Below are 143,579 nucleotides of genomic sequence, written 5' to 3'. Positions count from 1 at the left end.
TGGGCCGAGGAATATTTTGGCAACGTTAGATCAAGGTAGGAGTTTCATGGTGATTGGTAGGATCTTAAGGAGTGTAGTTGAGCAGAGGGACCATGGAGTTTAGGTCCACCGTTCTATGAAAGTGGGGTCATAGTTAGACATGGTAGTGAAGAAGGCTTTTGCCACACTAGCAAGCATCGGTCAGGACATGGGAGGAGAGCAGTTGGGAAGGTATGTTGCAGTTATACAGGAAGTTGGTGAGGCTGCACTTGTAGTGGTGTGTTCAGTTTTAGTCACATTGCGATCGGAAGGATACTTTTAATTTGGAATGTATGCAGATGGAATTTACAAAATTGTTGGCAGAACTCAACAGTATTTTCCAAATATATCTTGAAAAATATATTTGGAGAGATTGGACAAGCGAGGACTTTTTTCTTTCGAGAATAGGAGACTGAGAGGGATCTTATAGAAGTTTACATGGATAGGGTGAATGGATCTAGCCTTTTGTTCCTAGAGTTGGGGATTGGAGGAGGAGAGGGCATCGGTTTAAGGTGAGCGGGGAATGAATAAAAGGGAAACTGATGGAAACTGTTTTACACAGGGAATAGCACACAAAGGAAATGAGCTGCCAACGGAATTGTTTGAAGCATTTATATTAACGATATTTAAACGGCATTTGGGCAAGTACATGGACAGGAAAGGACGAGAATGCTATGGGCCAAGTGCAGGGAAATGAGGTCAGTGTGGATGAATAATTGGGTCAGCATGGTCGGGTTTGGGCCAAGGGGCCTCTCTGCTTCTCTCCATGCTCTAAAACTTGATGACTCTACAAAGAGAACAGCATTTGGGTCAAACTCTCATTTTTCCTTTGGTCATGAGTTCGAATTATATTTGGACAATGTTCTTTCAAGTTAACTTTGCAGATATTTTTCTTTTCAGTTTGTTATCGACGATACGTGTGTGTTTGTGTGTGTATGTGTCTTTCTCAATATTTTTCAAAGAGAAATATCAATGTACATTATTGCAATATCTTCTCGTCATTCCTCTTTCTAACATAGTTTGAGCAACTTTGTTTTGGTCATAGGCATGTTTTTTTTTAGCAGAATAAAGAAATCTGCCAGACGTGTTGCAAACACTGAACCTGACACACTCTGAGAACTATATCATTGGCCATTTCACCAACCGAGTTATAATTATTTTTTGTGGCCAGTGGAGGAGTGGGGCTAGAAAAGGGAGCTGTAAGCCAAAAAAAAACACATAGAATTATCGACTCAATCAGCCAACGTCAGTGTCGAGGAGTTTGTTGGAGGGGATTCTGAGGGATAGGATTTACATCTATTTAGAAAGACAATGACTGATTAGGGATAGTCAATATGGATTTGTGTGATGGAAATCATGTCTAATTAATGTGATTGAGTATTATGAAGAGATGAAAAAGAAGATTGAAGAAGACACATTGGTGTACATTGTTTACACAGACTTCAGCATGTATGTTATCGTAGATAGACTACTAAAATTTGGTTATATGTAATCGAGGAAAAGCTAGCCAACTGGATACAAAATGGGATTGAAGGTAAGGGATTGTTTTCCAGACTGAAGACCTGTGGCCAGCGGTGTGCTGAAAGAATCAGTACTGAGCTCACTACTCTTTATCACAGATATCAACAACTTTGATGTGATTATCGTAAGTTCACAGATAACATCACCAAATTGGTGCAGTGGACAGTGAAGAAGATTATCTCAGAATATAACAGGATCCTTGACCATCAATGAGCTAATGACTGGAAGATGGAGTTTAATTATATATTTGTGAGGATTTGCATTTTTGTAAGTTAAAGCGGGGTAGTGCCTTGGGAAATGTTGCTGAACAAAGAGACCTACGGGCGAAGGTTCATAGTTCCAAGAAAGTGGAGTTAGGTCGGGAGAGTGGTGAGGAACATGGTTGGCATGCTTGCCTTAATCGGTCATAACATTGAGTACAAGAGTTGGGATAGCGTTTTGCGCTTGCACAGGACGTAGGTGAGGCCACTTTAAGAATACTGCGAACATGTCAGTTGACTCTGCTAAAGGATGGATGTTGTTAAGCTTGAAAGACTTCAGAAAAGATTTACAAGATTTTCTGGAACCTGAGAGTTTGAGCTACAGGGAGATGATGAACAGGTTGAGGCTTTTTCCCCTGGACTGTCAGAGGCTATATGGTGACATGATAGAGGTTTTAAAAAGTCCTGAGGGGCATGGATAGTCTGAATGGGCAAGATCTTTTTCCCAGTGTAGTGGCGTTCAGAGCTAGATGGCATTGGGGGAAGGTCACAGGGCAAAGACTTAGAAGGGACCTGAGGGGAAACGTTTTCATACAGAGGCGGGTGGCTGTACTGTCAGAGGAAGTGGTGAAAGCGGGTACAATTACACGTTTAAAATGGAACTGGATAGGTATATAAATAGGAATGGATCAGAGGGATGTGGGCCGGTGGGACGAGATCAGATTAAGATGTCTGATTGGCATGGATAAATTGGACAAAAAGGATCTGTTTCCACTCTGCATGACTCTCTTATTCTCACAGCGGGCTGTGGAAGAATTCTAAAAGGGCCATTCGAATGGGAATTCTATTCCCCGGAAGTTAGTTAAAGATTTCACCGAGAACTGAGTTACAGATAATGGGACACAGACAGGAAAGTGAGGCTGAGACCATAATCTGATCAGCCACAATCTGAATGCCTGGTGGAGAAGGCTCAAATTCTCTAATGACCCACGCATTCTCCTCAGTATCATGTTTCTGTGTTCCATTCAACCCCTCCAGCCTGCTAGACCGGCGCAGTCGGAGTCCACTTACTGTTATAGCATGGTGCACAGAAACAGTCCCTCAAGACTGTCCCACATGGATGGGAGATTTGGAAAATATAAATGGAAGACCCAGGCTGGATATGAAAGAGGTCGCTCGTCTCTCTTTACAGAGCTCCCCCTCTCTGTATCTTGTGCTTCATTTGTTGATCATGTTGTAGACCCAGATTCACTGTGAATACAGCCCCCTAATCTCACCCAGCGAAGGCTCACACAATCCGCGGGTCTTCCTAATTGTAACATTCCATAAAAAGACCTTCCAGGAAAATAACACACACTAACTTTCCAATAACAGAATGGGAGAACATCAGAAACAGGGACAGGTCATTCCCATCCCAAGCCTGTCTTGCCCTTCACTAAGATCAAGGCTGACCTGCTCCAAGTCTCAAATCTTCCTCAATGTCCAAGTCTTCTTGAGCACTTCCATAGAACACAGAACAAAGAACAGGACTGATTTGGAGATGTCAGTGTTGGACTGGGGTGTACTAAGTTAAAAATCACACAATACCAGGTTATAGTCCAACAGGTTTAATTGGAAACACACTAGCTAGTGGAGCTTCAATCCTTCATCAGGTGATAGTGGAGGGATCGATCCTAACACAGAATTTATAGCATAAATTTACAGTGTAATGTAACTGAAATTAAACATTGAAGAATTGATTGTCTGTTAAGCCTTTCATCTGTTAGACTACCATAATAGTTTCACTTCTTTCACATGTAAATCACAAAACTTTTTTTTTAAGTTGTATTCTCAGGTTAGCTGTTAATATTGGTGATAGCGAGACAATATGTTGAAGGTGTTGGTTCCCTGTGTTCTCTGTCTATACAATGATGTTTAGATTGATTGTAATCTAAAAAGTGACATAACGGAGTTTTACATGAATTCATGCAGTTTTTGAGCTCGCAGTTCTACATGAATTCATGCAGTTTTTGAGCGCAGAGTTCTACATGAATGCATGCAGTTAGGACCTTCAGCCCTTGACGTTGTGCCTTTTATCCTACTTTAAGATCAGACTAACCTACATGCTTCCGTTCACTTTGTCCCATGTGCCTATCCAAGAGTCTCTTAAGTTTCCCTCACGTATTTGACTCTACTACCACCGCTGGCAGTGCATTCGACACACCCACCACTCTCTGTGTAAAGAACCTACCTCTGATATCTCCCCTAAACCTTCCTCCAATTACCTTAAAATTATGCCACCTCGTGATAGACATTTCTGCCATGGGAAAATGTTTCTGGCTATTCACTCTCTCTATGCCTCTCATCATCTTCTACACCTCTATCAAGTCAACTCACATCTATTTTTTCCTCCAGTGAGAAAAAAACCTCCCCCCCTGACGGTTTCTTGAAAGCACCTGCCCTCCAATCCGGCAGCATCCTGGTTAATCTCCTCTTTACCCTCTCTAAATCTTCCTTATCCTTCCTATCATGAGGAGACCAGAACTGAACACAATATTCCCTGTGCGGTCTGAGTAGGGCTCTATCGAGCTGCAGCATAACCCCGTGGCTCTTAAACTCAATGCTTCCCCACTGACCTATTGTACTCTATGCCACTCTCTCCCCACCCCCACCCTCCTCTAGCTTATCTCTCCACGCTTCAGGCTCTCTGCCTTTATTCCTGATGAAGGGCTTTTGCCCGAAACGTCGATTTTGCCTGTCCTCGGATGCTGCCTGAATTGCTGTGCTCTTCCAGCACCACTGATTCAGAATCTGGTTTCCAGCATCTGCAGTCATTGTTTTTACCTCAATCCCCCTGCAACTGATAGTCAACATACCATTCGCCTTCCTAACAACCCGATCAACTTGGGTAGCAACTTTGTGTGATCTTTGGACATGGATCCCAATATCCCTCTGTTCGTCCACACTGACAAGAATCCTGCCTTTAACCATGTATTCTACATTCACATTCGAGCTTGCAAGGTGAATCACTTCCGTTTGAACTCCATTTGCCAATTCTCAAACCAGCTCTGCATCCTGTCAATGTCCCGTTGCAACCTACAATAGCCCTCCATGTTCTGTACCACTGCAACCACCTTTGTGTCATCGGCAGACTTACTAGCCCACTCTTCAACACCCGTATCCAAGTCATTTATAGAAGTGACAAAGAGCAGAGGTCCCAGGACTGATCACTGCGGGACACCACTGGTCCCTCTCAGTGATCTAGCTTTCCTAACTCTCTGTGTAAGAGAATTCCTGATATTCACTACCCTCGGTTTGAAGAAATCCTTCTCTGCTTCTGCACCATGACCTATTGATAAGAACAAAAGAGGTAACGCTGGGGCTCAGGTAAGAGAGACTGGCCCTGAACTCAAGGCAGTATTTGACTGAGGATGACATCAAGGAGCCTGAACAAAATCACATTAATTAGAATTAATTATGACCTCTACACTTTTTGGAGTCATTCACAACACAGGGGAAGATGATTATCATTTGGTCGGCAACAATCATCTCAGCCATGGGACACATCTGCAGGAGATCCTCAGCGTGGCTTCCTCAGCCCAAGCATCTCCAGTTTGTCATCATAGAGTCCCTACAGTGTGGAAGGAGGCTATTCAGCCCATTGAGTCCACACTGAGCAGATTAGATTCCCTACAGTGTGGAAACAGGCCCTTCGGCCCAACCAGCCCACACCGATCCTCCGAAGAGTAACGCACCCAGACACATTTCCCTCTGACTAATGTACCTAACAGAATGGACAATTTAGCATGGCCAATTCACCTGGCTTGCACATCTTCAGACTATGGGAGGAAACCGGAGCACTCGGAGGAAACGCATGCAGACAAGTGGGGAATGTGCAAACTCCACATAGACTGTTGCCCAAGGCTGGAATCGAACCTGTGAGGCAGCAATGTTGGTTACTGAGTCACTGTGCCAGCAGAAGAGGAGACATTCACTGACGTTCACCACACTTTCAGAACAAGTTGTCCTTCTTCAGCTCTTGAAACAGTCTGTGACCATGTGCAGCAAGACTTGGACAACATTCAAGATCGTGCTGTTAATGTCTGGGTAACATTTATGTAACAGCACAGTACATTTCCACAGTAAAACGAGGAGCACATTCAGCACCTCAATCTGGTTTCACAAGAATGTGGGGAAGCCATTCATCCCATCAAAACTACTGGGCAAGAAGAAGGATAGATCATTCAATCCCTCCTGCCTGTCGCACAGGAACTTGGGAGTCTGCTCTCTCCCACATGTCACGTGCATGGGATCAGAAATAACCATTTCACACCCGGAGTCACTTACAAAGGAACAGCAAGTGGTTATTCAGCTTGTCAAGCCACTAACGCAGGAACAGGAAAATGTCAGAGATGCTCCAGCATCACAAACAAATGGAGCAGGGGCTGCACAGACAGACTGCTCCAGATTGATCCACATGGCTTAATTAATCATGGTACATATGTGTTACTTTAACATGGGTTTCTGGCAGTCGGAATGAAGCCAACATTTTTTAGCCATTCTCCAAGTTATCTTCCATCTCCAAGAACGCAGTCCCATGGTCTCCGTGGAGGTCAGAAGCCGTTGGGAAATAACTGTTTCAGAATGAAGGTATTTTGGCTGCTGACAGGATTGTGTACAAAGTGACATTCAATGCAGTGTCACTCAGTAACTGTGCATTCAAGTGTACAGAGTTCATTCAGAGCCTGCATCTCGCTGTCAATCAACATGGGGGCTCTGCAGATACATGTAAAATGTCGTGAATCAAACATCCAATGAAACGTATGACATTTTCACCCCATTCAGCTGTTAGGGACATAATGTGTTTTCTGTCCATACCCATCAAGCTTCAACTTCTTATTCTCTCACAGCGCTACAGATTAAGCACATAGTTACTGCACTCTCTCCTCATGGTAACATCATGCCAATGCTTAGTCTGGTCAATCTACTTTGCATTCTCTCAGAGACAAAGAGATGATTGATTATAAAGCAGACCAAACCTTTACATAATGCATCAAATACTCTCTCAACAAAACACGGTCAATGGGAAAGATATTCTAACTTTTCTACTTCAATCATTTCGTATGACGAGCCACATATCATTTACTTCCTGCCCCCTGTAGGAATTCTGTCAGTGACTTATGACCAAGGACATCCAAGTCCTTTTCAACAGCAGCACTCGCCAACCTCTCTACAATTTAATAAATATAAATGTACATGATGATATTTGTTGTTCACATCTGAATCATTTTTATACCTTGTGAACAGCTATTGCCCAAACAGTGATCCTGCTGCCACCATCAATCCTTCAGTCCACAGAAAAAAACTAGTCTTCTCGTATCTCCATTAAATAAATTTTAACCCATGTGGTATATATTCCACCCCTACCTACCCATGGACTCTAACATTCCACATTCACCTGTATTCAAACATGTTAAGCGTCTTCGAAAAATACAAATATTCCACTCCCATTGGTTCTCAACTGTCGATGTTACAACGGACCATCTTCACAAACAGGTTTATCAAAGATCATTTCCCTTTCCTGAATCTCGGCCGAATATACCAAATCATACCATTATTCTCTAAGTATCTAGTTGTCACGTTCCTTATAAAAGGTCCCAATATTTTTTCTCACAGCTGACATCAAGCTATTTAGTTTTCTGTTTTCCCCCTCCATCCTGTTTTAAATATTTAGGTTTACAATAGCTGCAGCATCCTTTCCAGAATCTAACTAGCTTTGAAGAATAATCAGTAATTCTTTCACTAGCTCTGTTCTCATCTCAATCACTCTGGGATGTAGCCCATCAGATGCAGTACCTTATGAAAGTTCAATTCAATTAGATTTTCAATAGATTACTCTTCATTAATTCTGATTTCCTGCAGTTTCCCATTTTTACGAATCACTCTGTTCCCTAATATTTCTGGAAATTAGTTTCTGTACCTTCCTCTGTGGAGATGGAACCGATGCATTCTTCTCAGCAAGCAGATGGTTTCATTCAGCTCGTGAATACATTGAAGGACTGCACTTCAGAGATAGTGGATATATTATCCACTGCTGACTGCAAAGTTCCGGAATCAATCCAGTTTAATTCATCATGAGTGTCAGCACAGTTTTGTCCCTGGTGTGAGACTACAGGTTATACTGAAGGAGGGGATACAGCTCAGTGAACCTCAATTTTGAGACAAGCTTGTTTTACACTTTACACCTGAATTGGTGCAGCTGAGTCAAATGTTCCTGGAAATCCTAGAGAGGAAAGTACAGTGCCTCCCTCCTCCCTGTTTACACAGCTCCATTTGTTTACCATGGACCCAGACACACTGTAAATGCAGTATTCAGAGTGTGGTTCCCAGACCCTCGGTGCTCCCTGCATGAACCCAGTAGATGACATCACAATTCTGAGAACACCATCCACAGAACCTCCACTGACTTTCTAGATGACAGCAGCAAGTCAATTCCCCACACCCATAGTGCATCCATTCAGTTTTGAAAATACCTCGGTCTCCTCAGTTTCTCTTCCTGGCTGGGAAAGCTCTTACATCTCTACACAGTCGCACAGTAACAGTTCCTCTCTCCAAAGAAGCAGTTGACAATGGGACATTACGTTTCTCTATATCTCAGCGACTATAAGTATTGCTGATGGAGTTGATCACCACACTCAGGGACGAGAGAGAGAGGGAACATAACTCACGGTAAGCAGGGACATCCCGTAATAAATATGATATTCAGGAATATGTGAAAAGGGGAATTGTTAGAATAACTTCCCATTCTTTTTTCCTTTCAGTCCATCATTAGCAAGCCTTTTGATTGCTTTTCCTTTCTCTGTCTCTCTCTCTCTGTCTCTCTCTCTCTCTCTCTCTCTCTCTCTCTCAATTTCTCTCTCTCTTGCTAGACATCATCCACTCAACACAAACCTCCCGCTCACCCTTCCATCCATCCCTGATATAATAATATAATTTCTCAGTTGCATTCAGTTTTGATGGGTTCACTGAACTCGAAACGTTATTTGTGTTTCTTCCGACAGACTGCCATACCTGCTAAGATTCTCCAACATTCGTTCAGACGGTGGAGAATTTTATTTCAGATCACCAGCATACACATTTGCTTGGTTATTTCACCTTTAATGTTGTTGTTTCGCGGGATGCCAGCATTACTGGCAAGAGCAGCATTTGTTGTCCATCCAAACTGCCCTTGACCACGTGGCCATTTGTCAAGGCAATATGGAGCAACCATATTGTTGTGGGTCTGAGGTGACACTTGGCTCAGACAGGGCAAAAATATTAGGTTTCTTTACCAAAGTTTATTAATACAGTAAGAAAGAAATCCTGATGGTTTGTGGTTGCCATGAGTGAAATTAGGTTTCATTCCAATTTTTGATATTGGAATTTAAATTTAGTCATAGACTATTGTAGGATTTCAGACAATGCATTTAGAGTCATAATCTGTGCCTCTGAATTACACAGTCAGTGACATTATTATTCTGTTTCAGGGTCCCTGTAGTGAAGTAACTGTCGAGACAAGAACAAGTTTGTGGTCAAACTATTTGTAACTGGAAGAGAGGTCAGAAGAGAACTGGAGCCATAAAATCTGTCGTTAATGAAGGGGTAGATGATGGAGAAGTCAGCAACAGAACTCAGGCAAATCTGGAGATTGGGGATATTATGAAGGTGTGTGTCAGCAGGTTTGATGACAGAGAGAATATGGAGGCATAACACAGTTCACAGTAAAAAGGGACTCAAGGGTCCGAACAGTCTTATTCCTTCTCAGATGTTTATGAGTAAGTAGTTTTGAAATGCATGAGAAGGAAGTGGCATTTGTGACTGAAAGTTTATGTATTTGTTAAATATAATCAACCAGAATAGCAATAACATGCTGCCTCATTTATAGAATTGACAGAAATAGACTTACCAGAAACACCAATAATAGCGAGGATGGGATAGTACCCAGCTTGAATAATCATCAGTACGGCTCGTATCCGCAACTGTAACCATGCCCAATTCTGACAAAGCCAGTAAAAACCCGCAGATAAACTGCTGTCCATTGTTGGAATATTCTAGTCTAACGTTCTCAGATTCTGATCCATTATTGGAAGTTTCCAGTCTAATGTTCTCAGATTCTGATCCATTGTTGGAACAATCGAATGTTCTCAGATTCTGATTTCTCTCTCTTTCTCTGGAGCTGCTGATCCCAATCTTGTTGAGGTTGACTCTGCGCCGAATACTATGGCGTAACAAATTGAAAGATATCCCTAATTATGGAAGAAGGAAATCCTCCAGTGACCCAGTTAGGTCCAGGAAGACTGATATTAATCACAGTCACTGACCAAATAGCTCCAGTTAACCCATTTCACGGCAACTCTAATATATCGCAATAATACTTGGTGTGGGTGGGATTTTGATTCGCTGATCATTGGGCTAATGACACATCTTCAATTGTAAACATAGAGGTGAGGGAGAGACATAATTATTTCTCTTCACAAGCTCGATTATTCTGCTGTGTTTTGGCAGTATAGGAATTGCTGGGCTCCCGAGGCCGTCTGTGTCTGATCACCAGGTTTGCTGCATCTTTTCGTTTTACTTATTTATGTTTAACTTTGACTTTTGTCTGTCCAGTATTAAACGGCTTAGGTGGGTTTAGGCATTTTTGAGAGACACCTACAGACAGAGCCATAGACTATGCAGATACAGACCATTCCTTGTGTTCTTGCAGCCGCAGACTGGTCCTGTGGAGTGATGGTCAACCTCTCACAGAACCAGGATTCCTAGTTTTACCTTTCGGTAGTTATTGCTGGAGTCTCTGCAGGATTGGAAGGCAGGAAATCTCTCCCTGGTTCTACATACACTCTCTGTGATTTCTCTCGGAACTGTCTTATGATGTTCTTTCCTCCTGGATTAGAGAACTGCATGTGAAACAATCTGTTTCCTGCATTTTTTGACATGTGTGTGCTTATTGGATGATACCATATTGGAGCAGTTACTGTGCAGTAGTTAAATAAACTATTATTCTGCTAAGGTTTCCTACAGAATTAAGTTATTGCAAGTTCCTCTTCCTTTTGTTGTATTTTATCAACAGTGTTCCAATAAATTGTGTTTTGCTTAATGTCGAATATTTTGACCAAGTAAATTCTATCTCAAACACAGTACTTCACATTTACCAGCAGAATGGGCCGAGCTGGAGGAGTGATAATCATGTCAGGAATTATATCGGATACTCAATCCACCTCTCAGATCCAGCCCGGATACATATAAGCCCAGATGAGATACCTGCTCAGCATGAATCACTGCGTAGACCAGGCTAGTGTACTGCTCAGCAATCCGTCCAGGATCAAACACTGTTTAGAGCTCAACAGTTCACTACTTTTGTGTCCAACAGTGCACTGATCGAAAAACTTGTACTAGATGATCTGTTCAGCACAGGGCGCTGTGCAGAACACACAAAGGCATTGTTCTATACACACGGACTGGATATCTGTGCAGCATTGGGAGCTGTGAATAGCAGTGAATTTATTAGATTAGATTACTTACAGTGTGGAAACAGGCCCTTCGGCCCAACAAGCCCACACCGACCCGCCGAAGCGTATACCATCCAGACCCATACGCCTACGTTTACCCCTTCACCGAACACTACGGCCAATTCACCTAACCTGCACATTTTTGGATTGTGGGAGGAAACCGGAGCACCCGGAGGAAACCCACGCAGCCACGGGGAGAATATGCAAACTCCACACAGAGAGTCGCCTGAGGCGGGAGTGGAACCCGGGTCTCTGGCGCTGTGAGGCAGCAGTGCTAACCACTGTGTCACCGTGCCGCCCGTTATCTATTCATCTGAAGCAGTTACCTTCCCAGCATACACAGCTGTGTACATCAATCATTGCATTGCTGTGTACCACTGTGTTAGACCACTGCCAAGCATGGGGAAACTTGCAGCTCATGCTGGAAGTGACAGGATGTGCAGCTCCCCTCCATTAATAGCTCCATATTTCCATTGTAGCATGGCACAGAAGTGCTTTGGGTGTGAAACTCACTGCCAGAGAGAGATGGCGACGAAATCAGATTAAATACCAACAAATGGGAGGAGTTTGTTTAAACGCGAGGGGGAGATTGAGAGAGAATTTCAAAGAAGGATCTGATGGTAGGTTTAAAAATTGTGAAATGAAAACATTTTGATAGCATCTTGCAATATAGGCCATTGTTTCCAGGAATGATGGGTGAGCAGGATATTGGTGTAAGTTAAGATGATGGAGAGTTTTGGATAAGCATTTGTCCTGCAGCTTTGTAACTGGGAGTAGGATCAGCAGAGTCTTCGATTCATTGGGCTGAATCTGACAATAATTTGTCTGAGTGCCATTTTCATTGAATGTGACAGAAGGAATGTCTGCACGAGGCAGAGCTAGTTTTCTGGTGTTATCTTATCGAACTCACCTCATTAACTATCGACCCCATGGTGCCCCTCTCATTCAATACCATCCCGATTCTCCCACCCATCATGGCTGGAGGTACAGACCACCTCCCGGATGACCCTGGATATTCAGTGATCCCTGGAACTGCTGCCGTCATTAAATGGCCAACGGGTACACGGTTGAGCCTTTCTCAGTTTGGAGCTGTCCTGCATAGTTTACCCGAGCATGGCAGATAAGGGGAAATTACACCACAGCTCGTCGACAGGGGCACGGAGGTCCTGGTGAATAGTCTAGTACAGAGGGGGACCATTCTCTTCCCAGAGGGAGCCGCACCACCAGACCCACTGAGCATGGTCTGAGCACACACCCCAGCTCAGTGCAGTATCTGGGGTCCGAAGAAAAGTCTGGCAATGCAGGAAAAGCATCAATAACCTTCCCCGCTCTGTCAGGATAAGGGTCACTGCATTCTCTCTACTCTCTCACACTCACTGTATATCTGTTAGCGCCTTCCCCAGAATAAGACTCCATCACTCTCACCACTGCAATGCAGCACTTTCTCTCTCTCTCTCACCTCCGCAATATCGCCACATGGTTATAAAATGTTCTTATGAATGCAGTTTCTAAAATTCTCTGGATGATGTCGTTTATAAAATGTTCCAGATAATTTTCAATATACTTCAACTTTAGCAAAATGTTCATCCCCCAGTATGTAACGCATCAGAGGAAGGAGCAGAGTTTTACTTTTTTGAAAATAACTCAGGATGAAAGCGCATCATGAGGCCGTTCAGCCTCTCAAATATGCTCCACTATTCAGACAAAGGGAGCACCTAAACACTTGAAGACTCACTCTCTTCTTGAAGACAGGCGCCACATTGGCGTTTCACCAGTTTCACTGGAACAATCCTGTAATCCTGGGCGTTATAGAATACTTAACACAGTGCCACCAGTCACTCAGCAACCACTTCTATTAAAACAAGCTATGAATTGCTGATGAGCTGTTTACCCTTAGACTTTCCTGTTTGAGAAAAGCCTTTTTCGTTTTGTTAGAGACAGTGCAAAACTTTCATCTGACTACAATTTTGTTTATAATATTGAAACTCTTTGTGTCTTCCCCTCTGAGGAACAATGTAAAATACTGTTTTAAATTCTCAGCCTGTTCCCTGAAACCAGTTCCCCAGTCACATCCTCCAGGTGTCCCACATATTCTTTCCTGCCTTTCTTCCAAGGGTCACACACACATTATGAAATTTTTTTATTCGATATGGAAAAACTCTTGCCGTTAGTTTCTTTTCATATTTCTTGCCAGTTTTGCAATAGTTTTCTTTGTATTTTGTTTTGTACAATCTGCTTCTGGTTCCAAAAGTAAACTTCCCAAATGTGGCCGACGCTAGAGCTCACCAATCTGAATTCTTTAGTTTGTGATTGATTAGTATCCTTCACAGCCTTTGTGCATCATGGGTGGCTCATCTTCTCATCTTCATATCATCTTCTTTTTGACCAGACTCAATCATTACTGAGCTTTACTAAGCAGACCTGCTTACATATAGCCCCACTCCCCGACAACACATCTGCTGACCTTTACCTGTGTCTATTTTCACATTCCGTGTTTGCCCAGATATATGACATTAATCTGCATTTGAAATGCCTGGCTCTTTTCAATCATTTAGGAAGAGCCTACGTATGTGGCTGAACACTTGATCAGCTGAGGGTGACTCCATTCTCCCATTTTCCATGGCTCTGTCATTTCTGTAAGATGATTCCGCATTCCTTTGGGAAGCTTCCTTCATTCATCCTTTTCTATCAAAGGAAAAATCCCCTAAATCTGATGGACTGAGCTTTCAGCTGTGTCTGTCCTATCTCCCTCACCTCTGCCCTCACTCCGTCCCCTCCTTCCCAGAACAATGATAGATTTCCCCTTGTCCTCACTTCCTCCTGCACTAGAATCTGCATTCACAGAATCATCCTCCGCCACTTCCACCACCTCCAACAGGACAGCGCCATCAAACAAATCTTCCCCTCCCATCCACTGTCAGCATTTCACAGCGACCACTCCTTCTGCGGCACCCTATGTTACCCCGAACACTTCCCACCACCCCCATGGCACCTTCCCATGTAAATGCAGATGCTTCAACATTTGTCCATTCATCTCTTCCCTCCTCACTGTCCAAGGCCCTAAACACACCTTCCAGGTGAAGTAGCATTTCACTTGTACTCTTTTAATCCAGTCTCCTGTCATTGCTGCTCACAATGCAGTCTCCTTTACATTAGTGAGCCAAACAGAAACTGCTTTGCGGAACATTTCCACTTTGTCTGTGTCAATGGCCCTTTCTTTCCGATTGCTCCCGATTTCAATAACTTACCTTGCTCCAAGGATAATGAGAATTCTTTGAGGAGGTAACGACGGGTTGGACCAGAGAAAGTTATCTATCTGACCTTCCGGGAGGCCTCTGATATGGAACCGCACAGGAGGCTGCAGAGAAAGATAAGGAGCTGAAAATGTGTTGCTGGAAAAGCACAGCAGGTCAGGCAGCATCTAAGGAGCAGGAGAAACGACGTTTCGGGAATGAGCCCTTCTTCATGGCCTTTGTCCGAGAAAGATAAGGACCCATGGTGTCTGAGGCCTGGTACAATCATGGATAAAAGGTTGGCTCTCTGACAAGATGCAGAGTGAGGATAAAATTGTCCCTCTCAGGATGGCAGCCGGTGATTAGCAGTGTTCCACAAGAGTCAGCGTTGGGACAACAGCATTTCACTTTATAGGTTAATGATCTGAGTGGCGGGGCAGAAGGCATTCTGGCTCCGTTTGCAGATGAAGCAAAGATAGGTGGAGGGGCATGTAATATTGAGGAGGCAGGGAGCCTGCAGAAAGATTTCGACAGTTTAGGAGAGTGGGAAAAGGAGTAGCAGATGGAATACGATGTGGGAGAGTGTGAGGTCATGCACTTTGGTATGAAGAATACACACATGAACTATTTACTAAATGGGAAAAAAGTTCAGAAATCTGAATAACAAAGTGACCTGGGATTCCAAGCGCAGGATTCGCCTTAGATAAACTTGCAGGTTGAGTCAGTAGTTAAGATGGCAGATAAAATGTTGTCATTCATCTTGAGAGGAGTAGGATATAATGGTGGGGAGTCTGAGGCTTTCTAAGGTTCTGGTCAGACCACATTTCCAGTATTTTATGCCTCATACCTCAGGAAGGATATGTTAGCCTTGGTGTGTTTCAAGAGAAGTATCAGCAGAAATGAAAAGCTTAACAAATGAGGAACGTTGGAGAACTCTGGGTTTATAATCGATGGAGATGAGAAGGGTGAGGGGGGATCCAATTGAAACTTACAGAATACTGAATGACCTGGATACAGACAAAATTGGGAGGACGTTTGCACTAGCAGGAGGATACAGGCTTAGAGAAAAGGGAAACCCCATTAGAACGGAGATAAGATGAAACGTCTTTAGCCAGAGAGTGATGAAATTGTGGAATTCCTTACCACAGATGGCTGTGAAAACCAAATCATTTGGCACCAACGATATAGCCAGGACAAGGACGGAGGATCTGAAAAGTGACTACAGAGAGTTAGTTTGGAAGCTGAAGAGCAGGATGAGTAGAGTAGTGATCTCAGGTTTGCTACCAGTGCCACGAGCTAGTGAGATGAGGAACAGTCAGCGAATGAAGCTTTACACGTGGCTGCGAGGCTGGTGCAGGAGTGAGGGCTTCAGATTCCCAGAGCATCGGGATAACTTCTGGGTAAGTTGGGACCTGTACATGAAGGACGGGTTGCACCTGAACTGGAGGGGCACAAATGAATGTTTGAGAGGTTTGCTCGTGTTATTCTGGCGGGTTTAAACTAGTTTGGCGGGCGGGGGGTAGGAAAAAGACCACATGTTTGAGAAGGGGTTAGTTGCAGACGGGACAGTGACAGGATATATTGAATCTATCAGGAAGGTTTCTCACGCGATGAAACAAAGGATCAGTGAAAGTGCGTCTGCTTTAATGCAAGGCAGTGTCCGAAATAAGAGTGATGAACTGAGAGCATGGATCAGTACTTAGGGCTACGATGTCGTGGCCATAACGGAGACGTAGGTTTCACAGGGGCAGGGATGGTTGATTGATGTTCCAGGGTTTAGAACGTTTTAACGCGTTTCGGAAGGCACGGTGGCACAATAGTTAGTACTGTTACCTCACAGCGGCAGAGACCCAGGTTCAATTCCCACGTCAGTGAACTGTCTCTGTGCAGTTTGCAAATGTTTCCCCGTGGGTTTCCTCTGGGTGCTCTAGTTTCCTCCCTTAATCCAAAGATGTGCAGATTAGGTGAATTGGCCATGCTAAATTGCCTGTAGTGTTTGATGAAAGTGTAAATGTAGGGGCACAAATTTGGTCTTATTCCGATCCCCCGCCCGCCAAACTAGTTTAAACCCGCCAGAATAACACGAGCAAACCGCCAAAACATTCATTTGTGCCCCTCCTCTATGAAGGGTTAGTGTGGACCTGTGGGCCCGAAGGACCTGTTTCCACACTGTAAGTAATCTAATCTAATCTAATCTAAAAAAGAACAGGGTGGGTGGAAAATGAGGAGGGAGTGTAGCATTGCTAATCAGAGAGTGCATCACAGCTACAGAAATGAAGGTTGTTGAGGAAGGTTTGTCTACTGAGTCAGTATGGGTGAAAGTTAGGAACAGCAAGGGAACAGTCACCGCATTTGGGGGTTTTCTACAGACCACCTAATAGCAGTAGAGAGATTGAAGATCTCATGGGCGGGCAGATTCTGGAAAAATGCAAAAGTAGCAGGGTTATTGTTATGGGTGATTTCCACGTTATATCCTACTCTTCTCGAGATGAATGACAACATTGTATCTGCCTTCTGAACTACTGACTCAACCTGCAAGTTTATCTAAGGCGAATCCACCACGGTTTATCGACAGGGGCACGGAGGTCCTAGTGAATGGGCTCGTACAGAGGGGTACCATTGTCTTCCCTGGAGGGGTCACATCACCAAACATGGTCTGAGCTCACCACCGTATCTGCGGTCTGAAAAAATGTCCAGCAATACAGGAAACACATCAATAATCTTCCCCGCTCTGTTAGAATAAGGGTCACCATATCAGATTACTTACAGTGTGGAAACAGGCCCTTCGGCCAACAAGTCCACACCACCCTCCAAAGACCAACCCACCCAGAACCATTCCACTACACCTAGTAGCTTTGGGCAATTTAGCATAGCCAATTCACCTGACAAGCACATCTTCAGAGAACCCGGCAGGAACAGACACAGACACGGGGAGAATGCGCAAACTCCACACAGTCAGTCGCCTGAGTCGGGAATTGAACGCGGGACTCTCAGGCTGCGAGGCAGTAGTCGTAACCACTGTGCCACCATGTCGCCCATTGCGCACTCTACTTTCTCACATTCACTGTATATCTGTTAGCGCCTTACCTGTAATAAGGCTCCATCACTCTCACCATTGGAATGCAGCACCTTCTCTCTCTCTCTCTCTCTCTCTCACCTACGCAATATCCCCACATGATTATAAAATGTTCATATGAGTGCTGTTTCTAGAATTCTCTGGATAATGTCGTTTGTACCATGTTGCAGATAATTTTCAAAATAATTCTACTTTGGCAAAATGATCATTCCCACAGTATGTAACGCATCAGATGAAGGAGTAGAGTTTTACTTTTTCAAATCACTCAGGATGAAAGTGCATCATGAGTCCATGAAGTCTCTCAAATATGCTCCATATTCAGAGAAAGTGAGCACCTAAACACTTGAAGACTCACTCTCTTCTTGAAGTCAGGCGCCACATTGGAGTGTCGCCAGTTTCACTGGAACACTCCTGCAATCCCGAGAGTTATGTATATTTCATACAGTGCCACCAGTCACTCTGTAACGACTTCGATGGAAACAAGCTAATAATTGCTGATGAGCTGTTTATCCTTGGTCTTTTCTATTTGAGAAAAACGTTTCTCGTTTTGTTAGAGACAGTGCAAAACTTTCATCTGACTACAATTTTGGTGGGCATCTTTCATCTGACTATAATATTGAAACTCTTCATGCCTTCCCCTGTGAGTAACGATGTAAAATACTGTTTTAAATTATCTGCTGTTGCAAGAAACCAAATCTCCACTGTCCCACATATACTTTCCTGCCTTTCTTCCAAGGGTCACACACACATCATGAAAGTTTTTTGTTTGATATGGGAAAACTCTTGCGGTCAGATTTTATTTTTCCATATTTCTTGCCAATTTTGGGATATCAGTTTTGGAACACACGCAGATGACAAGCAACATGCGTTCGACTGGGACAATACTATTATTATAGGACAAGCCAAACAGAGAACAGCCAGCGAATTCCTAGAGGCATGGTACTCATCCATAGATTCAATCAATAAGCACATCGACCTGGACAATTATACCGACCACTGCAACGGATAACTGGAACTGACAAACGGAAGCGGCAGATTCAAACCACTACAAATGCCGAAAGAACACAGAAGCGCTTCATAGGAGGCTCCCAAGCAGTGAGAATGTCACCCAGACAGGGGACAAAACGTCTGCAACACAAATTCCCAGCTCGGCGAACAGAACCACAACAATGAGCACCCGAGCTACAAATCTTCTCACAATTTTTTCTTTGTATTTTGTTTTATACAATCTGCTTCTGGGTCCAAAAGTAAACTTCCCAAATGCGGCCGACGCTAGTGCTCGCCAATATGAATTCTTTAGTTTGTGTTTGATTAGTTTCCTTCGCAGCCTTTGTGCATCATGGGGGTTTCATCTTCACATCTTCATATCATCTTCTTTTTGATCAGAGTCAATCATTGCTGAGCATTACTAAGCAGGACCTGCTTCAACGTCTCCCCCACACATCTGCTGACCTTCACCTATGACTCCGTATTTGAGCAGATGTATGCAATAAATCTGCATTTGAAATTCTAGGCTCTATTCAGTCATTCAGGTGGAACCTACGTTTGTGGTTGAACACGTGATCAATTGAGAGTGACTCCATTCTTCCAGTTTTTCTGGCTCTGTGATTTCTGTTTGAATATGTCACATTCCAGAAGGAAGCTTCCTACATGTCATCCTTTTCTCTAAAACGAGAAATCCCCTCACTCTGATGGACTGAGCCTTCAGCTGCGACTGTCCCGTCTCCTTCATTTCTGCCCTCACTCCGTCCCCTCCTTCCCAGAACAATGATAGATCTCCCCTTGCCCTCACTTCCAACTTCACTAGAATCCACATTCACAGAATCTACCTCCGCCACTTCCACCACCTCCACCAGGACAGTACCATCAAACACATCTTCCCCTCCCGTCCACTGTCAGTATTTCATAGGGAACATTCCTTCTGTGGCACCCTCCATCACCCCGAACACTTCCCTACACCCCCATGGCACCTTCCCACATTAATGCAGAAGCTGCAACATTTGCCCATTTACCTCTTCCCTCCTCTCTGCCCGAGGCTCTAAACACACTTTCCAGGTGAAGTGGCATTTCACTTGTACTCTTTCAATCCAGTCTCCTCTTATTGCTGCTCAGGAATGACACTGGCTTTCTGATTGCTCCCAATTTCAATAACCTACATTGTTCTCAAGATAATAAGAATTCTTTGAGGAGGTAATGATGGGTTGGACCAGAGAGAGCGACCTATCTGAACTTCCATAAGGCCTCCAATATGGTACCGCACAGGAGGCTGCAGAGTAAGAAAAGCAAACATGGTGTCAGAGGTCAGGTACTAGCATGGATAAAAGGTTGGCTCTCTGGCAGGATGCAGAGTGAGGATAAAATTGTCCCTCTCAGGACGGCAGAGGGTGACTAGCAGTGTTCCACAAGAGTCAGTGTTGGGAACACAACATTTCACTTTATAGGTTAATGATCTGAATGGCGGGACAGAAGGCATTCTGGCTCCGTTTGCAGATGATGCAAAGATGGTGGGTAACAGCAGGAAATCAGAATTAATGAAGGGTATCTTATTGAAAATCTAATTGAATTGAAGTTTCATAAGTTGCTGCATCTGATGAGCTACATCCCAGAGTGATTCAGATGAGAACAGAGCTAATGAAAGAATTACTGATTATTCTTCAAAGCTAGTTATATTCTGGAATGGATGCTGCAGACTGGAAAACAAGTATTGTAAACTTACATATTTAAACAGGATGGAGAGGGAAATCAGAAAACTAGATCACTTGATGTCAGCTGTGAGAAGAAATTTTAGAACGTTTTATAAGAAACGTGACAACTGGAAACTTGGAGAATAATGATATAATTTGGTACATTCGGCCTAGATTCAGGAAAGGGAAATGATCTTTGATAAACCTGTTTGTGGACATTGTCCGTTGTGACATCGACAGTTGAGAACCAATGGGAGTGGAGTATTTGTATTTTTGGAAGACACTTGACATGTTTGAATACAGGTGAATGGGGAATATTCAAATCCATAGGTAGGTAGGGGTGGAATATATACCACATGGATTAAAAATTGGATAATGGAGATAGGAGAAGAATACTGTTTTTCACCGGACTGAAGGATTGATGGGCGGCAGCAGGATCAGTGTTTGGGCAATAGCTGTTCAAAAGGTATAAAAATGATTCAGGTGTGAACAACAAATATGATCATGTACATTTATGTTTATTAAATGGTCGAGAGGTTGGCGAGTGCTTTTGTTGAAAATAACCTGGGTGTCCTTGGTCATAAGTCACTGACAGAATTCATACAGGGGCAGGAAGTAAAAGATATGTGGCTCTTCATGCAAAATGATTGAAGTACAAAAGTTAGAATATCTTTCCCACTGATCGTGTTTTGTTGAGAGAGTATTTGGTACATGGTGTAAAAATTTTGTCTGCTTTATAAATAATGATCTCTTTGTCACCGAGACAGTGCAAAGGAGTTTGCCCAAACTAAACACTGGCATGATGTTACCACGAGGAGAGAGTGCAGTAACTATCTGTCTAATCTGAAGCGCTGTGAGAGAATAAGTTGAAGCTTGATGGGTATGGACAGAAACACATTATGTCCCAAACAGCTGAATAGGGTGAAAACGTCATACTTTTCATTGGATGTTTGATTCACGACAGTTTACATGCATCTGCAAAGCCCCATGTCGATTGACAGAGAGGTGCAGACTCTAAATGAACTCTGAACACTTTAATGCACAGTTACTGAGTGACACTGCATTGAATGTCACTTTGTACACAACCCTGTCAGCAGCGAAAATACCATCATTCTGAAACAGTTAGTTCTTCCCCAACGGCTTCTGACCTACACGGAGACCATGTGTCTGCCTTCTTGGAGATGGAAGATAACTTGGAGAATGGCTAATAATTGTTGGCTTCATTCCGACTGCCAGAAAACCATGTTAAAGTGACACGTATGTACCATGAGTAATTAAGCCATGTGGATCAATTTGGAGCAGTCTGTCTGTGCAGCCCCTGCTCCATTTGTTTGTGATGTTGGACCATCTCTGACACCTTCCTGTTCCTGTGTTAGTGGCTTGACAAGCTGAATAACCTCTTCCTGTTCCTTTATAAGTGACTCCGGGTGTGAAATGGTTCCCATGTATGTTACATGTGGGAGAGAGCAGACTCCCAGAGTTCCTGTGCTTCCGGCAGGAGGGACTGAGTGGGCTATCCCTCTTCTTGCCTAGTAGTTTTGATGGCATGAATGGCTGCCCCACATTCTTGTGAAACAAGATTGAGGTGCTGAATGAACTCCTCCTTTTACTGTGGAAATGTGCTGTGCTGTTACATAAATGTTACCAGACTTTAACAGCAAGATCTTGAATATTGTCCAAGTCTTGTTGCACATGGTCACAGACTGTTTCAAGAGTGACCTGAAGAAGGACAACTTGTCCTGAAAATTTTGTAAACTTCAGTGAATGCCCCCCCCCCCCCCCCCCCTTCTACTGGCACCTTGGCTCAGTAGCGTACACTGCTGCTTCACAGCACCAGGGTCCCAGGTTCGATTCCAGCCTTAGGCTGTGTGGACTTTGCACATTCCCCACTGGTCTGCATGAGTTTCTTCCGGATGCTCCGGTTTGCAGGCGAGGTGAGTTGGCCATACTAAATTGTCCAATATGTTAGGTGCATTAGTCAGAGGGAAATGTGACTGGGCGGGTTACTCTTCGGAGGGTTGGTGTGTACTGGTTGGGCCAAAGGGCCTGTTTCCACACTTTAGGGAATCTAATATGTTCAGTTTGAACTCAATGGGCTGAATAGCCTCCTTCCCCACACTGTAGGGATTCTATGATGACCAACTGGAGATGCCTGGACTGAGGAAGCTACGCTGAGGATCTACTGCAGATGTGTCCCACAACTGAGAAGATTGATGCCCATCAATGTTAATCAGCTTCCCTTGTGCCGTGAATGACACCAACACGTGTAGAGGTCATAATTAATTCTCATTAAGTGCGATTTTGTTCAGGCTCCTTGGTGTCATCCTCAGTCAAATACTGCCCTGGGTTCAGGGCCAGTCTCTATTACCTGAGCCCATGCGTTATCTCTTTTCTTCATATGAATAGGTCATGGCGCAGAAGCAGAGAACGTTTTCGTCAAACAGAGGTTAGTGAATGTCAGGAAATCTCTTACACAGAGAGTTAGGAGAGCTAGATCACTGAGAGGGGCCAGTGGTGTCCCGCAGGCATCAGGTCTGGGACCTCTGCTCTTCGTTACCTTTATAAATGATTTGGATATGGGTGTTGAAGAGTGGGCTAATAAGTCTGCCGATGATACAAAGGGAGTTGGAGTGGTACAGAATGTCGAGGGCTATTGTAGGTTGCAACGGGACATTGACAGGATGCAGTTCTGGGCTGAGAAGTGGCAGATGGAGTTCAAACTGAAATGATTCACCTTGCAAACTCGAATGTGAATGTAGAATACATGAATAAAGGCAGGATTCTTGGCAGCGTGGAGTAACAGAGGGATCTTGGTGTCCGTGTCAACAGATCCCACAAAGTTGCTACCCAGGTTGATCGGGTTGTGAAGAAGGCGTATGATTTTTTTTTAGATTACATTATATTGTGGAAACAGGCCCTTCGGCCCAACAAGTCCACACGGACCCGCCGAAGCGCAACCCACCCATACTCCTACATTGACCCCTTACCTAACATTATTTAGCATGGCCAATTCACCTGACCTGCACATCTTTGGACTGTGGGAGGAAACCGGAGCACCCGGAGGAAACCCACGCAGAGAACGTGGAGAACGTGCAAACTCCACACAGTCAGTCGTCTGAGGCGGGAATTGACCTTGGGTCTCTGGCGCTGTGAGGCAGCAATGCTAACCACTGTGCCACCGTGCCGCCCGTGCTGCCCGATGTGTTGGCTATCGGTTGCAGGGGGATTACGTTTAAGAGCCATGAGGTTATGCTGCAGCTCGATAGAGCACTGCTCAGACCGCATAGGGAATATTGTGTTCAGTTCTGGTCTCCTCATTATAAGAAGGATTAGGAAGATTTAGAAAGGGTAAAGAGGATATTTTCCAGGATGCTGCCTGGACTGGAGGGCAGGTCTTATGAAGAAACCATGAGGGAGCGATGGCTTTTCTCACTGGAGGTGTACAAGATTATGAGAGGGACAAAGAGAGTGAATAGCCATAAACATTTTCCCAGGGCAGAAATATCTTTCAAAAGGTGGCATAATTTTAAGGTAATTGGATGAAGGTTTAGGGGAGATATCAGAGGTAGATTCTTTACACAGAGAGTGGTGGGTGTGTAGAAAGTACTGCCAGCAGTGGTAGTGGAGTCAAATACGTGAGGGAAACTTAAGAGACTCATGGATAGGCACATGGAACAAAGTGAACGAAAGCATCTAGATTAGTCTGATCTTAGAGTCGAGGAGAAAGTGAGGTCTGCAGATGCTGGAGATCAAAGTTGAAACTTTATTGCTGGAACAGCACAGCAGGTCAGGCAGCATCCAGGGAACAGGAGATTCGACGTTTCGGGCACAGGCCCTTCTTCAGGAATGAGCAGAGAGTGTTCAGCAGGAGAAGATAAAAGGTAGGGAGGAGGGACTTGGAGGAGGGGAGTTGGAAATGTGATAGGTGGAAAGAGGTCAAGGTGAGGGTGATAGGTCGGAGTAGGATGGAGGCGGAGAGGTCAAGAAGAAGACTGCAGGTCAGGAAGGCGGTGCCGGGCTGGAAGGATCCGGCTGAGACAAGGTGGGGGGAGGGGGGATGAAGAAACTGGTGAAGTCCAAGTTCATCCCCTGCGGTTGGAGGGTTCCCAGTCGGAAGATAAGACGCTCCTCCTCCGACCGTCGGGTTGTTGTGGTTTGGCGGTGGATGAGTCCAATGACCTGCATATCCTCGGTGGAGTGGGAGGGGGAGTTGAAATGCTGTGCCACAGGTTGGTTGGGTTGGTTCGTCCGGGTGGCCCAGAGGTGCTCTCTGAATCGCTCCGCAAGTAGGCGGCCTGTCTCCCCAATATAGAGGAGGCCACACCGGCTGCAGCGGATGCAGTAGATGATGTGGGTGGAGGTGCAGGTGAATCTGTGTCAGATATGGAAGTTTCCCTTGGGGCCTTGGAGAGAAGTGAGGGGGGAGGTGTGGGCGCAAGTGTTGCACCTCCTGCGGTTGCAAGGGAAGGTGCCGGGAGTGGTGGTTGGGTCGGTGGGGGGTGTGGATCTGACAAGGGAGTCGCGGAGGGAGTGGTCTCTACGGAAAGCTGATAGGGGAGGGGAGGGAAATATATCCTTGGTGCTGGGGTCTGTTTGGAGGTGGCGGAAGTGACGGCGGATGATGCGCTGTACATGGAGATTGGTGGGGTGGTAGGTGAGGACCAGTGGGGTTCTGTCCTGGTGGCGGTTGGAGGGGCGGGGCTCAAGGGCGGAGGAGCGGGAAGTGGAGGAGATGCGGTGGAGGGCACCGTCGACCACGTCGGGGGGGAAATTGCGGTCCTTGAAGAAGGAGGCCATCTGTGTTGTCCGTATTTTGAACTGGTCCTCCTGGGAGCAGATGCGGCGGAGACGAAGGAATTGGGAGAATGGGATGGCGTTTTTACAGGGGGCAGGATGGGAGGAGGTGTAGTCCAGGTAGCTGTGGGAGTCGGTAGGTTTGTAGTAGATGTCCGTGTTGATTCGGTCGCCTGAGATAGAAACAGAAAGGTCTAGGAAGGGGAGAGAGGAGTCCGAGACTGTCCAGGTGAATTTGAGGTCGGGGTGGAAGGTGTTAGTGTAGTGGATGAACTGTTCAACCTCCTCGTGGGAGCACGAGGTAGCGCCGATACAGTCATCAATGTAGCGAAGAAAAAGATGGGGGGTGGGGCCAGTGTAGTTGCGGAAGATGGATTGTTCCACATACCCTACGAAGAGGCAGGCATAGCTGGGGCCCATGCGGGTGCCCATGGCTACTCCTTTTGTTTGGAGAAAGTGGGAGGATTGGAAAGAAAAGTTGTTCAGGGTGAGGACCAGTTCGGTCAGTCGAAGGAGGGTGTCGGTGGAAGGGTACTGGGTGGTACGGCTGGAAAGGAAGAAGCGGAGTGCTTTGAGTCCTTCGTGATGGGGGATGGAGGTGTACAGGGACTGGATGTCCATGGTGAAGATGAGGCGTTGGGGACCGGGGAAGCGGAAATCCTGGAGGAGGTGGAGGGCGTGGGTGGTGTCACGAACGTAGGTGGGGAGTTCTTGGACTAATGGGGACAGGACCGTGTCGAGGTATGCCGAGATGAGTTCGGTGGGGCAGGAGCAGGCTGAGACGATGGGTCGTAAGGGGAAGTCAGGTTTGTGGATTTTGGGCAGGAGGTGGAAACGGGCGGTGCGGGGTTGTGGGACTATGAGGTTGGAGGCGGTGGATGGGAGGTCCCCTGAGGTGATGAGGTTATGGACGGTCTGGGAGATGATGGTTTGGTGGTGGGGGGTGGGGTCATGGTCAAGGGGACGGTAGGAGTAGGTATCTGCGAGTTGGCGTTTGGCCTCAGCGGTGTAAAGGTCAGTGCGCCAAACTACTACTGCGCCTCCCTTGTCAGCTGGTTTGATGGTGAGGTTGCGGTTGGAACGGAGGGAGTGGAGGGCTGCGCGTTCTGAGGGTGAGAGGTTGGAGTGGGTGGGGGGAGTGTGGGAGTTCAGGTAGCGGTTAATATCGCGGCGGCAATTTGCTATGAAGAGGTCGAGGGCAGGTAGGAGGCCAGCACGGGGTGTCCAGGTGGACGGGGTGTGTTGGAGGTGGGAGAAGGGGTCGTCAGAGGGTGGGCGAGAGTCAAGATTGAAGAAGAAGGCACGGAGGCGAAGGCGGCGGAAGAATTGTTCGGTGTCACTCCGTGTATTGAATTCATTGACCCGAGAACGTGTGGGAACGAAGGTGAGGCCTCTGCTGAGGACTGATCTTTCATCCTCAGAGAGGGGCAAGTCTGGAGGGATAGTGAACACACGGCATGGCTGGGAGCTAGGACCTGGTGTGGGGCTGGAGCTGGATGTGGGGGCGGGGTTAGGCCTGGGGGCGGGGACAGAGGTCGGCTTGGGGGCGGAGTTGGACATGGTGATGGAGACCGGCGGTGGGGCGGGGTTAGGCGCGGTGTCGGAACTCGGCCGGGGGGCGGAGTTAGGCGTGGTGGCGGAACGCGGCTTGGGGGCGGGGTTAGGCGCGGTGACGGAACTCGGCCGGGGGGCGGAGTTAGGCGTGGTGGCGGAACGCGGCTTGGGGGCGGGGTTAGGCGCGGTGACGGAACTCGGCCGGGGGGCGGGGTTAGGCGTGGTGTCGGAACGCGGCGGGGGGGGCGGGGTTAGTCGTGGTGACGGAACGCGGCGGGGGTGCGGGGTTAGGCGTGGTGACGGAACGCGGCGGGGGGGCGGAGACACATGCGGCGATGTCCAAACGTAGATTGCTGACGTCACTGGGGGCGGAAGTAGCTGCGGCGACCACGGAGACAGAGTTCTTCCCCGTAGCCGCGGAGGTCGCCAATCTGTTGGTGATTGTCTTCATGACGATCGCAGAGCAGGTTGTCTGTGCGGCGATCCCGGAGGCGGTTGTTTGGGCCGCGATCATGAAGGTTGCGAGGTCGGTGGGGGCGGAAGTGACGTCATCGTCGGCGGCGTCTGCGGCTATTGCCGCGGGCGCTGTAGCGGCCGCGTGTGTAATGGCGCCGGACTGGTTTCGGAGGCCACCAACCTGTGGCACAGCATTTCAACTCCCCCTCCCACTCCACCGAGGATATGCAGGTCATTGGACTCATCCACCGCCAAACCACAACAACCCGACGGTCGGAGGAGGAGCGTCTTATCTTCCGACTGGGAACCCTCCAACCGCAGGGGATGAACTTGGACTTCACCAGTTTCTTCATCCCCCCTCCCCCCACCTGATCTTAGAGTCGGACAAACGGCACAACGCCGAGGGCTGAAGGTCCTAACTGCAAGCATTAATGTCGGGCTCTGAGCTCAAAACCTGCATGAATTCATGTAAAACTCCGTTATCTCACTTTTTAGATTAGAATCAAACTAAACATCATGGCATAGACAGAGAACACAGGGGGTCAACACCGTCAACATATTGTCTAGCTATCACCATTGTTAACAGCTAACCTGAGAATGCAATTTTTTTAAAAAAAAAGGTTTCGTGATTTACATATGAAAGAAGTGAAACTATCATGGTATTCTAACAGATGAAAGGCTTAACAATCAATTTTTCAATGTATAATTTCAGTTATATCACACTGTAATTTTCTGCTATAAATTCTGTCATAGGATTGAGCTCTCCACTATCACCTGATGAAGGATTGATGCTCCGAATGCTAGTGTGCTTCCAATTAAACCTGTTGGACTATAACCTGGTGTTGTGTAATTTTTAACTTTGTACACCCCAGTCCAACACCGGCATCTCCAAATCAGTACTATTATTTGTTCTGTGTTCTATGGAAGTGCTCAACAAGACTTGCACATTAAGGAAGATTTGAGACTTGGGGCAGGTCAGCCTTGATCTTAGTGAAGGGCAAGACAGGCTTGGGATGTGAATGACCTGCCTCTGTTTCTGATTTTCTCCCATTCTGCTATTGGAAAGTTAGTAGGTGTTATTTTCCTGGAAGGTGTTTTATGGAATGTTGCAATCAGGGCGACCAGCGGATTTTTTGAGCTATCACTGGATGAGATTTGGGGCCTTTATTCACAGTGAATCTGGGTCTACAACATGTTCAACAAATGAAGCACAAGTTACAGAGAGGGGAAGCTCTATGAAGAGAGATGAACGACCTCTTTTATATCTAGCCTGGGTCTTCCAATTACATTTTCCAAATCTCCCAAACCGAATGGGACAGTCTTGATGGACTAAATGGTCTCCTTTGATTCTGTGCACCATGCTATAACAGTAAGTGGCCTCCAACTGCTCCTGTCTAGCAGGTTTGAGGGGTTGAATGGAGCACATAAACATGGGACTGAGGAGCAGGAGTGGGTCTTTAATGAATTTGAGCATTCTCCACCAGGCACTAAGATTGTGGCTGATCAGATTGTGGTCTCAGCCTCATTTTCCTGTCTGTGTCCCATTATCCGTGACACACTTCTCTGTCAAATCTTTAACTAACTCAGCTGTGAATACTTGCAATCAGAGAAGCACCACAAACTTCTGGGGAAGATAATTCCCATTCGAATGGCCCTTTTAGAATATTTCCTCATCCCGCTGTGAGAATAAGAGAGTCATACAGAGTGGAACAGATCCTTTTATCCAAATTGTCTATGCCAATCTGGCATGTTAATCAGATCTCGTCCCACTTCGCAGCATTTGGCCCTCATCACTCTGAACCATTCCAATTTATGTACCTATCCAGATATATTTTAAACGTGTAATTGTACCCGCTTTCACCACTTCCTCTGACAGTGCACCCACCAGCCTCTGTATGAAAAACTTTCCCCTCAGGTCCCTTCTAAGTCTTTGCCCTGTCACCTTCTCCCTATGCCGTCTAGTTCTGGACGCCCCTACACTGGGAAAAGGATCTTGCCCATTCAGACTATCCATTCCCCTCAGGACTTTTTTAAACCTCTGTCATGTCACATTCAGCCTCTGACAGTCCAGGGGGAAAAGCCACAACCTGTTCATAATCTCCCTGTAGTTCAAACCCTAAGGTTCCAGGAAATCCTTGTAAATCTTTTCTGCACCCTTTCAAGCTTAACAACACCCATTCTTTAGCAGAGTCAACTGACATGTACGCAGTATTCTTAAATTGGCCTCACCTACATCCTGTATAACTGGAACACGCTACCCCTACTTCAATACTCAATGTTCTCACTGATTAAGGTAAGCATGCCAACCATGTTCCTCTCCACTCTACCGACCTAAACTCCACTTTCAAGGAACTATAAATCTTCACCCGTAGGTCTCTTTGTTCAGCAACATTCCCCGGGGCACTACCCTGCTTTAACTTACCAAAAGGCAAAACCTCACAAATATCTAAATTAAACTCCATCAGCCAGTCATCGGCTCATTGATGGTCTAGGATCCCGTTATATTCTGAGATAATCTTCTCCACTGTCCACTGCACCACGTTGGTGATGTTATCTGTAAACTTACTAACCATGCCTCCGATAATCACATCAAAGTTGTTTATATCCGTGATGAAAAGCAGTCAGCTAGCACTGATTCTTTCAGCACACCGCTGGCCACAGGTCTTCAGTCTGGAAAACAATCTTCAACAAAACTTTCAATCCAATTTTGTAACCAATTGGTTAGCTTTTCCTATATTAAATATCACCTAATCTGTCTACGATGGGGAACCTTATTAACTGCCTTGCTGAAGTCTGTGTAAACAATGTATACCATAGTGTCTTCTTCAATCTTCTTTGTCACCTCTTCATAATACTCAATCACATTAATTAGACATGATTTCCATCACACAAATCCATATTGACTATCCATAATCAGTCCTTGTCTTTCTAAATGGATGTAAATCCTATCCCTCAGAATCCCCACCAACGAACTCCTCGATACTGACGTTGGCTGAGTGAGTCGATAATTCCATGTTTTATTGGCTTACTGCTCCCTATTCTCGCCCCACTCTTCCAATGACCACAAAAATAATGATAACAATGTTGGTCATATGGCCAATGATATAGTTCTCAGAGTGTGTCAGTGTCAGTGTTAGGAACAAGTCAGGCAGATTTCTTTAATCTGCTAAAATAATACGTTTATGACCAAAACAAAGTTGCTCAAACTATGATGGAAAGAGGAATGACAAGAGGATATTGCAAATATGTACATTGATATTTCCATTTGAAAAATACTGAGAAACACACACACACACACCCAGACACACACACACACACGTATCGTCGATAACAAACTGAAAGCAAAATATCTGCAATGTTAACTTGAAAGAACATTGTCCAAATATGATTCGAACTCATGACCAAAGGAAAAATGAGAGTTTGACCCAAATTCTGTTCTATTTGTAGAGTCATCAAGTCCTACAGCATGGAGAGAGACAGAGAGGCCCTTTGGCCCAAACTCGTCCATGCTGACCCAAATATCCAACCACACTAACCTCATTTCCCAGCACTTGGCCCATAGCATTCTGGACCTTTCCTGTCCATGTACTTGCCCAAATGCCTGTTAAATATCGTGAATATAAATGCTTCCACCACTTCCGTTGGCAGCTCATTCCTTTTGTGTACCACTCTCTGTGTAAAACAGTTTCCATCAGTTTCCATTTTATTCATTCCCCTCTCACCTTAAACTGATGCCCTCTCCTCCTCGATTCTCCAACTCTCGGAAAAAAAAGGCTGGGTCCATTCACCCTATCCATGTAAACTTCTATAAGAACCCTCTCAGTCTTCTACGCGCTCAAGAAAAAAGTCATCGCTTGTCCAATGTCTCCCTATAATTCATAGAGTTGAGACCTGGCAACATTTTTGTAAAATCTGTCTGCGCACATTCCAAATTAAAAACATCCTTCCGATCGCAATGTGAATAAAATTGAACACAACACAACAAGTGCAGTCTCACCAACATCCTGTAGAACTTCAACATAACTTCCCAACTGCTCTCCTCCATGTCCTGACCGATGCTTGCTCGTGTGGCAAAAGCCTTCTTCACTGCCATGTCTAACTATGACTTTATTTCCAGAGAATGGTGGACCTAAACTCCATGGCCCCTCTTCTCACGCATACTCCCTCATGTCCTACCAAACACCATGAAACTCCTACCTTGATCTAACGTTGCCAAAATATTCCTCGGCCCACGTCTGCAGTTTAATCAAAGTCCTGCTGCAATTTCTGATATCTTCATCACTATTGTGCGAGATAAGCGGCTGTCCGGCCCCATCTCCGGCACTTTTGTTTCCCTTCCCAGGAACAAAGACAGGGAGGAGTCTGTCCAAAACTTTACATTCAACTTTGCAAAGTCGGGTGTTGTTCCCGTGGGTACACACACAAGCATAGTAATCTCCACGCATTATATACACGTATATGTGGGCTGGGTCTCCTACTGCTGTCTTGACCAATGGGTGCTAGGGTTCCCCACTGTTTTTCTTAGTTGGGTTCTGGTGCCTGCGATTATTTTGTTATTCACTTGGCCAATCAGTGTTCGAGCTCCCCGTTCTTTCCTTATATGGATGATGTTGTACAACTGTGGTTAAGAGCGTCTCTCAACTATCGAGGAAAGCTGTTCCAATTGTTTCATTCATAAAAACATGGGGGAGGTCCGGCAACAGTTTCGAGTGTCTGCTTGTGTTTACTATAAGGTAGAAAAGACTAAAATGTAGCTAACCGTTTAAAAATTACACTACCCCCTAAAAATCCCCCGTGTCTTTTCTTACGGCCTGTAATTTTTAAACCGTAAGTTTCTTCTCCAGGGCGTTTAATAACTCCCGAGCTTGTTCATCAAACTGCCCGTCTCTAATACTACCCCCGCCCAAGAGGGATTCACGTTGTTCCATCTCGAGATTCATTCGTTCAACCTGCCCACAGGGAACATCCCTCTTAGTAAGGGCGGATTCGATCAGTCGTTAAGTTAATCCCCGGACGCAGGGAATAACGCAACACCCAAGGGCAGTGAGTACCCCTGCCACCACTATGCATGAGACAAGAAAGGGAACGACCACCCCCGTCCATTTACCGAACCAAGCTTCCAACCAGTCCGTGAGGCCAGAGTCGATGCCCGAGTTTTCGGCCAGTTCGTCCGCCAATGTGGTGAGTCCATCCAGGGCGCGGCTGATGGACCCATCAGGGGCTGTGTTGTTGGGGATGAAAGTGCAGCACTGAGTGCCTATCATGACACAAACACCCCCCTTCTCTGCCAATATCATGTCTAAGGCCAACCTATTTTCCCACGCCATCCTACTAGTGGCGTCCAGTTGTTCTGCTATTCCTTTCACTGCATCCCGGGTATAATTAATGAACCTCTGCTGATTGTAGTAAATATAATTAATCCAATCCACGTTCTTATTGATGGTCACCCACCAGAACAGTGACGACTCAAAACCCGCCGCTATCTGGTTCCTAGCCATGTATTCGTCAGGAACACCCCTGGGGACCCCTATGGCATCTAAATATATGTTATCATCGAAAGAGGTCTCCAAAGCTCTCTCAGTTCTTCCACTGGAACGGGGTTGCTCTTGTTTTTCGAATGCCAGGGAGAATGGGATGGCCAATTGAACGAATGCACAAGTGCCCGTCTTTTTTCGGGGCAGGGTCGGTCGCAGAACCCTCCCACCACAGTACCACCAGAGGTCTGCCCTAGGCACATGAATGTGGGAGTAATCCCCGCCCCCCGGTAGTTTCATTGACCAGCCGAATTGATCCGCTGCACTTGTCAAATGTCCCCACATCGTTGTACCACTGTAGTCCCGTCCGAGAGACGCAGGCCTGGTGCGTACCCGTTACCCCTGAGAATGATGGCGGGCAGGCGCCCCCTCAGACCTGACGGGGGGAAACTTCACACTCAAGGGTCGACAAGTGGAGTCGTTCCAGGCCTCTCGGTCCTGGTACAGCCTTATCATGCAGTCCAAGGCTCGTGGGTGTTTCTCCCACCCCAGCGGGAATGGGACCACCTGAGGGTTAGGGCGGGCACTCGTGCATGCGTAGCAATCACTCTTTTTCATGCTCCTCACAGTATATTTGACCCATTCCATCCAGGCATTCGCCTCCCCGTATCCCGTTTCTATTTCAAAGGTCTTGTCCAAATCCGTCACCTCAATTATTCTAATCTTTTCCTGTTCATCGGTCGCGGATGAGCCCCCAGACTCAGCTTCAATGACCGTGATATGCGTGCAGCACAGCTGCAACCCCTCCTGTCCTGCCTGGCCCCCAACCCTAATACCCAGGATTGTTCCATTAAGGCTCGCCCCGTTGTTTCCCAAGTTCTTAATGGTCAGATAGAGCGGATTGCACTGATTCTGCCCACAATCCGGTCCAGGGGTGATGGGATCACGGACAACTGACACCATAGCCTGGACCCCGGGGGCTGGAGGCCTATTTATGCCTTCCCTACCATGCAATTGTAATACTAACGTCTGACCCTGGAATCCCCTTTCTCTCTCTAGGTTCCGATTAGTTTGATTCAGTTCTCTTTTAGTCCCACAGGGCACCAACCCACATAGGTCTAAGCTAAATGTCTGTGTTGGCTTGCTGGCAGGCACGGTGATGGAGAACCACTGACGGTCCTCTGCATGTTTTTTCCAGAGGCCAAATTGGGTAACACGCACACTATGACCCAGCCCAAGGATAACAGCATAGCAAGTTAACAATACGATTGACCGCATTTTGTCGCGACACCTGTAGACAGAGGGCACAGTTCCTTTAGACTCGCCAAAGTCCGATTAGTTTCTTCTCAGGGTCTCTGTTCCTTAGATGCCTTTGTCAGAGAGGTTCGTTCATCCTCCGTCGGTTGTGGCACTGGTCCCTTGACTCGAGTGTAATGTGTCCAGCCCTTTTCGGCCGTACGGACAGCCGTTTCGGTAGTCAAAAGTACCAGGAAGGGACCGTCCCAAGTTGGTTCGAGGGTACGTTGCTTCCAGCTTTTAATCAGGACCCACTGACCCGGCTTGACGGTGTGCACCGCAAACTCGAGGGGCGGCGTCTGTGCCAAAAGTCCCTGTTGGCGTAAACGAGATAGAGCAGACCCCAGAGCCACCACATATTTTTGCACAAACATATCCCGAGACTCGAATACAGGAGGTTCCCCCTTCGGCCCATGGAACGGGAGGCCAAACAGCATTTCGAAAGGGGAGACGTCCAAATCCCGCCTTGATGGGTGCGAATTTGCAATAGGGCAAGGGGTAGGCATTTGGTCCAAGGCAAGCCGATTTCACTAGTGAGTTTGGTTAGCTGCTTTTTGATGGTTTGGTTCATTCTTTCGACCTTGCCCGAGGAGGGGGGATGCCAGGGGGTGTGCAAATCCCAGTCAATCCCCATTGCTTGCACTACATTCTGGAGGACGGTCGAGGTGAAGTGGCTCCCCTGGTCAGAGTCAATAGCGCGGGGTAGCCCAAATCGTGGGATGATTTGTTCGAGTAGAATTTTGCTAACCTGAGTTGCCGTTGCCGTGGCAGTGGGGAAAGCTTCCACCCATCCTGTCAGGTGATCTACTGTTACTAATAGATAATTCAGGCGACCTATGGGGGGGAGCTCAGTGTAATCTACCTGGACATACTCAAACGGCCTATAGGCCGGACTCCTACCCCCTTGTCTTGCATGCTGCCGCAGCCCCCTTTTTTTAATCTTTCGACATGTTATGCAATCTCCCGTGACCTGCTTGGCTACCGTGTACAGACCAGGGTGAGCATATTGGCGCAGGAAGGCATCACACATTGCCTGGGCGCCCCAGTGACCCCCTTGGTGTAGACGGGCAATAATGTCCCGCGTCAACGGTCGATTTAGTAGCTGGCGGCCATCGGGTAAGGTCCACTTCCCTTCCCTATCCTTTGTACCCCCCCAGAGACGCAAGAAGAGTTTCTTCTTTGTCAGTAAACGTGGGCACTTCGGTAATTTCGGATATCTGGGGAATCCTTACCTGGCAGTTTATTACTTCCTTCCCCACCCCGGCCAATTTTGCCTGTTCATCTGCCAATTGATTCCCCAGGGTCTCTATTTTATCGTCTTTCTGGTGCCCTTTCACATGTACTACAGCAATCTCTTGTGGCAGCAACAAATCCTCCAAGATCATGGCTACTAGTTCCTCGTGGACCAACTCCTTTCCTCTACTATTTATCATTCCCCTTTCCTGTCCAGATCTTCCCACAGGTGTGTACTACCCCAAAGGCATACTTAGAGTCAGTGTAGATTGCCACGGCTATTCCCTTTAAATTCCTCAGAGCCCGGTGCAAGGCGTACAATTCGCACGTTAGTGCGGACCAGGCATTCGGTAGCCGTCCACTTTCCACTAATTCCCAACCAGTCTCACTAATGACTGCATAACCGTTGTGTCTCTTCCCATCTATCACTCGAGAGGACCCGTCAATGTACCACCGCCTTCCTGCATGTAAGGGGGTATCCCTCAGATCTTCCCTCACTTTACTCTGGTACTCTACTCTGGTACTCTATTATGTCTGAACAGCAGTGTTCCAGTTCCTCCTCCCCTTCCCCTTTCCAAAGAAAGTCCGCGGGTTCTGGCAGCCCCCGACTTCTATTCGGAGCTCTTCTCGGTCTAACAATATGGCTTCATATTTCAGAATTCTCGAGTCAGTCAGCCACCTCCCGGCCTTCTGATTCAGGATAGTTCTAACCTGGTGGTGAGTAGTGACTGTCAAGGGGGCCCCGAAAGTCAACTTCCTGCTTTCCTCGACCAGCTTTGCCGTGGCTGCCACCGCTTGGACACACTCCGGCCACCCTCGGGAGGCTGGATCCAGAATTTTTGACAGGAAAGCCACGGGCTTCCTTTTTTCCCCCCAATCCTGGGTCAATACTCCAAGAGCGGTTCCCTTTCTGGAGTTCACAAAGAGACGAAATGTCTTACTAAAATCCGGCAAGCTTAAAACAGGTGCGGTCATCAATTTTTCTTTTAGGATTTCAATTAACTTTTTCTGCTCCTCCTCCCATTTTATTCTGTTGGGTGCCTCCTCAATGAGTTTTAGGTACAAGACTTTAGTAAGGGGGGCATAGTCGTCTATCCATAACCGACAATAGCCTTAGAGTCCCAAGAACTTCCGCAACTCCCTCTTGGTCGTTGGGAGCCTAGTTCGATTATTGCCCGCACTCTTTCCGGACTTATTCGTTTCTGTCCCTGGCTTATCAAGTGTCCCAGGTACTTAACCTCTTTCTCGACATATTGGAGCTTCTTCTGACTCACTCTTAACCCCTTCTCAGCTAGGTAATTTAACAGGGCATTAGTCCCAAGTAGGACGTCCTCCTCCACGGGTCCGGATAAAAGGAGATCGTCCACGTATTGTATAAGCTTAAGGGCCGGGGACAAGGTTAGTCCCTCCAATAATTGTTCCAGAATCTGCCCGAACAGAGTCGGGGACTCAGTGAATCCTTGGGGGAGCACGGTCCACCTGTACTGCTGTTTTCTGCCAGTATCAGGATCCTCCCATTCAAAAGCAAAAAGATCCCTACTGTCCTTGTCCAGGGGACACGCCCAGAAGGCATCCTTTAAGTCTATAACACTAAACCAGCCGTGGCCCGGGGGTATTCGCCCCAGAATAGTGTATGGGTTCGGTACTTGGACAATTTTATTTACTTCCCTTAGGTCTTGGACCATTCGGTAGCTCCCGTCCGACTTCCGGACCGGCAGGATGGGGGAATTGTATCGTGACATACAGGGCTCGACCAATCCATCTTTTATTAGGTCTTCCATAACTGTCTTCAGGCACTGCCTCCCTTCCCAAGAGATGGGTTATTGGCGCACTCTGACGTCGGGGCTCTGGGGCTTTAATTTTACCTCCACAGGTCGAATTGCGAGTCCCCCCCGGTTCCCTTTGGCGACCCAAACCCTAGGGTCAATCGGGACTCACTAAGGTATGACATGGTAACGGCTAATTCTTCCTAATCTACCACTTCTATTCGTAATCCGAAACGGACTATCAAATCCTGTCCCAACAACCCAGAGGGAAGATGGGGGAGGTAAAGGAGTTCCACCTGGAGCTCCTCCTCCTCCAGCCGCAAGGGTTGTGGTTCGATTATTTTCGCACTAAAAACCCCACCCTTAACTTGTGAAATGTTTAATGTTTTAGCTTGGAAGCCAACCCCTCTAGGATGGAGGGGAATTCAGGACCTGCCGGCGCCTGTGTCAACTAAGAAGGTAACATCTTGTCTAAATGGGCCCACCCGTAAATTTACCAGAGGTTCTTGGTAGGCCCGTGTTCCGATCCTCCCCTGACTTCCCTAATCCATTTGTTCACGCTCCATTTCATACATCCCTTCTCGCTCCCTTTTAAACTCGGGACAATCCCTTTTGAAGTGTCCCAGTTTCCCACAATGGTAACATCCGGCCATCTGAGGCCGCTCAATTCCATAAGATCCTCCTCTCTCACTTCTGCCCCGTCTCGCTTCTCTCCCTCTCCAACTTTTCTTCGACGTTCCTCTTTCCACCCCATAACCTCCCTCCCCCATTCCGGTGGACTTACAAGCTTCCCGTACGGCTGCCACCATCATTTTTGTCTTATGTTTATCCCTTATTACATCCCTCTGAACGTACACCTTCTGTGCTTCCCGTAATAATTCTGCAACATCTTTTTCAGCCCAATCCTCCACTTTCTGTAATTTCCTCTGAATGTCAGGCCATGACTTAGTCACAAAGTGCACCTTAAGCATGCCCTTGCCTATTTCCCCATCGGGATCTAAACCTGAATACTTTCGCATGGACTCCCGCAAAGGGTCTAAAAACTCACTTGGGGATTCATCCTTTTTCTGTCCAACTTCGAATGCTTTCGCTAAATTCCACTGTTTGGGCACGCAGGTTTGGATCCCCCTGATTATAAGGCTTCTGAGATCTGTCATATTGGCCCGTCCCCCCGCGTCGTTATGATCCCATCGGGGGTCCTCTAAGGTGTACTTCTGCTCTCCACGCTGAGGGCCGTCCTGATGCTCCCTATCCTAAATGGCCATTGCACTATTCCGGATCATAACAATTCCATCGTAATTAAATAGTATTCTCATCATGGCCTGCAGTGCAACCCATGTGTATATACTGGGCCCCAGAAATTGGTCCAGTTGTATTCCCACACTGACGGGGTCGTCCAGTAGACGGGGTAGTTCGTTACGGAGTTGCCGGATATCCCCAGAATTTAAAGGTTGTACTACGAACCCGGTCCGTTCGTTCCCAAACGGCACCTCTCGTAAGGGGTTCAGCTGTTCAATATTGTCACTCCTCCCAGCTCTCAATTCCTCTTCTTGACCTTTCCGCATCTCGAGTCGGACTGATTTCCTAGTGCCTGGGGTGAGTTCTGCGCCCCCTCCTGTGCCCCCCCCCCCCCCCACCAGCAGTCCCTTCCTCACTGGTCGTAGCCTGCTGGGAGTCGGATTTATCCGTCGCAGGAGGGAGGTCTGCGCTGGACGCCTGGTCGTGCGCGGGTGGTATATACGGGGGCGGGGCAGACGGTGGCAAACCATCGTTGAAGATGTCCCAAGACATCTGGGGCTTCCTCGGGTCTGTTTGGGGAATCAGAGGATAGAGACGCGTGGGACTCTTGCCGTCGCCCGCCAACCAGGCGGCGGCGTATTTGCTCTCTTCTGGGTCAAACGGTTGTTTTCTGTTAACATATACATTTAGGATTTGACACACCCAGTCTTCATCAGACCCATACTCGGGCCAAACTACCGAGGGGGCGCGGATAGGTTCTTTGGTCCATATAAAACAACAATATTTTATCATGGTCTCTTTTTAAAGTCCTTCGTTCTACTACTGTCCGTCCATAGACTTAACTTCCGACCTAGTGGACTATCGGGGGGATATTTCTTTCCCATTTGCAGTCTTCTCTGACTTCTCCTTAATAAATCTAGAAGTCTGATTTCCCATGGTCTATCTTCGATCCTGGTCTTAAATGCCTAAAACGTTTTCACAGATGACCGTCAAAACCACAATTTCCCGTGGTTTATCTTCGGTCCTGGTCTTAAACGCCCAAAGCATTTTCACAGCTGACCGTCAAAACCTCGCAGCCAACAAGGAAGAACAAAAGAAACTCTCTGACCTTGATCCGTGCACGGAGTTGTCTGGCCTTTTTAAATGTGTGTACCCCCGTGTATAGTCACTAACCGGTCGTCCCAACACTCGTCCGTGTGTTCCTTTTTCCAGGATTCAAAATTATTTTTAAATTAGCCAGGTCACATCCTCTCTTGGCCGACGGCCGATGGACCAAGGTGATCAGTGAGAAGTATAAATATATACTAGACGCGTCTTTGTTGTGATCAGGCTTGATCCATGAGCCGAAGAGACTTCCCCCCTCGGCAATAATTATTTCATCCCGGAGGAGCCCCCAATTGTGCGAGATAAGCGGCTGTCCGGCCCCATCTCCGGCACTTTTATTTCCCTTCCCAGGAACAAAGACACGGAGGAGTCTATCCAAAACTTTTCATTCAACTTTGCAAAGTCGGGTGTTGTTCCCGTGGGTACACACACAAGCATAGTAATCTCCACGCATTATATACACGTATATGTGGGCTGGGTCTCCTACTGCTGTCTTGACCAATGAGTGCTAGGGTTCCCCACTGTTTTCCTTATTTGGGTTCTGGTGCCTGCGATTATTTTGTTATTCACTTGGCCAATCAGTGTTCGAGCTCCCCGTTCTTTCCTTATATGGATGATGTTGTACAACTGTGGTTAAGGGCGGTCTCTCAACTATCGAGGAAAGCTGTTACAATTGTTTCATTCATAAAAACATGGGGGAGGTCCGGCAACAGTTTCGAGTGTCTGCTTGTGTTTACTATAAGGTAGAAAAGACTAAAATGCAGCTAACCGTTTAAAAATTACACTACCCCTACACTATCCACGATACCACCTATTTTATTGTCATTTTCAAATTTCCTAATAATGCCTTGTACATTCGCAAGAATGTCATTGTTATAGATAACAAATAGCAATGGGCCGAGCAGCGACCTCTGAGGCACTTCATGTATCACACACCTCCAGTCTGAGAGCATCCTTCCACTATTACCCTCTGCTTCCTACCATGAAGCCAATTGCGTGTCCAATTTTCCAGCTCCCTCTGGATTCCATGCGATTCTCACCTTCCAGACCAGCCTATTAATGGTAACTTTGTCAAAGGCCTTACTGAAAACCATACAGACTATGTCTACCACCCTGTCCTCATCAACATTCCTGGTCATTTCATCAATGAACTCAAACAAATTTGAGTGGCTTGATCTTTCACTCACAAAGCTATGCAATCTTTTCAGTCTTAAAACAACTATTAATAATAATTATTAAAATTTAATACAGCAAACTAATAAATAATAATAATAATATGACATTTTCAGTGGAGAATAAATTATCCATGGTATGTGATATTGGAGATATTTAAGGGCAGAATAGATTTTGTCCCTGTGTCATTGGTCTGTGTTGAAAAAAGCAAGGTTGGCATGGTCGCTCAGTGGTTAGCACTGCTGCCTCATAGTGCCATGGATCCGGTTTTGGTTCCAGCTTCGGGTGACTCTCTGTGTGGAGTTTGCACATTCTCACTGTGTTTGTGTGTGTTTCCTCTGCGTGCTCCATTTTCATCCCACAATCCAAAGATCTATAGTCAGGTGAATTGGCCATGCTCAGTTATCCATCGTGTTATGTGTATTTGTCAGGGATAAATATATGGTAGGGGAATGGGACTGGGCGTGTTCCTGCTTGGAGGGTCGGTGTGGTCTTGTTGGGCCAAATGGCCTGTTTCCGTACTCTAGGGAATCTGAAACAAAAATTTCTAAACAAACCCTATCTTTCCAAATGCATGTATATCTCATCCCTCAGCGTCTTCTCAATAACCTATCTACCACAGATGTTAGGTTTCCTGGTCTCGAGATCCCAGATTTTTCTTTACTTCCCTTCTTGAATACTGGCACAACATTTGCTACTGTCTAACATTATGGAACCTAAACTGTAGCTAACGATGGTGCAAAAATATCATCAAGGGTCCCCGTAGTTTCTTCTGTCGCCTCTTGCAGTGTTCTTGGGTATATCTGTTTAGGACCAAGAGATTTATCCACTTTCATACATTCTAATGCATCCAACACGACTTCTCCTGTGATATTGTCTCACCCCAAAATAACACCACGATTTTTGTTAACCACCCAAATCTTCATGTATTTCTCCACGGTAAAGACAGAGGAGAAATATTCATTAAGAATCTCACACATCTCCTACGGTTCCAGGCATGCATGACCACTTTGGACCTTGAGGGGTCATATTCTCATTTAGTTATTCTCTTTACTGTAATATATTTAAAGATCCTCTTTGGATTCACCCGAATCTTCTCAGCCAAGGCTATCTTGTGCCCCCTTTTTACCCTCGTGATTTTCTTCTTCAATAAACTACTGTATCCCCCGTATACCTCCAGCGATTCCCTCGATCCCAGCTGCCTGGACCTGAGCCACGCCTCCTTTGTGCTGGTAAAAGCCTCAATATCTCCTGACATCCAAGATTCCCTCTTCCTACCAACCTTGCATTTTACTCTCACAGAAACATATAGACCTTAAACTGTAGAAAGTTCACTCTTAATGGCCTCCCACTTGCAGGAGGTCCCTTCGACTGCCAACAAACTCCTCCAACCAAACCCATTAAGCTCCTGTCTAATTCCATCAAAATTCGCCTTGATCCAATTTTGAACTTGAACATGTGGACCAATTTTGCCATTCTCCATAACTATTTAAAAATTAATAGATCTATGGCCACTGGGCCCAGAGTGCTCCCACTGTCACCACAGTCACCTGTCCTGCTCTAGATCTTAGAGTAGGTCAAGTTTCGTCCCTTCCTCTACTTACTGGGTGAGGAAACTATTCTGAACACACTTAATAGATACACCCCATCTCCGTCCTTAATTCTATGTCATTCCCAGTATACGTTCGGAAAACTAAAGTCTCCTACTAATGTAATCCTATTGGCCCTGCAAGTCTCCCCAGTCTGTCTACATATTTTAGTTCCCCTAATTCCCGTTTACTATTTGGGGCCTATAGTACAATCCAAATACTATCACCATTCCCTTCTTATTTCTTTGCTCCCCCAACAAATCCTCACTGGATGATCCATCAGTTATTTTATCTTTGATTACTGCTGTGATATTCTCCTTAATCAAAAATGAAGCTCCCCGTCCCCTCCTTCCACCATCTCTGCCCCGCATAAACACCTGTACCCTGGTATATTAAGCTGCCAGTGCTGTCCCTCCCTTAGCCATGTATATGTAATGGGTATAATATCCCAGTCCCAAGTACCTATCCACGCCCTGATTTCATCGGCCTTACCTGTAAGCCATCTTGCATTGAAACAGTTGTAATTTAATCCAACAGGCATTCCTTGCTCACTGTCATGTTCCAGCCTGACCTGTCTCTTCACTTTACTGTTTCTGATTACTGTATCTCCTTCCAGCCTCGCACTTGCCTTCCTGCTGTTGAGGATCCCACCACTCCCCAACCTCAGCCATTCTAGTTGAAATCCATCCTTGAAGAACGAGCAAACCTGCCTGCCAGGATATTGGTCCCCTTCCAGTTCAGGTAGAACTCATCCTTTCTGAACAGGTCACCGCTGCCCCACAAAATATCCCAGTGATCCAAAACTCTGCCCCCTGCACCAATTCTTCTGCCACACATTCATCTGCCATATCCGTCTTTCTTACCCTCAATCTCACTGGAAGTAAACCGGATATTACCACTGTCGTAGTCCTGTCTTTTATCGTTTTTCCTAGCTTTCTATCATCACTCTGTAGGACCTCATCACGATTTCTACCTGGGGCATTTATACTAATGTGCACAATGACTTCTGGTTGCTTCTCCCGCACCGGTGAGAACGTTCTGCAGCCGCTCTGAGACATCCTGGACCCTGGCACATGGGAGGATACACACCATCCCGGATTCCCATTTACAGCCACAGAATCTCCTATTTGTCCCTCTCACTATCGAATTTGAATAATTACTGCTGTAGTTATTCTGCTCGCACAACCTTCTGACAATGGGATTTCTTCCTGAAACAGTTGGATTTAGCTGAATTGTTTTGCTTCAGGCTGTGGGGAAATTCCAATGAATCCTCATCAGGAATCCTCCATGAGCGGGAAAGACGACTGGGCTTTTTTATTTCACTCCCACACATGGCTGTGATGAGCATCAGGCAAACAGAAAAGGAGCAATAGACTGTCCCTTCACAGATAGGCTACATTTTTCCATCTGTGAGTTAAATCAGTTATCAGAGTTATCAGTGCCCAAACTGGACCATGTGAGCTCTCCTTGAATATTGTCCGAACTATATGACGCCATCACATTCTCGACTCCAGGTCAGTGCATTATTGCTGTTGTCGTACACAGAATCAATTCATTAACAATAAATGGCCCTACTTGTTTTGAAGATGTGTTAATATGTGCCTCCATAAAGTAAAATTAAACGTTTCATGCCTTCCCAATATCTGTGTTAAGATGAATATGTTTTACTCTTGAACAAATACAGAAATTGCTGAAAACGCTCAGCCTGTCTTGCTTAATGTGTGAAGAGAAATCAGAGTTCAATATTTCGGTCCAATGACCTTTCCTTTTAAACTGACTTATTCTTAAATTATTTCCCCAGTTTTATTCTCCCACACAAGAAGAAATATCCATCCGGTATTCAACAACCACACTCTTCTCAAGACCTTATATGGTCAATAAAACATCTCTCATTCTCAGGCCGAACTGTTAATTCTTCATAATGTAATGCCTTCATTCCAAGAATGAGTAAAGAGTAAAATCTTTGAAACTTTTCCAAAGCAATTTTGTTTTTTTTTTCAGTTTAGGCATTTATAACGACACACAATACATCAGATGTGATCTAAGCAATGACCTGTACTGATGCAGAAAAACATCGCTAGGTTCGTACCCAACCCCCCCCCCCCCCCCCCCCCCCCCCCGCATGAATCAGAAGCATTCAATTTACCTTCCAAATCACTTGCAGCATCTTCAGAGTAATTTGATGTCATTCATGTACTCCAAAACACAGATCCCTCTGTACCACTGAGTTCTGCATTCTCCTTGCAGTTAAACAATTTTCTGCTGTTTTGTCTTTTCTCCAAATCAGAAAATTCCCATCACATATATATTGTACTGTTTATTTTTCTGCTGAAGGTTTGATTAAAACGGTCCTCTGTCTGTATGCCATTGCTTGAATGCTCTGAACGCCCCTGTCTTTGTCCCATTGCAGACGTTCTGCACTAACACTGTCTGTGTTCCATTGCAGTCTCTCTGTCCTCCCTCTATCTGTATCCCATCGCAGACTCTCTGCCCCCTCTCTGTCTGTATCCCATTGCAGACTCTATGCCCACCCCGTCTCTGTATCCCATTGCAGATGCTCTGCCTCCCCTGTCTGTATCACATTGCAGACGCTCTGTCCTCCCTATGTCTGTCTCCCATTGCAGACTCTCTGCCCCCTCTCTGTCTGTATCCCATTGCAGACTCTATGCCCACCCCGTCTCTGTATCCCATTGCAGATGCTCTGCCTCCCCCTGTCTGTATCCCATTGCAGACGTTCTGCCTCCCCCTGTCTGAATGCCATTTCAGACGCTCTCTCTCCCCCATCTTTATCCCATTGCAGACGCTTTGCTATCCCCCGTCTGTATTTCACTGCAGACGCCCTCCCCTAACCCTAGTCTGTATCCCATTGCAGACGGTCTTCCCTCCACTGTATGTATTCCATTGCAGACGCTCTGCCTCCCGCTGTCTGTATCCCATTGCAGACGATCTTCCCTCGACTGTCTGCATCCCATTGCAGATGCACTGACACCCCCCCCCCCGTCTGTATCCCATTGCAGACGGTCCTCCCTTCATTGTCTCTATCCCATTGCAGATGATCTGCCCTCCACCTGTCTGTATCCCATTGCAGAAGAAAGTGAGGACTGCAGATGCTGGAGATCAGAGCTGAAAATATGTTCCTGGAAAAGCGCAGCAGGTCAGGTAGCATCCAAGGAGCAGGAGAGTAGACGTTTCGGACTTGAGCCGAAACGTTCCTGAAGAAGGGCTCATGCCCGAAACGTCGACTCTCCAGTGCCTTGGATGCTGACTGACCTGCTGCGCATTTCCAGCAACACATTTTCAGCTCTGTATCCCATTGCAGACGCTCTGCCCTCCCCGTCTGTGTCCTATTACAGACGATATGACTCCTTTTGACATCTTATTGAATGACTATCCTGATGCATGAGAAAACTGAGCTCCATCCTCTGCATCGTATTCATCGGTATGGGTTGTAATTTGTTGATGACCTCACAGAGATCCTCGAAGAATTCCACTAGTTACAGCTTTCCAAACCCAAAATGAGTAATGAACTCTAATCTGTATTTCCCGATGTTAAAATCAATAACTGCAGATGCTGGAAACCAGATTCTGGATCAGTGGTGCTGGAAGAGCACAGTAATTCAGGCAGCATCCAGCGAGCAGCAAAATCGACTTTTCGGGCAAAAGCCCTTCATTTCCTGATGTTACCCAGGGTGCACCTGTTCCTGCATAAAGCCTGGGATGGTTATATGGCATCCTCCTGTGCTATGTAATTTACTGAAATGATTTGAATACTTCATTCTATTCCTGTCTAACCCCATGGAGGTGCATTATGGACTACCCCTGCTGTATTGTCAGGATGCTGACTGGCTCAATGGGATCTTTTTATCCCTCTGTATCAACCTCGAGGGGTGAATTGACAGAACAACGTATGAGATAGGAGCAGCAGTTGGCCATTCGGCCCCTCCAGTCTGTTGCGCAATTTGTAAACATCATGGCTGGTCTGATTGTAGCTGAACACCCCTTTCGTATCTGTTCCCAATAAACATTGTCTCCCCTGTCCGTCAAAGATCAGTCAAGTTCAGCCTTGAATATCCTCAATGACCCAGACTTCACTGTTCCCAGGGGTTGAGAACGCCACAGAACGCACAATCCAGAGCAGAAAGAAACACGTTATCTCAAGTGGAAATGGGAGACCCTTTTCATTTCAAAGTGTATTAACCTCACAGCAAGTCACCTCCTCTTTTCAGCAACAAGGGCACAGCAAATAGGAACAAACATAGACCATTCAGACCCTCAAACCTATCACACAGCCCCATTGACTGTTCAGTCATGTCATTATAAAATTTAGCTTCTACTGCACCCCTGGGAAAATAATCCTGACACCTGAAGCCCACACGGCATAGGAAATTGGAATTAGGCCATTTGGCCCATCAAGTCTACTTTGCTGTTTGATCCTGTCTCGTGTGTTTCTCAACACAATTTTCCCGCCTTCTCACTTTAACTCTTGTTCGTTGTTTTGATTTAACCTTTGACTTAAAGACATGCGTCTATGTATCTCTATGTATGTTTGTGTGATTGTGTGTGTGTGTGTTTGTGTGTGTGTGTGTGTGTGTGTGTGTGTGTGTTTGTGTGTGTGTGTGTGTTTGTGTGTGTGTGTGTGTGTGTGTGTATCTGTGTAAACTTGTTAAAGGGCAGGAGACAGGGTAGTCGTGGATGGTTGTTTATCGAATTGGAAACCTGCGAGCAGCGATGATCCACAGGCAAAATTGTTGGGTCGACCTCTGTTTGTCATTTATATAAATGATTTACATGAGAATTACAGAAGTTGTATTTAGCAACTTTGCAGATGACATCAAGTTTTGCTGTATAGTGGACTTTGTTTGTATAATGGTGAAAAATTGAAGATTACAAAGTGATCTTCCTTAATTAAACCAATGATTCTAAGAGATGTACAACAGGGAAACAGATTCTTCAACTCGTTCATGCTATCCAAATATTCTAAATTAATCTAGTGTCATTTGTCAGCATTTGGCCCATATCCCACTCTTCATATACCCACCAAGTTCCCTTTTAAAGGCTATAATTGCTCCTGCCCCGACCAGTTCCTCTGGCAGCTTATTCCATAGAAGCACCATCCTCTGCAGGAAAAAAAATGTTGCTCTTCATTGCCTTTCAAATCTTTCTCTTCCCATGCCTTCTAGTTTTAGACTCTCCTACCCTGGGGGAAAGAACCTAGACCACTCACCCTATCCATATCCTTCATAATTTTATAAACCACTAGAAAGTGCAAATTTGACTACAATCAAGACGATTGGTGGTGCTTTCAGTCCTCATGGGTCTAAATTCTCAAATTCAGTTGTCGTACCTCTTCCTTCTCCATCAAGGCACGATTCCAAAAAAGTTTAATCAACTTGTTCAGACATATTATGAAACAGTTCTATAGGATTTGAAACCAGAAATTTCGGCGCAATGATAGGGACACTACCATCATTCAACAGTTGCCCGTAAGGCTGCAACATGATTCTCCTGTGTGTTTCTTCCTCAGCCTGTTCGAACAAGCTGTGACACATCTCCACAGTACAAGAATACACACCACTGTCTCCAGAGATAGGGACACTACCATACGTTCATAGACTGGAATTGAATCCAGAGATTCGGATTAGAAACGTGGTCACCACCCACTACACAAGCCCTAAATCATGTCCAGACTTTGGGTCTTATTTTAAGTATATGGGCTTTTTAAATTCTGGTTAACATTACCAAATTATACAGGGGACATTTCTCATTGAAAAAAAAGTGCAAGTTATTAGCCTCAACTGTAGGATATTGAGTGCATTCGCTGTGCCATTGAGATAAACAATGGACATCTTTATTTGCTTGGGTATGATATCCGGTTTAAATGGCTATTATCAGTAGTCTGCTGAATTAGGGAAAGAAATCCTGAAATGCACTCTGCACGACAACTCACTGGGCTGAAGTGTGGCAGATGGAGTTTAACTTGGGTAAATGCGAGGTAAAACAAACAATGGGAGGGATTATACAATTAATGCTGGGCTTTCGTAGTTATATAGAAAAGAGGGTCCCAAGGCGCAGTTAAATTCTTAGAAGTTTATGGTGCAGGGTGTTTAAGGTTACGTCATTGCTCAGACATTTCAGATTAGAAGTTGAGAAGTCATGCTGAGACTGTGCAGGACATTGATGAAGCCTCTTCTGTGGTATTGTGTGCATTTCTGTTATAGGAAGGAGATTATTAAACTGAAGAGAGTTCAGAAGAGATTTCCAGTATGTTAACAAGGGACACGTCATCTTCTGCCTCAGGAGACACAAACACATGGCATGAACACTGGATTCGCTGATTTACAAATCTCTCCTCGCCCACCCAGTTCCCAGATCCAACCCTCCTACTCAGTTCCGTCCTCTCGAGGGAACCTACCTGTCCAACTTCCTTCCCACCATCCGCTCCACACTCCCCACCGACCTATCATTATCACCTCCTACCATCATTTACCTATCGCTTACCTTTCTCCCAGCCTCACCCGATCACCCATTTTCTCTCAGCCCCCTTCCCCCTCCCCAGTCCTGAAGAAGGGTCCGACCTGAAACGTTGACTCTCTTGCACCTCGTGCCTTTTCCACCACCATGCTTTACTTACACTGAATTCTCCAGCATCTGCACTCCCCATTGTCTCTTAGGTACAATTTTCTGTTAATACATCAATGTCGTTGTCTGTTATAACCGCATGTAGTCTTAGGGACATTTTCTTCTCAGATTATGGACGATAAAATTTCTCTCAACGTTTTACTCATATCGTAATCCCCGATCAGTCGTCACAGAATGAATGTTTCAATTTATAAACAGAAAAGCATGTTTATATTCTGATAAACCTCTGGCATTGCTCTCATATGCAAAGCAGATTGAATGGTTACACACGATTGGTCTACCAGATCCAACGTTTGTTCCCTCAGACATCCCCACATATCCTATCAGAATGTGTAAATTTTAATCATTATTTTGAATTTTAGTAAGAAGGATTGCATTTAAAGGGCTTAACTGGAGCTATTTATTCAGCAACTGTGATTGATGTCAGTCTCCGTGGATCCCAAAGGTGTCACTGGAGAGTTTTCCTCTTCTGTTAATTAGGGACTCGGTTCAAAGCATTATGCGATAGCATCAGCGAGAGCATCACCGACAACACTAACAGAGATCATCAACTCCAGGGAGAGGGGGAGAAGAAATCAGAATTTGGGAACAGTAGACCGCAATGTTCCAACAATAGATCAGAACCTGATAACATTAGACTGGAATGTTCCAACAATAGATCAGAATCTGAGAATATTAGTTTTGAATGTTCTAACAATGGATCAGAGCCTGAGAATATTAGATTGGAATGTTCCAACAATGGACAGGAATATATCCGATAGTCTTTACTTGTTTCTCAGCCTTGGATGTCATTAGCATTTCGGACCTAAGATGTACTGATGGCTATTCAAGGTGGCTACTATCCCATCCTCGCTATAGTTGGTGTTCCTGGTAAGTCATTCTATCTGTTCATTAAGCCAGGTTAAACTGAATTGCTGCTCATATTATTTAAAATTTAGAAAGGTAGATATCAACACTTTCAATTCCAATGAAATATTCCATTCCTCACAAATAATAACGAGCAAATTACTCACCAATATGTGAGGAGGAACCAGACTGTTCTCAAACGCCATAATCCTTCCAGCCCTGCACAGTTCAACATTTCTATATCCTCCCAAGTCACTAATCCTGTCCAATATCATCACAAAATCTCAGTGTCTTCCTCAGCCTCAGTGCAACTTCTGAATAAACCTTCAATTGTGCCTTTGGTAAATCTGGATGCAACTTATCCAGATTTACCTTCTAACCACGCGTCAAGTACAGAATAATTGGACTTGAGTATGTTGAACTTGTTCAATGCACAGTTGCTGTCAGACGGTCAGACACTGCATACTACTTAAGTCATCGACACATAATCTAGAGGCACATAATAATAATCTGTTGATATCTCATGAACGAAATTGATGTAATCGAAATAAACTATCATCATTTGCGAGAAAAAAAGAAACCATCTGCTTGCTTCATGTCCTTCAGAGAAGTCAATGGGTTATCCTTCCCCAGTTACGTCTGTGCAAACCCACATCAATGTGTTCTACTTTTTACTGTCCTGTGGAACAGCTGAACCAGCCACTCAGTTCAAGATCCATATAACATGCTGGCCTCGCCATGGCTGCACTCATCCCATGAGGGAAGAAGAAAAGTAAATTTAGCTCCCTTCCTGTGCCTGTTTTCATTGTTCCTATACTTCATTTCCATTCAGGTAGGTGACCATTCCCTATTTCTCTATTTGACTGACTCTCTCCCCAAGAGTGATGTACATCTCCACGGGCACCTCTGGTGCTGGCTTTACTGATGCTGATATACAGATGTAAGGAACTTTTAAATTCCACGTCGGTGGCTGTGCATTGAGAAGGAATGGGTTTTTACGTCATAATAAAGAAACGGAGACAGGTAAGTGACGGAAAGGAACTTTTGTGATCATCACTGAGAGTGTGGTTGTGGCAGTATTTGGGGTATTGTGCACAGATTTCTCACCTTTAAAAGGAATGATCTCATTGCAACAGAGAAAGTGTGAAGGAATTTTACCAGACTAATACCTGAGCTGATGGTAAAGAAGAAGTGAGTGAAGGTTAATCTGTAGAACTGTCAGAGAATAAAATGTCATTGCATTGAAACTTGATTGTGATGGACAATCACTCCTTATGTTCGACACAGACACTGAGAAGATGATAAACTCCATGGCTTGTATTTGTTAGTTTACTTGTGGTGTATGATTCTGGATACTTAAGTGCCTCTGAGGATAAAATCTTCAGTCAAATCCTGCCTTTAGATCAGGGTCAATCCATCTTACCTGAGCATGTCAGTTAACCACTTTTGTTAATGTTAATAGGTGATCTTATCTGTGTGCAGATTGTTTCCTTATCACAGAGGGTAGAAAATATCATAAATTCTCAGGTCTAGAAAGTTAGGGGGGCTAGATCACTGCAAGTATTGAAAGAGGAGATAGAACGATTTTTGACCTGTCAGAGAGCTGAGGGGAGGGAAGAACTGGGCATTAAAGAAGAGTTAATGCCAACAGTAGCTCAGCCATGATCACATACAATAGCGTGAGTATACGAATTACCGACTCCTGTTTCTTATCTTCTCATATTCTGACTTTGAAAAGTGAATGATTGCAATTTATTAGAAGTGCTCTTATTGACTGTTGAGGGCAGTGAGAGAAAAATATCTTGTGAGTCTCTCAGCGAGATATGAACCCGAAACTCACAGTAAATCTGGGTCTACAACATGACCAACAAATGAAACACCAGTTGCAGAGACGAGACACTCTTTAAAGAGGTGGGAGGACTCTTTCGTAAGCAGCCTGGATTTCCAATCACATTTACGAACCCAAACGAAACCACACAGTGTTGAGGGAGAGAATGATATCCTGCGTCACTCGGGACCAAGTATTTAGAGCAAGCGGTCTCTATCTGCTCCTTTACAGGTAGTTTTAAGAACTGAATGGAACAAGGACTTAGGAGCAGGAGTGGATCATTAGACACTATGTCATTTCTCGAGCAGACAGTAAGATCATGCCTGATCTGATTGTGGTCTCCGCAGCACTTTTCTGTCTGCCCACAATTTTCCTCCATTCACATGTCTGTCAAATGTTGAACAAACTCAACTTTGAATAAATACAAACACCCAGACACAATACTAGGAAACTGCACAAGGTCAAATTACACAGGCAGCACAATTCTGGAAGGTAGCAGGCATTTATCTATCAGTTTGGTTCGCATCCAATAAATTCTGCTGCAGCTTATAATTTTTGATTTGTTCATGGAATGTGGGTGTTGTTGACAGGACAACATTTATGGACCATATTTAATTACGCTAGAATTGGTGATAATGAGCTGCCATCGTGGGATGAAACCTGTGGGCAAAATAATTCCCATTTGAACGGCCCCGTGAGAATTTCTCATTCCTGCTCCAACCAATGTTGGAGGATCACTTTGTCCTTTTCCAGCCCCACCTCTCCACTGGTTACAACAGGTTTGAAATGTAACCTCGGTCATTCTCTCGAAAAATGTGAGACACAGAGTTACACACGTACAGCCACACACACAAACGCACATGTCTTAACCAAAAAAGAATAAGGAAATATTTCCAGAGTTTCATAGTAGTTGATATCTTATAAAATGAATATGTGATAATGTTTCCCAACTGCTATTCTTAATCCGACGTTATTCTACTCAAACAAACTGCTGGTATGAGTTGGATTGGCAGAATTTCCTTTCCTTCAAGCAGTGGAGCGATTCCCATGAATCCTCAACAGAAGTCTTCCCTGTTTGATAAAAATGACTCTGGGATTTTTTTACTCTCGCACTTTGCTGTCAGGAGAGTCAAAGTGATAGAGAGGAAGCAATTGGCTGCGGTTTACGACCAAAATATCATCGGACATAGGAACAGAAATTAGGCCATTCAGCCAATCGAGTCTGATCCACCATTCAATTATGGCTGACAAGTTTCTCAACCACGTTCTCCTGCTTTCTCCAGTAACCGTTTATCCCTTTGATACTCAATAATCTATCTATCTCTGTCTTAAATATACTCAATGACCTGACCTCCACTGCCTTCTGTGAAAATGAATTCCATAGATTCTCCACTCTCTGGCTGAAGACATTTCTCCATATCTCCATTCTTAAAGGTCTTCCCTTTATTCTCAGGCTGTGTCCTTGAGTCCAAGAGTCTCCTACCAATAGAAGTCTTCTCAACCTGCACAATGTCCAGGCCATTCATTATCCTGTATGTTTCAATTAGATCCCGCCTCATCCTCTGAACTCCATCCAGAACAGACCCAGAGTCCTCAAACGTTCTCATATGTTAAGCTTTTCATTCCTGGATCCATTCTCGTGAACCTCCTCTGAATCTATTCCAAGGCTAACACATCCTTCCTTAGATATGGGGCTCAAAACAGCGCACAATACTCCAATTATAGTCTGACAAGAGCTTTATAGAGCCTCAGAAGTACGCCCTTGCTTTTACATTCAAATCATTTCAAACAAAAAGTCATCAAAACATCTGTCTTCCTAATTACTGACTCAACCTGCAAGTTTATGTTAAGAGAATCCTGGAGTAGAACTCCCAAGTCCCTTTACACTACTGATATCTGAATTTTCTCCACATTGAGAAAGTAGCCCATGTTTGTATTCTTCCAACCAAAGTGCATTTACCCACAATGTCCCACTTTGTCCTCCATCTCCCACTTATTTGCCCATTATCCTAACCTGTCCAAATCCCTCTTGAGCCTTCCTGTCTCTTCGACGATACCTGTCCCTATACTTATCATTGTATCATCTTCAAATGTATCCAGAATACCTTCAGTTCCTTTACCTGGATCGCTAATGTATAAAGTGAAAACGTGTGGTCCCAACACTGAGCCTTATGGAACACCACTTGTCACCAACTGTCAACCTGAGTAGGACAGTTTTATCGACACTCTTTGCTTCCTGCCAGACAGCCACACTTCTACACATGCTAGCACCTTGCCTCTAACACAATGGGCCCTTACCTTATCGGTAGCCTCCTGTCGGCATATTGTCAAAGACCTTTTGGAATTCCATGTGAATGACATTCATTGGCCTTCCTTGTTCGAAGCTGCTCATTACGTCTTCAAGGTATTCTAGCAGGTTTTCCAGAAATGCCCTCCCCTTGAAGAAGCCAAGCTAACTTTGTCCTACTTTACCATCCACGTCCAAGTATTCAGAAATCTCATCCTTCACAATGGATTCGAGGATCTTACCCACAGCCAAGTTTAGATTAGTCAGTCTGTAAGGTTCCGTCTTTTGCTTTACTCTCTTTTTAAACAAAGGTTAGCGATTTTCCAGTCCTCTGGGAATCTCCTTGATTTGCGTGCCCCGTGAAAGATCACGACCAATGTCTTCACTGTGTTATCAGCTATCTGCCTTAGAACTCTGGATTGGAGTCCATCTGGTTTGGAGATTTACTTGCCTTCAGGCCATTCACTATTTCCCAGCACTTTCTCCTTGGTTATGGCCACCATACCTAGCTCTGTCCACTCACTCTTTTCATTTTTGAGATATTACTGGTATCTCCCACCGTGAAGACAGACACGAAGTAATTATTCAGCTCCTCAGCCATTTCCTTGTTCCACACTGCTATCTCTCTTGTGTCAATTTCTTGTGATCAAATGCCCATTTTTTCCTCTCGTTTGACTTTTGTGTATCGAAGGACGCTCTTATAGTCTTTCTTTACATGTTGGCTCACTTACTCTCATATTTCATCTTCTCACTCCTTATCTCTTTTTTTCGTTGTTCTCTGTTGGTCTTTGCAAATGTAAAGACATGGCGGCGAAACCCTCTGTTAATTATACCATACCCCCAGGAAAGTTCACCTCACCTCGTAATCTATTAGAATATGAGTGACAGCGAAATCCCAAATTTCACTATTTAAATAAAATAATGTGATTTTTTTCAACTCTAAAAGTGAACATTATACAACTATTCACAAATCGACCCCCCCGCACAACTGATTATTATCTGCCTCTAACTCAATAACTATATGCTGTTTCAATAAGACATTTATGGAGATTACATCAACTTAATTTCAAAACCACACAGCTACTGCCGTCCTCTGTGACATCACTCTGCTGACTGTTGAATTCCCTGGGTCGTCATATTGCTGTTTACTGTGAATATGTTTCCTAGGAAAAAATACCTTTGATAGTGAGTATTTCCTAATATCTTTCAGAGCTAGATGATTGATCCACAGGCTTCTTCCGTCTCGATGGCATCTGCTCTCTCTCCAATTTTCAAAATGTCCGCATTTTTAAATCGCCTTACTGGTTCGATGTTGGCAAAACTATAAATTCAAACTCAATTTGCTTTCAGTGACAGAAAGAGTGAAGGAAAGTGAGTGTTGCATGTAATAGTGAGAGTGGTGGAGCAAGAGCCTTGTTCGGGGGTAGGTGCTATAACAGATACGGCAAAAGTGAGGACTGCAGATGCTGGAAACAAGATTTCCATCAGATTGGAGCTGGAAAAGCACAGCAGGTCAGGCAGCATCCGAGGAGAAGGAAAATCGGCGTTGCGGTCAAAAGCCCTTCATCAGGAATATAACAGATATACAGTGAGTGTGAGGGAGTAGAGAGAATACAGAGACACTTGTCCAGGCAGAGCGGGTGTGCGAGATAAGCGGCTGTCCGGCCCCATCTCCGGCACTTTTATTTCCCTTCCCAGGATCAAAGACACGGAGGAGTCTGTCCAAAACTTTTCATTCAACTTTGCAAAGTCGGGTGTTGTTCCCGTGGGTACACACACAAGCATAGTAATCTCCACGCATTATATACACGTATATGTGGGCTGGGTCTCCTACTGCTGTCTTGACCAATGAGTGCTAGGGTTCCCCACTGTTTTCCTTATTTGGGTTCTGGTGCCTGCGATTATTTTGTTATTCACTTGGCCAATCAGTGTTCGAGCTCCCCGTTCTTTCCTTATATGGATGATGTTGTACAACTGTGGTTAAGGGCGGTCTCTCAACTATCGAGGAAAGCTGTTACAATTGTTTCATTCATAAAAACATGGGGGAGGTCCGGCAACAGTTTCGAGTGTCTGCTTGTGTTTACTATAAGGTAGAAAAGACTAAAATGCAGCTAACCGTTTAAAAATTACACTACCCCCCTACAAATCCCCCGTGTCTTTTCTTACGGCCTGTAATTTTTAAACCGTAAGTTTCTTCTCCAGGGCGTTTAATAACTCCCGAGCTTGTTCATCAAACTGCCCGTCTCTAATACTACCCCCGCCCAAGAGGGATTCACGTTGTTCCATCTAGAGATTCATTCGTTCAACCTGCCCATAGGGACCATCCCTCTTAGTAAGGGCGGTTTCGATCAGTCGTTGAGTTAATCCCCGGACGCAGGGAATAACGCAACACCCAAGGGCAGTGAGTACCCCTGCCACCACTATACATGAGACAAGAAAGGAAACGACCACCCCCGTCCATTTACCGAACCAAGCTTCCAACCAGTCTGTAGGGCCAGAGTCGATGCCCGAGTTTTCGGCCAGTTCGTCCGCCAATATGGTGAGTCCATCCAGGGCGCGGGTGATGGACCCATCAGGGGCTGTGTTGTTGGGGATGAAAGTGCAACACTGAGTGCCTATCATGACACAAACACCCCCCTTCTCTGCCAACATCATGTCTAAGGCCAACCTATTTTCCCACGCCATCCTATTAGTGGCGTCCAGTTGTTCTGCTATTCCTTTCACTGCATCCCGGGTATAATTAATGAACCTCTGCTGATTGTAGTAAATATAATTAATCCAATCCACGTTCTTATTGATGGTCACCTACCAGAACAGTGACGACTCAAAACCCGCCGCTATCTGGTTCCTAGCCTTGTATTCGTCAGGAACACCCCTGGGTACCCCTATGGCATCTAAATATATGTTATCATCGAAAGAGGTCTCCAAAGCTCTCTCAGTTCTTCCACTGGAACGGGGTTGCTCTTGTTTTTCGAATGCCAGGGTGAATGGGATGGCCAATTGAACGATTGCACAAGTGCCCGTCCATTTTCGAGGCAGGGTCGGTCGCAGAACCCTCCCACCACAGTACCACCAGAGGTCTGCCCGAGGCACATGAATGTGGGAGTAATTCCCGCCCCCCGGTAGTTTCATTGCAAATGTCCCCACTTCGTTGTCCCACTGTAGTCCCGTCCGAGAGACGCAGGCCTGGTGCGTACCCGTTACCCCTGAGAATGATGGCGGGCGGGGCGCCCCTTCAGACCTGACGGGGGAATCTTCAAACTCAAGGTTCGACAAGTGGAGTCGTTCCAGGCCTCTCGGTCCTGGTCCAGCCTTATCATGCAGTCCAAGGCTCGTGGGTGTTTCTCCCATCCCAGTGGGAATGGGACCGCCTGAGGGTTAGGGCGGGCACTCGTGCATGCGTAGCAATCACACTTTTTCATGCTCCTCACAGTATATTTGACCCATTCCATCCAGGCATTCGCCTCCCCGTATACCGTTTCTATTTCAAAGGTCTTTTCCAAATCCGTCACCTCAATTATTCTAATCTTTTCCTGTTCATCGGTGGCGGATGAGCCCCCAGACTCAGCTTCAATGATCGTGATATGCGTGCAGCACAGCTGCAACCCCTCCTGTCCTGCCTGGCCCCCAACCCTAATGCCCAGGATTGTTCCATTAAGGGTCTTCCGGTTGTTTCCCAAGTTCTTAATGGTCAGATAGAGCGGATTGCACTGATTCTGCCCACAATCCGGTCCAGGGGTGATGGGATCACGGACAACTGACACTATAGCCTGGATCCCGGGGGCTGGAGGCCTATTTATGCCTTCCCTACCATGCAATTGTAATACTAACGTCTGACCCTGGAATCCCCTTTCTCTCTCTCGATTCCGCTTAGTTTCGTTCAGTTCTCTTTTAGTCCCACAGGGCACCAACCCACATAGGTCTAAGCTAAATGTCTGTGTTGGCTTGTTGGCAGGCACGGAGATGGAGGACCACTGACGGTCCTGTGCTTGTTTTTTCCAGAGGCCAAATTCCGTAACACGCACACTATGACCCAGCCCAAGGATAATGGGATAGCAAGTTAACAATACGATTGACCGCATTTTGTCGCTACACCTGTAGCCAGAGGGCACAGTCCCTTTAGACTCGCCAAAGTCCGATTAGTTTCTTCTCAGGGTCTCTGTTCCTTAGATGCCTTTGTCAGAGAGGTTCGTTCGTCCTCCGTCGGTTGTAGCACTGGTCCCTTGACTCGATGGTCTGGTTCATTCTTTCGACCTTGCCCGAGGAGGGGGGATGCCAGGGGGTGTGCAAATCCCAGTCAATCCCCATTGCTTGCACTACATTCTGGAGGACGGTCGAGGTGAAGTGGCTCCCCTGGTCAGAGTCAATAGCGCGGTGTAGCCCAAATCGTGGGATGATTTGTTCGAGTAGAATTTTGCTAACCTGAGTTGCCGTTGCCGTGGCAGTGGGGAAAGCTTCCACCAATCCTGTCAGGTGATCTACTATTACTAATAGATACTTCAGGCGACCTATGGGGGGAGCTCAGTGTAATCTACCTGGACATACTCAAACGGCCTCTCGGCCGGACTCCTACCCCCTTGTCTTGCATGCTGCCGCCGCCCCCATTTTTTAATCTTTCGACATGTTATGCAATCTCCTGTGACCTGCTTGGCTACCGTGTACAGACCAGGGTGAGCATATCGGTGCAGGAAGGCATCACACAGTGCCTGGGCGCCCCAGTGACCCCCTTGGTGTAGACGGGCAATAATGTCCCGCGTCAACGGTCGATTTAGTAGCTGGCGGCCATCGGGTAAGGTCCACTTCCCTTCCTTATCCTTTGTACCCCGCAGAGACGCAAGAAGAGTTTCTTCTTTGTCAGTAAACGTGGGCACCTCGGTAATTTCGGATATCTGGGGAATCCTTACCAGGCAGTTTATTACTTCCATCCCCATCCCGGCCAATTTTGCCCGTTCGTCTGCCAATTGATTCCCCAGGGTCTCTATTTTATCGTCTTTCTGGTGCCCTTTCACATGTACGACAGCAATCTCTTGTGGCAGCAACAAATCCTCCAAGATCATGGCTACTAGTTCCTCGTGGACCAACTCCTTTCTTCTACTATTTATCATTCCCCTTTCCTTCCAGATCTTCCCACAGGTGTGTACTACCCCAAAGGCATACTTAGAGTCAGTGTAGATTGTCCTAGCTATTCACTTTAAATTCCTCAGAGCCCGGTGCAAGGCGTACAATTTTCACGTTAGTGCGGACCAGGCATTCGGTAGCCGTCCACGTTCCATTAATTCCCCACCAGTCTCACTAATGACTGCATAACCGTTGTGTCTCTTCCCATCTATCACTCGAGAGGACCCGTCAATGTATCACCGCCTTCCTGCATGTAAGGGGGTATCCCTCAGATCTTCCCTCACTTTACTCTGGTACTCTCTTTTGTCTGAACAGCAGTGTTCAAGTTCCTCCTCCCCTTCCCTTTTCCAAAGAAAGTCCGCCGGGTTCTGGCAGTCCCCGACTTCTATTCGGAGGACTTCTCGGTCTAACAATATGGCTTCATATTTCAGAATTCTCGAGTCAGTCAACCACCTCCCGGCCTTCTGAATCAGGATAGTTCTAACCTGGTGGGGAGTAGTGACGGTCAAGGGGGTCCCGAAAGTCAACTTCCTGCTTTCCTCTACCAGCTTTGCCGTGGCTGCCACCGCTTGGACACACTCCGGCCACCTGAGGCCGCTCAATTCCATAAGATCCTCTTCTCTCACTTCTGCCCCGTCTCGCTCCTCTCCCTCTCCAACTTTCCTTCGACGTTCCTCTTCCACCCCATAACCTCCCTCCCCCATTCCGGTGGACTGACAAGCTTCCTGTACGGCTGCCACCATCATTTTTGTCTTATGTTTCTCCCTTATTACATCCCTCTGAACATCCACCTTCTGTGCTTCCCGTAATAATTCTGCAACATCTTTTTCAGCCCAATCCTCCACTTTCTGTAATTTCTTCTGAATGTCAGGCCATGACTTAGTCACAAAGTGCACCTTAAGCATGCCCTTGCCGATTTCCCCATCGGGATCTAAACCTGAATACTTTCGCATGGACTCCCGCAAAGGGTCTAAAAACTCACTTGGGGATTCATCCTTTTTCTGTCCAACTTCGAATGCTTTCGCTAAATTCCGCTGTTTGGGCACGCAGGTTTGGATCCCCCTGATTATAAGGCTTCTGAGATCTGTCATATTGGCCCGTCCCCCCGCGTCGTTATGATCCCACCGGGGGTCCTTCTACTCTCCACGCTGAGGGCCGTCCTGATGCTCGCTATCCCAAATGGTCATTGCACTATTCCGGATCATAACAATTCCATCGTAATTAAATAGTATTCTCATCATGGCCTGCAGTTCAGCCCATGTGTGTATACTGGGCCCCAGAAATTGATCCAGTTGTATTCCCACACTGACGGGGTCGTCCAGTAGACGGGGTAGTTCGTTACGGAGTTGCCGGATATCCCCAGAATTTAAAGGTTGTACTACGAACCCGGTCCGTTCGTTCCCAAACGGCACCTCTCGTAAGGGGTTCAGCTGTTCAATATTGTCACTCCTCCCAGCTCTCAATCCCTCTTCTCGACCTTGCCGCATCTCGAGTCGGACTGATTTCCTAGGGGGTTTGGGTTCTGCGCCCCCTCCTTTGCCCCCCAGCAATCTCTTCCTCACTGGTCGTAGCCTGCTGGGAATCGGATTTATCCGTCGCAGGAGGGAGGTCCGCGCTGGACGCCTGGTCGTGCGCGGGTGGTATATACGGGGGCGGGGCGGACGGTGGCAAACCGTCGGTGAGGATGTCCCAAGACTTCTGGGGCTTCCTCGGGTCTGTTTGGGGAATCAGAGGATAGAGACGCGTGGGACTCTCGCCGTCGCCCACCAACCAGGCGGCGGCGTATTTGCTCTCTTCTGGGTCAAACGGTTGTTTTCTGTTAACATATACATTTAGGATTTGACACACCCAGTCTTCATCAGATCCATACTCGGGCCAAACTACCGAGGGGGCGCGGATAGGTTCTTTGGTCCAGAGAAACTACAATATTTTATCATGGTCTCTTTCTTTCAGTCCTTCGTTCTACTACTTTCCGTCCATAGACTGAATGTCCGACCTAGTGGACTATCGGGGGATATTTCTTTCCCATTTGCAGTTTTCTCTGACATCTCCTTCGTAAATCTAGAAGTCTGATTTCCCATGGTTTATCTTCAGTCCTGGTCCTAAACGCCCAAAGCGTTTTCACAGATGACCGTCAAAACCACGCGGCCAACAAGGAAGAACAAAAAAAAACTCTTACCTTGATCCGTGCACGGAGTTGTCTGGCCTTTTTCAATGTGTGTACCCCCGTGTATAGTCACTAACCGGTCGTCCCAGCACTCGTCTGTGTGTTCCTTTTTCCAGGATTCAAAATTATTTTTAAATGAGCCGGGTCACATCCTCTCTTGGCCGACGGCCAACGGACCAACTGATCAGTGAGAAGTATAAATATATTCTAGACGCGTCTTTGTTGTGATCAGGCTTGATCCGTGAGCCGAAGAGACTTCCCGCCGGCAACAATTATTTCATCCCGGAGGAGCCTCCAGTTGTGCGAGATGAGCGGCTTTCCGGCCCCATCTCCGGCACTTTTATTTCCCTTCCCAGGAACAAAGACACGGAGGAGTCTGTCCAAAACTTTTCATTCAACTTTGCAAAGTCGTGTGTTGATCCCGTGGGTACACACACAAGCATAGTAATCTCCACGCATTATATACACGTATATGTGGGCTGGGTCTCCTACTGCTGTCTTGACCAATGAGTGCTAGGGTTCCCCAATGTTTTCCTTATTTGGGTTCTGGTGCCTGCGATTATTTTGTTGTTCACTTGGCCAATCAGTGTTCGAGCTCCCCGTTCTTTCCTTATATGGATGATGTTGTACAACTGTGGTTAAGGGCGGTCTCTCAACTATCGAGGAAAGCTGTTACAATTGTTTCATTCATAAAAACATGGGGGAGGTCCGGCAACAGTTTCGAGTGTCTGCTTGTGTTTACTATAAGGTAGAAAAGACTAAAATGCAGCTAGCCGTTTAAAAATTACACTACTCCCTACATCTCTGTCCCCCTCTCTCTTGCTTTGTCTCTCTGTCCCTCTCTCTCTGTCCCCCTCTCTCTCTGTCTCTCTCTCCCTCTCTCACTGTGCCTCTCTGTCCCTCTCTCTCTGTGTCCCTCTCTCTCTCACTGTGTCCCTCTCTCCCTCTGTCCCTCTCTGTCCCTCTCTCTCTGTCCCTCTCTCGCTCTCTCTCTATCACTCTCTGTCTCTCTGTCCCTCTCTCGCTCTCGCTGTGTCCCTCTTTCTCTCTGTCCCTCTTTCTCTGTTTCTTTCTCTCTGTCTCTCTCGCTTTCTCTGTCCACCCCTCTGTGTCCGTCTCTCTCTGTGTCCCTCTCTCTATGTCCCTCTCTTTGTGTCCCTCTCTCTCTGTCTCACACTCTCTCTGACCCCTATCTCTCTGTGACCATCTCTATTTCTCTGTCCCTCTCTCCCTGTCTCCCACTTCTCCATGTGTGTCACTCTCTCCCTCTCTGTCTCTCTGTCCCTCTCTCTCTCTGTCTCTCTGTTCCTCTCTCTCTGTCCCTCTGTCTCTGTGTCCCTCCCTCTCTCTCTCTCTGAGTGTCCTTCTCTCTATCGCTATATCCCTCTCTCTCTATCCCTCTCTCTCTGTGTCCCTCTCTCTCTCTGTTCCTCTCTCTGTGTATCCCTCTCTCTCTGTGTCCCTCTCTCTCTCACTGCGTCCGTCTCTCTCTCTCTCTGCCCCTCTCTCTCTATGCCCACCTCTCTCTCGCTCTGTCTCGCTGTCCCTCTCTCTCTCTGTCCCTCTCTCTCTGTGACCCTCTCTCTCTGTGTCCCTCTCTCTGTCCCTCTCTCTGTGTCCCTCTCTCTCTGTGACCCTCTCTCTCTCACTGCGTCCGTCTCTCTCTCTGCCCCTCTCTCTCTCTGCCCACCTCTCTCTCGCACTGTCTCTTTGTCCCTCTCTCTCTCTGTCCCTCTCTCTCTGTGACCCTCTCTCTGTGTCCCTCTCTCTGTCCCTCTCTCTGTGTTCCTCTCTCTCTGTGTCCCTCTCTCTCTCTCTCTGTCCATCTCTGTGTCCCTTTCTCTTTCTGTCTCTCTCTGTGTCCCTCTCTCTCGGTCTCTCTGTCCCCCTCTCTCTCTCTGTCCCTCTCTCTCTCACTATGTCCCTCTCTCTCTCTCTGTCCCACTCTGTCACTCTCGCTCTCTCTCTCTCTCTCTTTCTCTCTGTCTCTCTCTCTCTCTGTCCCCTCTCTCTCTCTGCTCCCCCCCCCCCCGGCCTTCTATCTCTGTGACACACTCTCTCCCTGTCACTCTCTCTCTCTCTCTCTGTTCCCCACCACCACCTGTCCGTCTATCTCTGTCCCTCTCTCTCTCTCTGTCCCTCTCTCGGTCTCTCTGTGTCCCACTGTCTCTCTGTCCCTCTCTCTCTCTGTCACTTCCGTTCTGTCCCTCTCTGTCTGTCTCTTTCTCTCTGCCTCTCTCTCTCTGTCTCCCCCTCTCTCTCTCTGACTCCACCCTCTGTCCCTCTCTCTCTCTGTCACTCTCTCTCTCTGTCCCTCTCTCTCACTGTGTCCCTCTCTCTCTGTCCCTCTCTCTCTCTGTGTCCCCCCTCTCTGTCCGTCTCTCTCTGTGTCCCTCTTTCTCTCTGTCCCTCTCTGTGTTTCCCTCTCTCTCTGTCCCACTCTCTCTGTCCCTCTCTCTCTCTCTGTGACCGTCTCTATCTCTCTCCCTCTCTCTCTCTGTCCCTCTCTCTCTGTCCCTCTCTCTCACTGTATCCCTCTCTCTCTGTCCCTCTCTCTCTGTCCCCCTCTCTCGCTTTGTCTCTCTGTCCCCATCTCTCTCGCTTAGTCTCTCTGTCCCTCTCTCTGTCCACTCTCTTTCTGTCTCTCTCTCCCACTCTCTCTATGTCTCTCTGTCCCAGTTTCTCTATGTCTCTCTGTCCCAGTTTCTCTCTGTCCCTCTCTCTCTGTCTCTTTCTCTCTGCCTCTCTGACTCCACCCTCTGTCCCTCTCTCTCTGTCACTCTCTCTCTCTGTCCCTCTCTCTCACTGTGTCCCCCTCCCTCTCTCTCTGCCCTCTCTCTCTCTGCCCCCTCTCTCTCTGTCCCCCCTCTCTCGCTCTGTCTCTCTGTCTCTCTGTCCCTCTCTTTTTCTGTGTCTCTCTGTCCCCCTCTCTCTCTGAGTGTCCCTCTCTCTCACTGTCACTCTCTCTGTCTCTCTGTCCCTCTCTCTCTGTCCCCCTCTCTCTGTCCCACTCACTCTCTCTGTCGCTCACTCTCTCTGTGACCAACTCTCTCTCTCTGTCCCTCTCTCTGTCTCCCTCTCGCTCTATGTGTGTCACTCTCTCCCTCTCTGTCTCTCTGTCCCTCTCTCTCTGTCTCTCTGTTCCTCTCAATCTGTTCCTCTGTCTCTGTGTCCCTCCGTCTCTCTCTCTCTGTCCTTCTCTCTATCACTATGCCCCTCTCTCCCTCTGACCCTCTCTCTGTGTATCCCTCTCTCTCAGTGTCCCTCTCTCTCCCACTCTGTCCCTCTCACTTTCTGTCCCTCACTCTCTGTGACGCTCTCTCTCTGTGTCCCTCACTCTCTCCCTCACTCTCTCCCTCACTCTCTCTGTGTACCTCTCTCTGTTTCCCTCTCTCTCTCTGTGTCTCTCTGTCCCTCTCTCTCTGAGTGTCCCTCTCTCTCTGTCACTCTCTCTCTCTCCCTCTCTCTCTGTCCCTCTTCTCTCTGTCACTCTCTCTCTGTGTCACTCTGTCCATCTGTCTCTCTCTGTCCCTCTCTCTCACTGTGTCCCTCTCTCTCTGTCCCTCTCTCTCTCTGTCCCCCCTCTCTGTCCGTCTCTCTCTGTGTCCCTCTTTCTCTCTGTCCCTCTCTGTGTTTCCCTCTCTCTGTGTCCCACTCTCTCTCTGTCCCTCTCTCTCTCTCTGTGACCGTCTCTATCGCTCTGTCTCTCTCTCTCTCTCTCTGTCCCTCTCTCTCTCTCTGTCCCTCTCTCTCACTGTATCCCACTCTCTCTGTCCCTCTCTCTCTGTCCCCCTCTCTCTCGCTTTGTCTCTCTGTCCCCCTCTCTCTCGCTTAGTCTTTCTGTCCCTCTCTCTGTCCACTCTCTTTCTGTCTCTCTCTCCCACTCTCTCTATGTCTCTCTATCCCAGTTTCTCTATGTCTCTCTGTCCCAGTTTCTCTCTGTCCCTCTCTCTCTGTCTCTTTCTCTCTGCCTCTCTGACTCCACCCTCTGTCCCTCTCTCTCTCTGTCACTCTCTCTCTGTCCCTCTCTCTCACTGTGTCCCTCTCTCTCTCTCTCTCTGCCCTCTCTCACTCTGCTCCCTCTCTCTCCGTCCCCCCTCTCTCACTCTGTCTCTCTGTCTCTCTGTCTCTCTGTCCCTCTCTTTTTCTGAGTCTCTCTGTCCCTATCTCTCTCTGAGTGTCCCTCTCTCTCCCTGTCACTCTCTCTGTCTCTCTGTCCCTCTCTCTCTGTCCCCCTCTCTCTCTCTGTCCCTCTCTCTCACTGTATCCCTCTCTCTCTGTCCCTCTCTCTCTGTCCCCCTCTCTCTCGCTTTGTCTCTCTGTCCCCCTCTCTCTCGCTTAGTCTCTCTGTCCCTCTCTCTGTGTCCCCTCTCTTTCTGTCTCTCTCACTCCCACTCTCTCTATGTCTCTCTGTCCCAGTTTCTCTATGTCTCTCTGTCCCAGTTTCTCTCTGTCCCTCTCTCTCTGTCTCATTCTCTCTGCCTCTCTGACTCCACCCTCTGTCCCTCTCTCTCTGTCACTCTCTCTCTCTGTCCCTCTCTCTCACTGTGTCCCCCTCTCTCTCTCTCTGCCCTCTCTCTCTCTGCCCCCTCTCTCTCTGTACCCCCTCTCTCTCGCTCTGTCTCTCTGTCTCTCTGTCCCTCTCTGTTTCTGCGTCTCTCTGTCACTCTCTCTCTGAGTGTCCCTCTCTCTCCCTGTCACTCTCTCTGTCTCTCTGTCCCTCTCTCTCTGTCCCCCTCTCTCTGTCCCACTCACTCTCTCTTTCGCTCTCTCTCTCTGTGACCAACTCTCTCTCTCTGTCCCTCTCTCTCTGTCTCCATCTCGCTCTATGTGTGTCACTCTCTCCCTCTCTGTCTCTCTGTCCCTCTCTCTCTGTCTCTCTGTTCCTCTCAATCTGTCCCTCTGTCTCTGTGTCCCTCCGTCTCTCTCTCTCTGTCCTTCTCTCTATCACTATGCCCCTCTCTCCCTCTGACCCTCTCTCTGTGTATCCCTCTCTCTCAGTGTCCCTCTCTCCCACTCTGTCCCTCTCACTTTCTGTCCCTCAATCTCTGTGACGCTCTCTCTCTGTGTCCCTCACTCTCTCCCTCACTCTCTCCCTCACTCTCTCTGTGTACCTCTCTCTGTTTCCCTCTCTCTCTCTGTGTCTCTCTGTCCCTCTCTCTCTCTCTGAGTGTCCCTCTCTCTGTCACTCTCTCTCTCTCTCCCTCTCTCTCTGTCCCTCTTCTCTCTGTCACTCTCTCTCTGTGTCACTCTGTCCCTCTGTCTCTCTGTCCCTCTCTCTCACTGTGTCCCTCTCTCTCTATCCCTCTCTCTCTCTCTGTCCCCCTCTCTGTCCGTCTCTCTCTATTTCCCTCTTTCTCTCTGTCCCTCTCTGTGTTTCCCTCTCTCTGTGTCCCACTCTCTCTCTGTCCCTCTCCCTCTCTCTGTGACCGTCTCTATCTCTCTGTCTCTCTCTCTCTCCCTCTGTCCCTCTCTCTCTGTCCCCCTCTCTCTCGCTTTGTCTCTCTGTCCCCCTCTCTCTCGCTTAGTCTTTCTGTCCCTCTCTCTGTCCACTCTCTTTCTGTCTCTCTCTCCCACTCTCTCTATGTCTCTCTGTCCCAGTTTCTCTATGTCTCTCTGTCCCAGTTTCTCTCTGTCCCTCTCTCTCTGTCTCTTTCTCTCTGCCTCTCCGACTCCACCCTCTGTCCCTCTCTCTCTGTCACTCTCTCTCTCTGTCCCTCTCTCTCACTGTGTCCCTCTCTCTCTCTCTCTGCCCTCTCTCTCTCTGCTCCCTCTCTCTCCGTCCCCTCTCTCTCGCTCTGTCTCTCTGTCCCTCTCTTTTTCTGTGTCTCAGTCCCTCTCTCTCTCTGAGTGTCCCTCTCTCTCCCTGTCACTCTCTCTGTCTCTCTGTCCCTCTCTCTCTGTCCCCTCTCTCTCTCTGTCCCTCTCTCTCTGTGTCACTGTGTCCCTCTGTCTCTCTCTGTCCCTCTCTCTCATTGTGTCCCCCTCTCTCTCTCCTTCTCTCTCTCTCTGTGACCATCTATATCTCTCTGTCTCTCTCTCTGTGTCCATCTCTCTCTCTCTGTGTCCCTCTCTCGCACTGTATCCCTCTCTCTCTGTCCCTCTCTCTCTGTCCCCCTCTCTCTCGCGTTGTCTCTCCGTCCCCCTCTCTCTCGCTTAGTCTCTCTGTCCCTCTCTCTCTGTCCCCCTCTCTCTCTGTCTCTCTCTCCCTCTCTCTACGTGTCTCTCTACCACTCTCTCTCTGTGTCCCTCTCTCTCTCATTGTGTCCTCTCTCCCTCTGTCCCTCTCTGTCCCTCTCTCTCGGTCCCTCTCTCGCTCTCTCTCTATCCCTCTCTGTCTCTCTGTCCCTCTCTCGCTCTCTCTGTGTCCCTCTGTCTCTCTGCCCCCCTCTCTCTGTTTCTTTCTCTCTGTCTCTCTCGCTCTCTCTGTCCACCCCTCTGTGTCCGTCTCTCTCTGTGTCCCTCTCTCTCTGTCCCTCTCTCTCTGTCCCACTCTCTCTCTGACCCCTATCTCTCTGTGACCGTCTCTATCTCTCTGTCTCTCTCTCTCTCTCCCCCTCTGTCCCTCTCTCTCTGTCCCTCTCTCTCTCCCCCCCCTCTCTCTCGCTTTGTCTCTCTGTCCCCCTCTCTCTCGCTTAGTCTTTCTGTCCCTCTCTCTGTCCACTCTCTTTCTGTCTCTCTCTCCCACTCTCTCTATGTCTCTCTGTCCCAGTTTCTCTATGTCTCTCTGTCCCAGTTTCTCTCTGTCCCTCTCTCTCTGTCTCTTTCTCTCTGCCTCTCCGACTCCACCCTCTGTCCCTCTCTCTCTGTCACTCTCTCTCTCTGTCCCTCTCTCTCACTGTGTCCCTCTCTCTCTCTCTCTGCCCTCTCTCTCTCTGCTCCCTCTCTCTCCGTCCCCTCTCTCTCGCTCTGTCTCTCTGTCCCTCTCTTTTTCTGTGTCTCTGTCCCTCTCTCTCTCTGAGTGTCCCTCTCTCTCCCTGTCACTCTCTCTGTCTCTCTGTCCCTCTCTCTCTGTCCCTCTCTCTCTCTCTCTGTCCCTCTCTCTCTGTGTCACTGTGTCCCTCTGTCTCTCTCTGTCCCTCTCTCTCATTGTGTCCCTCTCTCTCTCTCCTTCTCTCTCTCTCTGTGACCATCTATAACACTCTGTCCCTCTCTCCCTGTCTCCCTCTCTCTCCATTTGTGTCACTCTCTCCCTCTCTGTCTCTCTGTCCCTCTCTCTGTGTATCTCTGTTCCTCTCTCTCTGCCCCTCTGTCTCTGTGTCCTTCCCTCTCTCTCTGTGTGTGTCCTTCTCTTTATCACTATGTCCCTCTCTCTATCCCTCTCTCTCTGTGTCCCTCTCTCTCTCTGTCCCTCTCTCTGTGTATCCATCTCTCTCTGTGTTCCTCTCTCTCACTGTGTCCGTCTCTCTCTCTCTGTCCCCCTCTCTCTCTGTCCCCCTCTCTCTCGCTCTGTCTCTCTGTCCCTCTCTCTCTCACAGGCCCTCTCTCTCTGTGACCCTCTCTCTCTGTCCCTCTCTCTGTGTCCCTCTCTCTCTCTGTCCCTCTCTCTCTCTCTGTGTTCCTCTCTGTGTCCCTCTCTCTCTCTTTCTCTCTCTGTGTCCCTCTCTCTCTGTCTCTCTGTCCCTCTCTCTCTCTGTCCCTCTCTCTCTCACTGTGTCCCGCTCCCTCTCTGTCCCTCTCTGTCTCTCTCTCTCTGTCTGTCTCTTTCTCTCTGTCTCTCTCTCTCTGTCCCCTCTCTCTCTCTCTGTCCCCCCCTTCTGTCCGTCTATCTCTGTGACACTCTCTCTCGCTGTCCCTCTCTCTCTCTCTCGCTGTTCTCCCCCCACTGTCTGTCTATCTCTTTCCCTCTCTCTCTGTCCCCTCTTTCTCTGTCCCTCCCTCTCTCGCTCTGTCTCTCTGTCCCTCTCTCTCTGTCCCTCTCTTTCTCTGTGTCTCTCTGTCGCTCTCTCTCTCTCTGAGTGTCCCTCTCTCTCTCTGTCACTCTCTCTGTCTCTCTGTCACTCTCTCTCTGTGTCACTCTGTCCCTCTGTCTCTCACTGTCCCTCTCTCTTTCACTGTGTCCCTCTCTCTCAGTCCCTCTCTCTCTGTGTCCCTCTCTCTCTCTGTGTCCCCCTTCTGTCCGTCTCTCTCTGTGTCCCTCTCTCTCTGTCCCACTCACTCTCTCTGTCCCTCTCTCTCTGTGACCAACTCTCTCTCTCTGTCCCTCTCTCTCTGTCTCCCTCTCGCTCTATGTGTGTCACTCGCTCCGACTCTGTCTCTCTGTCCCTCTCTCTCTGTCTCTCTGTTCCTCTCAATCTGTCCCTCTGTCTCTGTGTCCCTCCCCCTCTCTCTCTCTGTCCTTCTCTCAATCACTATGCCCCTCTCTCCCTCTGAACCTCTCTCTGTGTATCCCTCTCTCTCAGTGTTCCTCTCTCTCCCACTCTGTCCCTCTCACTTTCTGTCCCTCACTCTCTGTGACTCTCTCTCTCTGTGTCCCTCACTCTCTCCCTCAGTCTCTTCCTCACTCTCTCTGTGTACCTCTCTCTGTCACTCTCTCTCTCCCTCTCTCTCTGTCCCTCTCTCTCTCTGTCACTCTCTCTCTGTGTCACTCTGTCCCTCTGTCTCTCTCTGTCCCTCTCTCTCACTGTGTCCCTCTCTCTCTGTCCCTCTCTCTCTCTGAGACCCCTCTCTGTCCGTCTCTCTCTGTGTCCCTCTTTCTCTCTGTCCCTCTCTGTGTTTCCCTCTCTCTGTGTCCCACTCTCTCTCTGTCCCTCTCTCTGTCTCTGTGACCGTCTCTATCTCTCTGTCTCTCTCTCTGTCCCTCTCTCTCTGTCCCTCTCTCTCACTGTATCCCTCTCTCTCTGTCCCTCTCTCTCTGTCCCCCTCTCTCTCGCTTTGTCTCTCTGTCCCCCTCTCTCTCTCTTAGTCTCTCTGTCCCTCTCTCTGTCCCCTCTCTTTCTGTCGCTCTCTCCCACTCTCTCTATGTCTCTCTGTCCCAGTTTCTCTCTGTCCCTCTCTCTCTCTCACTGTGTCCCTCTCTCCCTCTGTCCCTCTCTGTCCCTCTCTCTCTGTCCCTCTCTCGCTCTCTCTCTATCCCTCACTGTCTCTCTGTCCCTCTCTCGCTCTCTCTGTGTCCCTCTGTCTCTCTGTCCCTCTCTCTCTGTTTCTTTCTCTCTGTCTCTCTCGATCTTTCTGTTCACCACTCTCTGTCCCTCTCTCTGTGTGTCCCTCTCTCTCTGTGTCCCTCTCGCTCGCTGTCCCTTTCTCTCGCTGTCCCTCTCTCTCTCTCCCTGTCTCTTTGTGTCCCACTCTCTCTTTGTCCCCTCTCTCTCTGTGTCCCTCTCACTGTGCATCCCTCTCTCTCTGTGTCCCTCTCTCTCTCACTGTATTCCTCCCTCTCTCTCTGTCCCTCACTCTGTCCCTCTCTCTCTCTCTGTCCCTCTCTCTCTCTGTCTCCCTGTCCCTCTATCTCTCTGTGTCACTCTCTCTCACTGTGTTCCCCTCTTTCTCTGTGTCCCTCTCTCTCTCTGTCCCCATCTCTCTCGCTCTGTCTCTCTGTCACTTTCTCTCTCTGTCCCTCTCTCTCCATCCTTGTCTCTCTGTGTCCCACTCTCTCTTTGTCCCCCCCTCTCTCTCTGTCCCTCTCTGTGTGTATCCCTCTCTGTCTGTGTCCCGCTCTCTCTCACTGTGTCCCTCTCTCCCTCTGTCCCTCTCTGTCCCTCTCTCTCTGTCCCTCTCTCGCTCTCTCTCTATCCCTCTCTGTCTCTCTGTCCCTCTCTCGCTCTCTCTGTGTCCCTCTCTCTCTCTGTCCCTCTCTTTGTGTCCCTCTCTCCCTGACCCTCTGTCTCTCTGACCCCTATCTCTCTGTGACCATCTACATCTCTCTGTCCCTCTCTCCCTGCCTCGCTCTCTCTCCATGTGTGTCACTCTCTCCCTCTCTGTCTCGCTCTCCCTCTCTCTCTGTCTCTCTGTTCCTCTCTCTCTGTCCCTCTCTCTGTGACCCTCTCTCTCTGTGTCCCTCTCTCTCTGTGTCCCTCTCTCTGTCTGTCCCTCTCTGTGCCCCCTCTCTCTCTGTCTCTCTCTGTGTCACTCTCTCTCTCTCTCTGTCTCTCTGTCCCTCTCTCTCGCTGCCCCTCTCTCTCTCACTGTGTCCCTCTCTCTCTCTGTCCCACTCTGTCACTCTCTCTCTGTCTGTCTCTTTCTCTCTCTCTCTCTCTCTCTGTCCCCTCTCTCTCTCTGTCCCTCCCCCCTCTGTCCGTCTATCTCTGTGACACTCTCTCTCTCTGTCCCTCTCTCTCTCTGTCTATTCCCACCCCTCTTCTGTCCGTCTATCTCTGTCACTCTCTCTCTCTATCCCTCTGTCGGTCTCTCTGTGTACCTCCGTCTCTCTGTCCCCGTCTCTCTCTCTCTGTCACTTTCGTTCTGTCCCTCTCTCTCTGTCTCTTTCTCTCTGTCTCTCTCCCTCTGGCCCCCCTCTCTCTCTCTCTCTCTCTCCCTGACCCCCCCCCCACTTTGTCCATCTCTCTCTCTGTCACTCTCTCTCTCTCTGTCCCTCTCTCTCACTGTGTCCCTCTCTCTCTCTGCGCCCTCTCTCTCTGCCCCCCTCTCTCTCGCTCTGTCTCTCTGTCTCTCTCTGTCCCTCTCTTTCGCTCTGTCTCTCTGTACCTCTCTCTCTCTGAGTGTCCCTCTCTGTCTGTCACTCTCTCTGTCTCTCTGTCCCTCTCTCTCTGTCCCTCTCTCTCTCTTTTCCCTCTCTCTCTGTGTCACTCTGTCCCTCTGTCTCTCTCTGTCCCTCTCTCTCTCACTGTGTCCCTCTCTCCCTATTTCCCTCTCTGTCCCTCACACTCTCTGTCCCCACCTCTCTGTCCGTCTCTCACTGTGTCCCTCTCTCTCTCCGTCCCACTCTGTCACTCTCTCTCTCTGTCTGTCTCTTTCTCTCTGTCTCTCTCTCTCTCTGTCCCCTCTCTCTCACCGTCCCTCCCCCTCTGTCCGTCTATCTCTGTGACACTCTCTCTCTCTGTCCCTCTCTCTCTCTGTCTGTTCCCACCCCTCTTCTGTCCGTCTATCTCTGTCACTCTCTCTCTCTATCCCTCTGTCGGTCTCTCTGTGTCCCTCCGTCTCTCTGTCCCCGTCTCTCTCTCTCTGTCACTTTCGTTCTGTCCCTCTCTCTCTGTCTCTTTCTCTCTGTCTCTCTCTCTCTGACCCCCCTTTGTCCATCTCTCTCTCTGTCACTCTCTCTCTCTGTCTCTCTCTCTCACTGTGTCCCTCTCTCTCTCTGCCCCCTCTCTCTCTGCCCCCCTCTCTCTCGCTCTGTCTCTCTGTCTCTCTGTCCCTCTCTTCCTCTGTGTCTCTCTGTACCTCTCTCTCTCTGAGTGTCCCTCTCTGTCTGTCACTCTCTGTGTCTCTCTGTCCCTCTCTCTCTATCCCTCTCTCTCTTTTCCCTCTCTCTCTGTGTCACTCTGTCCCTCACTCTCTCTGTCCCCCCCTCTCTGTCCGTCTCTCTCTGTGTCCCCCTCTCTCCCTCCCTCTCTGTGTGTCCCTCTCTCTCTGTCCCACTCTCTCTCTGTCCCTCTCTCTCTGAGACCATCACTATCTCTCTGTCCCTCTCTCTCTGTCTCCCTCTCTCTCCATGTGCGTCACTCTCTCCCTCTCTGTGTCTCTGTCCATCTCTTTCTCTGTCTCTCTGTTCCTCTCTCTCTGTCCCTCTGTCTCCGTGTCCCTCCCTCTCTCTCTCTCTCTCTCTGTGTCCTTCTCTCTATCACTATGTCCCTCTCTCTGTCTCTGAGCCTCTCTCTCGAGTCCTCTCTCTTTCTGTCGCTCTCTCTGTCCCTCTCTCTGTGTAAGCCTCTCTCTCTGTGTCCCTCTCTCTCTCCCATTCACTCTCTCTCCCTCTCTGTCCCTCTCTCTCTCTGTGACCCTCTCTCTCTGTGTCCCTCTCTCTCCCTCACTCTCTCTGTGTCCCTCTCTCTCTCTGTCCCTCTCTCTCTCTGTCCCTCTCTCTCTGTGTCCCTCTCTCTCTCTCAGTCTCTCTCTGTGTCCCTCTCTCTCTGTACCTCTCTCTGAGTCCCTCTCTCTGTCGCTCTCTCTCTGTGTCCCTCTCTCTCTGTCACCATCACAATCTCTCTGTTCCTCTCTCTCTGTCCCTCTGTCTCCGTGTCCCTCCCTCCCTCTCTCTCTCTCTCTGTCCTTCTCTCTATCACTATGTCCCTCTCTCTGTCTCTGAGCCTCTCTCTCTCTCGAGCCCTCTCTCTTTCTGTCGCTCTCTCTCTCTGTCCCTCTCTCTGTGTAAGCCACTCTCTCTGTGTCCCTCTCTCTCCCTTTCACTCTCTCTCCCTCTCTGTCCCTCTCTCTCTGTGACCCTCTCTCTCTGTGTCCCTCTCTCTCCCTCACTCGCTCTGTGTCCCTCTCTCTCTGTGTCCCTCTCTCTCTCTGTCCCTCTCTGTGTGTCCCCCTCTCTCTCTCTCTCTCTGTGTCCCTCTCTCTCTGTACCTCTCTCTGAGTCCCTCTCTCTGTCGCTCTCTCTCTGTGTCCCTCTCTCTCTGTGACCATCACAATCTCTCTGTACCTCTCTCTCTGTCTCCCTCTCTCTCTTAGTGTCACTCTCTCCCTCTCTGTCTCTATGTCCCTCTCTCTCTCTGTCCCTCTCTCTCTTTCCCTCTGTCTCTGTGTCCCTCCCTCTCTCTGTGTCCTTCTGTCTATCACTATGTCCGTCTCTCTCTCTGTCCCTTTCGCTCGCTGTCCCTCTCTCTCTCTGTCCCTCTCTCGCTCTCTTTCCCTCTCTCTCTGTGACCCTCTCTCTGTGCCCCTCTCTCTCAGTCCCTCTCTCTCTGTCCCTCTCTCTCTCTGTCACTCTCGCGCTGTCCCTCTCTCTGTCTCTTTCTCTCTGTCTCTCTCTCTGTACCCCCTCTCTCTCTGTCCCCCACTCTGTCCGTCTATCTCTGTGACCCTCTCTCTCTCTGTCCCCCTCTCTCTCTGTGACCGTCTTTATCTCTCTGTCTCTCTCTCTCTCTCTGTCCCTCCCTCTCTGTGTGCCTCACTGTCACTGTATCCCTATCTCTCTGTCCCACTCTCTCTGTCCCCCTCTCTCTCGCTTTGTCTCTCTGCCCCCTCTCTTTCGCTTAGTCTCTCTGTCTTTCCCTCTCTGTCCCCCTCTCTCTCTGTCTCTCTCCCTCTCTCTCTGTGTCTCTCTGTCCCTCTCTCTCTGTGTCCCTCTCTCTCTCACTGTGTCTCTATCTCTCCCTCTGTCCCTCTCTCTCTGTTTCATTTTCTCTGTCTCTCTCGCTCTCTCTGTCCACCCCTCTCTGTCCGTCTCTCTCTGTGTCCCTCTCTCTCTCTCTGTCCCTCTCTCGCTGTGACCCTCTCTCTGTGTGTCCCTATCTTTCTGCCTCTCTCTGTGTCCCTATCTCTCAGTCCTTCTCTGTCCCTCTCTCGCTCTCTCTATCCCTATCTGTCTCTCTGCCACTCTCTCTCTCTGCCCCCCTTCTGTCCGTCTATCTCTGTGACACACTCTCGCTCTGTCCCTCTTTCTCTCTCTCTCTTTCTGTGTCCCTCTCTCTCTGCACCTCTCTCTGTGTCCCTCTCTCTCTGTGACCATCACAATCTCTCTGTCCCTCACTCTCTGTCTCCCTCTCTCTCTCTGTGTCCTTCTGTCTATCACTATGTCTGTCTCTCTCTCTGTCCCTTTCGCTCGCTATCCCTCTCTCTCTCTGTCCCTCTCTCGCTCTATCCCTCTCTCTGTTTCCCACTCTCTCTTTGTCCCCCCCTCACTCTGTCCTTCTCTCTGTGTATCCCTCTCTCTCTCTGTCCCTCTCTCTCTCACTGTGTCCCTCTGTTCTTCTCTCTCTGAAACTCTGTCTCTGTGTCCCTCCCTCTATCTCCCTCTCTGTGTTCTTCTCTCTATCACTATGTCCCTCTCACTCTATCCCTCTCTCTCTGTGTCCCTCTATCTCTCTGTCCCTCTCTCTCTGTCTCCCTCTCTCTCTGTGTGTGTCACTCTCTCCCTCTCTGTCTCTCTGTCCCTCTCTCTCTCTTTCCCTCTCTCTCTGTCCCTCTCTCTCTGTGTCCCTCCCTCTCTCTGTGTCCTTCTGTCTATCACTATGTCTGTCTCTCTCTCTGTCCCTTTCGCTCGCTATCCCTCTCTCTCTCTGTCCCTCTCTCGCTCTATCCCTCTCTCTGTTTCCCACTCTCTCTTTGTCCCCCCCTCACTCTGTCCTTCTCTCTGTGTATCCCTCTCTCTCTGTGTCCCTCTCTCTCTCTCACTGTATCCCTCTCTCTCTCTGTCTCTCTCCCTCTCTGCCCCCCTCTCTCTCGCTCTGTCTCCCTGTCCCTCTCTCTCCATCTCTCTCTGTGACCCTCTCTCTCTGTGTCCCTCTATCTCTGCCTCTCTCTGTGTCCCTCTCTCTCAGTCCCTCTCTCTCTGTCCGTCTCTCTGTGTCCCTCTCTCTTTCTGTTTCTCTCTGTGTCCCTCTCTCTCTCTGTCCCTCTCCCTCTCTCTCTGTCCCTCTCTCTCTCACTCTGTCCCTCTGTTCTTCTCTCTCTGTCCCTCTGTCTCTGTGTCCCTCCCTCTATCTCCCTCTCTGTGTCCTTCTCTCTATCACTATGTCCCTCTCTCTCTATCACTCTCTCTCTGTGTCCCTCTATCTCTCTGCCCCTCTCTCTGTGTATCCCTCTCTCTCTGTGTCCCTCTCTCTCACTGTGTCCGTCTCTCTCTCTCTGCCCCCTCTCTCTCTCTGTCCCCCTCTCTCTCGCTCTGTTTCTCTGTCCCTCTCTCTCTCTCTGTCCCACTCTCTCTGTGACCGTCTTTATCTCTCGGTCTCTCTCTCTCTCTCTCTGTCCCTCTCTCTCTGTGTGCCTCACTGTCACTGTACCCCTCTCTCTCTGTCCCACTCTCTCTGTCCCCCTCTCTCTCGCTTTGTCTCTCTGTCCCCCTCTCTTTCGCTTAGTCTCTCTGTCCCTCTCTCTCTGTCCCCCTCTCTCTCTGACTCTCTCCCTCTCTCTCTGTGTCTCTCTGTCCCTCTCTCACTGTGGCTCTATCTCTCCCTCTGTCCCTCTCTCTCTGTTTCATTCTCTCTGTCTCTCTCGCTCTCTCTGTCCACCCCTCTCTGTCCGTCTCTCTCTGTGTCCCTCTCTCTCTCTCTGCCCCTCTCTCGCTGTGACCCTCTCTCTGTGTGTCCATTTCTTTCTGCCTCTCTCTGTGTCCCTATCTCTCAGTCCTTCTTTGTCCCTCTCTCACTCTCTCTATCCCTATCTGTCTCTCTGCCACTCTCTCTCTCTGCCCCCCTTCTGTCCGTCTATCTCTGTGACACACTCTCTCTCTGTCCCTCTTTCTCTCTCTCTCTCTCTGTCTCTTTCTGTGTCCCTCTCTCTCTGTGTCTCTCTCTGTCCCTCTCTCTGTGTCCCTCTCTCTCTGTGTCTCTCTCTCTGTTCCTCTCTGTGTCCCTCTCTCTCTCTGTCTCTCTCTGTGTCCCTCTCTCTCTCTGTCCCTCTCTTTGTGTCCCTCTCTCTCTGACCCTCTGTCTCTCTGACCCCTATCTCTCTGTGACCATCTACATCTCTCTGTCCCGCTCTCCCTGCCTCGCTCTCTCTCCATGTGTGTCACTCTCTCCCTCTCTGTCTCGCTCTCCCTCTCTCTCTGTCTCTCTGTTCCTCTCTCTCTGTCCCTCTCTCTGTGACCCTCTCTCTCTGTGTCCCTCTCTCTGTGTCCCTCTCTCTCTGTATCCCTCTCTCTGTCTGTCCCTCTCTGTGCCCCCTCTCTCTCTGTCTCTCTCTCTGTCACTCTCTCTCTCTGTCCCTCTCTCTCACTGTGTCCCTCTCTCTCTCTGCCGCCCTCTCTCTCTGCCCCCCTCTCTTTCGCTCTGTCTCTCTGTACCTCTCTCTCTCTGAGTGTCCCTCTCTGTCTGTCACTCTCTCTGTCTCTCTGTCCCTCTCTCTCTGTCCCTCTCTCTCTCTTTTCCCTCTCTCTCTGTGTCACTCTGTCCCTCTGTCTCTCTCTGTCCCTCTCTCTCACTGTGTCCCTCTCTCCCTATTTCCCTCTCTGTCCCTCACACTCTCTGTCCCCACCTTTCTGTCCGTCTCTCACTGTGTCCCTCTCTCTCTCCGTCCCACTCTGTCACTCTCTCTCTCTGTCTGTCTCTTTCTCTCTGTCTCTCTCTCTCTCTGTCCCCTCTCTCTCAGTGTCCCTCCCCCCTCTGTCCGTCTATCTCTGTGACACTCTCTCTCTCTGTCCCTCTCTCTCTCTGTCTGTTCCCACCCCCCTTCTGTCCGTCTATCTCTGTCACTCTCTCTCTCTATCCCTCTGTCGGTCTCTCTGTGTCCCTCCGTCTCTCTGTCCCCGTCTCTCTCTCTGTCACTTTCGTTCTGTCCCTCTCTCTCTGTCTCTTTCTCTCTGTCTCTCTCTCTCAGGCCCCTCTCTCTCTCTCTGACCCCCCCCCCTTTGTCCATCTCTCTCTCTGTCACTCTCTCTCTCTGTCCCTCTCTCTCACTGTGTCCCTCTCTCTCTCTGCCCCCCTCTCTCTCTGCCCCCTCTCTCTCGCTCTGTCTCTCTGTCTCTCTGTCCCTCTCTTCCTCTGTGTATCTCTGTACCTCTCTCTCTCTGAGTGTCCCTCTCTGTCTGTCACTCTCTGTGTCTCTCTGTCCCTCTCTCTGTCCCTCTCTCTCTTTTCCCCTCTCTCTCTGTCACTCTGTCCCTCACTCTCTCTGTCCCCACCTCTCTGTCCGTCTCTCTCTGTGTCCCCCTCTCTCCCTCCCTCTCTGTGTGTCCCTCTCTCTCTCTGCCCCCCTCTCTCTCTGCCCCCTCTCTCTCGCTCTGTCTCTCTGTCTCTCTGTCCCTCTCTTCCTCTGTGTCTCTCTGTACCTCTCTCTCTCTGAGTGTCCCTCTCTGTCTGTCACTCTCTGTGTCTCTCTGTCCCTCTCTCTGTCCCTCTCTCTCTTTTCCCTCTCTCTCTCTGTCACTCTGTCCCTCACTCTCTCTGTCCCCACCTCTCTGTCCGTCTCTCTCTGTGTCCCCCTCTCTCCCTCCCTCTCTGTGTGTCCCTCTCTCTCTGTCCCACTCTCTCTCTGTCCCTCTCTCTCTGAGACCATCACTATCTCTCTGTCCCTCTCTCTCTGTCTCCCTCTCTCTCCATGTGCGTCACTATCTCCCTCTCTGTGTCTCTGTCCATCTCTTTCTTTGTCTCTCTGTTCCTCTCTCTCTGTCCCTCTGTCTCCGTGTCCCTCCCTCTCTCTCTCTCTCTTTGTGTCCTTCTCTCTATCACTATGTCCCTCTCTCTGTCTCTGAGCCTCTCTCTCTCGAGCCCTCTCTCTTTCTGTCGCTCTCTCTCTGTCCCTCTCTCTGTGTTAGCCTCTCTCTCTGTCTCCCTCTCTCTCTCCCATTCACTCTCTCTCCCTCTCTGTCCCTCTCTCTCTCTGTGACCCTCTCTCTGTGTCCCTCTCTCTCCCTCACTCTATCTGTGTCCCTCTCTCTCTCTGTCCCCCTCTCTCTCTGTCCCTCTCTCTGTGTCCCTCTCTCTCTCTCAGTCTCTCTCTGTGTCCCTCTCTCTCTGTACCTCTCTCTGAGTCCCTCTCTCTGTCGCTCTCTCTCTGTGTCCCTCTCTCTCTGTCACCATCACAATCTCTCTGTTCCTCTCTCTCTGTCCCTCTTTCTCTCTCTGTCCCTCTCTGTCTCTTTCTGTGTCCCTCTCTCTCTCTGTCTCTCTCTCTGTCCCTCTCTCTGTGTCCCTCTCTCTCTGTGTCTCTCTCTCTGTTCCTCTCTGTGTCCCTCTCTCTCTCTGTCTCTCTCTGTGTCCCTCTCTCTCTGTCTCTCTGTGTCCCTCTCTCTCTGACCCTCTGTCTCTCTGACCCCTATCTCTCTGTGACCATCTACATCTCTCTGTCCCTCTCTCCCTGCCTCGCTCTCTCTCCATGTGTGTCACTCTCTCCCTCTCTGTCTCGCTCTCCCTCTCTCTCTGTCTCTCTGTTCCTCTCTCTCTGTCCCTCTCTCTGTGACCCTCTCTCTCTGTGTCCCTCTCTCTGTGTCCCTCTCTCTCTGTGTCCCTCTCTCTGTCTGTCCCTCTCTGTGCCCCCTCTCTCTCTGTCTCTCTCTGTGTCACTCTCTCTCTCTCTCTCTGTCTCTCTGTCCCTCTCTCTCTCTGCCCCTCTCTCTCTCACTGTGTCCCTCTCTCTCTCTGTCCCACTCTGTCACTCTCTCTCTGTCTGTCTCTTTCTCTCTCTCTCTCTCTCTCTGTCCCCTCTCTCTCTCTGTCCCTCCCCCCTCTGTCCGTCTATCTCTGTGACACACTCTCTCTCTGTCCCTCTCTCTCTCTGTCTGTTCCCACCCCCCTTCTGTCCGTCTATCTCTTTCACTCTCTCTCTCTATTCCTCTGTCGGTCTCTCTGTGTACCTCCGTCTCTCTGACCCCGTCTCTCTCTCTCTCTGTCACTTTCGTTCTGTCCCTCTCTCTCTGTCTCTTTCTCTCTGTCTCTCTCACTCTGGCCCCTCTCTCTCTCTCTCTGTCTCTCTGAACCCCCCCCCCCCCCCACTTTGTCCATCTCTCTCTCTGTCACTCTCTCTCTCTGTCCCTCTCTCTCACTGTGTCCCTCTCTCTCTCTGCCGCCCTCTCTCTCTGCCCCCCTCTCTCTCGCTCTGTCTCTCTGTCTCTCTCTGTCCCTCTCTTTCGCTCTGTCTCTCTGTACCTCTCTCTCTCTGAGTGTCCCTCTCTGTCTGTCACTCTCTCTGTCTCTCTGTCCCTCTCTCTCTGTCCCTCTCTCTCTCTTTTCCCTCTCTCTCTGTGTCACTCTGTCCCTCTGTCTCTCTCTGTCCCTCTCTCTCTCACTGTGTCCCTCTCTCCCTATTTCCCTCTCTGTCCCTCACACTCTCTGTCCCCACCTTTCTGTCCGTCTCTCACTGTGTCCCTCTCTCTCTCCGTCCCACTCTGTCACTCTCTCTCTCTGTCTGTCTCTTTCTCTCTGTCTCTCTCTCTCTCTGTCCCCTCTCTCTCACTGTCCCTCCCCCCTCTGTCCGTCTATCTCTGTGACACTCTCTCTCTCTGTCCCTCTCTCTCTCTGTCTGTTCCCACCCCCCTTCTGTCCGTCTATCTCTGTCACTCTCTCTCTCTATCCCTCTGTCGGTCTCTCTGTGTCCCTCCGTCTCTCTGTCCCCGTCTCTCTCTCTCTGTCACTTTCGTTCTGTCCCCCTCTCTCTGTCTCTTTCTCTCTGTCTCTCTCTCAGGCCCCTCTCTCTCTCTCTGACCCCCCCCCCCTTTGTCCATCTCTCTCTCTGTCACTCTCTCTCTCTGTCCCTCTCTCTCACTGTGTCCCTCTCTCTCTCTGCCCCCCTCTCTCTCTGCCCCCCTCTCTCTCGCTCTGTCTCTCTGTCTCTCTGTCCCTTTCTTCCTCTGTGTCTCTCTGTACCTCTCTCTCTCTGAGTGTCCCTCTCTGTCTGTCACTCTCTGTGTCTCTCTGTCCCTCTCTCTGTCCCTCTCTCTCTTTTCCCTCTCTCTCTCTGTCACTCTGTCCCTCACTCTCTCTGTCCCCACCTCTCTGTCCGTCTCTCTCTGTGTCCCCCCTCTCCCTCCCTCTCTGTGTGTCCCTCTCTCTCTCTGTCCCACTCTCTCTCTGTCCCTCTCTCTCTGAGACCATCACTATCTCTCTGTCCCTCTCTCTCTGTCTCCCTCTCTCTCCATGTGCGTCACTATCTCCCTCTCTGTGTCTCTGTCCATCTCTTTCTCTGTCTCTCTGTTCCTCTCTCTCTGTCCCTCTGTCTCCGTGTCCCTCCCTCTCTCTCTTTCTCTTTGTGTCTTTCTCTCTATCACTATGTCCCTCTCTCTGTCTCTGAGCCTCTCTCTCTCGAGCCCTCTCTCTTTCTGTCGCTCTCTCTCTGTCCCTCTCTCTGTGTTAGCCTCTCTCTCTGTGTCCCTCTCTCGCTCCCATTCACTCTCTCTCCCTCTCTGTCCCTCTCTCTCTCTGTGACCCTCTCTCTGTGTCCCTCTCTCTCCCTCACTCTCTCTGTGTCCCTCTCTCTCTCTGTCCCCCTCTCTCTCTTTCCCTCTCTCTGTGTCCCTCTCTCTCTCTCAGTCTCTCTCTCTGTCCCTCTCTCTCTGTACCTCCCTCTGAGTCCCTCTCTCTGTCGCTCTCTCTCTGTGTCCCTCTCTCTCTGTCACCATCACAATCTTTCTGTTCCTCTCTCTCTGTCCCTCTGTCTCCGTGTCCCTCCCTCCCTCTCTCTCTCTGTCCTTCTCTCTATCACTATGTCCCTCTCTCTGTCTCTGAGCGTCTCTCTCTCTCGAGCCCTCTCTCTTTCTGTCGCTCTCTCTCTCTGTCCCTCTCTCTGTGTAAGCCTCTCTCTCTCTGTGTCCCTCTCTCTCTGTGACCCTCTCTCTCTGTGTCCCTCTCTCTCCCTCACTCTCTCTGTGTCCCTCTCTCTCTGTGTCCCTCTGTCTCTCTGTCCCTCTCTCTGTGTCCCCCTCTCTCTCTCTCTCTCTGTGTCCCTCTCTCTCTGTACCTCTCTCTGAGTCCGTCTCTCTGTCGCTCTCTCTCTGTGTCCCTCTCTCTCTGTGACCATCACAATCTCTCTGTACCTCTCTCTCTGTCTCCCTCTCTCTCTTAGTGTCACTCTCTCCCTCTCTGTCTCTATGTCCCTCTCTCTCTCTGTCCCTCTCTCTCTTTCCCTCTGTCTCTGTGTCCCTCCCTCTCTCTGTGTCCTTCTGTCTATCACTATGTCCGTCTCTCTCTCTCTGTCCCTTTCGCTCGCTGTCCCTCTCTCTCTCTGTCCCTCTCTCGCTCTCTTTCCCTCTCTCTCTGTGACCCTCTCTCTGTGTCCCTCTCTCTCAGTCCCTCTCTCTCTGTCCCTCTCTCTCTCTCTGTCTCTCTCGCTCTGTCACCATCACAATCTCTCTGTTCCTCTCTCTCTGTCCCTCTGTCTCCGTGTCCCTCCCTCCCTCTCTCTCTCTCTCTGTCCATCTCTCTATCACTATGTCCCTCTCTCTGTCTCTGAGCCTCTCTCTCTCTCGAGCCCTCTTTCTTTCTGTCGCTCTCTCTCTCTGTCCCTCTCTCTGTGTAAGCCTCTCTCTCTGTGTCCCTCTCTCTCTCCCTTTCACTCTCTCTCCCTCTCTGTCCCTCTCTCTCTGTGACCCTCTCTCTCCCTCACTCTCTCTGTGTCCCTCTCTCTCTGTGTCCCTCTGTCTCTCTGTCCCTCTCTCTGTGTCCCCCCCTCTCTCTCTCTCTCTGTGTCCCTCTCTCTCTGTACCTCTCTCTGAGTCCGTCTCTCTGTCGCTCTCTCTCTGTGTCCCTCTCTCTCTGTGACCATCACAATCTCTCTGTACCTCTCTCTCTGTCTCCCTCTCTCTCTTAGTGTCACTCTCTCCCTCTCTGTCTCTATGTCCCTCTCTCTCTCTGTCCCTCTCTCTCTTTCCCTCTGTCTCTGTGTCCCTCCCTCTCTCTGTGTCCTTCTGTCTATCACTATGTCCGTCTCTCTCTCTCTGTCCCTTTCGCTCGCTGTCCCTCTCTATCTCTGTCCCTCTCTCGCTCTCTTTCCCTCTCTCTCTGTGACCCTCTCTCTGTGTCCCTCTCTCTCAGTCCCTCTCTCTCTGTCCCTCTCTCTCTCTGTCACTCTCGCTCTGTCCTTCTCTCTGTCTCTTTATCTCTGTCTCTCTCTCTGTACCCCCTCTCTCTCTGTCCCCCACTCTGTCCGTCTATCTCTGTGACCCTCTCTCTCTCTGTCCCCCTCTCTCTCTGTGACCGTCTTTATCTCTCTGTCTCTCTCTCTCTCTGTCCCTCTCTCTCTGTGTGCCTCACTGTCACTGTATCCCTCTCTCTCTGTCCCACTCTCTCTGTCCCCCTCTCTCTCGCTTTGTCTCTCTGTCCCCCTCTCTTTCGCTTAGTCTCTCTGTCCCTCTCTCTCTGTCCCCCTCTCTCTCTGTCTCTCTCCCTCTCTCTCTGTGTCTCTCTGTCCCTCTCTCTCTGTGTCCCTCTCTCTCTCACTGTGTCTCTATCTCTCCCTCTGTCCCTCTCTCTCTGTTTCATTCTCTCTGTCTCTCTCGCTTTCTCTGTCCACCCCTCTCTGTCCGTCTCTCTCTGTGTCCCCCTCTCTCTCTCTGTCCCTCTCTCGCTGTGACCCTCTCTCTGTGTGTCCCTATCTTTCTGCCTCTCTCTGTGTCCCTATCTCTCAGTCCTTCTCTGTCCCTCTCTCGCTCTCTCTATCCCTATCTGTCTCTCTGCCACTCTCTCTCTCTGCCCCCCTTCTGTCCGTCTATCTCTGTGACACACTCTCTCTCTGTCCCTCTTTCTCTCTCTCTCTCTGTCTCTTTATGTGTCCCTCTCTCTCTGTACCTCTCTCTGTGTCCCTCTCTCTCTGTGACCATCACAATCTCTCTGTCCCTCTCTCTCTGTCTCCCTCTCTCTCCCTGTGTCACTCTCTCCCTCTCTGTCTCTCTGTCCCTCTCTCTCTCTCTCTCTTTCCCTCTCTCTCTGTCCCTCTGTCTCTGTGTCCCTCCCTCTCTCTGTGTCCTTCTGTCTATCACTATGTCTGTCTCTCTCTCTGTCCCTTTCGCTCGCTATCCCTCTCTCTCTCTGTCCCTCTCTCGCTCAATCCCTCTCTCTGTTTCCCACTCTCTCTTTGTCCCCCCCCTCTCTCTGTCCTTCTCTCTGTGTATCCCTCTCTCTCTGTGTCCCTCTCTCTCTCACTGTATCCCTCTCTCTCTCTGTCTCTCTCCCTCTCTGCCCTCCTCTCTCTCGCTCTGTCTCCCTGTCCCTCTCTCTCCATCTCTCTCTGTGACCCTCTCTCTGTGTCCCTCTCTCTCTGCCTCTCTCTGTGTCCCTCTCTCTCATTCCCTCTCTCTCTGTGTCCCTCTATCTCTCTGCCCCTCTCTCTGTGTATCCCTCTCTCTGTGTGTCCCTCTCTCTCACTGTGTCCGTCTCTCTCTCTCTCTGCCCCTCTCTCTCTGTCCCCCTCTCTCTCGCTCTGTTTCTCTGTCCCTCTCTCTCTCTCTGTCCCTCTCTCTCTCTCTGTCCCTCTCTCTCTGTGACCCACTCTCTCTGTGTCGCTCTCTCTGTCCCTCTCTCTGTGTCCCTCTCTCTCTGTGTCTCTCTCTCTGTTCCTCTCTGTGTCCCTCTCTCTCTCTGTCTCTCTCCGTGTCCCTCTCTCTCTGTCTCTCTGTGTCCCTCTCTCTCTCTGTCCCTCTCTCTCTCACTGTGTCCCGCTCTCTCTCTGTCCCACTCTGTCACTCTCTCTCTCTGTCTGTCTCTTTCTCTCTCTCTCTCTGTCCCCCTTTCTGTCCGTCTATCTCTGTGACACACTCTCTCTCTGTCCCTCTGTCTCTCTCTCTGTCCCTCCACCCCCGTCTGTCCGTCTATCTCTGTCCCTCTCTCTCTCTCTCTGTCCCTCTCTCGGTCTCTCCGTGTCCCTCCGTCTCTCTGTCCCACTCTCTCCCTCTGTGTCACTTTCGTTCTGTCCCTCTCTCTCTGTCTCTTTCTCTCTGTCTCTCTCTCTGTCCCTCTCTTTCTCTGTGTCTCTCTGTCCCTCTCTCTCTCTGAGTGTCCCTCTCTCTCTCTGTCACTCTCTCTGTCTCTCTGTCCCTCTCTCTCTGTCCTTTTCTCTCTCTCTGTCCCTCTCTCTCTGTGTTTCTCTGTCCCTCTGTCTCTCTCTGTCCCCCTCTCTCACTGTCCCCCTCTCTCCCTGTCCCTCTCTCTCTGACCCCTCTCTCTCTGTCCCTTTCTCTTTCTGTTTCCCCCTTCTCTGTCCGTCTCTCTCTGTGTCCCTCTTTCTCTCTGTCCCTCTCTGTGTGTCCCTCTATCTCTGTCCCACTCTCTTTCTGTCCCTCTCTCTCTCTCTCTGTGACCATCTCTGTCTCTGTGTCCCTCTCTCTCTGTCTCCCTCTCCCTCTATGTGTGTCACTCTCTCCCTCTCTGTCTCTGTCCCTCTCTCTCTGTCTCTCTGTTCCTGTCTCTCTGTCCCTTTGTCTCTGTGTCCCTCCCTCTCTCACTCTCTCTCCTTCTCTCTATCACTATGTCCCTCTCTCTCTGAGCCTCGCGCTCTCTATCCCTCTCTCTGTGTGTCCCTCTCTCTGTGTGTCCCTCTCTCTGCGTATCCCTCTCTCTGTGTCCCTCTCTCTCTCTGTCCCTCTCTCTCCCACTCTGTCCCCCTCTCTTTCTGTCCCTCACTCTCTGTGACGCTCTCACTCTGTGTCCCTCACTCTCTTCCTCACTCTCTCCCTCACTCTTTCTGTGTACCTCTCTCTCTGTCTCTCTCTCTCTCTCTGTACCTCTATCTGTGTGTCCCCTCTCTCTCTGTGTCCCTCTCTCTGTGTATCCCTCTCTCTGTGTCCCTCTCTCTCTCTGTCCCTCTCTCTCTCACTGTATTCCTCTCTCTCTGTCCCTCTCTCTGTCTCTCTCTCTCTAACCCTCTCTCTGTCTCTCTGTCCCTCTCTCTCTGTCCCTCTCTCTCCCGGTGTCCCTCTCTCTCTCACTGTGTCCCCCTCCCTCTCTCTCACTCTCTCGCTCTGTCTCTCTGTCCCTTTCTCTCTCTGTCCCTCTCTCTCTATCCCTGTCTCTCTGTGTCCCACCCTCTCTTTGTCCCTCCTTTCTCTGTGTCCCTCTCTCTGTGTAACCCACTCTCTCTGTGTCCCTCTCTCTCTCACTGTGTCCCTGTCTCTCTCTCTGCCCCTCTCTCTCTCTACCCCCCTCTCTCTCGCTCTGTCTCTCTGTCCCTCTCTCTCTCTGTCCCTCTCTCTCTCTGTTTGTCTCTATTCCTCTCTCTCTGTCTCCCTCTCTCTCTATGTGTGCCACTCTTTCCCTCTCTGTCTCTCTGTCCCTCTCTCCCTGTCCCTTTGTCTCTGTGTCCCTCCCTCTCTCTCTCTCTCTCTCTCTGTCCTTCTCTCTATCACTATGTCCCTGTCTCTCTCTGTCCCTCTCTCTGTGTATCCCTCTCTCTCGGTGTCCCTCTCTCTCTCTGTCCCTCTCTCTCTGTGACCCTCTCTCTCTGTGTCCCTCTCTCTCTCTCCCTCACTCTCTCGGTGTCCCTCTCTTTCTGTGTCCCTCTCTCTCTCTGTCCCTCTCTCTGTGTCCCCCTCTCTCTCTGTGTCTCTCTGTTTCCCTCTCTCTCTGTCCCTCTGTCTCTGTCCCCCTCTCTCTCTCTCTCTCTCTGTGACCATCTCTATCTCTCTGTCCCTCTCTCTCTGTCTCCCTCTCACTCTCTCTGTGTCTCTCTCTCTCCCTCTCTGTAGCTCTGTCCCTCTCTCTATCTCTCTGTCCCTCTCTCTCTGTCTCTCTCAATGTCTCTGTTCCTCTCTCTCTCTCTCTCTTTCTGTGTCCCTCTCTCTCTCTCTATCCCTCGGTCTCTCTGTCCCCCTCTCTCTCTCTCTGTCCCCCTCTCTCTCTGGCGGTCGGTCTCTCTGTCCCTCTCTCTCTGTCTCCCTCTCTCTCTCTGTGTCTCTCTCTCTCCCTCTCTGTAGCTCTGTCCCTCTCTCTCTCTCTCTGTCCCTCTCTCTCTCTCTGTGACCATCTCTATCTCTCTGTCCCTCTCTCTCTGTCTCCCTCTCACTCTCTCTGTGTGTCTCTCTCTCCCTCTCTGTAGCTTTGTCCCTCTCTCTATCTCTCTGTCCCTCTCTCTCTCTCTCTCTCAATGTCTCTGTTCCTCTCTCTCTCTCTCTCTCTCTGTGTCCCTCTCTCTCTCTATCCCTCGGTCTCTCTGTCCCTCTCTCTCTCTCTGTCCCCCTCTCTCTCTCTGGCGGTCGGTCTCTCTGTCCCTCTCTCTGTCTCCCTCTCTCTCTCTGTCCCTCTGACTCTCTGTCCCTCTCTCACACAGTCTCTCTGACCCTCTCTGTTTCTGTGTCTCTCTGTCCCTCTCTCTCTCTTTCTATGTCCCCCTCTCTCTCACTGTGTTCCTCTCTCTGTCTCTCTGTCCCTCTCTCTCTGTCCCTCTCTTTCTGTCCCTCTCTCTCTGTTCCTCTCTTTGTTTCTCTCTGTCCCTCTCTCTCTCTGTCCCTCTCACTCATGTGTCCTTCTCTCTTTCTCTGTCCCCCTTCTCTCTCTCTGTCCCCCTCTCTCGCACTGTCTTTCTGCCCCTCTCTCTCTCTGTCCCTCTCTCTCTGTCTGTCCCTCTCTCTCTCTCTTTGTCCCTCTCTGTCGCTCTCTGCGTCTCTCTGTCCCTCTCTCTCTGTCCCTGTCTCTCTCTCTCTGTCCCTCCCTCACTGTCCCTCCCTCTGTCTCTCTGTCCCTCCCTCTGTGTGTCTCTCTCTCTGTTTCCCACTTCTCTCTCTGTCCCCCTCTCTCTCTGTCCCTTTCTCCCTCTCTGTCTCCCTCTCTCTCTGTCCCGTCTCTCTGTCCATTTCTCCCTCTCTGTGTCCCTCTCTCTCTGTCTCTGTCCCTCTCTCTCTCTCTGTACCCCTCTCTCTATCACTTTGGTCCCCCCTCCCTCTCTATGACCCTCAGTCTCTCTGTCCCTCAGTCTCTCTGTCTCTATGTCTTTCTGTCCCCCTCTCTCTCTGTCCCTGTCTCTCTCTCTCTGTCCCTCCCTCACTGTCCCTCCCTCTGTCTCTCTGTCCCTCTCACTGTGTTCCTCTCTCTCTCTCTGTCCCCTCTCTTGTCCCCCTCTCTCTCGCTCTGTCTCTCTGTCCCTCTCTCTCTGTCCCTCTTTCTGTCTTTCTCTCTTTGTCGCTCTCTCTCTGTGTCTCTCTGTCCCTCTCTCTCTGTGTCCCTCTCTCACTCACTGTGTCCCTCTCTCTCTCTGTCCCTCTCTCTGTCCACCTCTCTCTCGCTCTGTCTCTCTGCCCCTTTCTCTGTGTCTCTCTGTCCCTCTCCTTCTCTCTCTGTCCCTCTTTCTGTCCCTCTTTCTCTATCCCCCCCTCTCTCTGTCCCTTTCTCCCTCTCTGTGTCCCTCTCTCTCTCTCTGTCCCTCTCTCTGTGTCCCTCTCTCTCTCTCCCTCTCCCTCTCTGTGTCCTTCTCTCTCTGTCTCCCTCTCTGTGTCCCTCTCCCTCTCTGTCTCTCTCTCTCTCCCTCTCTCTGTGTCCCTTTCTCTCTCTGTCCCTCTGTCTCTCTGTCCCTCTCTCTCTGTCCCTCTTTGTCTCTGTCCCTCTCTCTCTGTGTGTGTGTGTCTCTCTCTCTGTGTCTCTCTCTGTCCCTCTATCGATCCCTCTGTCCCTCTCTCTGTCCCCCTGTCTGTCTCTGCCCTTCTCACTCTTTATCCTTCTCTGTGTCCCTCTCTCGATCTCTCTCTGTCCCTCCCTCTGTCTCTGTCTCTCTCTCTCTGTCCCTCTCACTCTCTCTCTCCCTCTCTCTCCCTCTCTGTCCTCTCTCTCTCGCTCTGTCTCTCTGTCTCTCTCTCTCTGTCCCCCTCTCTCTGTGTCCCTCTCTCTCACTCTGTCCCTCTCTCTCTCTGTCCCTCTCTCTCTATCTCTGTCTCTCCGTCCCCTTCTCGCTTGCTCTTTATCTCTGTCCCACTCTCTCTCTTGGTCCCTCTGTCTCTCTGTCCCTCTCTCTCTGCGTTGCAGTCAAATATCTGAAGGACAGGGAATCCCTAAGCAGAGACGCAGAGTTAAACTCAGTTTGAACTCTATCTATCACACACACCCACACATAGAAACTGAATATAATGTGGAGAAATGTCCATATGCAGCACAGATTTCCAAACTAACTCAGTTTGGAAACCCCCGTTCTCTGCCCAGTCCCCACTTCCAGACGCAGGGAGGTTTTGTCCCTGACCCAGGGCAGGTTTCTGACTGGATATTATTACATTGCAACATGAAGGTACTGAGTGTAACAGTTTGCTACATCCCGTCATGTGATCTATTTTGATGATATGACGGGATGACATGTCATCTACACTGGGGAAGTGTTTTGTGAATTATATTGAAAACATTGGCAGGTGCAAGAGAATATTCTGGAAGGTGATTTGCAGTAAGAATAGAAAAAGCACAATGTTTATGTTTAAAATGGCGAGAAATGCTGAAAAATTATTGTCTGGGGGTTTGGCTGATATTGCACATAAACATCAGGAAGTTAACATGATGGGACACGACTTTTCTGACTCCCCACGGTCCTAGTTTGAGGACTATCCTCCTCTGTTTTCCGCTTTCACTGGAAGTATTAATATACCTTGTATACTGCACTGCCAGTTTGGTTACGGTGTTGCCTATCTCTCACTGTCTCATTTATCTTCAATCAAATTGAAAGATACTTAAACCAACAGACGCACAAAGTTCCAGAAAGGGCTTCGTTTAATTGCAGGTGCATTTTTTTTAATATTTGTAAACAACACACGATGTGAACCCACAGAAGGTCAGTGTGGGATTTGAGAAACCCTTCAATTTGGGATGAGGCCTAGTCAGGCAGGATTCTGATCCAATGCTGCAAATCTACACTTCAGTGGCTGAGCTCGATCAGGTTTTGTATATTATGTTTCTCTCATATATTAGGAGCTTGGAAAGTAAGGCAGACCTTTTGGAATGTCACATTGTCTCTCCGCATTCACTGTAAACAGTCCTGGAATTTGCATTTTAATGACCTTCAAAGAGCTGTCTCCATTTCCTATCTCTGCTAGCATCAGTGAATGGAAATGGCTTTTGACACATTGCCCCCTCTCCCTTGCTGAAAGTATTCCTGACACACCCATTCATATACCACCCTCTGAGTGAACAAGTTGCCCCTTAGGTCTCTTTCATATCTTTCCCCTCTCACACTAAACCTATGCCCTCTAGTTCTGGACTTCCCCACCCCAAGGAAAAGACTTTGTCTATTTATCATATCCATGAATTCTGGAAAGGGTGAAAATAGATAAGTCCCGTGGGCCTGATGGCATTTATCCTAGGATTCTCTGGGAAGCAAGGGAGGAGATTGCAGAGCCATTGGCATTGATTTTTATGTCCTCGTTGTCTACAGGAGTAGTGCCAGAAGATTGGAGGCTTACAAATGTGGTTCCCTTGTTCAAGAAGGGGAGAAGGGATAACTCTAGTAATTATAGGCCGGTGAGTCTCACTTCTGTTGTGGGCAAAATCTTAGAGACGATTGTAAGGGATAGGATTTATGAACATCTGGATAGGAATAATGTGATCAAGGATAGTCAGCATGGTTTTGTGAAGGGCAGGTCGTGCCTCACAAACCTTATTGAATTCTTTGAGAAGGTGACGAAGGAGGTGGACGAGGGGAAAGCAGTAGATGTGGTGTATATGGATTTTAGTAAGGCGTTTGATAAGGTTCCCGATGGTAGACTACTGCAAACAATACGGAGGTATGGCATTGAGGGTGAGTTGGAGGTTTGGATTAGGAGTTGGCTGGCTGGAAGAAGACAGAGGGTAGTAGTTGGTGGCAAAGGTTCATCTTGGAGTGCAGTTACTAGCGGTGTTCCGCAAGGATCTGTTTTGGGACCATTGATGTTTGTCATTTTTATAAATGACCTGGAGGAGGGGCTAGAAGGTTGGGTGAGCAAATTTGCGGATGATACGAAAGTCGGAGGAGTTGTAGACAGTGAGGAAGGATGTGGCAGGTTACAGCGGGATATAGATAAGCTGCAGAACTGGGCAGAAAGGTGGCAAATGGAGTTCAATGTAGCTAAGTGTGAGGTGATTCACTTTGGTAAGAGTAATAAAAAGATGGGGTACTGGGCTAATGGTCGGATACTTGGTAGTGTGGATGAGCAGAGGGATCTTGGTGTCCATGTACACAAATCTTTGAAGGTTGCCACCCAGGTAAATAGTGCGGTGAAGAAGGCATATGGCGTAATGGCTTTTATTGGTAGAGGAATTGAGTTCCGGAGTATTGAGGTCATGTTGCAGTTGCATAAGACTCTGGTGCGGCCGCATCTGGAGTATTGTGTGCAGTTTTGGTCGCCATACTATAGGAAGGATGTGGAGGCATTGGAACGGGTGCAGAGGAGGTTTACCAGGATGTTGCCTGGTGTGGTAGAAAGATCGTATGAGGAAAGGCTGAGGCACTTGGGGTTGTTTTCATTGGAGAAAAGAAGGTTTAGGGGTGACTTGATAGAGGTGTATAAGATGATTAGGGGTTTAGATAGGGTTGACAGTGAGAATCTTTTTCCACGTATGGAGTCAGCTATTACAAGGGGGCATAGCTTTAAATTAAGGGGAGGTAGGTATAGGACAGATGTTAGGGGTAGGTTCTTTACTCAGCGAGTCGTGAGTTCATGGAATGCCCTGCCAGTAGCAGTGGTGGACTCTCCCTCATTATGGGCATTTAAGCGGGCATTGGATAAGCATATGGAGGATAGTGGGCTAGTGTAGGTTAGGTGGGCTTGGATCGGCGCAACATCGAGGGCCGAAGGGCCTGTACTGCGCTGAATTCTTCTATGTTCTATGTTTTATGTTCTATGCCCGTCATCATTTTATAAATCCCGATAAGGTCATCCCTCAGCCTCTGATGCTCCAGGGAAAACAGCCCCAGCCTATTCAGCCTCTCCCTGCAGCTCAAATCCTCTAAACCTGGCAACCTCCTTATAAATCTTTTCTGAACCCTTTCAGGTTTCACAACATCCTTCCGATAGGAAGGAGACCAGAATTGCACGCCATCTTCCAACAGTGGCCTAACCCATGTCCAGTCCAGCCGCAACATGACCTCTCAATGCCTATACTCAAAACTCTGACCAATAAAGGAAAGCATACCAAACGCTGCCTTCATTATCTTATCCACCTGCCACTCTACTTTCACGGAGCTACGAACCTGCACTTCAATGTCTTTGTTCAGCAGCTCTCTCTCGGACCTGACCATTAAGTGTATAAGTCCTGCTCAAATTTGCTTTCCCAAAATGCAGCACTTCGTGTTTATCGAAGTGGAATAGAATTAAGGTTTTTGGGGTGTTTTGAAACATGCGAGTCACATATACATGGAAGTGAGTTACACGTTGGAATCTAATCCAGAGTGTTCCGAGTGAATCATATAATCCCGACAGTGGGGAAACAAGCCCTTCAGCACAACAAACCATACTGACCTTCAGAAGATTAACCCATCCAGACCCATTTCCCCACATTTACACCTGACTAATGAACTTCACATACACACCCTGAACACTGTGGGAAATTTTAATAGGGTTTGGATTGGATGGTTAATATACAGAATAACAGATACCCAGGACTGTGATACAGACTGGAATCTAATCAAAGGATTGAGGTGGCTAATGTGCAGAGTCCTTTAAAAATGAAAGTCAGTTTCAGATTGGAATTTTATCAAGGGGTTTCGGGACGATTACGTGTAGAATAACAAAACATCCCGGAGTGAGTTACATACTGGAACCTCATCGAGGGCTACAGCAAGGTTAGTGTACAGAATAACAGATAATCCTGGTGTGTTACAGCCTGGAATCTAATCAACGGCTCAGGGTAGTTTATATGCAGATTAACAGACATCACGGACTGAGTTACAGTGTGGAATGTAATCGAGGGGTTCAGGGTTGTTTATGTACGGAATAACAGAGACCCCTGAGTGGGTAACAGCCTGGAATATAATCGTAGGGTTCAGGGTGGTTCAGATATTGAATAACAGATACCCCGGAGTGAGTTACAACCTGCAATCTAATCGCGGGGTTTAGGATGGTTTATATACAGAATAACAGTACCCTGGAGTGAGTTACGGCATGGAATCTAATTGAGAAGTTCAGCCTGGTTTATATACGGAATAACAGACAACCCTGAGTGAGTTAAGGCCTGGAACCTAATAGAGGGGTTCAGTGTGGTTTATATGCAGAATAACAGATAGCCCGGGGTGTGTTACAGACTGGAATCTAATCGAGGGGTTCAGGGTGATTTATATGCAGAATAACAGGTAGCCCTGAGTGAGTTATAGAGTCATAGGATCATCGAGATGTACAGCATGGAAACAGACCCTTCGGTCCAACCTGTCCATGCCGACCAGATATCCCAACCCAATCTAGTCCCACCTGCCAGCACCTGGCCCATGTCCCTCCAAACCCTTCCTCTTCATATACCCATCCAAATGCCTCTTAAATGTTGCAATTATACCAGCCTCCACCACTTCCTCTGGCAGCTCACTCCATACACATACCACCTTCTGCGTGAAAAGGTTGTCCCTTAGGTCTCTTTCATATCTTTCCCCTCTCAAACTAAACCTATGTCTTCTAGTTCTGGACTCCCTGACCCCAGGGTAAACCTCGGTAAGGTCACCTTTCAGCCTCCGACACTCCAGGGAAAACAGCTCCAGCCTGTTCAGCCTCTCGCTGTAGCTCAAATCCTCTAACACTGGCAACATCCTTGTAAATCTTTTCTGAATCCTTTCAATATTCCAAGCGTGACCTAACCAATGTCCTGTACAGCCGCAACTTGACCTCCCAACTCCTGTTGCTGGAAAAGCGCAGCAGGTCAGGCAGCATCCAAGGAACAGGAGAATCGACGTTTCAGGCTTATGCCCGAAACGTCGATTCTCCTGTTCCTTGGATGCTGCCTGACCTGCTGCGCCCTTCCAGCAACACATTTTCAGCTCTGATCTCCTGCATCTGCAGTCCTCACTTTCTCCTCCCAACTCCTGTACTCGGTACTCTGACCAACAAAGGAAAGCATACAAAATGCCTTCTTCACTATCCTATCTACCTGCAACTCCACTTTCAAGGAGCTATGAACCTGCACTCCAAGGTCTCTTTGTACAGCAACACACCCTAGGAACTTACCATTAAATGTAGAAGTCCTGCTAAGATTTGCTTTCCCAAAATGCAGCACCTCACATTTATCTGAATTAAACTCCATCTGCCACTTCTCAGCCCATTGGCCCATCTGGTCCAGATCCTGTTGTAATCTGAGGAAACCCTCTTCGCTGTCAAATACACCTGCAATTTTGGTGTCATCTGCAAACTTACTAACTGTACCTCTTATGCTCGCATCCAAATCATTTATATAAATGACAAAAAGTAGAGGGCCCAGCACTGATCCTTGTGGCATTCCACTGGTCATAGGCCTCCAGTCTGAGAAACAACCCTCCACCACCACCCTCTGTCTTCTACCTTTGAGCCAGTTCTGTATCTAAATGGCTACTTCTCCCTGTATTCCATAAGATCTAACGTGCTAATTAGTCTCCCATGGGAACCTTGTCGAACGCCTTACTGAAGTCCATATGGGTCACATCTACTGATCTGCCCTCATCAATCTTCTTTGTTACTTCTTCAAAAACTCAATCAAGTTTGTGAGACATGTTTTCCCAAGCACAAAGTCATGTTGACTATCCCGAATCAGTCCTTGTCTTTCCAAATTCATGTACATCCTATCCCTCAGGATTCCCTCCAACAACTGGCCCACCGCCGAGGTCAGGCTCACCGGTCTATAGTTCTCTGGCTTGTCTTTTCCGCCCTTCTTAAACATTGGCACCACGTTTGCCAACCTCCAGTCTTCTGCCATCTCTCCTGTGACTATCGATGATACAAATATCTCAACAAGAGGCCCAGCAATAACTTCTCTAGCGTCCCACGGAGTTCTCAGGTACACCTGATCAGGTCCTGGGGATTTATCCACCTTTAACTGTTTCAAGACATCCAGCACTTCCTCCTCTTTATATCTGCAACATTTTGCAAGATGTCACCACCGATTTCCCTGTAGTCTATATCTTCCATATCTTCCTTTTCCACAATAAATACTGATGCAAAATATTCATTTAATATCTCCCCCATTTTCTGTGGCTCCACACAAAGGCCGCCTTGCTGATCTTTGAGGGGGCCTTATTCTCTCCCTAGTTACCCTTTGTCCTTAATATATTTGTAAAAACTCTTTGGATTCTCCTTAATTCTATTTGCCAAAACTATCTCATGTCCGCGTTTTGCCTTCCTGATTTCCCTCTTAAGTATCCTCCAACTTCCTTTATACCCTTCTAAGGATTCACTCAATCTATCCTGTATATGCCTGGCATATGCTTCCTTCTTTTTCTGAAGCAAACCCTCAACTTCTTTAGTCAGCCAGCATTCCCTATAACTACCAGTCTTCCTTTTCAACCCTGACAGGAAGTTACAGCCTGGAATCTAATCGAGGGGTTCAGGGTGGTTTATTGTAAAGAATATCAGATAGCCCGGAGTGAGTTACAGCCTGGAATCGAATCGAGAGATTCAGGATGGTGCAAATATTGAATAACAGATAGCCCGGAGTGAGTTACAGTCTGGAATCTAATCGCGGGGTTTAGGGTGATTTATATCAGAATAACAGATAGCCCAATGTGAGATAAGGCATGGAATCCAATTGAAGGGATCAGTCTGGTTTATATACAAAATAACAGATAGCCCTGTGTGAGTTACAGACTGGAATCTAATCGAGGGATTCAGGGAGGTTAGTAGACAGAATAACAGATATTCCTGGTGTATTACAGCCTGGAATCTAATCAACGGTTCAGGGTAGTTTATATGCAGAATAACAGACACCACGGACTGAGTTACAGCCTGGAATAAAATCGAGGGGTTTAGGGTTGTTTATGTACAGAGTAACAGATACCCTGTAGTGAGTTAAGGCATGGAATCTGATTGAGGGGTTCAGGCTGGTTTTATATACAGAATAACAGACAGCCCTGAGGGAGTTCAGGCCTGGAAACGAATTGAGGGGTTCAGTGTGGTTTATTTACAGAATAACAGATAGCTCGGGACGTGTTACAGCCTGGAATCTAATCGAGGGGTCCAGGGTGGTTTATGTTACAGAATAACAGATAGCCCGGAGTGAGTTACAGCCTGGAATCGAATCAAGGGGTTCAGGTGGTTTATATACAGAATAACAGATAGCCCAGAGTGAGTTACAACCTGAAATCTAATCGAGGGGTTCAGGGAGGTTAGTATAGAGAATAACAGATAGCCCGGGGTGAGTTACTGCCTGAAATATAATCAATGGGTTCAGGGTGGTTTACATACAGATTAACAGGTACCTCGGACTAAGTTACAGCCTGGAATCTAATCGAGGGGTTCAGGGTGGTTTATATACAGAATAACAGATATCCTGGAGTAAGTTGAAGCCTGAAATCAAATCGAGGGATTCAGGGTGGTTTTTATACAGCATAACAGATACCCGAGACTGAGTTGCAACCTGGACTCTAATCGAGTGGTTAAGTGTGGTTTATATGCAAAATAACAGATACCCCGGAGTGAGTTACAGCCTGGAATCTAATCAAGGGATTCAGGGTGGTTTATATACAGAATAATAGAAAGGCCGGAAAGAGTTACAGCCTGGAATCTAATCGCGGGTTTCGGGGTGGGTTATGGACAAAATAACAGGTAGCCCGGAGTGAGTTATATCATGGAATCTAATCGTAGGGTTCAGGGTGGTTTGTATACAGAATAACAGGTTCCCCGGATTGAGTTACAGCCTTGAATCTAATCGTGGGGTTCAGGGTGGTTTATATACAGAATAAGAGGTACCCCGGAGTGAGTTACAGTCTGGAATCTAATCGAGGGTTTCAATGTGGTTTACATACAGAATAAAAAGATAGCCCGGAGGGAGTTACAGCCTTGAATCTAGTCAATGGGTTCCCAATTTGAACTCACAGAAGGTCAGTGTGGGATTTGAGAAACCCTTCACTTTGGGATGAGGCCTAGCCAGGCAGGATTCTGATCCAACGCTGCAAATCTACAAATCAGTGGCTGAGCTCTATCAGGTTTTTTATATTATGTTTCTCTCATATATTAGAAGCTTTGAAAGTAAGGCAGATCTTACTGGAATGTCACATTGTCTCTCCGCATTCACTGTAAACAGGTTCTGGGATTTGCATTTTAATCACCTTCAAAGAGCTGTCTCCATTTCCTATCTCTGCGAGCATCAATGAATGGAAATGGCTTTTGACACATTGCCCCCTCTCCCTTGCTGAAAGTATTCCTGACAAAAATCTGACAGGCAGACATTTTAGATGTTTTCTTCAAACAGGTGGTATTGAATGTCAGGATTTCTCTTCTCAAGAGTGTTCGGGGAGCTAGATGACTGAAAGTATTTGAAGAGGAAATAGATGGATATTGACCTGTCAGAGAGTTGAGGGCTATGAAGAATTGTGTATGAAAGAGGATTTGAGGCGAGGAGCAGATCAGCCATGATCTTAGTGAAGGGCAAGGCAGGCTTGGGGAGTGAACGATATGCCCCTGTTTCTGATGTTCTCACATTCTGTTATTGGAAAGTTAGTGGGTGTTATTTTTATGAATGTTCTGGTATTGCATATTGCAGTCAGGGAGACCAGATGATTTTGTGAGCCATCTCTGGGTGAGGTATGTGGGCTGTATTCACAATGAATCTGGGTCTACAACATGACCAACAAATAGAGCACAAGATGCAGATAGGGGAAGCTTTCTAAAGAGAGATGAGGGGCCTCTTTCATACCCAGCTGGATTTTCCAATTACATTTCCCAAATCACCTCAAAGCGTATGTGACAGTCTTGAGGGACTAAATGGTCTCCTCTGCTTCTCGTGCACCAGGTTATAGGTGTAAGTAGCCTCCAACTGCTCCTGTCTAGCAGGTTTGCCGGGCTGAATGGAACACAGGAACATGGGACTGAGGAGCAGGAGTGGGTCATTGGATACCTTGAGCCTTCTCCACCAGGCAGTAAGATTGTAGCTGATCAGGTTGGAGTCTCAGCCCCATTTTCCTGTCTGCATCCCATTATCCGTGACTCACTTCTTTGTCAAATATTTAACTAATGCAACTTCAATCAATGTAAACATAGAGTCACGATAAACTTCCAGAGAAGAGAAGTACCTTGAAAGGAGTTTACAGAATTTTTCGTCATCCCTCTAAAAGAACCAGAGAGTCATGCAGAACGAAAGCAGACCCGTTAGTCCAATCTGTTAACTCCGATCAGATATCAAATCTGATCCAGTCCCATTTGCCAGCATTTGGTAAATATCCCTCCTCTTTCAGATACTTTTTAAATGTGCGATTGTAACCGCCTTCACCACTTCCTCTGACAGCACTTTCTGTACACACACCACTCTCTGTGTGAAACATTTACCTTCAGGTCCCTTCTAAATCAATCCCCCTCGCCTTCAACCTATGCCCTCTTGTTCTGGACTCCCCTATCCTGGAGAGCAGAACGTGGTTAATCAGAATATCCATGCCCCTGATGGTTTTACAAACCTCTATAATGTCACCCTACAGCCTCTGACACTCCAGGGGCAAACACCTCAACCTAATCAGCCTCTCCCGACAGCTCAAACTTCCAGTCCTGGAACATCCTTGTAGGTCATTTCTGCAGCCAACCGAGTTGTATGCAGTATTCTTAAAGTGACCTCACCAACATCCTGTACAGATACAACATGCCACCACAACCCCTATACTCAATGCTCTGACTGATTAAGGCAAATGTGCCACATGTGTTCTGCACCACACTGTCGACCTGCGACTCCACTTTCAAGGAACAATGCACCTGCAGCCCTATGTCCCTTTGTTTCACAACATGCCCCAGGACCTGACCATGAAGTATATAATGTCTGCCCTTATTTGCCTTCCCAAAATGCAAAGCTTCATATTTATCTAAATTAAACTTCATCTGTTACTCCTTGCCTCTTTGTCCCATCTAATTGCGGTCTTGTTGTACTCTGAGATAATCTACTCCACCACCTTTTTGATGTCATCTGTATACTTACGAACTATTGCCCCTATATTCACATCTAAATCCTTTACATAAATGATGAAATGCAGTGAACTCTGTACTGATTCTTGCAGCACACTGCTGCTCACAAGCCTCCAGTCTGAAAAATATCGCTCTTCCTTCAAGCCAATTGTGACTAGCTTCTTCTGTATCTTATGTGACTGAAACTTACTAATCTGTCTACCAATCAGAATTAAATACTAGCTATGAAGATAGGCTGAGTAGGTTAGGTTTATTTTCACTAGAAAAAAGGAGATTGAGGGGGACCTGGTTGAGGTTTGCAAAATCATGAAGGGTAGAGACAGGGTGGATAGAGTCGAGCTTTTTCCCAGAGTGAAGGATTCAATAACGAGACGTCGTGCTTTCAAAGTGAGAGGTGGAAAGTTTAAGGAGGATACACGCGGTAAGTACTTCACACAGAGGGTGGTGGGCGTTTGGAACGCGTTGCTAGCAGAGGTGGTAGAGGCAGGCACGGTCGATTCATTTAAGATGCGTCTGGACAGATGCATGAGTAGGTGGGGAGCAGAGGAATACAGATGTTTAGGAATGACCTACAGGTTTAGACAGTACATTTGGATCGGCTCAGGCTTGGAGGGCGAAGGGCCTGTTCCTGGGCTTTGGATTTTCTTTGGTCTTTGTTCTTTAAATGAACACCTTGCTGAAATCCATAGAGACAATGTCAACCAAACTGGCTTCATCAATCGTTGTCACCTCTTCAAAAAACTCAACCAAATTAATGAGACATGATTTCCGATGCAGAAAGCTATGTTGTCTACTCCGATCAGCCCTTGCCTTCCCAAATGTATGCAAATCGTGTCCCTCAGAATCCCCTCCAACAACTTACCCATCATTGACATCAGGCTCACCGGTCTCTCGTTCCCCGGCTTTTTGGGTCACTGTTTAATTTTCTAGTCCCACTCCTCCACTGCTCACAACAAATGTTAAATGTAACCAGGTCGGTGATATGGCCGATGATATCGGTCTCAGACTGGGTCAGGATCAGATTTAGGAACAAGTCAGGCTAGTTTCTTTAATCTGCTAAAACACCATGTTTATGATCCAGAGCAAAGTTACTCAAACTATAATGGAAAGGTGAGTGGCAAACTGTTTGGGTATTGCAATTAAACAATCAATATTTCCCTTTCTAAAAATGCTCACACACACACACACACACACACACACACACACACACACACACACACACACACACACACACACACACACACACACACACACACACACACACACACACACACACACACACAATCACACACACACACACAAAATCTCTGCAATTTTAACTTGAAAGAACTTGGTCCAAATATTATTGGAACTCATGACAAAGGAGAAATTGTGAGATTGTCCAAAAGGTTATTCTGCTTCTGAAGATATTGTACTCACACAGCTGCTAGCAATGGGATTTCATCCTGGGAGAGTTTGGATTTGGCTGAATTCCCTTTGCTTTAGGCAGTGAGTAGATTCCAGTGAATTCTGGTTAGGGACCACCCAAAGGGTAGTACGGTGGTTAGCACTGCTGCCTCACAGCACCAGGGACTTGGGGTCGATTCCAGCCTTGGGTGACTATCTGTGTGGAGTTTGCACATTCTCCCCTTGTCTGTGTGAGATTCTCATGGGTGATCCAGTTTCCTTTCACAAATTGTGTTGGTTCGGTGGATTGGTCATGCTAAATTGTCCGTAGTATTCAGGGATTTCTCGGTTATTTGCAATAGTCAGGGGTAAATATATGGAAATGGGTTGGGAAGGTTGGTATGGACTTGTTGGGTCGAAGGGCCTGTTTCAACACTGCAGGGATTCCATAAAAATAAGAAAGGTCACGATGACCGTAGAGGTTTTTTTTTTTAGCTCGCACACATTGCTGTGATGAGGAACAATGAAGGAGAGAGAGTGCAATAGGCCATTCCTTCTCAGGCAGATTGCATTTTCTCCCTCTCTGAGTTGAATCACACAGTAATGTCATCCTCTCCCAAACTGGACCATGTGAGGTCTCCTTGTACATTGTCCAAACTATGTCTCAATCAAATTCCCTGTTCCATGTAGGTGCATCATTGCTGCTGTCATACACAGAGCCATACCCTTCGCAGAAAATGGTCTCGGACAATTTGAAGATATGTTTATATGTCCCTGCGTCATTAAAAAATAAAAATGTTTAATTTATTCAGAATACCTGTGTTAAACTGAATGCATTTTTAAAGAAATACAGAAATTGCTGGAAAAGCTCGCCAAGTCTCTCAGTACCCAGATGCTGTAGTTGAACCAGCCTCCACCACTTCCTCTGGCAGCTCATTCCATACACACACCACTCTCTGTGTGAAATGGTGCCCTTAAGGCCTCCTAAAAACCTTTCCCCTCTCACTTTCCACCAATCCCCTCTAGTTTTGGACGCCCCTAACCTGAGCAAAACCCCTGACTACTCACGCTATCCATGACCATTTTGAGTTTATAAACCTTTACTGCTGCAAACTGTGACCCCAATCAACACGAATGGCTGTACTTTCAGTCATCCTGGGCCTACATTCTGAAATGCAATATTGACACATCTTCCTTCCCCATCAGGTCACAATTCTAAATCCATTTTAATAAGTTTGTTCAGATGAATCCTAAGACACTTCTGTGGGCTTTACGCCTGGACTTTTGTGCACGGAGGTAGGGACACGAGCATCACTCAGCAATACCCATTAACTCTAACAGTATCCTCCTGTGTGTTTGCTCATCAGATTGTCCTAACATGATGTGACATGACTCTGCAACAGGCAGGATTTAAATCCAGGCCTTTTAGCCCAGAGCTAGGAACACTACCACACAAGTTCAGTAATTGGAATCAAATCCAGAGCTCTGGCTCAGAGACAGGGACACTACCGACCACATTACCATACCCAGATTTTGGGTCATATTTTAGTGCCCACTTTCAGCTTGGTGTGGATTTATTATAATCAGGTTGCCATTACTGAATTACAAACAACACTTTGTATTATTAAACAAATGCAAGATATTTGTCTCAGCTGTAGGATATTGAGTGTATGTGCTGTGCCGTCGAAATTAACTAGAAACATCTTTAATTGCTAATATTTGTAGTCTGCAATACTACGGAAAGAAATCCTGCAGAGACACTCTGCCCAATGAAAGGTCTCAAATAGAAATTTATTACTGAACACCAGAGACGAAGGAAGAGCTTAATTTCTGACCCCAAAACACCGATCACTCTTACCCAACTCTCACATGCGACTCCCCTTTTCCTCAAACCATGAAATGACACCAAGCTGCTGATTACTGTCCAGCCTCTCCTCCCCACTGACTGTGTCTGCAATTTGTCCCTCCTCTCCCTAACCATACAAGGCAAACCAAGCTCAGGGTCTTTGTGAAAATCAAGGCCGGAGTGTGTCGGCATCCTGGAGATGGATGGGCATTTCAAAATTGAAGGGGGAGGGTGAGGTGACAGTAATATCACTCACTGGGCTGAGGGGTGGCTGATGGAGTTTAGTTTGGATTAATGCGAGGTATTGGGTTTGGTAAATCAAACAACAGCAGGACGTATATAATTAAAAGTAGGGCCTTTGGCATTGCTGTAGTACAGAAACCGAGGCCGGCAGGTTTAATTCTTTAAAATTTGCATCTCATATAGATAGTGTGGTTAAGAAGGTGTTTAACGCACATGTCTTCATAGGACAGACCTTTGAGTATCGGAATTAGGATGTCACGTTGTGGTTGCACAGGACATTGGTGAGACATCTTCTGGAATACTGTGTCCAGTCTGGTCACCCTGCCCGCTCATTCCATAGGCATACCACCCTCTGGGTGAAAAAGCTGCCCGTTAGGTCACTTCTAAATGTTTCCCCTCTCACCTTAAGCCTATGTCCTCTAGTTTTGGACTCCCCGTACCCTTAGAAAATACTTTGACTATTCACTTTGATATTACTGATGTTGATATTATTAAGCTGGAGAGGATTGAGAAGAGATTAACCTGGATGTTGCTGGGAAAGGAGGGATTGAGTTATAAGGAGAGGCTGGATCGGCTGGGACTTTTTTCACTGAAGAATATGAGATTAAGCAGTAACTTTACAGAGGTTTATAAAATAATGATGATTACAGAGAAGCTGAACGGCTGATGTCTTTTCTCGAGAGTTGCGGATTCAAAACTGAGGGAATTTTACGGTGCGAGGAAAAAAGATTTATGAAAGTCATGAGAGGTAATTCTGTTCGACAGAAGTTGGCTTGAGTGTGGAATGAACTTCCAGAGGAAGTGGTGAAAGTAGGGACAGTTATAATGTTTAAAGGACATTTAGATCAGTCCATGGATAAGACACCATTTTGGATGGTGCTGTGAGCAGCTGCCCCCTCCCTCCCCATCTCTGAATGCATCTCTGTTGGTTTTCACCCTCTGCCAATGCCTGTGCAGTGGCGTGGCGAGGCCAGAAGAGGGTGGCATTGCACCACTTTTAGTACCAAAGAGACTGCCAGACCTGCCCCACACAGAGACACACAGATACACACACGGGAATGGTTAGGGCACGGCGTGAAGCTCAACTGGTAACTTAAATGGAACATAATGAAATGCTAAATTCGCCTCGTAAACTGTTAAAATATGAGGGACAGATCTACAAAATTCCACTGTTTAAATAAAAACATCAATTTATTTTTTTTTTCACTCTGAAGGTGAACATTTTACATCAACTATGCACAACTCTGAGACCCCCTTTCTCTTAACTGCTTATTACCCGACTCCAGCTCTATAGCAATATACTGTTTCTGGGTCTGCCATCCACTCATACTACAGGTGCTTGTAAGCTCTCAGTTCAGAACAGCGTTCCCTCTCTCTTGAAGCTATAGTATACACTTTCAACTTCATCACATTATACCCTGATGAATATCGATAAGTGGGACCGATCCGGATTTCTTTTGCTCTCTGGTTTGTCAATATTTCATTTGTTCCGTCTGGTGTGTGTCAGGCCTTTTGTAGCTCCATTGACAGCATGTCATTATTCGACTCTGTCCATAGGAATATAGCAGTATTTCACTTGCTCACACTCGTGAGTATGGCAGGATTTCAGTTGTTTCATGGGGACTGTGACGCTATAATAATCTCAATGTTTGTAGATGGCACCGAACCTGGAAGAACTCTGAAGTCTATGGAGGACAGTGTGGAACTCTGGAACAGGACAATCACACGTTGGTGTAGTGTTCAGGTGTATGGCAGATGGGGTTCAATGCAGCACAATGAAAGGAAAGACAATGAAAGACAGTTGAAAGCAGGCTGTGCCATTATAAAGTGGCTTCAGGAGCAGAGAGTGTTGCGTGTATATGAGCACAGATTGTTGAAGATATCAGGACAAGTGGGGAGAGCAGTAACTATCACAGATTAGGTTCAGTATCTGAGCTGTTTACAGGGGGAGGTGCAGGAGGGAGTCTCGGTGCTCCCTTCCTGGGAGATGGTGGTGACGATGTGTTGTGAGCCCACCCTCCTGCCCACCGAGACCGTGGGGATTCCATTTGTAGCAGCTCGACACAAAAGGGAGATGGCATCAGGGCTACGGCTTCTAAGTTGTGCCGGGGGGAAACGGAGGTGCCAGTGGGTTAAAAGTGAGAATTGACCTTCACTGAACATTGCTCCTTACTCGGTCGGTGGAACGTGGATGTCTCAGAGTCTCCACATGAGCTGTCCCTGTCCTCTCCGGCTCCAACCAGGATCCTCCCCACATGGCGGGGGGAGGGGGGTGAGGGAACGGGTATCGGGCACTCCACCACCCGGCTTGGCCCTTTCTGTCCTATTCCAGGCTGTTTCTCCTGGAATGGGAGAAGGGGAGGGAGAGAGTGAGGGTGGGAGTGGGTGGCCCTGCTGTTAGTGCTGGTGTAGGTGGGGGACATGGTCATGGTGAGGTGTCTGGAGGGAGTCAGTCCACAGTGTTGCATACATGCAGTGTTATTAATCTGGGGGGTGGGGGGTAAAGTGGAGGGAGGGAGAGAGAGAGAGAGACAGAGACAGAGACAGAGACGGAAAGGGGGAAGGTGCTGCATGCAGTAGTGAGAGTGGTGGACCATGAGCCTTGTTCGGGGTCGGTGCTATAACAGATGCACAGTGAGTGTGAGGGAGCAAAGAGAATATGGTGACCCTTATCCTGACAGAGCTTGTCCTGTATTGCTGGACATTTCTTCAGACCGCAGATACTGCACTGAGCTGGGTGGTGAGCTCAGACCATGCTCGGTTGGTCTGGTGGTGTCGCCCCGTCTGGGAAGAGAATGGTCCCTCTCTGTACTAGCCCAAACACCAGGACCTCCGTGCCCCTGATGACAAACCGTGGAGTAATTGTCCCTTATCTGACATGCTCGGGTAAACTATACAGGGCAACTCCAAGCTGAGAAAGCTCAATCGTGTGCCCATTGGGCTTTCAAAGATGACATCAGTGTCAGGGATCACAGAATATCCAGGGGCATCTGGGTGATGGTGTGTACCTCCAGCCATGAAGGACTCCATTTACAAAGCTGTGGAACAAATAATCATCCAAAACTCTCCATCATCTGACGTCACACCAATATCACTTTTTCCCATCTTTCCCGTGAAGACAGGCTCATGTTACAGGATGCTATCGAAGTGTCTACCTTTCAGCATTTTGCAATCTGGGAACACATCCTTCTGTGACACTGTCTCTCAGTCTCCCACTTTCTATCTATTTCCCAAACCCCTCCCATGTGGTGATATTTAAACCGATTCCCCTGCCATCTCTCTCCGGCAGTGATGTTCACACCCACAGCACCCCCTTGTCATGGCACAATGGGGATATGGAGCTGTAAATGGATGGGAGCTGTACATCCTGTCACTTCCAGCCCAGGCTGCAAATTTCCCCACGCTGGGCAGTGATCTAACACAGTGTTACTGAGCATTGCACTGGGGTGGGGTACACAGCTCTACATTCGGGAGGGTAACTGCTCCTGGTTTACAGATCAATGCACTGGGGTGGTGTACACAGTCCTACATGCTGGGAGAGTAACTGTTCCTGGTTTACCGATCAATGCACTGGGGTGTTGCACACAGTCCGACATGCTGGGAGGGTAACTGCTCCTGGGTTACAGATCAATGCTCTAGAGTGGGGTACACAGTCCTACATGCTGGGAGGGTAACTGCTCCTGGTTTCCAGATCAATGCACTGGGGTGGGGTACACAGTCCTACATGCTGGGAGGGTAACTGCTCCTGGGTTACAGATCAATGCTCTAGAGTGGGGTACACAGTCCTACATGCTGGGAGGGTAACTGCTCTGGTTTCCAGATCAATGCACTGGGGTGGGGTACACAGCCCTACATGCCGGGAGGGTAACTGCTCCTGGTTGACAGATTAATTCACAGGTGATCACTGCACAGGTCGCTGTGCTGGTCAGACTGTCTGGTTGAGGTTTATAGATAATGCAATGATGTGGTCAGTGCAGCTCCCGGTGCTGGACAGTTATGTAGCCGGTGCACAGTACATCATGTTGGTGGGGTGGGTAGGGGGGAAAGGTGATGGACAGGTCAAGGTGTTCCCCGGAACGTTCTGTCCCTGACATTCTATAACTGCCATTCCCCGGAACGGTCCGTCCCCGGCATTCTATAACTGCCATTCCCCGGAACGTTCCGTCCCCGACATTCTATAACTGCCATTCCCCGGAACGTTCTGTCCCTGACATTCTATAACTGCCATTCCCCGGAACGTTCTGTCCCCGACATTCTATAACTGCCATTCCCCGGAAGGTTCCGTCACCGACATTCTAAAACTGCCATTCCCCGGAACGTTCTGTCCCCAACATTCTATAAATGCCATTCCCCGGAACGTTCTGTCCCCAACATTCTAAAACTGCCATTCCCCAGAATGTTCTGTCCCTGACATTGTTTGTGAACGGCTGGACGTCAGTGAATTGAACAAACGATTAGATCCCGTTCCAGGGAGAAGGAGACACTGTTCCGAAGGTCCCTCAGGCAGTTAAAGGGGTGAATACGTTTTCCGTGCGTTTACATTTAATCAGGACACAGGATCGACCACAGTTTAGATCAAAATACAGGGAATTCCCAAACTCTGTTTGTCTTCAGGAAACTGGGACAGAATCCTTCAGGACAGCAACGTTTCCACCCTCCGTATTAGGAACTGGGAAGGAGTGACCTGTGTCTGCTCTCGAGTGATCGAGTGTGTGAGAATGTTCTAGAAACCATCTGTCCATATGGATGTGTCTCTGTGTTTGGGGAGGAAGGGTATCTTGTGGTTTATGTCACATTTTCGTCAATAATTCCGACCTTCCCATTTATTATACCAGCTCCAATAATTTTAATAAATCCGTGAATACAGTGACACATTTGAAAATCTCACTGAGTCCCCAGTCAAACGTGTCCCTTTGCCTCCAGGCTTATGGATAATGGGTTTGTTTTCATTCCGCACAGTTCACGTAGTGACCATCTACGTCCTGCTTTATAAAGATTGTGGATTGTCTCCATGTGTCAGACGTTACCTGGGGGCCATGGCAGCGGCGGATCTCCTGGTCATTATCCTCGACCTGATCCTGAGACACATTCCCATTGTTTTTCGGGAACAGTTTTATTTCCTGGTGGACTCCGTCCCCATGTGCAATATCCACGCCGTCCTGCTTTATGCAGCCACTGACTGCTCTGTCTGGTTCACCGTCACTTTCACCTTTGATCGGTTTGTGGCCATTTGTTGCCAGAAGCTGAAAAGTAAATATTGCAGTGAGAAAACGGCAGCTGTGGTTCTGGGAGCAGTGACTGTACGGAGCTGTTTAATGAACATTTTCTGGTATTTTATGTTCACGGCTCGATATTGGCTGGTGAAAGACCCCTGGTTTTGTGATGTAACAGACGCTGGTCTATTCTCCAGTGTGTGGGTCACAATCGAGTCCCTCCACCATAGTCTAAAACCCGTATGTCCCATTTCTCCTGATTCTGCTGCTCAATGTTCTCACCGTCAGACACATTTTAGTGACCAGCAGAGCCCGCAGGAGACTCCGCGCTCACACCAATGGGGACGCTCAGTCTGACACTGAAATGAGGAACCGAATAAAATCCATCATTTTACTGTTTGTGATCTCGGCCAATTTCATCATGTTATGGTCAACGTTCATGCTGTATTCTATATGGAGTCGGATCTGGTATGTTGGTAATACGTCTGTGTTTCTCGATGGCTTTGTGCAGGAATTGGGCTTCATGCTGCAGCTCCTCAGTTGCTGCACAAACACCGCGATTTATGCCGTCACCCAGACTAAGTTCAGGCAGCAGCTGAAGAATGTGCTGAAATATCCCTTCACCCAAATCCATCTATCAATCAAATTCCCTCATTAAACAATCCATCTGGGATTTTCTCATTTCAGTTCAATGTTTCAGTGATGGAGCAGCCTGTCGCTCTGGTAACAGACTGAGGGTAGCGCTGGTTTGTCCATCCTTATCCCACAGGAGGGTTACAGGGAAACATTTCAATGTTTCTCACAACTCAGGGGCCAGTGAGAAAAGGCACCATCCCACTGACTGTATCCATCACTTCCATTTGTAAACAATAAAAATGTTGATTAAAGCGTACCGAGCAGCAGAGTGACCAATGTTGTTGTGTGTCTTTGTGTTGGAGAAGCTGAGCTGGAGAGAGACCGACTCAGCCCCAAGTCTTGGTCCTCAGGGAAGGAGAGGGCACCGCGCCCTGAGCTCAGGAGCTGGGATTAACTCCCTCTGTCCTAATTTTCACCTCTGGGTCTCCCACTCCAACTTGGCTCTCTGCAGAATTCACCTTGCTCCCTTTGTCACTCTCCCTCCATATATCCCTCCCACTCTCACACTGCACTGCTTTTTCTCTCTCCTTTTCCCATTTACACACTCAATTCCACTGTCCTTGCCTTCCCAGTCTCATTCACTCTGTCTCCATCTTGCGATCATAACCTCCCAATGTTACTGTTTTCCTCAAATCCTTCGGTGCTGGGTTGTAGATCTTCAGGACGATGTTAGGGAACAGAGATTTGGACAACTGTACGGAGCTTGAGCCAAACGCCATTGCTCAGGGACGTAGTGGGTGTGAGAACATGAGCCGTTACTAGGGGGTAATAGGTGGAGTGGCACCGTAGACTGTAGCTGAAACTGGTACAACAGGATATCACAAACAGAACACATTGTGTGGGACATACTGTCTGTTACTCAGGGAATAGAATGGGGATGGGGCTAAAGGCTATTTATTGGGAATCAACTCGGTCGGTGTTCACAGGCAGGAGCTCAGTTTAATGTGTCATGAGTGCGTTGGTGGGAGACTGCGTGGGCGTGCGAGTGTGATGCTGGGGGAATGTGCAGGGGAGTGAACGGGACAATGGGAGTGTGCGAGGGAGTGAGCGTGATGGTGGCGGTGGTGTGGGGCAGCGTGTGTAATGGTGGTGGAGTGTGTGAGGGTGAGCGTGATGGTGAGGGTGGTGTGGGGCAGTGAGTGTGATGGTGGTGGTGGTGTGTGGGAGTTAGCGTATTGGTGGGGGTGGTGTGGGGCAGTGTGTGTGATGGTGGTGGATTGTGGGGGAGAGCATGACTGTGAGGTTGTTGTGGGGCAGTGTGAGAGATGGTGGTGGAGTGTTCGGGGGTGAGCTTGACTGTGGGCATGTTCTGGGGCAGTATGTGTGAGGGTGGTGTAGTGTGTGGTGGTGAGCGTGACGGTGGGAGTGGTGTGGGGCAGTGTGTGTGATGGTGGTGGAATGTGTGGGAGTGGGCGTGACGGTGGTCGGGTGTGTCGGGGTGAGCTTGAGGGTGGTTGCAGTGTGGGGCATTGTGTGTGATGATGGTGGAGTGTGTGTGGGTGAGCTTTACGGTGAGTATGTGGTGGGGCAGTGTGTGTGATGGTGTTGGAGTGTGTGGGGGTGAGCGTGACGGTGGGGATGGTGTGGGGCAGTGCGTGTGAGGTCGGTGGAGGATGTGGGGGAGAGCGTGATAGTGGGGGTGGTATGGGGCAGTGCGAGTGATAGTGTTGGAGTGTGTGTCGGTGAGCGTAATGGCGGGGGTGTTGTGGGGTAGTGTGCGAGAGGGTGGTGCAGTGTGTGGGGGTGTGGGGCTGTGTGTGTGATGGGATGGAGTGTGTGGGGTTGAGCTTGAGACTGGGTGTGTTGTGGGGCAGTGAGTGTGACGGTGGTCGGTTGTGTGGGGGTGAGCTTGAGTGTGTGTGTGGTGTGGGGGTGTGTGGGATGGTAGTGAAGTGTGTGTGGGTGAGCGTAATGGTGTGAGTGTGGTGGGACAGTGTGTGAGAGTGTGGTGGAGTGTGTGGTGGTGAGCATGACGGTGGGGGTGATGTGGGGCAGTATGTGTGATGGTGGGGGAATGTGTGGGGGTGAGCGTGATGGTGTGGGTGGTGTGGGGCAGTATGGGAGAGGGTGGTGGAATATGTGGGGGTGAGCGTGACTGTGGGGGTGGTGAAGGGCACTGTGTGTGAGGGTGGTGGAGTATGTGGGGGTGAGCATGTCAGTGGGGGGTAGTGTGGAGCACTGTGTGTGAGTGTAATGGAGTGTGTGGGGGTGGGCATGACCGTGTGGGTGGTGCGGGGCAGTGTGCGTGATGGTGGTGGAGTGTGTGGGGGTGAGCGTGACGGTGGAGGTGGTTTGCGGCAGTGTGAGGTTGGTGGTGTGTATGGGGATGGGCGTGACAGTGAGCGTGTTCTGGGGCAGTATGTGTGAAGGTGGTGCAGTGTGTGCGTGTGAGCATGAAGGTAGGGTGGTGTTGGACAGTGTGTGAGATGGAGCTGGAGTGTGTGGGGGTAAGCGTGATGGTAAGGGTGGTGTGGGGCAGTGTGTGAGATGGGGATGGAGTGTGGGGGTGTGACCGTGACGGTAAGGGTGGTGTGGGGCAGTGTGTGTGAGGTTGGTGGTTTGTATGGGGATGGGCGTGACGGTGGGCGTGTTCTGGGGCAGTATGTGTGAGGGTGGTGCAGTGTGTGCGTGTGAGCATGAAGGTAGGGTGGTGTTGGACAGTGTGTGAGATGGAGCTGGAGTGTGTGGGGGTAAGCGTGACGATGGGTTTAATGCGGAGCAGTGTGTATGATGGTGGTGGAGTGTGTGGGGGTGAGCGCGACGGTGGGGGTGTTCTTGGGCAGTGGGTGTGATGGTGGCGGAGTGTGTAGGGGTGAGCGTGTCGGTGTGGGTGGCGTGGAGCAGTGTGTGAGGTAATGGTGGAGTGTGTGGGGGTGACCTTGAGGGTGGGTGTGGTGTGGGGCAGTGTGTGTGACGTTGGTCGGGTGTGTGGGGGTGAGCGTGACGGTGAGGGTGGTGTGGGGCAGTATGTGTGATCATGGTGGAGTGTGTGGGTGTGCTCGTGGCTGTGAAAGTGGTGTGGGGCTGTGTGTGTGATAGGGTGGAGTGTGTGGGGGTGAGCTTGGGGTGGGTGTGGTGTGTATCAGTGTGTGAGGGTTTGGTTTAGTGTGTGGGGGTGAACGTGTCTGTGCGCGTGGTGTGGGGCACTGTATGAGAGTGTGTTGGAGTGTGTGGGAATGGGCATGACGGTGGGGGTGGTGTGGGGCAGTGTGTGTGATACTGGTGGAGTTTGTGGAGGTGAGTGTAACGGTGGGGGTGGTGTGGGGCAGTGTGTGTGAGGGTGGTGGAATGTGTGGGGGTGAGTGTGACCGTGGGGATGGTGAGGGGCGCTGTGTGTGAGGGTCATGGAGTTTGTGGGGGTGAGCGTGTCAGTGAGGGTGGTGTGGGGCAGTGCGTGTGAGGGTGGTGTAGTGTGTGGGCGTGAGTGTGAAGGTGCGGGTGATGTCGGGCAGTATTTGTGATGGTGGTGGAGTGTTTGGGGGCGAGTGTGACGTTGGGGGTGGTGTGGGGCAGTGTGCGTGAGGGTGGAGGAATGTGTGGGGTGTGCTTTACGGTGAGTATGTGGTGGGGCAGTGTGTGTGATGGTGGTGGAGTGTGTGTGGGTGAGCGTGACGGTGGGGGTACTATGGGGTAGTGTGTGTGAGGGTGGTGGAGTGTGTGGAGGTGAGCAGGAGGCTGTGGGTGGTGTGGGGCAATGTGTGTGATGATGGTGGAGTGTGTGGGGGTGAGGATGATGGTGGGGATGATGTGGAGCAGTGTGTGTGTGAGGGTGGTGCAATGTGTGAGTGTGAGCGGGAGGCTCTGGGTGTTGTGGGGCACTGTGTGATGGCGGTTGAGTGTGTGGGTATGAGCGTGACTGTGATGGTGTGGGGAAGGTGTGTGTGTGGGTGGTGGAATGTGTGGGGGTGAGCTTGACCGTGGGGCTTGTGAGGGGCAGTGTACGTGTGATGGTGGTGGAGTGTGTGGGAATGAGCGTGATTGTGAGGGTGGTGTGGGGAAGTGTGTATGATGGTGGTGGAGTGTGTGGGTGTGAGCGTGATGGTGAGGCTGCTGTGGGCCACTGTGTGTGATGGGGTGGAGTGTGTGGGGGAGAGCATGACGGTACGGGTGGTGTGGGGCAGTGGAGTGTGTGTGTAAATGAGCGTAATGGTGGGTGTGTTATAGAGCAGTGTGCGAGAGGGTGGTGGAGTGTGTAGGGGTGAGCATGATGGTGGGGTTGTGTGGGGCAGTGCGTGTGGTCGTGGTGGAGTGTGTGGGGATGAGCGTGGCAGTGAGAGTGGTGTGCGGCCGTGTGTGTGACGGTGGTTGGGTGTGTGGGGGTGAGCTTGTGAGTGGGTGTGGTGTGGGGCAGTGTGTGTGATGGTGGTGGAATGTGTGGGGGTGAGCGTGATGATGGGGATGGTGTGGGGCACTGTATGAGAATGTGGTGGAGTGTGTGGGAGTGGGCGTCACAATGGGGGTGGTGAGGGGCAGTGTGTGTGATGGTGGTGGAGTTTGTGGGGGTGAGCGTGACGGTGGGAGTGGTGAGGGGCAGTGTTTGTGGTCGTGGTGGAGTGTGTTGTGTAGAGCGTAACTGTAAGGATAGTGTGAGACAGTGTGCGTGAGGTTGGTGGAGTGTGGGGGGGAGAGCGTGACCGTGAGGGTGGTGAGGGGCAATGTGTGTGATGGAGGTGGAGTGTGTGGGTGGTGAGCGTGATGGTGTGGGTGGTGTGGGGCAGTATGTAAGAGGGTGGTTGAGTGTGTGGGTATGAGCGTCACTGTGAGGGTGGTGTGGGGAAGTGTGTGTGAGGGTGGTGGAATATGTGGGGGTGAGTGTGACCGTGGGGGTGGTGAAGGGCACTGTGTGTGTGTGGTGGAGAATGTGGGGGTGAACATGACATGGGGGGTAGTGTGGAGTACTGTGTGTGAGGGTCATGGAGTGTGTGGGAGTGAGCGTGACCGTGGGGGTGGTGAGGGGCAGTGTGTGTGTTGGTGGTGGAGAGTGTGGGGGTGAGCGTGACAGTGGGGGTGGTGTGCGGCAGTGTGTGTGAGGTTGGTGGAGTGTGTGGGGCTGAGCGTGACGGTGGGCTTGTTCTGGGGCAGTATGTGTGAGGGTGGTGCAGTGTGTGGGTGTGAGCATGAAGTTAGGGGCGGTGTTGGACAGTGTGTGAGATGGAGGTGGAGTGTGTGGGGGTGAGCGTGACGGTGTGGGTGGCGTGGAGTCGTGTGTGAGGTAATGGTGGAGTGTGTGGGGGTGAGATTGAGGGTGGGTGTGGTGTGGGGCAGTGTGTGTGATCGTGGTCGGGTGTGTGCGTGACGGTGAGGTTGGTGTGGGGCAGTCTGTGTGATAATGCCGGAGTGTGGGGGTGAACGAGATGGTGTGGATGTGGTGGGGCAGTGCGTGTGGTCGTGGTGGAGTGTGTGAGGGTGATCCTGGCTGTCAAAGTGGTGTGGGGCTGTGTGTGATGATGGTGGAGTGTGTGCGGGTGAGCTTGAGGGTGGCTGGGGCGTGGGGCAGTGTGTGGTAGGGTGGTGGAGAGTGTGGGAGTGTGCGTGACGTTGGGGGTGTTGTGGGGCAGTGTCTGTGATGGTGGAGTTCGTGGAGGTGAGGGTAATGGTGGGAGTGGTGTGGGGCAGTGTGTGTGAGGGTGGTTGGGTATGTGGGTGTGAGCGTGAAGGTGAGGGTGGTGCAGGGCAGTATGCGTGATGGTGGAGAGTGTGGAGGTGAGCGTGACAGCGGGGATGCTGTGGGGCACTGTGTGTGAGGGGGAGAGTGACGATAGGGGTGATGTGGAGCAGTGTGTGTGAGGGTGGTGGAGTGTGTTGGTGTGAGCGGGAGGGTGTGGGTGGTGTGGGGCACTGTATGAGAGTGTGGTGGAGTGTCTGGGAGTGGGTGTGACGGTGGGGGTGATGTGAGGCAGTGTGTGCGATGCTGGTGGAGTTTGTGGAGGAGAGCGTAACAGTGTGGGTGGTGTGGGGCAGTGTGTGTGAGGGTGGTGGAATGTGTGGGGTTGCGCGTTACCGTGGGGATGGTGAGGGGCACTGTGTGTGAGGGTCATGGAGTGTGTGGGGGTGAGCGTGTCGGTGAGGGTGGTGTGGGGCAGTATTTGTGATGGTGATGGAGTGTTTGGGGGCGAGTGTGACGGTGGGGGTGGTGTGGGACAGTGTGTGTTAGGGTGGAGGAGTGTGTGGGAGTGAGCTTGAGCGTGGGTGTGGTGTGGGGCAGTGTGCGTGAGGGTGGTGGTGTGTGTTAGGGTGAGTGTGACGGTGAGGGTGGTGTGGGGCAGTGTGTGTGTGATGGTGGTGGAGTGTGTGTGAGGGTGAGCGTGACGGTGGGGGTGGTGTTTGGCAGTGTGTGTGATGGTGGTGGAGTGTTTGGCGGCGTGTGTGACGGTGGGGGTTGTATGGGGCAGTGTGTGTGAGGGTGAAGGAGTGTGTGGTGGTGAGCTTGACCGTGGGACACATTGTGTGGGACAAACAGAACAGATGTGTGCGTCGATATGAGTATGACTGTGAGGGTGGTCTGGGGAAGTGTGTGTGAGGGTGGTGAAATGTGTGGGAGTGATCGTGACCATGGGGATGGTGATGGGCAGTGTGTGTGATGGTGGTGGAGAGATTGGCTGTGAGCGTGACTGTGAGGGTGGTGTGGGGCAGTGTGTGTGATAGTGGTGGAGAGTGTGGGGATGACCGTTACGGTGTGGGTGTGGTGGGGTAGTGTGTGTGAGGGTGGTGGAGTGTGTGGTGGTGAGCATGACGGTAGGGGTGGTGTGGGGCAGTGTGTGTGATGGTGGTGGAGTGTGTGTAGGTGAGCGTAATGGTGGGGGTTTTGTGGGGGAATGTGCGAGAGGGTGGTGGAATGTGTGGTGGTGAGCATGATGGTAGGGGTGGTGTGGGGCAGTGTGTGTGATTGTGGTGGAGTGCGTGTAGATGAGCGTAATGGTGGGGGAGTTGTGGGGCAGTGTGCGAGAGGGTGGTGGAGTGTGTGGGGGTGAGCCTGACGGTGGGGTTGTGTGGGGCAGTGCGTGTGGTCGTGGTGGAGTGTGTGGGGGTGAGCGTGGCATTGAGAGTGGTGTGGGGAGGTGTGTGTGACGGGGTGGAATGTGTGGGGTTGACCTTGAGACTGGGTGTGGTGAGGGGCAGTGTTTGTGACGGTGGTGGAGGGTGTGTGGGTGAGCGTAATGGTGTGGGTGTGGTGGGGCAGTGTGTGAGAGGGTGGTGGAGTGTGTGGTTGTGAGCGTGATGATGGGTGTGGTGTGGGGCACTATATGAGAGTGTGGTGGAGTGTGTGGGAGTGGGCCTGACAATGGGGGTGGTGAGCGGCAGTGTGTTTGATGGTGGTGGAGTTTGTGGGTGTGTGCGTGAAGGTGAGTGTCGTGCGGGGCAGTGTGCGTGATGGTGGTGGAGTGTGTGGGGGTGAGCGTGACGGTGGGGGTGGTATGCGGCAGTGTGTGTGAGGTTGGTGGAGTGTGTGGGGCTGAGCGGGACGGTAAGGGTGGTGTGGGGCAGTGTGTGAGATGGTGATGCAATGTGTGTGGCCGGGGCGTGACGGTGAGGGTGGTGTGGGGCAGTGTGTGTTAGGTTGTTGGTGTGTATGGGGATGAGCGTGACGGTGGGCGTGTTCTGGGGCAGTATGTGTGAGGGTGGTGCAGTGTGTGGGTATGAGCATGAAGGTAGGGGTGGTGTTGGACAATGTGTGAGATGGAGCTGGAGTGTGTGGGGGCGAGCGTGACGGTGGCAGTGGTGTGGGGCAGTGTGTGTGATGATGGGGGAGTGTGTGGGGGTGAGCTTGAGGGTGGGTGTGGTGTGGGGCAGTGTGTGTGAGGGTTTGATGTAGTGTGTGGGGGTGAACGTGTCTGTGCGGGTCGTGTGGGGCACTGTATGAGACTGTGTTGGAGTGTGTGGGAGTGGGCGTGAAGGTGGGGTGGTGTGAGGCAGTGTGTGTGATACTGGTGGAGTTTGTGGAGGTGAGCGTAACGGTGGGGGTGGTGTGGGGCAGTGTGTGTGAGGGTGGTGGAATGTGTGGGAGTGAGCGTGACCGTGGGGATGGTGAGGGCCACTGTGTGTGAGGGTCATGGAGTTTGAGGGGGTGAGCGTGTCGGTGAGGGTGGTGTGGGGCAGTGCGTGTGTGGGTGGTGGGGTGTGTGGGGGTGAGTGTGAAGGTGGGGGTGGTGTGGGGCAGTATTTGTGATGGCGGTGGAGTGTTTGGGGGCGAGTGTGACGGTGGGGGTGGTGTGGAGCAGTGTGTGTGAGGGTGGAGGTGTGTGTGGGAGTGGGCCTGACAATGACGGTGGTGAGGGGCAGTGTGTGTGATGGTGGTGGGGTGTGTGGGGTAGAGCGTGACTGTGAGGGTGGTGTGGGGCAGTGTGCGTGAGGTTGGTGGAGTGTGTGGGGTCGAGCGTGACCGTGGGGTTGGTCTGGGGCAGTGCGTGTGGTCGTGCTGGAGTGTGTGGGAGATTAGCGTGATGGTGTGGGTGCTGTGGGGCAGTATGTGAGAGGGTGGTAGAATATGTGGGGGTGAGCGTGACTGTAGGGCTGGAGAAGCGCACTGTGTGTGAGGGTGGTGGAGTATGTGGGGGTGAGCATGACAGTGGGGGGTAGTGTTGAGCACTGTGTGTCAGGGTCATGGAGTGTGTGTGGGGGTGAGCATGATCGTATGGGTGGTGAGGAGCAGTGTGTGTGATGGTGGTGGAGAGTGTGGGTGTGTGCGTGAAGGTGAGGGTGGTGCGGGGCAGTGTGCATGATGGTGGTGGTTTGCGTGGGGGTGAGCGTGACGGTGGGGGTGGTTTGTGGCAGTGTGTGTGAGGTTGGTGGAGTGTGTGGGGCTGAGCGTGACGGTGATGGTGTTGTGGGGCAGTGTGTGTGAGGTTGGTGGAGTGTTTGGGGATGAGCGTGACGGTGGGGGTGGTGTGGGGCAGTGTGTGTGATGATGGGGGAGTGTGTGGGGGTGAGCTTGAGGGTGGGTGTGTTGTGGGGCAGTGTGTGTGAGGGTTTGGTGTAGTGTGTGGGGGTGAACGTGCCTGTGGGGGTCGTGTGGGGCACTGTATGAGACTGTGTTGGAGTGTGTGGGAGTGGGCGTGAAGGTGGGGTGGTGTGAAGCAGTGTGTGTGATACTGGTGCAGTTTGTGGAGGTGAGCGTAATGGTGAGGGTGGTGTGGGGCATTGTGTGTGAGGGTGGTGGAATGTGTGGGTGTGGGCGTGACCGTGGGGATGGTGAGGGCCACTGTGTGTGAGGGTGGTGGAGTTTGTGGGGGTGAGCGTGTCGGTGAGGATGGTGTGGGGCAATGCGTGTGTGGGTGGTGGAGTATGTGGGGGTGAGTGTGAAGGTGGGGCTGGTGTGGGGCAGTATTTGTGATGGTGGTGGAGCGTTTGGGGGCGAGTGTGACGGTGGAGGTGGTGTGGGGCAGTGTGTGTGAGGGTGGAGGAATGTGTGGGAGTGGGCCTGACAATGACGGTGGTGAGGGGCAGTGTGTGTGATGGTGGTGGAGTGTGTGGGTGTGAGCGTGACTGTGAGGGTGGTGCGGGGCAGTGTGCGTGATGGTGGTGGAGTGTGTGGGGTCGAGCGTGACCGTGGGGTTGGTGTGGGGCAGTCCGTGTGGTCGTGGTGGAGTGTGTGGGAGATGAGCGTGATGGTGTGGGTGCTGTGGGGCAGTATGTGAGAGGGTGGTGGAGTATGTGGGGGTGAGCATGACAGTGGGGGGTAGTGTTGAGCACTGTATGTCAGGGTCATGGAGTGTGTGTGGGGGTGAGCATGATCGTATGGGTGGTGAGGAGCAGTGTGTGCGATGGTGGTGGAGAGTGTGGGTGTGTGCGTGAAGGTGAGGGTGGTGCGGGGCAGTGTGCATGATGGTGGTGGTTTGCGTGGGGGTGAGCGTGACGGTGGGGGTGGTGTGGGGCAGTGTGTGTGAGGTTGGTGCAGTGTGTCGGTGTGTGCATGAAGGTAGGGGTGGTGTTGGACAGTGTGTGAGATGGAGGTGGAGTGTGTGGGGGTGAGTGTGACTATGGGGGTGGTGTGGGGCAGTGTGCGTGAGGGTGGAGGAGTGTGTGGTGTGAGCTTTACGGTGAGTATGTGGTGGGGCAGTATGTGTGATGGTGGTGGAGTGTGTGGGGGTGAGCGTGACGGTGGGGGTGGTGTGGGGCAGTGTGTGTGATGATGGTGGAGTGTGTGTGGGTGAGCTTGAGGGAGGGTGTGGTGTGGGGCAGTGTGTGTGAGGGTGGTGGTGTGTGTTCGGGTGAGTGTCACTGTGAGGGTGGTGTGTGTCAGTGCGTGTGAGGGTGGTGGAGTGTGTGGGGGTTAGCGTGATGGTGGGGGTGATGTGGAGCAGTGTGTGTGTGTGAGGGTGGTGCAGTGTGTGGGTGTGAGCGGGAGGCTGTGGGTGGTGTGGGGCAGTGTGTGTCATGATGGTGGAGTGTGTGGGGGTGATCTTGAGGGAGGGTGTGGTGTGGGGCAGTGTGTGTGAGGGTGGTGGTGTGTGTTAGGGTGAGTGTGACGGTGAGGGTGGTGAGGGGCAGTGCGTGTGAGGGTGGTGGAGTTTGTGGCGGTGAGCGTGATGGTGGGGGTGTTGTGAAGCAGTGTGTCTGTGAGGGTGGTGCAGTGTGTGGGTGTGAGCAGAAGGCTGTGGGTTGTGTGGGGCACTGTGTGATTTTGGTTGAGTGTGTGGGTATGAGCATGACTGTGGTCGTGTGGGGAAGGTGTGTGTGTGTGAGGGTGGTGGAATGTGTGTGGGTGAGCGTGACCGTGGAGGTGGTGAGGGGCAGAGTGCGTGTGATGGTGGTGGAGTGTGTGGGAAAGGGCGTGACGGTGAGGGTGATGTGGGGCAGTGTGTGTGAGGGTGGTTGAGTGTGTGGGTATGAGTGTGATTGTGAGGGTGGTGTGCGGAAGTGTGTGTGATGGTGGTGGAGTGTGTGGGGGAGAGCATGACGGTGGCAGGAGAGTGGGGCAGTGTGTGTAAGAGTGGTGAAGAGTGTGGAGGTGAGCGTGATGGTGGGGTTGGATGTGGGACAGTGTGTGAGAGGGAAGTGGAATGTGTGGGAGTGAGCGTGACGGTGGAGTTGTGTGGGGGAGTGCGTGTGGTCGTGGTGGAGTGTGTGGGGGTGGGCCTGGCTTTGAGAGTGGTGCGGGGCTGTGTGTGTGACGGGGTGGAGTGTGTGGGGTTGACCTTGAGACTGGGTGTGGTGTGGGGCAGTGTGTGCGACGGTGGTCGGGTCTAGGTGGATGAGCTTGAGAGTGGGTGTGGTTTGGGGCATTGTATGTGATGCTGGTGGAGTGTGTGTGGGTGAGCTTAATGGTGTGTGTGTGGTGGGGCAGTGTGTGAGAGGGTGGTGGAGTGTGTGGTGGTGAGCGTGATGGTGGGGGTGGTGGGGCGCACTGTATGAGAGTGTGGTGGAGTGTGTGGGAGTGGACGTCTGTGGTGAAAGGGTTAAAATTGTGTCCCAATACATGTGTGAATCTAACCGAAAATGGAAGGTGTCGCTTAGTCCCGTGTGAATCTTATTACACACCTTCCCGTGTGAATCTTCTTATCTGTATGTGACCAGAATGGAATGTGTTTTTCAGCCTTGCTCTGCTGTTCACATGAATGTTTAGATCTCGAAAAGAGTATATCAGCTGGAAAAGTCTCCAGTTCGGTAGAGTCTGCTCCGGGGTTGCGTTTAACCGCCGAGCGTGGGTTGTTGGCAACCGCTCTACGAGAACTGACGGCTCCCAGTTCCGGTAACACGTAGAGTGAGTATAAACCAGACCCGTTGTAAGTACGAGACCTGGTTGTGGCGACGCTGCGGGGAATAAAACACTTATATTCTAGCAGACTCGCCTCTTGGCTGTTTGTTCTGTGTCAGACTACTTTCCTGCGAGCCTGGTCCTTGACCTTGAGAATTTTTTAAAACAACGTCACAATGGGGTGGTGACGGGGCAGTGTGTGTGATGGTGGTGGAGTTTGTTTGGCTGGGCGTGACGGTGAGGGTGGTGTGGGGCAGTGTGTATGATGGTGGTGGAGAGTGTGGGTTAGAGCGTGACTGTGAGGGTGGTGCGGGGCAGTGTGCGTGATGGTGGTGGAGTGTGTTGGGTAGAGGGTGACTGTGAGGGTGGTGTGAGACAGTATGCGTGAGGATGATGGAGTGTGTGGGGAGAGCGTGACCGTGGGTTTGTGTGAGGCAGTACGTGTGTGACGGGGTGGAGTGTGTGGCTATGAGCGTGACTGTGAGGGTGGTGTGGGGAAGTGTGTGTGAGAGTGGTGGAATATGTGGGGGTGAGCGTGACCGTGGGGGGGGTGAAGGGCACTGTTTGTGAGAGTGGTGGAGTATATGGGGGTGAACATGATAATGGTGGGTAGTGTGGAGCACTGTGTGTGAGGGTCATGGAGTGTGTGGGGGTGAGCGTGACCGTAGGGATGGTGAGGGGCAGTGTGTGTGATAGTGGTGGAGAGTATGGCGGTGAGCGTGACAGTGGGGGTGGTATGCGGCAGTGTGTGTGAGGTTTGTGGAGTGTGTGGGTGTGAGCATGACGGTGAGGGTGGTGTGAGGCAGTGTGTGTAAGGTTGGTGGTGTGTATGGGGGTGAGCGTGATGGTAGGTGTGTTCTGGGGCAGTATGTGTGAGGGTGGTGCAGTGTGTGGGTGTGAGCATGAAGGTAGAGGCGGTGTTGGACAGTGTGTGAGATGGGGGTGGAGTGTGCAGGTGTGAGCGTGACGATGGGTTTAATGCGGAACAGTGTGTATGATGGTGGTGGAGTGTGTGCAGGTGAGCGCGACAGTGGGGTTGTTCTGGGGCAGTGGGTGTGATGGTGGCGGAGTGGGTGGGGGTGAGCGTGTTGGTGTGGGTGGCGTGGAGCAGTGTGTGAGGTAATGGTGGAGTGTGTGGGGGTGAGATTGAGGGTGGGTGTGTTGTGGGGCAGTGTGTGTGATGGTGGCGGGGTGTGTGGGGGTGAGCGAGATGGTGTGGGTGTGGTGGGGCAGTGCCTGTGGTCGTGATGGAGTGTGTGAGGGTGATCCTGGCTGTCAAAGTGGTGTGGGGCTGTGTGTGTGATGATGGTGGAGTGTGTGGGGGTGAGCTTGAGGGTGGGTGGGGCGTGGCAGTGTGTGAGAGGGTGGTTGAGTGTGTGGAGGTGAGTGTGACCGTGGGGATGGTGAGGGGCACTGTGTGTGTGGGTCATGGAGTGTGTGGGATTGAGCGTGCCGGTGAGGGTGGTGTGGGACAGTGCGTATGAGGGTGGTGGAGTGTGTGGGGGTGAGTGTGAAGGTGGGGGTGGTGTGTGGTAGTATTTGAGATGGTGGTGGAGTTTTTGGTGGCGAGTGTGATGGTGGGGGTGGTGTGGGGCAGTGAGTGTGATCGTGGTGGACTGTGTGGGGGTGAGAGTGACGGTGGGGGTGGTGTGGGGCAGTGTGTGTGATGATGGTGCATTGTGTGGGGGTGAGCCTGAGGGACGGTGTGGTGTGGGGCAGTGTGTGTGAGGGTGATGGTGTGTGTTAGAGTGAGTGTGACGGTGAGGGGGGTGTGGGACAGTGCGTGTGAGGGTGGTGGAGTGTGTGGTAGTGAGCAGGGGGATGAGGGTGAGGGTGGTGTTGGGCAGTATGTGTAAGGGTCATGGAATGTGTGGGGGTGAGCGTGACCGTGAGGGTGGTGTGGGGCAGTGTGTGTGTGATGGTGGTGGAGTTTTGTGGGTGTGAGTGTGACGGTGGTGGTGATGTTGGGCAGTGTGTGTGAGGGTGGTTGAGTGTGGGTATGAGCCTGACTGTGAGGGTGGTGTCGAGAAGTGTGTGTGATGGTGGTGGAGTGTGTGGGATGAGTGTGGCAGTGAGAGTGGTGTGGGGCAGTGTGTGTAATGGGGTGGAGTGTGTGGGGGAAAGCATGACGGTGGCAGTGGCGTGGGGCAGTGTGTGTGAGGGTGGTGGAGAGTGTGGGGTGAGCGTGATGGTGGAGGTGGACGTGGGACAGTGAGTGAGAGGGAAGTGGAATGTGTGGGTGTGAGCGTGACGGTGTGGGTGGTGTGGGGCAGTGTGTGTGAGGGAGGTGGAATGTGTGGGTGTGAGCGTGACGGTGTGGGTGGTGTGGGGCAGTGTGTGTGAGGGTGAGCGTGATGGTGGGGATGGTTTGGGGCAGTGTGGGTGAGGGTGGTGGAGTGTGTGGGGCCGAGTGTGACGGTGGGGATGGTGTGGGGCAGTGTGTGTGATGGTGGTGGAGTGTTTGGGGGTGAACTTGAGCGTGGGTGTGGTGTGGGGCAGTGTGTGTGATGGTGGGGGAGTGTGTGGGGGTGAACTTGAGCGTGGGTGTGGTGTGGGGCAGTGTGTGTGTGAGTGTAGTTGTGTATGTTAGGGTGAGCGTGATGGTGAGGGAGGTGTGGGCCAGTGTGTGTGATGGTGGTGGAGTGTGTGCGGGTGAGCATAATGCTGGGGGTGTTGTGTGGCAGTGTGCATGATTGTGGTGGAGTGTGTGGGTTTGAGCGTGACTGTGAGGGTGGTGTGCGGAAGTGTGTGTGAGGGTGGTGGAATGTGTGGGGGTGAGCGTGACAGTGGGGGTGGTGGGGGCACTGTGTGTGAGGGTTATGGAGTGTGTTGGGGTGAGCGTGACAGTGAGGGTGTTGGGGAGCAGTGTGTGTGAGATGGTGGTGGAGTGTGTGGGGGTGAGCGTGTTGTGGAGCAGTGTGTGTGTGAGTGAGGTGGAGTGTGTGGGTGTGAGCAGGAGGGTGTGGGTGGTGTGGGGCACTGTGTGAGAGTGTGGTGGAGAGTGTGGGGGTGAGCGTGACGGGGAGAGTGGTGTGGAGCAGTGTGTGTGAGGTCATGGAGTGTGTGGGGGTGAGCGTGACAGTGGAGGTGGTGTGGGTCAGTGTGTGTGATGGTGGTGTGTGTGGGTTTGAGCGTGACAGTGGGGGTGTTGTGTGGCAGTGTGTTGGGGATGGTGGTGGAGGGTGTGGTGGTGAGCGTGACGGTGAGGGTGGTGTGGGGCAATGTGTGTGATGGTGGTGGAGTGTGTAGAGGTGAGCGTGAAGGTGAGGGCGGTGTGGTGCAGTGCTTGTGAGTGTGATGGAGTGTGTGGGGTTAGCGTGTCGGTGAGGGAGTTGTGGAGCAGTGTGTGTGATGGTGGTGGAGTGTAATAGTGGGGATGGGGTGGGGCAGTGTGTGTGAGTGTGGTGGGATGTGTGGGAGTTGTTGTGACGGGGGCATGGGGCACGGTGTGTGATGGTGGGAGAGTGTGTGGGGTGTGCGTGTGAGTCTGAGGGGGTCAGGTTGACGGTGATGGAGTGAGTGTGAGGAGGACATGGTGACGGTGATGGAGTGAGTGTGAGGGGGTCAGGGTGACGGTGATGGAGTGAGTGTGAGGAGGACATGGTGATGGTGATGGAGTGAGTGTGAGGGGGTCAGGGTGACGGTGATGGAGTGAGTGTGAGGAGATGAGAGTGAGGATCATTGAGAGTGTGTGAGAGGGTCAGGGTTACGGTGATGGAGTGAGTGTGAGAAGTAAGTGTGACAGTAATGGAGTGAGTGTGTGAGGGTCAGTGTGACTGTGATGGAGTGAGTGTGAGGGGTTCAGTGCGAAGATAATGGAGTGAGTGTGAGGTGGTCAGGGTGACGATGATGTAGTGAGCGTGAGGGGTTCAGGGAGATGATGATGCAGTGAGTGTGAGAACATAGAACATAGAGCAATACAGCACAGAACAGGCCCTTCGGCACACGATATTGTGCCGAACATTTGTCCTAGCTGAAGCACCCATCCATGTACCTATCCAATTGCCACTTAAAGTTCGCCAATGATTCTGACACTGCCACTCCCACAGGCAGCGCATTCCATGCCCCCACCACTCTCTGGGTAAAGAACCTACCCCTGACATCTCCCCTATACCCTCCACCCTTCACCTTAAATTTATGTCCCCTTGTAACCCTCTGTTGTACCCAGAGAAAAAGTTTCTGCTTGTCTACTCTATCTATTCCCCTGATCATCTTATACACCTCTATCAAGTCACCCCTCATCCTTCTCCGTTCCAATGAGAAAAGACCTAGCACGCTCAACCTATCCTCGTACGACCTATTCTCCATTCCAGGCAACATCCTGGTAAATCTTCTCTGCACCCTCTCCAAAGCTTCCACATCTTTCCTAAAGTGAGGCGACCAGAACTGCACACAGTACTCCAAATGTGGCCTCACCAAAGTCCTGTACAGCTGTAACATCAATTCACGACTCTTGAATTCAATCCCTCTGCTAATGAACCTAATACACCATAGGCCTTCTTACAAGCTCTATCCACCTGAGTGGCAACTTTCAAAGATCTATGAATATAGACCCCCAGATCCCTCTGCTCCTCCACCTTACTAAGAACCCTACCGTTAACCCTGTATTCCACATTCTTATTTGTCCTTCCAAAATGGACAAACTCACACTTGGCAGGGTTGAACTCCATCTGCCACTCCTCAGCCCAGCTCTGCATCATATCGAAGTCCCTTTGCAGTCGACAACAGCCCTCCTCACTATCCACAACTCCACTAATCTTCGTATCATCTGCAAATTTACTGACCCAACCTTCGACTCCCTCTTCCAAGTCATTAATAAATTTACAAACAGCAGAGGACCCAGAACTGATCCCTGCGGATTTCCACTTATAACTGGCCTCCAGGCCGAATATTTACCATCTACCACCACTCTCTGACTTCGACTGGTTATCCAGTTTTCTATCCAACTGGCCAAGTTTCCCACTATCCCATGCCTCCTGACGATCCGCATAAGCTTACCATGATGAACCTTATCAAATGCCTTACTAAAATCCATGTATACTACACCCACTGCTCTACCCTCATCCACATGCTTGGTCACATTCTCAAAGAATTCAATAAGACTTGTAAGGCAAGACCTACCCTTCACAAATCCGTGCTGGCAGTCCCTAATCAAGCAGTGTCTTTTCAGATCCTCATAAATCCTATCCCTCAGTACCCTTTCCATTACTTTGCCTACCACCGAAGTAAGACTAACTGGCCTGTAATTCCCGGGGTTATCCCTATTTGCTTTTTTCAACAGGGGCACAACATTCGCCACTCTCCAGTCCCCTGGTACCACCCCTGTTGACAGTGAAGACGAAACGATCATTGCCAACGGTTCTGCAATTTCCTCTCTTGCTTCCCACAAAATTCTAGGATAAATCCCGTCAGGCCCGGCGGACTTGTCTATCCTCAAGTTATTCGAAATGTCCAACACATCTTCCTTCCTAACAAGTATCTCCTCGAGCTAACCAGTCCATTTCACACTCTCCTCTTCAACAATACGGTCCCTCTCGTTTGTAAATACTGAAGAAAAGTACTCATTCAAGACTTCTCCTATCTCTTCCGACTCAATACGCAGTCTCCCACTACTGTCCTTGATCGGACCTACCCTCGTTCTCGTCATTCTCATGTTTCTCACATACGCATAAAATGCTTTGGGGTTATCCTTGATCCTATCCGCCAAAGATTTTTCATACCCTCTCTTAGCTCTCCTAATCCCTTTCTTCAGCTCCCTTCTGGCAATCCTGTATCCCTCCAATGCTCTGCCTGAAACATGTTTCCTCAAACTTATGTAAGCCCCCTTCTTCCTCTTTACAAGACATTCAACCTCCCTCGTCAACCAAGGTTCCCTCACACGACCATCGCTTTCCTGCCTGACAGGTACATACATATCAAGGACACGTCGTATCTGTTCCTTGAAAAAGTTCCACATTTCCACGACATCCTTCCCTGACAGCCTATGCTCCCAACTTATGCTCCTCAGATCCTGTCTTACAGCATCGTATTTACCCTTCCCCCAATTGTAAAACCTACCCTGTTGCGCACACCTATCTCTCTCCATAACCAAGGTGAAAGTCACAGAATTGTGGTCACCATCAGCAAAATGTTCACCCACTAACAAGCCCATGAATTGTCCCGGTTCGTTATCAAGTACCAAATCCAATATGGCCTCCTCTCTGGTCGGGCAATCTACATACTGAGTTAGAAAAGCTTCCTGTGCACACTGCACAAACACCGCCCCATCCAATCTATTTGATCTAAAGAACTTCCAATCAATGTTTGGGAAGTTGAAATCACCCATGACTACTACCCTGTGGGTTCTGCACCTTTCCAAAATCTGTTTCCCAATCTGTTTCTCCACATCTCTGCTGCTCCTGGGGGCTTATAGTAAATACCCAATAATGTGACTGCACCTTTCCTATTTCTGGCTTCAGCCCATACCACCTACAAAGGCAAATCCCCCTCGAACTGCCTTTATGCAGCCGTTATACCATTTCGAATTAGCAACGCCACCCCCCTCCTTTTTTACCACCCTCCCTAATCTTACTGAAACATCTGTAACCAGGACCCTCCAACAACCATTCCTGTCCCTCTTCTATCCACGTTTCCGTGATGGCCACAACATCGTAGTCCAAGGTACCGATCCACCCCTTAAGTTCACCCACCTTATTTCTGATACTCCTTGTATTGAAGCATACACATTTGAGCCCATCTCTGTGTCCGCAAGTACTGCCTGTCAGTGCTACCTTCTCCACAGCCTCCCTACATTCTTGGACATCCTGACAAACAGCTAACCTACTTGCTGGACCACAAGTCCGGATCCCATCCCCCTGCCAAATTAGTTTAAACCCCCCCCCGAAGAGTGCTAGCAAGCCTACCTCCCAGGATATTGATGCCCTTCTGGTTCAGTTGCAACCCGTCCTGCTTGTACAGGTCCCACCTTCCCCAGAATGCAGTCCAATTGTCCAGATACCTGAAGCCCTCCCTCCTACACCATCCTTGCAGCCACGTGTTCAACTGCACTCTCTCCCTATTCCTTGCCTCACTCTCACGTGGCACCGGCAACAACCCAGAGATGGCGACTCTGTCCGTCCTAGCTTTTAGCTTCCAGCCTAACTCCCTGAGCTCCTGAATCACCTCCCCACACCTCTTCCTACCTATGTCATTGGTGCCAACGTGCACCACGACTTCTGGCTGCACACCCTCCCCGTTAAGGATTCTGAAGACACGGTCCGAGACGTCTCGGACCCTGGCACCCAGGGAGGCAACAAACCATCCGAGAGTCTCGCCCATCTCCACAGAACCGCCTGTCTGTCCCTCTAACTAAAGAGTTTCCTATAACGAGCGCTCTCCTCCTCTCCCCCTTTCCCTTCTGAGCCTCAGAACCGGATCTCGTGCCAGAGACCCGGTCGCTGCAGCTTACCCCTGCTAGGCCGTCCCCCCCAACAGTATCCAAAGCGGTATACTTGTTGTTGAGGGGAACGACCACAGGGGATCCCTGCACTGCCTGCTTCCTCCCCTTCCCACCTCTAACTGTTACCCAGCTACCTCTGTTCTCTGGCGTAACTATGTCCCTGTAGCTTCTATCTATCACCCACTCAGCCTCGAATAAACCTCAGTTCATCCAACTCCAGTTCCAGTTCCCTAACTCGTTCTGTGAGGAGCAGGATCTGACGGCATTTCCTGCAGATGAAGTCGGCAGAGGTATCGGTGGTCACCCCTACCTCAAACATCCTGCAGGAGGAACATTCCACTGCCTGCGCTGCCATTACTCTACACTTCGTCTCCAAAACAAGAACACTGAGTAGCTTACCTGTGGACTTTAAAGTTAGGTTAGAGGAGGAGGATGGGAGGGAGGCCTGGGGTCTAGAACACACCCACTCAAATATCAATCACTTACCTTCCCGACTATCTCTGCGCTCAACTTCACTTCCGCCCAGCTCGTGCCGTTCTCTGCTGTGAAAAGACCGTTGGCGTCGAGGTAAGTTCTTAAATATCAATCACTTACCTTCTTACAATATTAATTGATTCCTCACTGTGTTACTTCAACACACGTTGAGCAGAAATAAAAATGAGAACACCAGTCAGCTGTGTGACTGCGATTTCACCCAATGTTGCTGCAGCCAACCGATTCAGCTGTAAATGAAATAGCCCACACCGTTCCTGTGCCAGTAATGAGACTGCATTGCATAGTGGTAAGATTTAATGAGTTGAATTAGACCCAGCATCATTTCTCAGGATGGAATTTACTGGGATATAAAGACATGTTGAAATAGACCGGGGTTGGGTTGTGAAATATAGTTAGGAAGGATATGGCCAGAGTTCCCTTGATACAAAATCGTTAGAGATGACGGAAATGCGGTTTACTGGGAGATAAACCCACGAGAAAAGAAAACAACGGAATTTAATAGGATGGTGGAATAGACGAAGAATCACGCGACACAAATCAGTCATTCCTGATTTGTGTCCTAATGGAGCTTTTCCAGCTGATGTGAGGTTGGAAAGGATAAATATGAAGGAAATTCCCTCGTTCAGGTGAATGTATAACTAAAAGTTAGAGCTTCAATATCAGTGAGGAACGGCAAAGAAGTTTACATCAGGTACTTTTTATTCTGAGAATTATTGAAATCGGAGATGATTTTTCAGCAAAAAAAACATGTTAGAAGATGATTCCAGCATATTTGAAAAGCCACGTGCAGACACAAAAGGAGCGAATTTAACTGGGACAGGGATTCTGAGCTGCCCGAATGGGGAGGAAAAATGGACGCTCTCACAAATTGTTCAGCGTTCATCGGAAAGAAATTACTAAATACCTGCAAGTGAACATGTTAAGTGTAAGAAGAGCTGGTGGTGTTGAAAGGTGTAGCAGCTGGTTCTCCGTGAACTACGACAGATTGTTAATGTGCTGAGCTGTTTGTTTTAGCTTTGCATTAAATGGAAGCCGGTTAGCTCAGTCCGCTGGCTAACTAGTTTATGGTACAGAGTGAGACTAACAACGTGGGATTAATTGTCGCACTGTCTCAGGTTACCATAAGGATCATCATCCCCTGCGCCCACGTGATCTGTAATACAATGGTGATTCTAGTGAGTCGGAATGGACCTGTCGATGTCAAGCAGCATTATCGTTGCCATCTGTTGCCTTGAACATTTGCTCATAATGACCCTGGGACGGGACTGATTCCTTTTCATACTCACTCATCTCCGTCTGAAAAATCCAGCGACAAGACGCGTCCTTATTCCTGTTTGAACCCTTTGTTCCAAACAGCATCAAACCTATTTGACTTGACTTTACCAGATTCGGTGACAACATTCAATCTACCCAATGAAATAAATCTAATTCCTTTTGAATGGTTTAATGAGCTGTGTGAGTTTGCAGCAAACAGGATGATATGAAACGAGTTTAAGAGCCTATATTATCCAGTGCAGTGTTAGAGATTTGAAAAAATCATCAAGCTAAAATATCATCTCTGTTTCTCGGTCCACAGATGGATAATTACTTGGGGAATATGTGCAGTTTTACGATTAACAATTGATATCTTTCCCAAATCAGAAACTGGAGTTTAAGAATAGATGCTGCTTTATTCGACATTATTCTTCAACGATGCTTCAGTCTGATGCTCTAATAATGCCTGATTAACGTCAGTAAAATCAGCTTTAGATAACGATTGGAATTACAGCTGCGGCGTTTTTACACGCTGTTAAGTACCAAACGCTGATCAGTTGCTCCACTAGAGCCGCCGGCAGCAAGCCCATAGCGTGCCCTAATCGTACCTCTGGGACCTTCGACCCGCCTGTTCTACTTTTGCTGTGGTTCTGAAATTAAAGCTGAGGCAGAGGAGGAGGAAGTGATATGGACCTGTGACTTCTCGAGCATCAGGTTCAGGAAATGGGACATAGAAAAACGTTGTGCAAAATAGACTTGATTGAAAACTGGGTTTCTGTGGGTCGCTGCGTTGTTTACAGACAATGTTATATTATCGCTGTCACAGGACTTCTTATTCGGTCGGCTTCAGTTTGGCACAGAATTCGATTCAACGAAACTTCACTCTCTTCCTTCTGCATGTTCCTACAGACAACAAGAAATATACTGCACTCATCATCAATATTCAACATGTTTACATCCAAGGACATGTTGTACAGTTTTCATGAATACTGAAGATATCAGAATGTTATGTAAGAGTAAATTGAATTTCAGTTTAAATTATCAAGTGATAAAAATCCAGCGTAAGATCCAGGATGCATGAAATTCATGATTATTACTGTGGTCAGAACTCTAGCCAGGCAAAGGGGAAATCTGCCCCTGAATCCCCAATATCCACACGGCCGTTCGCTCTATGTGTCCAGTTGGAAACCTGTGTGAAGGAACATGCAGTCTGACAGAGCGCCTGGGAGAACCGTCCACTGTATGATCTAAAGCTACAACAGGAGCTGTGTATTCCAGCTGTGAGAGCAGTGGGTTAAAGTGGAGGACCTTGGTATTCCGTGGTGTAGATTCACAGTGTCCTCATCATGTTATTGTTTAAAACCCTCTGTCAGAAACAACACAGACAGAGAGGAATAGGAGGGGGCCATTTCACCCGCAAGCGCTACACCGCCATTTGATATCATCATGGCTGACCGAACACGTCAATGTCTTTTCCCAGCCCATCCACATCAACCTGTCGCCCAAAGGCGAAAAGACACTGAATAAACCGAAACACTCTGTGCAACCGTGGGAGGGAAATGTGTTTAGAGACAGTGGGCTTCAGCAGTTGGTTTTGTGAATGAGCAGCGTATTCTGGACTAATCATGTTTCAAATGATGCGATTCCTTCAAAACTCACCACCAAGAAGGTGAGGAATCTTATCTGGTCAGTAGCAGGGACGAGAACTCCAGATGATGGAAACTGATGATGAGTCAGCTGAACAATCATTCATTCAGCTGAAATTTGAATTAAACTCCGATTCTGCTGGGTTTCAAACCCACAAACTTTGAATCACAATCTTAACAATGCAGTAGAAGTCCAACACGACTTTCATTGTGCCACAGAGGTGAGCTAGCCTACATTTTACTGCACCCAACATTACGGTGTTTAAGTCTTTCATCAAACAGCTATTAATCCTCGCCCCATTTTCCAGTACTTGGTCCTTATCCGTACATGCTCTAGCTCCTCAAGTGTTTGGCTAAATACTCCCGAAGTGTTCTGAGGACTCTTAGATTTACCATACGTTCACACAATGAGTTCCAGACAAACAACACTCTCAGGATGCAAACGTTCTTCCTAAATCTTCTCTGAATATCCTCTTTCTAGCGATTCATCGATATACCTGGTTATTAACCCTTCCCATTAGAATTTTATTCCTGTCACACATATCTATTCTCTTTCTGTGCACGTTAATCAATTCCTCTCTCAGATTTCTCCGGTCTCAGATTAAGAGCCCCAATCGAGCTCATATATCTTTGCAGTGACGAGAGTGTCGTGCTTTAAAAAAAGCACAGCCGGTCAGGCAGCATCCGAGGGGCAGGAGAATCGATGTTTCGGGCATAAGTCATTCGTCAGGAATGAGACTTTTGTGTGGGGTTTGAGGAAGGGGAATGGGGTTGGTGGTCAGGTAGCTGGGAAAGAGATAGGTGGATGAAGGTGAGGGAGACGGTGGTAGTTCAGAGGGGGATTGTTGGCCGGGTCCAGAGAGCAGTGCCGAGTTGGAGGCTTTGGACTGGGATAATGTGGGTGGAGGTGAAATGAGGAGGCTGTTGAAATACACATTTATCCCGTGTTGTTCTGGAGTCCTAAGGTGGAATATGAGACGTTCGTCCTGGAGGCATCGGCTGGTAATGGAATGGCAGTGGCTTGTGCCCGAAGCATTGATTCTCCTGCTCCTCAGATACTGTCTGACGTGCTGTGCTCTTCCAGTACTACACTTTCGACTCTGAGCTCCAGCACCTGCAGCCCTCGCTTTCGCTTATCTTCGCAGGGGGAATGGTCGAGCTCAGACACCACCTTGGTAAATCTCCTCTGACCACATTCCCGTGCAATCACACGTTTCCTGAAGGCTGGCGATCAGAACAGAACAAAATTATCCAAAGAAAAGCAGAAATATCTGAACAAAATCAGCAGTGTCTAGTGGATCTGAGGAGAGATTTTCGAGCCAAACGATCGGCCTTTGGAACGAATGGTATGTGTGGGTGGAGCAGGGCCTAAAATGATTGAACTCAATGTTGGGTACTGAAGATTGTATGGTCTCTCAGTAGGAAATGACGTGCTGCTCTTCCAACTCGCGCTGTGCTATGCGGGAGCGCTGCAGCACACCAAACTGACGTGGAGGCATGGGAACACAGTGGGATGTTGCAGTGACAGGAACCTGGAAGCTCAGGGTCTTAGTTTGCTTGCCGACAGAACGTAGGTGTACTCATGTTTGTCACCCGCTTTGTTTTTTCTCTCCACAGTCTCGATGAGACCACATTCTGAGCAGGAAATGCAGTTTGCTAAATTGAGTGATGGGCAGATAAATCAGTGGAACCTGACACAGTAAGGGGAGACATCGTAAACGAGCAGCATTACACCTTCTGGGATTTCGTGTAATGGTGCCAAATGGGGAAATGCTGATGATCAAGGAGGATTGGACGATGGTGTACAGAGAGTAATTGTCCTGCATAGTGCCAGTATTCAGTGGTGTGGGCCAGTGGGGAAAGGGCAGTAGAACGTACATCTTCCTGAGCTACCTGCTATAAGTAAACACCTCACTACGGAGCAAAAGTATCAAATGATTTTCATTTCAACAACAGCACCAGGTACAGGTTGAGAAGTTACGTGTTTGCACTGTCACTGTCGCCCTGTCTCCCCGGGAGCAGAAGTACTCCCCCACGCTGATTCAGACAGCACAGTTCTTCCTGTGACATGTCCCTTCGAGAATGGAAGGACAGGTATCAATAATCCATACTTGGAACGGAGTATCTGTATTGCTCAATAACAATTGCTTAACTATCCTAACTCCTTTTCAAATCACTTGACCCACATCCTTGTATGTCTTGGCATCATAAATTCACATTTGAATACTTCGGAAAGTTACGTGGATTTCTGCCTCTCCGACCCTTGCATACATTGTGTTCCCCATTTCAACCACGCACTGTTTGAAAACGTCTTTCCACGCATTCACTCTAATCTTTTCACCTCCGACCTTAAATCGATGGCCTCCCGTGATTGAAATCTCCATCAAATCGAAACTTGTATTTCAGTCTACGCTATTCATATCCTCAGTACTTTGTACATCTTAATCATGCCCCTCTCAATCTCCTCTTCTCTAAGAAAAACAACTCCAGTTTTTCCAATCTCTTTTCTTCAGCCAGACAATATCCTGGCAAATCTCCCCTGCATAACCACACACAATAGTTTCGCTAGAGCCGAATGAACAAGTGAAATAAATGATGCGAAAGTCGACAGAAACTGGTGTTTTTTGAATAAAGTTTATTTTCCTCAATGCTTCCCTGTGCCCTTTTCCTGAGCCTGATGTTTCAATAATCGCTGGTCCATGTCAGTAAAAGCTGCGCCATGTGGATTGAGCTCACAACTGCGGTATTGAAATGGATCAACTGGTTTGAACGTCCCGATGGTGAGACTTGGGCATGGTCACACAGCAACAGTGAGCGCAGCAGCACAGGCCTAACGAGATCAATGTGAAAGTGATTGTACGGGAAATGGAAGGGGGAACTTTAATGAGGTATGTGTTTGCGGGAGGGAGGGAATTCTCCGAGAATGGTGAGTCTGGATCCTGTTTATGACTCGCAGAGATGTGTGAGAGAGAGGGGTTTGATGGAAAAAAATATATAATCTAAAAGAATGCTTTCATGTAAAATCAACTGATTCCTTTCTGTGTTTCTCCAGCATTAATCACAAGGAGTAAAATGCAGTGACTCGGATTCGAACGATCTTACTGCGGCCACAATGCAGAATATTTTAACATTTAAACCACCACTGAGTCATGCAAAAACCCGCGTTTAAAAACAGCAATAATTACAGTGACAGAGGATGCGTTAGGAAGAGAAGCAGATACACAGCAGGAATATTACATCAGCGACTGCAGACATGTGGGAATTCAGAATTAGCTGAATCTTTAAATTCGATATCATCAGACGCTGTGGTGGTTCCATCGAATACTGCATGTTGAAGACTGAGTTTGATAGATTTCTAGAAAATAAAAGGTTCAGGGGATGGTGCGGTATATTGGTGCAATGTATGTTTCAATAACAATGCGTTATTAACTATGTGTTAATAACAGTTTCTTCACCAACTTCCACACACAAGGAAGTACACATTGCTGCAGTCAGTCACATATCTCCAGTTCCTGGAACCAGAATCAGACAAACTTTGTGGCACAGCCGCGAATACCAAACTGGAAGTGACTGTGGAAAAAGTGAGCATTGCAGATGCTGGAGATCAGAGCTTAAAGATGTGTTGCTGGAAAAGTGCAGCAGGTCAGGCAGCATCACAGGAGCAGGAGAAACGACGTTTCGGGCATGAGCTCTTCTTCAGGAATGAGGAAGGTGTGCCAAACAGTCTAAGGTAAAATGTAGGGAGTAGGGACTTGGGAGAGGGGCATTGGCAATGGAGATTAAGGTGAGGGTGATAGGCCGGAGTGGGGGTGGGGCCGGAGAGGTCAGGAAGAAGATTGCAGGTTAGGAAGGCGGTGCTGAGTTCGAAGGATTTGACTGAGACAAGGTGGGGAGAGGGGAAATGAGGAAGCTGGAGGAATCTGCATTCATCCCTTGTGGTTGGAGGGTTCCTAGGCGGAAGGTGAGGCGCTCTTCCTCGAGGCATCCTGTTGCCATGGTCTGGCGATGGAGGAGGCCAAGGATCTGTATGTCCTTGGCGGAGTGCGAGGGGGAGTTAAAGTGTTCAGCGACTGGGCGGTTGGGTTGGTTGGTGCGGGTGTCCAGAGGTGTTCTCTGAACCGTTCTGCAAGTAGGCGGCCTATCTCCCCAATGTAGAGGAGACCACATCGGGTGCACCGGATACAGTAAATGATGTGTGTGGAGGTACAGGTAAATTTCTGATGGATATGTTAGGATCCCTTGGGGCCTGAGGGAAATGAGGGGAAGGTATGGGCGCAAGTTTTGCATTTCTTGCAGTTGCAGGGGAAGGTGCCGGGAGTGGAGGTTGGGTTGGTGGGGAGTGTGGAGTTGACGAGGGAGTCGCGGAGGGAGTGGTCTTTTTGGAACGCTGATAGTGGTGGAGGGGAATATATCCTTGGTGGTGGGGTCCGTTTGGTGGAAATGACGAAGGATATTACGATGTATCTGGAGGTTGGTGGGGTGGTAGGTGAGGACCAGTAGGGTTCTGTCCTGGTGGCGATTGGAGGGGCGGGGTTCAAGGGCGGAGGAGCGGGAAGTGGAGGAGATGCGGTGGAGAGCATCGTCAACCACGTCTGAAGGGAAATTGCAGTCTTTGAAGAAGGAGGCCATCTGGGTTGTTCGGTATTGGAATTGGTCCTCCTGGGTGCAGATGCGGTAAAGGCGAAGGAATTGGGAATATGGGATGGCGTTTTTACATGGGGCAGGGTGGGAGGAGGTGTAATCTAGGTAACTGTGGGAGTCAGTCAGTTTATAGTAAACGACCATGTTGAGTCGGTCGTCCGAGATAGATATGGAGAGGTCTAGGAAGGGGAGGGAGGAGTCTGAGACGGTTTTGGTAAATTTGAGGTCGGGGTGGAAGGTGTTAGTAAAGTGGATGAACTGTTCAACCTCCTTGTGGGAGCACGAGGCAGCGCCAATACAGTCATCGATGTAGAGGAGGAAAAGGTGGGGCGTGGTGCCAGTGTAGCTGCGAAGATGGACTGTTCCACTTATCCAACGAAGAGGCAGGCATTGCTGGGGCCCATGCGGGTGCCCATGGCTACTCCTTTGGTTTGGAGGAAGTGGGAGGATTGGAAAGAGAAGTTGTTCTGAGTGAGGACAAGTTCAGTCAGTCGAAGGAGGATGTCAGTGGAAGGGTACTGGTTGGTTCAGCGGGAAAGGAAGAAGCGGAGGGCTATGAGGCCTTCGTGATGGGGGATGGATGTGTATAGGGACTGGAAGTGGCGGTGGACATGAGCGCGTGAAGCTATTCTGTGGCACCAGTGACATGATTGATAAAGGCCCGGTCATAGAGTCATAGAGTTATAGAGATGTACAGCATGGAAACAGACTCTTCAGTCCAACCCGAAAATGCCGACCAGATATCCCAACCCAATCTAAACCCATCTGCTACCACCTGGCCCATATCCCTCCAAACCCTTCCTATTAATATACCCATCAAATGCCTTTGAAATGTTATAATTGTACAAGCCTCCACCACTTCCTCTGGCAGCTCATTCCATACATGCACCACCTTCTGTATGAAAATATAGCCCCTTAGGTCTCTTTTATATCTTTCCATTTTCAACCAAAACCTATGCCCTCTAGTTCTGGCCTCTCCAACCCCAGGGAAAATATTTTGTCTGTATATCCAAGTGCGTGAAATACTGAGGCTGTGAGTGCTTCTGGTCAAAGGCAGGGTGGAAGGCATATTGATCTCAATCTATTACATTATTAAGATTAAGAAGCAGCATTAACCCGCACTGAGGATTGGCTCAGAGGAAGCATGCTGGAGCCTTAAGTGAGAGGTCGACGTATTGAAAGCATTCTAAAAGATTTTTGTTAACAAAGTGGTATTTTGTTGCTTTGACAGTAAGAACTGCTTTTGCTCACATCGTCTCCACATCAGTCTCTTGCTCCAGTAAACACTCCAATCCAGCATACATTGCTTCCATTCCAACACAGAAACGCGTCCTATTCTCTCTCCATCTGGGATAATCTGAATTGACAATGTCATTCTTTGAATGGAGAAATGCAGCAGGGAGTTGTTAGAGCAGCGGCGATCTATTGGGCTAGTAATCTTTGGAGACTGGAACGTGGCAGCTGCTGTTCGTTAAATTCGATGAATAAAATCTGGGAAATAAACCCAATCTCAGGAAATGAGACAATAACTTTAATATACTGAAAACTCATTCGTTCATGTCCCTTCAAAAGGGGAATCTGCCGACCGTGACGAGTCCTGTCAACATGTGACTCCAGACCCACGTCAAAGTGTTTCACCCATGAATGCCCTCTGATTCAGAGAACGGGGAAAATGTGAGTCGTGTCTGTGTGGACTCGAATTCAACTGATATCCAAACTAAATAGACACAAGGATACCCGCAGCGCCAAGAAATCAGGGCCAGGAGGTGACTGCAGGAAGGGATTCAATTACCCGCTGAGGTGTAAACTCACTTGCTCAGTCAGAATGCGCACAGGTCATTCACCACTCCCATATGTACTTTGGTGAAGAATGCCAAGGATTGCAGTGATGCATTCGTCAGGTGGAAAAGTAAAATGCTGAATGGAATTGAATCCAGATCAATGAGTGTTAATGAATTTGGGGAGAAGAAACAATAACAGTGAGTATTCTATGTGGTGTAGACGGACAAAGAGATCATGGATTGGACATTCACGATCCCTGAAGATCAATGGACAGGGGAATCAGTTGGACGGAAGTGCATACTGTAGATATTGGAAATCAGAATCAAGATTAGAGTGGTTCTGAAGAAACACAGCAGGTCAGGCAGCATCCGAGTTGCAATAAAAATGATGTTTCATCAAAAGCCCTTCATCAGGACTAAAGCTGGGAGCCTCGAGGGTGGAGAGAAAAACGGGAGGGCTGGGACAGGGAAGAATTTAGCTGAGAATGCTATCGGTGGATGGAGGTGTGGTTAACGGTGATAGGTCGGAGAAGAGGGTGGAGCAGAGAGGTGGGAAGGAAGATAGACAGGTGGTATACGTCAGTAGGATGGTGCCAAGCTAGAAGGCTGGAACTCGGATAAGGTGGACGTGGGGAGAGGAGTAATCTGGTGAATACCACATTGATGCCCTGGGGTTGAAGGGTCCCGAGGTGTAAGATGAGGCCTCAGGTGATCAGGTAGTGGTGGTGGAGGAGGCCCAGGGCCTGCATGCCCTCGGGAGAGTGGGTGGGGAGGGTTAGTTGATGTGTTTGGTCACGGAGCGTTGGGTTGAATGTTGCGGGTGTCCTGGAAATGTTCTGTGAAGCGCTCTGCGAGAAGATGTCCAGTGGCCCCAATGTAGAAGAGACCACATCGTGAGAAACGGATGCAATAAATGACAAGTGTGGAAGTGCAGATGCACATTTGATAGATGTGGAAGGCTCCATTGGCGCTTTGGAAGGATGTGAAGGGGAAGATGTGGGAGCAGGTTTTGCAATTCCTGCGGTGGCAGGGGAAGGTGCCGGGAGGGGAGGGTGGGTCATTAGAGGGTGTAGACTTGACCAGGTAGTCGTGGAGGAAACAGTCTTTGTGAAAAGTGGATAGGGGTGGGGAGGGAAACATATCCCTCGAGGTCAGTGTTACTGACACTTTTTACAAACCCACTGATTCCCACAGCTGTCTGGATTATACCTCCTCCCACCATACCTCTTGCGTAAATGTTATCCTCTATTCCCAATTCCTCCACCTCCATTGCATCTGCTCCCAAAGGACCAGTTCCGCCACAGAACACACCAGATGTCCTCCTTCTTTAAAGACCAGAACTTCCCCTCCTTTCTGGTTGAAGATGCCCTCAAACGCATCTCAGCCATGTCCCGTACCTCCGCTCGCGAAGTCCACACCTCGAACCGCAACAAGGTCCTCATCTTCTATCCCACCAACGTCCGCATAAATCACATCATCCGATGGCAGTTTCGCCACCTGTAAACGGACCCCATCCCTATCCACTTTCTGCCAAGACCGTTCACTCTGTGACTACCTCGTCTAGTCCACGCCCTCCAATGATCCACCCTTTCCTCCTAGCACCTTCCCCTGTCACTGCAGGAAATGCAAAACGTGCACCCACATCTACCCCCTCACCTCCCTCCAATGGAGGCTTCCACATCTATAACAAGTTCACCTGCACTTCCACACATGTCATTTATTGTATCTATTGCTCCCGATGTGGTCTCCACTAAACTGGGGAGACTGGATGTCTTCTCGCAGAGCACTTCAGAAAATATCTCCAGGACACCCGCAAGAATCAACCCCAGTGCGCCTTGACCAAACATTTCAACGCCCCCTCCCACTCTCCCGAGGACATGCAGGTCCCGGGCCTCCTCCATCGCCACTGCCTCACCACCCGATGCCTGGAGGACGAAAGCCTCATCTTTCGCCATGCGACCCTTCAACGCCATGGCATCAATTTGGACTTCACCAGTTTCCTCATTTCCCCTCCCCTAACTTTCCCCAGTTCCCAACTTCCAGCTCAACACCGTCCTCCTGACCTGTCCCACTTATGCATCCTCATTCCCACCTATCCGCTCCACATTCTTCTCTGACCTATCACGTTCACCTCCCACCCCCACCATCTTACTGCGCTCTCAGCTACCTTCTCCAAGGCCCCATCCCTTCCCATTTATCTCTCCATCCCATATGCTTCCAGTCTCATTCCTGATGAAGGGCTTTGGCCCGAAACGATCATTTTTCTGCTCCTCAGATGCTGCCGGGCCTGCTGTGCTTCTCCAACACCACTCTAATCTTGTGGGGAATCAGTTGATTGAGAGGGTTTTCGGATATTTTCTGTTGTTGACCACGGGCTGTGGATGATAGTAGAACTTTAGCAACCACCAGTTTAGGGAACAGCTAAAGGACTGAGCACAAGTCTGGTCACCGCATAAAATTGTAAGATAAAAGTAGAAAGCTGAAATATGCAATATTGCCCATCAAGACTGACTCACCACTCAATGAGTTTATCACTGATTACTTTCCAAGTCAGGGTGCTATGCGCCTTGGAGGGTAACTTGCAAATGGTGAAGTTTCATTGCATCTTCCAACGTTGTCCTTATAGTCAGTATAACTGTTGAGCTTTGAACGTTCTGTCAAAATGCCCAGATTACTTACTCCAGTGCATCTTGTAGTTGGTGCACTCTGCTGAATTGTTCCTTAGCGGTGAAGAGAATGAATATTGCAGGTATTGAAGAGGGAACAATCAAGTGACTGCATTGTCGTAAATGGTATCCAGTTCTTTAAATGTTATTGAAGTTACACCCATCTCAGCAAATGGAGAGAGTCGTGTTCCACGTCTCATTTGTGCGTTGCAAACGATGTAGATTTCACGGTGGCACGAGTTGAGATTATAATCAAAAAATGACTACCGAAGGACATGTTTTCGTTGTCAAAATGTTTGTATAGCCAGTTCATATCATTTTTTCCCCTAAATCCTAGCTCTGTGGACGATTACATGGGGTAGTTTGGTTACAGTAAAGCCATTGAATGTCAGTGGGATATGATTAGATTCTCATTTGTCAGAGTTATCATTACTGTATTCCGTCCTTGTGTGGACCGATCTGATTCCAGTCGCTGTCTGATTTCAAGTTCCATTTCACATCTGTGCCAGGAATTTCAATCATTCCTTCACATAAATTTCTCTACTTGCCTTAATAATATGTAAGGACGCTGCAGGGGATAGCAGAAATTTGCGAAGATGTTGTCAACATTGGATAAACTGGAGCTACGTGGAATGATTGGTTAGCTTGGGATTATTCTCCTTGAAACAAAGGAGGCAGAGTGGAGCTGTATTATCACATAATAACATATATACACGTTCAATATTCATGGGATCTTAACAGGATTGTTACGGGTAGGTAGTTTGCCCTCTGGTATGATGAGAGCACCAGAGGAAATGAAGTCACAATTAGTTATTGCCAATTTAATTAAGCAATGAGGAGTAATTTCTTTGCTGATGGTCCAGTGATTCTGTGGAACCCTTTCCAGAAAATTTTGTTTAGGCTGAGTTATTGTGTATTTTCAAAATGTGCCAGACAGATATTTAACCAGAAAGACGATGAAGCTCTGTCGATGTAAGGCTGGAGAATGGAGTTGAGGATTAACAGATCAGCCATGAGTTCGTTGAATGGTGGAGCAGACTCTATGGGCTGAATGGCCGACTTCCAATCCTACATCATTTGGTCGAACGTATTATTCTATTGATAAGTTTGGAATTCTGAGGGGATGGGATGAAGTGATAGAAAAGGTTTCTCAAACTTATCAGAAAGATCAGGAACAAGGCTGATAAACCCATGAACAAGAAATGTGTTGTGGCCTGGAAACAACAAATGGCACTGGGCACACCGCAGATGGGTATGTGCAGAAGTTGTGATTGCTAAAGAAAATTGGTGGATCTAATCCTGTTGGCAACTTGGTGATCGCGCTGGATGATGGATCGCAAGTGTGATTCACACAGCAATAGTTTGTGAAAGAATGAAAGGTTTGTTTCACTGGAGAAGCTTTCTGCAGTGCCAATTCCAATTGACTGTCTGAAATACTGATCAGACCTTTGTGTGGAATGTTACATCAAAATACTCAATCACAATCCCATTGGATAAACTATTGCTCTCGATCTCTCCTTATTTGTTTCTCTTTCATTCGATGTATATTCATTAAAAGTCAAGATGGAATGAAGGGACGAAACAAAAGTTGCACTCCTTTTCATTATCCCAATTCAACTTACAACAGAATCTAATTGGTTTGTTTCGACTTTGATGTGGTATCAATTTATCGCAAATCCCCGGTGCAATGAAGTGCAAGTGCAAGATTCTCCATCTAATGCATATTAAAGAAGCGAGTAACAAAGGAAAATCACAGCTGCGTTTAATAAAAGTAACAACCAGAGCAGGATTTGAACCCACATGTGGGCAATGAATTACCAACCCGTCGCCATAACCTCGGGGTCATTTCATCGCATAGTAAAGGAGCTCACTTGTGACCCTGTCAAGATTACATATGGTGCTAATAGGGGATGAGAAATCCCTTGAGCAGAATCGAATCCACACCATTATGTTTCTGCTTTCAGAGGAATGATAATATCAGCAAAATCCAAGGAATTGACACCATCCTTGGAAGGAATAGCTGTCCTTGATTCATTCCGAGTCGGAACTGTCTCAGAATGAACCAGCGAACAAGAAATTCCCGTCACATTCACACGCATATTTAGTCTTGACGCATAATTTCTTCAGGCAGTTTCTCCCTCACGTGAAGAAGTATATATGGAGAGAGAAGTGAAGGTGATGGTTTAGCTCGATGGCTTTTCTCATGTGGCTGAACCTGAACTGTGTAAAGTTCCCGGAAATGCAGTTTTGTTCGCTTCATTTTATTAATTTTGCTGCAACCTCACTCTGCTCATTGCAATGATCGGAAGTGAATTGGATTTATATCATTGGAATGTTTAATATTGTATTCAATTTTGATCCGAATTTATTTCAGCTTAAAGAAAATACTGATGAGAAAAACTAAAAGTTTAACTGCAACGAAAAAGCCAGTTTTGATGCTCAGTTGCTTTGGCAGATTTCAGTGGGTATCTAATGAACCCAACATCATGGTGATTGTCCGCCCGTCATTTAGACATGGGATTAAAGCAGAAAATCGACCTCCAAGCGACGTGTCACTTCCTATTCATTATGGAATATCTTTCCTTGACAATCTCTAAAATCTGTTCAGTTCCATTTATAATGTTTAATGTGGAATATTAATGCAAATCTTTCAAAATTCTGCATTTTTTGCTGACTCTTATTCGGCTGCATACGTTTCTGATATTTCTTTGCATTTCAATTTATCCAAATTAGACATTGCTTCCTCGCACCTTCCATCCCCCACACCCCACTTTTACACTTTTACCCAGCCACAGGCTGTCTCTCTCTCCTGGTGAAACTCGCTGCTTGTGTGTCTTTAAATGTGCCTTCCCAAATATTTTGGAAACGGATTCTCTGAGTGACAGAAGTTCTGCTCCATCATTTCTTTGTCCTACATCAATGGTTTTGAATACCTGACGTTCAGAAATTTAGTAACTTGAAAGAGTGAATTTACCACTTATTTCCTCCCTCCAAACCTCACATACTCTGGAAAATTTCCATTCGTTGGTTCAGTTCCAAATTTTCCAACACACAAATAAATAAAATACCATTCCCACTAAACGCCGTCAGCATCGTCTCTAATGTCTTACCAGCCCAGTAAACGCTGGCAGTGTCCTCTCTGATAGAATCACAGATTCCCTACAAGGCAGAAAGTACAATTCACCCAATAGAGTTTATAGGGTCACTCTGAAGAGCATCACAACCAAACCTAGCCCCCACTCTATCCCGTATATTTCACTTGAAGAAAGAACAGCCCCCTGGCTTGTGATTTCAAATAAACCTACTGGAATAAACAATTGCATCGTGTGACTGCTGACATTACCCATGGCTAATTCACTTAACTTAGTGATTTCACTCCCTGGAATGACAGGGCAATTTAACATGGTCAATCCACCTCACCTGCAGATCTAAAATCAGTGCGAGCCACTCAGCAATTATATCATAACAGTGAGAACCATCTGCATCATGTTTAATAGCTTTACACACTGGTAACTCAGGCTAGTGAAAGCAAGCTGCGCCCATCAACCATAATTCAATGCATCCAAACGCGATTCTGTGCTGTATAACCTCATTCGTGCTGCAGGGAATGTTTCTGCACTCAGATCTGAATGGGTTTACCCTGTTTTCTTCCTCAGGTTCCTGCGTTAAGCAAACATTTCACTCAGAAACAAATCGATAAAATGGTTTTTATTCCAACACAGATACAATGTGCAGTTAGCAGAAGTCACGTGTTTGCACTTTCACTGACACTCTCTCTCCAGGAGCTGCAGTCCTTCCCCACGGTGATTCAGACAGTCCTGTCCTTCCTGTGACATATCCCATCAAGAATGGAAGGCCAGGCATTAATAACCTTCACTGGGTAAAAGAGCGACAGGTTTAAAAGCTTAGCAGAGAATTGAGCCCTGTGACAGGCGGGTACACTGATCACGATACTGCCGAGGACAACAACGTCGAAGGAGGCCCTTCAGTCTGTTGTGGCCGCACTTGTCCAACACAACAGCTTAACGACCTGAATCAAGTTTTCTATCATTCAGCCCATAGCCTTATATGTCTTGGCATCACAAAGTCTCATCTATTTTTTTTTTCAGCTGAAAAGGGTTTCCGCCTCTGTGACGCTTTGCGCACATCTACTCAAACCTTTCTTCTTTTCCTGACATCTCTTGGCCCGATATTCGATCCCTCCATCAACAGGAATCGCTTCTTTCATTCGATCCGATCCGTATCCCTGATTGTTTTGAACATCTCAGTCATGTCTTCCCCAATCTCCGCTGCTCGGAGACAAACAACCCCAGTCTGCCTTCATAACTGAAAATATT

The sequence above is a fragment of the Chiloscyllium plagiosum genome, unplaced genomic scaffold (genome assembly GCF_037043375.1).
Source record: "Chiloscyllium plagiosum isolate Xiang-an unplaced genomic scaffold, Cpla_swu_hap1 HiC_scaffold_37, whole genome shotgun sequence".
NCBI classification, from domain to species: Eukaryota; Metazoa; Chordata; class Chondrichthyes; order Orectolobiformes; family Hemiscylliidae; genus Chiloscyllium; species Chiloscyllium plagiosum.
This window is presented reverse-complemented; position numbering follows the sequence as displayed.